The sequence below is a fragment of the Rissa tridactyla genome, chromosome 8, assembly GCF_028500815.1.
Source record: "Rissa tridactyla isolate bRisTri1 chromosome 8, bRisTri1.patW.cur.20221130, whole genome shotgun sequence".
Lineage (NCBI taxonomy): Eukaryota > Metazoa > Chordata > Aves > Charadriiformes > Laridae > Rissa > Rissa tridactyla.
This window is the reverse complement of record NC_071473.1, coordinates 26,713,831-26,835,726: the sequence shown is the minus strand read 5'-3', so window position 1 is coordinate 26,835,726 and position 121,896 is coordinate 26,713,831. Positions and strand designations below refer to the sequence as shown.

General features: G+C 39.7%; 4 protein-coding genes across 8 annotated transcripts; 2 read left to right on the top strand and 2 right to left on the bottom strand.

The window, feature by feature from the left end:
* The first annotated feature begins 260 nt into the window (after window positions 1-260).
* Window positions 261-17,329, top strand: PRG4 (proteoglycan 4). The gene is made up of 10 exons (XM_054211860.1): window positions 261-357; window positions 3,722-3,841; window positions 5,658-5,777; window positions 7,345-11,571; window positions 12,754-12,831; window positions 12,973-13,112; window positions 13,918-14,074; window positions 14,880-15,059; window positions 15,275-15,400; window positions 16,432-17,329. Exons 1-10 carry the CDS (start codon window positions 261-263, stop codon window positions 16,533-16,535), a joined length of 5,349 nt encoding a protein of 1,782 aa, XP_054067835.1. The 3' UTR covers window positions 16,536-17,329.
* On the bottom strand, window positions 16,569-59,828 carry TPR (translocated promoter region, nuclear basket protein). Of its 2 annotated transcripts, none has more exons than XM_054210573.1 (51): window positions 59,617-59,828; window positions 57,580-57,684; window positions 57,029-57,102; window positions 55,586-55,682; window positions 55,113-55,216; window positions 54,253-54,417; window positions 53,440-53,532; window positions 53,234-53,314; window positions 51,686-51,773; window positions 51,032-51,172; window positions 47,621-47,712; window positions 46,587-46,784; window positions 46,024-46,131; window positions 45,255-45,481; window positions 44,236-44,399; window positions 43,758-43,897; window positions 43,524-43,672; window positions 43,056-43,218; window positions 42,451-42,585; window positions 41,558-41,698; window positions 41,220-41,388; window positions 40,561-40,727; window positions 40,091-40,243; window positions 39,276-39,392; window positions 38,001-38,204; window positions 37,729-37,913; window positions 37,122-37,269; window positions 36,591-36,728; window positions 35,751-35,882; window positions 35,362-35,492; window positions 34,792-35,002; window positions 34,274-34,420; window positions 33,688-33,886; window positions 32,815-33,020; window positions 31,635-31,696; window positions 30,506-30,714; window positions 29,930-30,202; window positions 28,971-29,119; window positions 28,317-28,400; window positions 26,853-27,053; window positions 25,429-25,560; window positions 24,800-24,890; window positions 24,147-24,331; window positions 23,244-23,312; window positions 22,035-22,126; window positions 21,307-21,413; window positions 20,432-20,527; window positions 20,070-20,226; window positions 18,384-18,502; window positions 17,760-17,858; window positions 16,569-16,789 (listed from the first exon to the last, which is right to left on the bottom strand). In XM_054210573.1, exons 1-51 carry the CDS (start codon window positions 59,765-59,767, stop codon window positions 16,734-16,736), a joined length of 7,104 nt encoding a protein of 2,367 aa, XP_054066548.1. In that variant the 5' UTR covers window positions 59,768-59,828; the 3' UTR covers window positions 16,569-16,733. The 2 variants fall into 2 exon arrangements, with proteins under 2 accessions (XP_054066548.1, XP_054066547.1); XM_054210572.1 differs by having other exon boundaries at window positions 22,035-22,129; window positions 59,617-59,827.
* Window positions 59,829-59,939: 111 nt separating this feature from the next.
* On the top strand, window positions 59,940-77,399 carry ODR4 (odr-4 GPCR localization factor homolog). 4 transcript variants are annotated; one of them, XM_054210576.1, is made up of 14 exons: window positions 59,940-60,002; window positions 61,247-61,367; window positions 61,803-61,931; window positions 62,198-62,293; window positions 63,422-63,528; window positions 64,228-64,264; window positions 64,387-64,527; window positions 65,154-65,249; window positions 65,755-65,820; window positions 67,142-67,270; window positions 67,887-67,977; window positions 69,591-69,776; window positions 74,898-74,990; window positions 76,189-77,399. In XM_054210576.1, exons 2-14 carry the CDS (start codon window positions 61,269-61,271, stop codon window positions 76,254-76,256), a joined length of 1,338 nt encoding a protein of 445 aa, XP_054066551.1. In that variant the 5' UTR covers window positions 59,940-60,002; window positions 61,247-61,268; the 3' UTR covers window positions 76,257-77,399. The 4 variants fall into 4 exon arrangements, with proteins under 4 accessions (XP_054066551.1, XP_054066552.1, XP_054066550.1 ...); XM_054210577.1 differs by lacking the exon at window positions 59,940-60,002 and adding an exon at window positions 60,009-60,358; XM_054210575.1 differs by lacking the exon at window positions 59,940-60,002 and adding an exon at window positions 60,009-60,504.
* A 4,423-nt stretch (window positions 77,400-81,822) lies between these two features.
* On the bottom strand, window positions 81,823-85,053 carry PDC (phosducin). Its single transcript, XM_054210580.1, has 3 exons — window positions 84,978-85,053; window positions 83,048-83,208; window positions 81,823-82,350 (listed from the first exon to the last, which is right to left on the bottom strand). Exons 1-3 carry the CDS (start codon window positions 85,036-85,038, stop codon window positions 81,823-81,825), a joined length of 750 nt encoding a protein of 249 aa, XP_054066555.1. The 5' UTR covers window positions 85,039-85,053.
* Between the last annotated feature and the right edge of the window lie 36,843 nt (window positions 85,054-121,896).

Sequence of the window (121,896 nt, the reverse complement as noted above, 5' to 3'; positions counted from 1 at the left end):
AATTCTGAAAAAAATTACTTCCATTATTTGCTAATAATGAATTTTCCTAGTCCTATTTCAAAATTTAATAGCTAATCGACTAATAACCAAGAGAGAATTTATGTCGTAATTCTAAATTAGCAATTTGTCCTTGAATAATTTTAGTATTAATTTTATGTTGTTATTAAACTAGTATTAAAGATATGCACTGCAATGTTGTTAAAATTATGAACTGATAAATTGAATCACACGTAGTGATGTGAGATTATTTCTCTTTAGGGATGATGTCGTACCTGAAAGTAATGATCATATGGAACATACTTTGCATATCCCTGGTGATCCTTTCACTGTCCTTGATTCAAGAAGTGGCTTCTGAAGGTACTGTAACAAAGCTGAAGGGATACTTCATACTAAGAATATCTCAAATGCATCTCCAGAAAAATTCTATGTTCTAGAACTTTATATTTATTCAGACAGGCGTTATGATTAATTTTTATCATCATTGAATATTTTTATAAATATATTTTGTTACAGTGTGGTCCTCTTTTTTGGAGGAATAACATAAATATCATGCAAAATGCATACAAACCTGCTTCTTTTTCTGTAGACATATCTACAGATCCTTTTGCCCTTGGACTGACATATTTAGCCCAAGTGATTTGCAGTATGATTCAAGGAAGAATCTAAAATTACAATATCCACGTAATTTGGTTAGAAATATTTAAATACAATAGGCTCAGGGAAAGGAATGTCTATACCGTGCTAAGTGCTTTGCCATTAAATGCACTGTTATGACCACCACCTAGGCCAATTTTGGCAATTATTTGTCTAATACTACAGATTTTTATTTACTCTCAAACCTCTGTAATTGATTTCTAACTAAAGTTATGAAGAAACAGAACTTGCAGCCTGCCAAGTCCTGTGCTGTCATAGTTCTCAAGTAGCTATCAAGTTGCTATAGTGATAACATTGTGTGTTACTTGCTGGTATAAATAATTTATTACTACTTGATAGTAGAAGATATAACATTTGTATATCTGAGCAGTTCACCAGGGCACAGCAGAAGTCAGATTTTACCTGCAGGGCAGAGCAGTCTGACACTGCACCCTCTGTAGTTGATGGGAGTCTTCTCGCAATTTTCAGCTAAAATCAAGACTCCTGCCAACAGCAACTAGAATCATTTAGGCATTTTTCTTAGAAGTTACCTCATAACTTACAAGTCATAAACTTAAAACAAATAAATTAATGCAAAGGTGTTACTTTTTGGACTTACCTGTATTTTCTTCCCAGAAGGGAAGAAGGGTGCAATATATTGGCCACATATTCATAACAGAGATGCCTACCTTCTCTTTTCAATTCCCCTATTCCATTTATTCCCTAGTCCCACTTCGTTATTTGTAAAGAAGTGGTAACAAACATTATACCTAACTGCTGAAAAATCACTATACATGTAATTATTTGTTATCCCATAGTCTTCCTTCATATATACAAACGTGGAGCGTGTGCTGTTAGAAATTGTCTTTGTTGTCTTGTGTTATACGTTATTTCTTGTTATTTTCTTCTTGTTCCTCAGTGTTTCAGCTGATTATCTTAACTCTGTTTTAGCTTGCTGATTGTTCAGCTTCTTTGTTTGTATTTAGGGGCGCTTCACTTGTGGTCCTGCATGTTTCATTTCCAGAAGAAGCTGTTAGTGTTTTACGTTATTAAAGATTTCACGTAGGAAGGGGAGTTCAGGGTGAATATCTGATCTGGCAGTAGAAGGAACCAAATGGCTGCCAAGCTTGAATGCGTGCAGTTTGAAAGCAGACCTCCCGATGTCTTGCTTATCACCTGTGACCTGCACCATTTATTATTATTAGCATTTTCCAACACTACAGCAGCCTAGCAGTAAAGCCATTGTGGGATGAGCTTTTATGTTACTTGGCTAATAAGTAATCTCCTAATTAACAATCAGAAAGTACATTACAGAAGACTGCAGCACTAGATCCCAACTGTTCCTAACCTCAGAGTTGATACTGAATTCCTCTCTGACCTCAGCGAAAAAGATAATGTAGAGGGCAGACAGATTTTGAAAACTGCAAATAAAAATGCCTCCAGGACCCTGCGTTTATTATGACAGTGCTCACCAGTTTGCAAGCTAAACTGGTTTTATTTGGTCATTATGTAGAACATTACAAAAAATTGAATGAGTCTTTCAGGTGTGGCAGTGCAGGCACACATCTATAACCACACAAAGGGTGAATTAAGATGGAGAATAAGTCTGCAAAACAATAGAGTGCCTGGCTGATATTCTCATTAAGATAATCTGCATGGGCTAGTTTTATGCCAGAACTGGTGTGGCCATTATTACTAAACCAGTCCCTCAGGGATTCATTAATCTTCAGGAGAAACAGGATAAGTTAGCCTCTAACCTGAGCGCACTGCTGCCGGTCCTCAGGCTGGCTAAGAGCAATCCTCTGACCCACATGCCTTCAGGAGGGCTCACACTGGGCCCACGGTTTCTGCAATACCGAGTAAAGAAAAGAAATGGCATTCTGTAGAAAAAAAAAAAATCTTACCACTTTGCCGTTCAGCGTTTCCTTATGTATCATGTTGGCTTGGCAATGTTTACACCAGTGTTGTGTGATTTTAGATTTATCAAGCTGTACAGGGAGATGTGGGGAAGGGTATTCTAGAGAGCATGACTGCCACTGTGATTTTAGCTGTCAACACTACATGGAGTGCTGCCCTGACTTCAGCAAAGTCTGCACAGTGGGTAAGTTCCCAAACACAGCCAGTTCCTATTGGCAAGACTTCCCCTCCCGTTTGTTCCAACTACCTACCACACCAGTGTCTCTCCTCTGAATGCTTAAATGTCTCCTGTAGTTCACTGCGTCCTTGTTCTCTTCTCATACGTGTATTGTTCTCCCCCTCAAAAACTCAGTGATAACCTCTTGCAACCCACTCAGAGAAAATTGTGTATCCACAGGTTATCACTGAGAACAGGATTTTGCTTTTCAGAAGAGCAGAGCAACCTACTGCTTGCTTTCTTCTCCTTAGTGCATTTGTACTACATCTGTTTGTCTGTCACATAAAAAATTGTTAAAAGCAAATTCAGGATTTTCCAGGAAGAAATTCTGGGACATTCCAACTCAAATTTAAGAAGTGTGGAGGCTGTAGGGTCTAATCCAAAGTCAGAAGGTGTCCTTCCATGGATAGAAATTGGCTCTGGATCACAGCCACATCCAGAGTTTGATGGGGAAGATGGTTGGTTGAGTATTATTTTATATGCTTTACTTATACACAAAACTGTATAGTGTAAATGAATACAGGTGTTTCAAACTGTTTTACTGTGAGTTAAAAAAAAAATTCTTACGAATCACCAATGTCTAAAATGCCAGTGATTTAGATAACTGCAGTTTGTTACACTGCACTGTAGTGCTATTAAAATTACAGGTGTAAGATAAGACTTCTTAGATCCAGCAACACAGCCGACTCAGCAACACTCTGAGGTCACATTTTATCTTACTACAAATTCTAAATGGCCTCAGTATACTGCAATGGCAAAGTGCAGTCCTGGCTGTACAGCCTGATCCAAACCCCACAACTACACAAACAAGTTCTGGATCAGACAAGAATAACCACCTGTTTTTATGAAGCTGTTCTTTGCATCAGCTTAAGCAAACGACTTTACCATAGAAAGGTCTCAGAGTTAAATGTGAGCTGGTCAAAAATACTAACTCTCTTGTTCTGCCTTATGCAGCACTCTCCTGCAAAGGACGTTGCTTCGAATCCTTTGAAAGAGGAAGAGAGTGTGACTGTGATGCAGACTGTGAAAGATATGGCAAATGTTGCCCAGACTACGCGACACACTGTAAAGAGGGTAAGAAATTTCCTTATTGCTATCAGATCTGGAGGAGCAGTTTCACCTTCATGTAGCTTTAATGACATCAGCTATTAATTTCAAGTGTAGAAAACACCAACAGAATATGTTTAATTTCATCATGTCCTTAAACTTTCTGCCACTCGCGGACCTAAATTTATTTCTGTGAACACACTTGGCACATATGGCTTGGCAGCGGGTTGCTGCATTCACAGACCAGACAACCTCCAAGGCAGCCGATTTTCAAAGCATGCAGTTTAACAAACAGGTTGAGTTATGGATTATCATTTGGTTCACATCACTAACCACTCCCAGTCCCCAAGTGCTGGTATAGTGGCTTGGTTTTGCTACTCTGTTGCATAGTAATTTATACTGAAATAGACTCTGTATTCAGCATTTTTGACTGGATGTCTAGAAGAGGATAAATGTCTTCGAAGTGTCTTGAGATTAATTTGCTGCCTTGGAGGTTATTTAACTCCTCCCTCTTTCTGCTGGAGCTTAACATGCATGAACGCTCACAAAAGATAGTTAGCTTTCACTTGTATTCAGTTCAAATATAATGAAAAGTTAACCACTCCTATCTTAGAGAGCTTCTGCTAGTATTTTAGTTACTTAGCTTTGCTATTAATTTTTGTGGAAAAAAAACCAACAAAACCTCACCAAAAAAATCCCCAAAACACAGCCTACAACCATACTCAGTATTTTGGTGTTTTCGCTATGTGTGAATAACTGAGAAATGTGTTAAACCTTTTGAAAGAATGCAGTAACTTAACGCCATGCAGTGAATTTTGATTTTGCTGTTTCTGCATCTTCTGAACACTTTGTTCTGTACAGTAAAGCTAAGTTTACAATGTATATCTAGAGATCATTTTTATCTTTCCTATCCTCCAGTAGCCCTATATCCCCAGAACACACACACACACAGAGTTAAGGGCTGGTTAAACATTTCCCTCCCACCACTACTGACTCCTCTGAAAGCTGATTCTGCTCCAAAAGTGGTTTTATTCAACAATTACAATTTCTCTCTCTTTCTCAATAAATGCTTCATTATATGGTCTACCACCCAACCTTATTTGCTTTGAGTACTAGCTTGCTATGAAAGTAAATCCTTTGATACCATGGTCATCACCTTATTAGACAAAAATACCACTCCTTTTGTCAAAGGCTCGTTACATATACCTATGGCAGGTACCAACTCCTTTCGTTGGATCAAAAACATCCTGCAGGTACTCTCAGAAACAACCTTGCATTGTATCTTTGGTCCATATCTATTTTGTAGCTTCTGTCTCTCTCAAGGAAACAATCGCTGTTAAGATATCTCTCTGAAACAATCACTTATGTGCAGAATTACCCCATCTGAAGAACTACAATACAGCTAAGTCATCAGGGGATTATCAAAGGAAATGCTTGGCTAATATGGTAGCTCTCAGAGGCAGACTATACTGAGTTAGCCCCAAGACATCTTGTAGCCAAAAAATAAGCTGGGAAAAAAAAAATAGACAAATTTTCAAAACATAGAGCTCCACTCAGCATTCATCTTTTTCCCACCTCAAAATTCATGTTAGCAAACAATGCCGCACCTCAAACTCCCAGGAAAACCATTTATCCCATCTGTGATGAAACACTTTGGGATCCAAAGTGTATTTTTCCTCTTTCCCCTGAATAACACTGGAAAGAATCCTATATAGAGAAAGAAACTTAGATTCGTATGGAAGATTGTCACTGAAATTTTGTAATCGCTTTCTTTTTATACAGTTAACACCAAGCACCTATAAAGAAAAACACTCCCATTAACGGATTCTTTTATTTCTTTCAGCACACACAGAAAAGACAACACCTAAGACTCCTCCACCAAACAAATCAACATCTAAAAGGTCATCCACAAATGAGGAGAAGCAGACAGAGGAAGTAACACAGCCCCATGAAGTTATGGAAGGTAGGAAAGCATATGAATGAAACAGGATGGGTGTTACCTGAAGGAACATTAAAGACCATGTTCCTGCTCTGGAAATAGAAAGCCGATGCGAGACATTACCAGACAGTTACCAAGCTTGGAACCGCTCAGTTTATAAACTAATTACCTCACCTAGACCTCAGGATACTGACTTTGGAGAGTTCATTTAACAGATTTTGGAGTGCAGTGATGTCTCCTGCGTCTCTATTGGATTTTCACACATATCTTCCAAAAATATGTTACATGCCATTGTCAGTTTTGGACCAAGTCCACGGCTGGAACAGGAACGGTGTTATATTTTGGGACAGTGATGAATTGGCAGGACCAGGATGGGAAAGTCTCCTAGCAGGCTTCTGTAGCTTTAATCAAGCCAGGCCTCATGCAGCTTCAGACAACACATATAGTTTATTTTTTCTGAATGGAAAATATGTTGCTTTCCTGTGTTCTTTTGATATTCTGTTCCAGCATTTTAAGTGATAACTTGGGAGATCAGTTTCAACTTGAAACCTCAAGTGACAAGGCATGAAATGAGACTAGAAATCAATTTTGGCCAATATTTTAATCCTTACATATTTTATTTTAAATTTGGAGTATTTACCTTGCTGCTGTGGCAATTTCCTATTTCAAAAATCAATATAGCAGGTTGAATGAAACAAAATTAAGGAAATTCAGATAACCATTAACAGGATCCCACTTGGCTTACGGTATTTCAGACACATTGGGTGGGAGGAAAACCTATTCTGTAACGCTCTGCTAATACTGCACTTTTTCTAGAATACATTTACACAGGAATTATTTCTCGCACTGCAGTATTGTAAGTTCTTCCAGCCTGCTGGGAGAGACACTGCATTGGTGCTGATAACAGTCATCAGGCTGTGACCATCAACAATAGCTCAGATCTTTTTATATTTTCAGATTTGTTCAAAAGCTGACCAACATGGTCCCAAACCACACGATACTGCACTTGGTTTTTCAGGTCTTCAACAAACAAATGCCGATTCAGCTGTAATGGTAGACAGCAACACAGCAGAAATCATAGGGAAAAAAAAACATAAAACCAAAACACAAAACCTATGTGAAAACAGAACTAAATGGCAAAACTTCAGAGAGAGAACACTTAGAGAGAGATTAAAATGCAGAAGCATTTACTGTTACTTTCTGCTGACTATAGCTATATTAACAATCTGACTCAAGTCAATGTAACTATACATACAAGTACAGAGAGTCTTAAAGCTGTAAACCACAAAGAGAAAAAACATCCAAGATATAAAAAGATACAGTAGGAGATGCAGTCAGGTGTCTGTATTCAGAAAATTTATTTTCCTCCTGTTTCCCTACCTCTCTCATTCAAGTCCAGGTCATAAGGGCAGGCAATGTTATAATTAAGTCCAGGTTACTTTGGCTCTTCTAAATTATTTATGTTTTGACAGTTACATGAGTACATAAACTGGCAACTTATCAATTTTTAGGTTTCCACATCTTCTTTTTTTGGCCAGTTTACATAAATGTTTCAACCACTATAATGCTAATTAAGTGCAATTTTACACAGATTCTCCCACCACCTCCAAACCTGAAGGCACAACCCCTGCTGCCACAGAGGCACCAACGACCAGGACAGATTCTCCCACTATCGCTAAGGTTGAAGAAACAACCCCTGAGGTCACAGAGGAACCAGTGACAGAAACAGACTATCCCACAACCGCCGAAGCAGAAGAGCCAACCCCTGAAGCCACAGCGGCACCAATGACCATGGCTGACTCTCCCACCACCCCCAAACCTGAAGACACAACCCCTGAGGCCACAGAGGCACCAACAACCAAGCCAGATTCTCCCACAACCCCAAAAGCTGAAGACACAACCCCTGAGGCCACAGAGGAACCGATGACTGAGGCAGATTCTCCCACCAACCCCCCAGAAGAAGAAGAGAAAACTGCAGTGCCCACAGAGGCACCAATGACCATGGCTGACTCTCCCACCACCCCCAAACCTGAAGAGACAACCCCAGAGGCCACAGAGGCACCAACAACCAAAGCAGACTCTCCCACCACCCCCAAACCTGAAGACACAACCCCTGAGGCCGCAGAGGCACCAACAACCAAGCCAGAATCTCCTACGACCCCAAAAGCTGAAGATACAACCCCTGAGGCCACAGAGGAAACGATGACTGAGGCAGATTCTCCCACCAACCCCCCAGAAGAAGAAGAGAAAACTGCAGTGCCCACAGAGGCACCAACGACCATGGCTGACTCTCCCACCACCCCCAAACCTGAAGAGACAACCCCAGAGGCCACAGAGGCACCAACAACCAAAGTAGACTCTCCCACCACCCCCAAACCTGAAGACACAACCCCTGAGGCCACAGAGGCACCAATGACTGAAGCAGATTCTCCCACCACTCCCAAAGCTGAAGACACAACCCCAGAGGTACCAATGACTGAAGCAGAATCTCCCACCACCACAAAACCTGAAGACACACCCCCCGAGGCCACAGAGGCACCAACAACCGAGGCAGACTCTCCCACGACACCAAAAGCTGAAGATACAACCCCTGAGGCCACAGAGGAACCAACAACCAAGGCAGACTCCCCTACCACCCCCAAACCTGAAGACACAACCCCAGAGGCCACAGAGGCACCAAGGACTGAAGCAGACTCTCCCACCACCACAAAAGCTGAAGATACAACCCCAGAGGCCACAGAGGCACCAATGACTGAAGCAGACTCTCCCACCACCCCCAAAGCTGAAGAGACAACCCCAGAGGCACCAACGACCAAGGCTGACTCCCCCATCACCCCCAAAGCTGAAGAGACAACCTCAGAGGCACCAACAACTGAAGCAGACTCTCCCACCACCACAAAAGCTGAAGATACAACCCCAGAGGCCACAGAGGCACCAACGACTGAAGCAGATTCTCCCACCACCCCCAAAGCTGAAGAGACAACCCCAGAGGTGCCAACAACTGAAGCAGACTCTCCCACCACCACAAAAGCTGAAGAGACAACCCCTGAGGCCACAGAGGCACCAATGACCAAGGCCGACTCTCCCACGACACCAAAAGCTGAAGACAGAACCTCTGAGGCCACAGAGGAACCAACGACCAAAGCAGACTCTCCCACCACCCCCAAACCTGAAGACACAACCCCAGAGGCCACAGAGGCACCAATGACTGAAGCAGACTCTCCCACCACCCCCAAACCTGAAGAGACAACCCCAGAGGCACCAACGACCAAGGCTGACTCCCCCATCACCCCCAAAGCTGAAGAGACAACCCCAGAGGCACCAACGACTGCAGCAGATTCTCCTACCACACCAAAACCTGAAGACACAACCCCAGAGGCACCAACGACTGAAGCAGAATCTCCCACCACCCCCAAACCTGAAGAGACAACTCCAGAGGCACTAACGACCAAGGCCGACTCTCCCACCACCCCCAAACCTGAAGACACAACCCCTGAGGCCACAGAGGCACCAACGACCAAAGCAGACTCTCCCGCCACCCCCAAACCTGAGGACACAACCCCAGAGGCACCAACGACCAAGGCTGACTCCCCCACCACCCCCAAACCTGATGACGCAACCCCAGAGGCACCAACGACCAAGGCTGACTCCCCCACCACCCCCAAACCTGAAGAGACAACCCCAGAGGCACCAATGACTGCAGCAGATTCTCCTACCACACCAAAACCTGAAGAGACAACCCCAGAGGCACCAACGACTGAAGCAGAATCTCCCACCACCCCCAAACCTGAAGAGACAACTCCAGAGGCACTAACGACCAAGGCCGACTCTCCCACCACCCCCAAACCTGAAGACACAACCCCTGAGGCCACAGAGGCACCAACGACCAAAGCAGACTCTCCCACCACCCCCAAACCTGAAGACACAACCCCTGAGGCCACAGAGGCACCAACGACCAAAGCAGACTCTCCCGCCACCCCCAAACCTGAGGACACAACCCCAGAGGCACCAACGACCAAGGCTGACTCCCCCACCACCCCCAAACCTGATGACGCAACCCCAGAGGCACCAACGACCAAGGCTGACTCCCCCACCAGCCCCAAAGCTGAAGACACAACCCCAGAGGCACCAATGACTGCAGCAGATTCTCCTACTACCCCCAAAGCTGAAGAGACAACCCCAGAGGCACCAACGACTGAAGCAGAATCTCTCACCACCCCCAAACCTGAAGACACAACCCCTGAGGCCACAGAGGCACCAACGACCAAGGCTGATTCTCCCACCACCCCCAAAGCTGAAGAGACAACCCCAGAGGCACCAACAACCAAAGCTGATTCTCCCACCACCCCCAAAGCCGAAGAGACAACCCCAGAGGCACCAACAACCAAAGCTGATTCTCCCACCACCCCCAAAGCTGAAGAGACAACCCCAGAGGCACCAACAACCAAAGCTGATTCTCCCGCCACCCCCAAAGCTGAAGAGACAACCCCAGAGGCACCAACAACCAAGGCCGACTCTCCCACCACCCTTAAAGCAGAGGAGGCAGACGCAGACTCTCCCGCCACCCCTGAAGTCAAGGAGACTACCGCTGTAGCCACTGAGGCTGACACCATTGCCACAGAGAAAACAACACCTATTGTACTCACTACCATCGCTGGATTAGTAACAACTGCTAAAGAAGACACAACCACTCAAAGCAGTGGGACAGTCACAACTGAAGCAGACACAGCTGTTTCACAAACAACAGCAGAAAAGAAAATTACAACTCCTACAGCCAAAGTAGCAACCAGCACAACTGCAAAAGACACAACTACAGCAGCACAAAGGACAGTAGTCACTGCAGCTAGTGCTACTGAGATTGTAACAGTAACTGACAAAAACGACAAAACAACAGCTAAAACTGTTACTACTCCTATAACCGAACAGCCGACCACTAAAATAGAGACAACCACGCTGAACAAAGAGATAACAAAACCCAAGAAAGACAAAACTACTGTGCTTAAAGACATTTTAACAAGTTGGAAAGACACAATTACTGTAACTACAGTGATAACAGCCAAACCAGATGACTCTCCTAAAGGTAAGGATGATACTCCAAATACAACTCCTACAGCCAAGCCAGCTGTCGCTACAGCAGCTGAATCAGAAACAATGACTGCGGACAAAACTACTGCAACCACAGCTGCAGAAAACCAAGCAACCTCAGCTAAACAAGGCAAGACTCCCATACCAAAAGAGACTTTAACAGCTAAAAAAGAAGAAAGCCCTGTGGGAACAGCAACTGTAACAACAGCAGCTACAACTCCCATGCCCAAGCCCACTGTGTTGACAGCAACTGCCAAAACAGATTCAACTCCTAAACCCAAGGAGATTGTGACAACAACTAAAAAAGACACAACTATGGAAACTAAGCAGCCTGTAACAACTGCAGCTAAAGAGACCTCAGTTCCTACTTGTGGTGTTGTAGAGACAGTAACAGGTGGTAAAACAGAGGTAACGACCATCAAAGAAACTAGCCTCACACCTGAAAAAGAAATGGAAGATGCTACTGAGAAGGCCCCTAATATTGACAAGGGAGAGGAAACTACAGTTACCAAAGAAACCGCTACAAGAGAGAAAAAAGACACAATAGAAGAGATGTTTATTGTTACTAAAGGGACAGACAAGCCAACTGTACATTTCCAGGAAGTTACTGACACGAGAGATGAGCCTCATCCATCCGAGCCTGAAACTCTGCCAGCAAAAGAAGAGCCTGAGATAATCAACAAGCCTTTAATACACACTGCGGACCTGCCAATTTTAACTGGAGAAACACAAGGTAATTGCATTCCAGTAGGTACAAAAGCACCAGTAACTCCGCCAGAGAGCACAACAAAACACGTGAGTAAAGGACATGCAAGACCTTTCTACCTGGTGCCAGAAAAACGTGGCACTCCTGTCCTGATGGTCAGCTATGACCTGAATACTGGTACCTCAGTTTTCAGTTATGCTGTTATGGAAATTCTCTATGTAGTTTAGAGTGTGATCCCATTTCAGTAATTGTTTCAGATGAAAAACGTTTGCTGTAAGTACAGTGAAAGATGCAAACACAAAAAATCAAGGACAAAGAAAGATACATTCCTAAGTCCCATGAAACCATTGCTAGGGGGTCAGGCTGAATATTCACCATTACTCATAGTACCTAACCTGTCATTTTGTAGTCACATACAAAAAAGACGCCTTGCCTGTCACATAAGACAGGCAAGAAGTCTTTTCCTCGTATTCTTTTTCCTCTGTGCTTTTTGCCACATCATTTTTCACGTCCTCACAGTTTATTTTAATCAGGTATATAGCCCCTAGGTTCTTGGGCAATTTTTCAATCATATATTGACACATATTTTGAAAAAAAAAAAATTTTTTTTTTTTGATAAAAAATAAGTCAGTTTTGGTCCAAAACAGATTTATCCTTCCTTTATATTTAACTGAAAGTAAACACAGGAGGGGAACCCACTAGAGCAACTTGGAGAAACATCAAGTAAACATCCTGGAGCATGAAGGAATTAAATGAGGAACATAGCATACGATACATTTATAGGCCTTTTTCTGAATAACAGGTACTCAGGTAAGCAATAAGTGGTGATATGAAGAAATTAAATGAGGAACGTAGCATACGATGCATTTATAGGCCTTTTTCTGAATAACAGGTACTCAAGTAAGCAGTCAGTTGTAATATCCATACCTAGTCTGGTAGACTGCTAGTCTGACAGTCCCGGGACCAGAACATGAGAGACAAACTTTCCAAAAACCTCTCTCAAATGAGTAATTAAACCCTTTGCACGACAAGTGTCAGGCAGAGAGGCCTGAGGGAGAGGCGAGGCCTGAGGGAGAGGCGAGGCCTGAGGGAGAGCGAGCCCCGAGCACGGCCCAACACAAGCGATGCCGTTGAACGGCCGCGGCGGTGGGCAGGGGAGATAACGCACTTTCTGGGGAATGTTAAACCCGAATCACTGCTGTTTTGCAGCCGACAAGGACCTGTGCAGCGGCAAGCCGGCGGACGGCATGGTGGCCCTGCAGAACGGCACCCTGGCCGTCTTCCGAGGTAGGCCGGCCCCAGCCCCCCCGCTTCCCCCACCGCCCTCACCTGCCCGGCCGTTTCTAGGGCCGTTCTCCCTGCCCCTGTGTGTCTGTCGGTCTGTCTGTGGGTCCGCGCGTGTCCCACCGCCTCTCCTCCGCCCCACAGGTCACTACTACTGGCTGCTGAACGGCAGGAGCCCGCCGACCACCAACCCCCGCCGGATCAGCGACGGCTGGGGCATCCCATCCCCCATCGACTCCGTCTTCTCCAGGTGCAACTGCGACGGCAAGACCTTCTTCATCAAGGTGGGGGAGCCCGCCCTGTGGGGCGGGTCAGCTTAAAGAAAGGGACAGGTTTCGAAACGCAGCCCTTCAGCGTCGCTTACAGAAGGGGGGCCTTGTGTTGCTCTGGGGCTGCATTGCTCATTTTATAGAAGAAATGGTATTTTTAAACAGCGCAGTGGGTTTGAAGCTTTGTCTCTTCCCCAGCACCGCCTCCCCCCCCCCCCCCCCCGGCCTTGAGATGAGATTTCTCAGGAAAAACCTCAATTCAGTGTTTCCCCCCCAACTCCCGTGATTAGCTGGGAGACAAAACATTGATGGAGTTATTTACAGATCAGCCACACTGCAAAAAACCCCAGCTCTTTAAAATACAGCTATTTTAGCACGTCTCTCCCTTGCCCAAGCATGGCCTACGTTCGTTCCTAATACATGTCCATTCCTGAAAGACAATGATAGTGAAGCATGAACACCTCATTAAAGACATTATACAGTTATTTACCAATTGGTCATTCAGTCCTGGAATTCAAGCAGTTTTTCCTACCCATGAAAACATCAAGATTTCGCAAGGCCTTGTTCAGTAACCACTCTCACAGTTCATTTCTAAGATAATCGATCTGTATTCAAAAGCAGTGTTAAAAGACTGCAGAAGGTATTTTATGAAGTTGTAGGGTTTTTTTCTTGGTTTTACTGGACGTAGGAGGAGTGCTTCCAGTCAGTTTTGCCATTTATTTATCAAAATGCTAGTGTTACGAGTATTTTTCGGGTCTGCGTTGAAGCTGAATTACCAAGAATGAATTTTCTCTAAAGCTTATCTTCCGTAAATCATTAGGGTCCCCTCTACTGGCGCTTCACTAACGGTGTTATGGATAAAGGCTATCCCAAACCTCTTGCGAATGGATTTGCAGGCCTAAGTGGGAAAATAGTCGCAACCCTCCCTGTGGCAAGATACAACAGCAGACCAGAATCTGTTTATTTTATCAAAAAAGGTATGTCTCATATTTCAAAAGTTGACAGGTGATCAAAAGGTGCTTGAATTGCCTCACTCGGGAATAAAACAAAGTTTCTCTTGACTGGAAGACACACTTCTTTCAAAAACAGAAACATATATGATGTCAGTGTGCTAGGTGCTCAAAAAATAGCCTGAAGCTTAAAAAAATTTGTATTAGTACTTACAGGTCTTTAAGTGCATTTTTAAAATAGGGCTGTAAGGGACAGAATCCAGCATTGTAGCGTATTAAAGTAAGTTTTATCTGGTGGTAAAACTATTTTAGTCTCAAGTTAATTAGAGAAATGAAGGCTTTAATCTTATTAGTTCATAACTATGTATGGAAACCTCTCTCCATATTTCTTATTTTGTATTTTAAATTAATTTCCTTATCTTATATGAATGATGTGCTGCCAACATAAGAATTGCTATCTGAATTTAAAAAGCAGAGGTTAACAAAATGCAAATCCTTTTCTGGACTCTGGCTCTCTTTCTCATGCAGCCTAAAATGGTGGTCTCACCCTCTGCTTGATAAATAGGAATAGTGGGAGCAAAAGCAGTTCCCCTGGAATTGCACTTACTACAATAACTGTGATGAGACTGCAGGAGGTCTGCTCACTACATCTAGAAGCACACGTTGGATTTAGAGAGCAAGGCTTTTTTTTTTTTTAATCTCAAAACATAGGATCGGATATGAAAAGCTGAAGGCTGCCAGAGTTGTAGATGTATTAAAATGATGCTATTGATTTCCTGCGTGTAATATGGATATATTTTTTTTAACCAAATGAAACAAATGCCTGTTTTAGATGGCAACATGCAACAGTATGTGTACAGACAAGAACCAGCCAAGAAATGTCAGAGAAGAACCCATGTTACCATAAAATACCCAGCTTTTGTCCCAAGACTTGTAATAAGGAGACGCTTCCAACGAGCAGCAAGAATGCCAACCGTTATTCAGAGTGTCAGAATCAACCCATATCCATCTGGTAACTTATGTTTATTAAGTTTCTTTTATACAACCATTTTAACCTTAGTAGTTTCTGAAACACAACATTCTGTTGTTCCATTTTCTTTTTAAATATAGTACTTTTAAAAAATTTTAATCCAATAGATCTGGCTTGCTGTAGATTACACAAGCAAACGATAGCTTACAGCAAACACACCATGACACCTCCTAACTTCAGCTTTCTTTCGCTTGCAGGAGTTTTGCGTAAGGAAATCAAAATGACTACCTACTGGAGAGGGCTCCCCAAAGTAATTCATTCAACTATATCACTACCCAACCACAATAAGCCCGACGGCTACGATTATTATGCCTTCTCTTACAGTAAGTTCAAGCTAATGCAAGTTACTGTATAGCTCAAAAGACTAAGGGATGGGGAAAGAAAGAAGCCCGTGTATCTCAGAGTTTTCCAAAGCGTGAGGTTACCACTTCTGATTCTGCAAGACTAATTTTAAGCACTACCAAAAAGTCCTGAGAATTAAAATGTTGCCTGCAATCGAGAGATGTTTCTATTAAAAAGAAATCAAGTTACAGGACAACTAGCAGCAATTAGGTACAATGATTCAAGCTAGCCAGCTGTGGAATACATTGCCGTTAAGAGTTCAGGCTTGTAAAGTGACAAAAAACCTGACACTTAAACGCAGAATTACATTAATGACAGACTGAAGTCTTTGGACCACTGCCCATTGATCCTTTTTTCACTAGCTTCCATAGAACTATGTTTCTGACAAAACAATACAAAAAAGGGAGGAACAAGAATCATTTTGGTTCACAGGAAAAAATTACTTATGATGGCAGATTAGGTAGATCCTTTCCCTCTAGCCAGGATCATGCAAAAAAGCACTCCTCAGAATTTTCTGGATTATTCAGAAGAAAAAGCTCTAAGAACTAGTATCCTGTATTGGGTTACAGCTAAAGTCAGTCTCTGCCAGTATGATCTAATTCCTAACCTTAACATAGGCCAATTCACACTCGGGGACTGGAGAGTTCCCACTTTTGTAGTCAATGCAGGATTGGTTTGTTTCTAGTTTGTTTCATTTCCATATTCTTAAAACTATTTCTGTGTTCTAGCAGTAGAAGAGTATTCTTCCCTACTCCCTGTTCTTGGGGCAGTTTTAATTATTAGCAGTACTATAAAACTTAGCTAAACACAAAGAAGGACATCTAAAAGATAAAGCTGGGGACAAAACTTCATTGTTATAGCCCCTCAACTGCATATGTATGCATTCGGTGTAGAATGAAAAAATCTGTTATTTATGCTTAAATGAAATTAAAAGGAAGTCTTTAACTTCAAGATTCTTTCCACATACTAAATGTAGTTTCTGGAATTTAATTCTGACATATCTTCATTTCAGATCGGTACTACAGTTTGGATGTTGGCAAAAGAATAGCAAGACCTGTTACTGCTCTCACAGGAAAGACTGTATCCAAAGACTGGTACAACTGTCCTAGCAAGTGATGCACAGCAGAGGATTTTAAAAAAAAGATGCCATTTGAATGTTGACATTTTGTCTAATTTTATTAATAAGGACATTGAAATGTGTGCACACAAATCTAAGTATAAAATGCTGCTTTAAGCTCTGGCTTCATTACACTAAAGCAACCACAGGCAAACTGGCACTTTTGTATACACAGCTGTAATTACTTTACAGATCATTTAACTAATGTTTCCTCTGTTCAGGCCTCCTCTGCCTCCCATTGCATGAGTTACACCTGTGTTGGGAGAGAAAACAAATGCATTAATAGAAATCCTTTTCACCCTTTTAGTCAACCATTGGTACATGTGATACTTCATCCTTCTGTAAGGAATCGCTACTGCAGTGATAAAGTGCATTCTGATAAAATCCAAGCTTCCCCTCCCTCCCCTACAGCCTGGTGATACGGATACACTACGCTTTTGTCATTTAAAAGAATGTTGTTGACTTGTGCCAAAAGCATTCTTACCATATTTGAAATCAGCTAGTCCCTCCCTTTGGTTATTAAAGAAATGGTGATAGACTCGAAAGAAAATCTATCCCACGTCTACCTCCTCGCTTCTTTTTTTTCCTTTAAAATGCCAGATACCTGTATTTCAACGCTAGTATCAAATCTTCTACAATGTTAAAATAATGCCAAACTGAATACAATTCATCTAAGGATTCTTCTTAATATAGAAGTTGCAAACAATAATTTATTGTCATGGTTTAACTCTATATTGCATTACAAATATCTGTAATACTTCCATAAACCTTTTTTGTTGGTTTTTTTTTTTTTTTTTTTTTAAAATCAGTGTAAGACATAGTGAGATAACAACTGGAATCCCTATGTGCCATACAGGAAACTGATATGAAATGTTAAAACCAAAGATTTCTGAACTTATGTGCTAACATTATTTTTTTAGATCTTCTTAAAACTTTGCTTAGTTTAGGATCTACTGTACTTTACACTCTCTCCACTGCTAAGAACCAAGTGCCACATAAGAAAGTTTGCCTAACTAAAAAGCGGCTCAAACTAACATACTAAAACAAAACTACAGAGCTCTTAGGGTAATATACTGAAAGATAGGTCAGGGATGCTGTATTATTTAATGTCTCCCAAGCAAAGACAGGCTTATAAAGTAGTAATTCATACATGGTCCCCACAGGAAGAAAGTACTAAAAACATGTTTTAAAGAGTCTGACTTTGGGCACCCATGAACACTTACCCCTTTGTCTGTTGAACTGACGACCACGAACACCAGTTCTTAATGTCGGCGGCTGAAGCCTGACACGTCGAAATGGCTTAGGCTGATTACTGCTTGTGTCTGTGAATAAGTCGAAATGCAGGAAAGAACATCTGTGTCTAGTACAGTTTCTCAGTGTTAACATTTACACGATTTGATACATGTTATGCTCTTGAATTTACTTTAAAATTATGAAGGTGCACCCTTATTTCACTGACATCTCTGATATAAATAAAAGCCTCAAAACAAGTAAGTTTGGGACTTTTTTCATTACCTATGCTAAGTGGTAAACTGGTAACTCAACGGTGATTTACTTACTGTTCTCTGATGATTTAATTGAATGAAAAAGTATTTTTAAATCTGACATCACACATAACAGTGGACAAAATCACCTGAGTATCAGTAACTTCTGCTCCTTGAAGCATTATTCTTGTGGTCCAAGAAAAAATTGATGCCTATAGTCTTAAAAACAAAATGTGACCTTGCTCTAAGAGTTCTGTCCTATTTTGCGTATCTTGGCTATCAGCAGTGCATGATGCTGGTCCAAAATGTTCCCACATGTAATGAAACAGTACAAAACAACCGTTTCCAGCAATTAACCCGTACCTGCAGATGAACTAGAAGGAGGATCTTGACTAGTCGAAGGAAGATCTGACTCATCAGATGCTTGAACAGATTCTTCTTCTTGTTGGCTATCAATTTCTAGGCCTGCTTCTGAAGTAATTCTAGAAAAGAAGGAGGGGGAGGAAAGACATATATGTATTTTCACATAGTGTCAAAAAGCTCAGGAAAAAAAGCATCATCTTGGAGCAGAAAGATTCCTATGCAAAATTTCCCTGGAAATTTTCACAGGTTTTATTCTGTTTTGTTGTTTCCCACCTGCCCCAATCATAAGAGATTTATCTGGCTTTTAGAAAAATAACAATGTAATTTCCTTGATATGCAGCCCAACTGTAGATGCATAGCTGACATATTAATTGTCTTTCAGAAGTGGTCATAGAAGCTATTTGATAATGATAACTAAAAAAACCTAATGTGACAGTGGTGTGTCTGTTTAGGCAGGAGAAGAATGAAGGGGAGAGATCACCACTGACCAGTTATGCCTAAAGATTGCTTGGTGCAATACCTAAGTTATTTGGACTCTATCTTCAGAAGAAAAAATACAAAAAGCATTACAGGGCTGGAAAAAAAATTTAAACATTGGATGTAGTTTAAATGCAGCTCACTTTTTGATATACATTTTATTTACTTTGATTAGTACATAAAAACTGTTAGAAGATGATAACTAAAACTCATAAATTAGGCAAACCATCTGTTTTCTACTAGCAACAGATCGACTCACTCTCCTATCAAGCTAAAAGTCTATTCTGAACTACAGATTGTTCTGTGAACCATTTAGTTCCTCTACGGAGATACTTCTAATCACTAGAGATCAGATGATTTTGTAAGAAACAAATTTGAGACCTTAACATTAGAAAACCCATCCTCTGCTCTATCTACTCGTAGGCAGGCTACTGCAATCCAAGTTGGTGCTGCATCAAGAAAACTGTGTGGCTTATTTAACTCGCAGCAATAACATTTAAATTTTTTATGAGCAAACCTCCTACCTCCTGCAATCAGTAGATAAAAGTTTAGGTAAATTGTGTACTAAACATCTTTTATTATTATGCAACCAATAAAAATCAAAAGTAAAAGACAGCATAAGATGATAACATATCCCCTTTTAGATTTCTAATGTATTTAGTCATAATAAAAGCAATTATTATAAATATTAAAAGTTGCACTTGCAAAGTGTAAGACAAAATCATTTGTCCATCAAATTCTTAAGAAGTGGTTATCCCCCTCTCTTGTGCTACATCTTTTCATACTTTGGCATTGCCTTTACTGGATGACTTCATTGTGTATGCTTGTTTTGTAACAAGGAGTGATTTTCTCTATGAACAAAATGCTTTAGCCTTTATTCCACAGACCGCACTGGGGCCTTTACCATCAGCGTTTGACTAGTCCAGAGCCCTTTGCGTTCTCAAAAAATACAGAAATATTTTTTTTTGTTGTGTGACTTTAATATTAGCTATAGTAAATCAGAAGGGAGAAAATCAGAAGAAAATCTTTGGTTTTAGACAAAAAGGTCAGATTTAGCTACTTCACAAATCTACCAAAATCCTGTTTGAGCTGTCCCTCCTACCAGCACAGGGTAAACTGAAAATTAATCACAGGCACACTCGGATGAAAATAAATCATTAAAAATAACATGACATCAAGTCTTAGTGAACCAAACAAGTCACAGTTTACCCTTCAGATTCTGCCTCTGCAAAAACTTCATCCCCATCATCGCCGGCTCCAGGCTCCGTAGTGGTGGAGAGATTGCCAGTGGATGTCGTCACCATGGGGACAGACTGGGAAGCATGCTCCGAGGCGTCAGCTGATGCACTTTCCGTAAAAACTGTCACTGTACAAGAAAGGTAGTTTAATAAACATAGAGTTAATTTGAATTTCCTACAGAAAATTTACGGAAATCTTCGGCACGTTGGGGAAAGGGTTACTGGAATACTCCTGATGCAGCAATAAGCACTATAACAACAATAATCGAATTCTTTTCCAGAAAGTGAAGGTTTCCAGCTTTTACTTCAGCTTGCAAATTTCTTGCCACTTACCTGGTGCTGCTACTTGTAATGGTGTTGTTGGAACGCTGCGACCACCTGATTCTTCCTCATGAGCAAGGAATAGTGGGGTTTCATACATTCCTAAACCTGCAACACAAAGTTTTAGTCACAATTAAAATAGCCAGCTAAAAAACAGATTAACTGCTGTCTTCTCTCTGTGCACTTGATGAAATCCAGTGATTTGTACATCAATATGGAGATTTTTGTGTTTTAAGTTGTTTTGACTTACTGCCAGAGCTAATTACAATTTATCGGAAGGTAAAAACCTTGATGAAAATATTACTACTTGTTTTACTTTCATCCTTTTCTTATGCCATTATGTTGCTGTGAGCTTTCTTCAAAGAACAGCATACTGTTCTATGCTGGCAGGGATGCAGGGGAAAGGGACAACAGCAAAGACGACACCAGACAAATTGCCCAGCCATCTCTTAGCAGGTAAGGAGATATCCCAAAGGTTTCTTTGCGTTTGCTGCTTCCCCCTATTATTTTACTACAGGAAAGCTACAATCAACAGTGAAAATAAAGCTAAAAGCCATTCCTTCAATATTTCATTTCTCCTTAAATGAAGTTTCTTGTGCCCAGCAGGCAATTTGTCCCACATTCAATTTCAGCTTCTCTGGTTCACAAGTCTGTTGTTCCCACCCACAGAAGCATTCTACTTTTTAAACCGTATTACAAACAGAAGTGCAGCAGCTTGAAGGAAACACCTTTTTCCTTTCCATTAGTCTGTCTCTGCTGGCAATTATTTAAGAGTCGCAGGTTTCCACACTTCAACAAGTACACGAAGTAGAACTGCATTTTATTGGCTGCATTATTTGTTTTTCACTCCCACCACCATGGAAAAGAAAGAACAGAAGTGGTTTTACCTCCTTGGGATGCAAGCTGACCAAGGTCAGAGTGACTTGAGCTAGTTTGTGGCATATCTTCAGGGGGTCCAAATCTGAATCTAGGAACTCCAGCTACCTGGGGGGAACTATCAAAATAAAGATTTAAGGAATTCTGCAATTTTTCCAATGCTCAGGAAAGAAAAAAAGACGACGGACCAAAACAAGAGAAGACATTATGCACGAGACAAAATGAACTGACCGTAAGTTAAAATACTGCTAATTAAATAGCAAATACTTTCACAAACTTCTTTGGACTGCATCTGAAATTAGTAAAACAGTGAAGAGAATAGTCTTGACTTATTCATCTTATGAATTCTCACAATTTTAAGTGGATTGCTGAACATGTCCAGAACCGTCACACATCCAAAAATGGAGAGAAGTTTCCCTACTTTTATTGGTAATATTTGTGGGGAAGCAGGGAGGAGGGATGGGGAAGGAATTGAAACAGAAGAAACCTTTTTTTTTTCCCCCTTAAGTCAGTATGTTACAAAACACTGGAGATCATCAGCCTCCTAATTTGCTGGCAAGTTTCATGATACACCGTTGAAACAATTACTTATTTGTAGATGCAGTCATGTTATCATACTACTGAGCACCTTTGAGCACGTTACTCCAATCACAAGTTCATTTCATTTGAATTTATCTTCATTACAATGAAAAATAGAAAGAAATAGATGCCTTTTTTTTCTTTTTTTCTATCTACTTACTGTATGGCTTCTGCAAATCCATCTGTACGATGTGGAACGACAAGAGTTGGTGTGCTTGGAACTGTTCTGTCCTCATCATCAAAGAAGTGTTGCTGCTGGAAAAAAGAGACTGATATGAGAGCCCACAATGTCTTTCCAGTTTCTACCAAGCTGAGTTAAAGGTTGGTTTGCTTTTTCCACATTGTCCAGCAAAACAAAGACACATTTAGCTCTAATAAAATTCTTGTCTAATTTCAGACATCTAAATCTCAGCTCATTAGATAGATCACCCTTAAAGGCAATAAAAAAAACGCCAAACCAAACTAAAAACTATACATTTGCAGGGCCCTCATCTTTCAAAGGATTTTTAGACATCAACTCTATGAAATCATTCTACCAGCAAAGTGCCACGCCTCCCTGTTGACTACAAAGGAATCTTAGGGTGACACATTCATAAATAAGATAGGAATCTTAATCTGGATTGCTGTAACGTACCCAGCATATGGGATTTTTCAAAATGTGAATCAAATAATCTGTTCCCTATAGACTTGCGTCCTTTGCTCCTGCATTGCCTCCAAAGCCAGAAACCTCAGCTCCCTCTTCCCTTGCCCTACACAAGGCATGCTCTTCATCTCCCTGTCTTCCTCTCTTATCTTTCAAACCTTTCCCTCCAAAGTACCTGTAAGGTCCCTCCCATGTGCTCAGTTACCGTGCAGGCAAAATGCAGTAGGTACCGAGGCTGGTCCCAATGAGAAATGGAATGGCAGGTACACGCAAGCCAAGCAAAATAAAAAAATCTGAGCTGATGCCTTTGATCTCAGAAAAGTCAGTTAGTCCGTCTCTCTCCCCTTCCTCACTGAACTTGGCATTTGTTCTGTCATATACAGCTGAAGTTGAATTAAAGGCTCAAAATTAGCTGAAGAATTAGCTGAAATTCCTTCAGGATGAGGCTGAAAACATCTGTATTATTTTTTTCAGTAACATATCCACTTTAAAAGACTGACTCTAAAAAACAAGTAATTTAAACTGCCTTGGACAAAACCAACTCAATTTCTTCCTGCCTTCCATTAATACAGAAATTAACAGGACCAAGATATTACCTGCAAGGCTACAGAGACCATCTCATCCCTGAAGTCAGTAGCTAGACTTCTTTAAAAAACAAAATAAAGCCCAAGAGTTGTGAAGGTTCCCTCAATGCAGGTTTTTAGTAGCAGACTCTCATATACTTACCATCCCACCTATACCAGGGGTCAGCTGAAGTCCACGCCCCACCGACTGTCTTCGAGTCATCTGGATTCTCTTTAGAGTAAAGAAAAAATAGCATGAATGCTTTCCTGTAATTCTAACAACATACAATTATTCAATCAGAGCCAAGGATAGTGGCTAAATGACTAAGTGTACAATACTACTAGGTACAGCATCACGCCTTCTTAAAGAACAGACCATAGCAGCAGCTATGCCACACCTCGTATCTGCTGCCTGCTCTAACCGTGAAGGAGAATCACGTAGGTTTAAATTCTGGGGAAGTGACATCACTATCTTATTCAACTTTCTACTGAGGACAGAAAACTTGAACACAGAAATATTGCAGCTCCAAGCCTCAGAACAAGTTAATGGTAAAGGATAATTTCAGTCAGGATATTTTTGCAAAATTCAGTTTGTGCTGTTTTAATTTACAACATCTATAGGTCTACATCAAAGCATAATCATGGGTTGTGAATCAGTGGATTGTAATCACTGACTACGAAAGGTTTAGCTTAGAAAATGAATGGCAACATCCCTTTTCATTGGGGCAGAGACTAATAAAAACCCCTGACAATCTGTCTGAGTTACAGCCTGTCCAAGAACAGCTTTTGTAGTGGAAATATCAGCAGTCACTGACTGAAAGAATGCCGGTATTAAAAATTTCAAGATACAAATCCATCACAAGTGCCTTACTGCTTTTAATGACCCCTGTCCAGCCATAATCTGCAGGATGAGACATGTTAAGTCAGTTTGCTCAGCTACCATTTTTAGGATGCTAAATAAACGTCATCTGTTTTTACAACAGGCAGAGTACTTAGGTTTTATTTAGAAGAAATCATACAATAATTTTTTTTTAAAGTCTTCTGAAGCGCTAGAGATAGTTCATACCTGTACTGGGGGACCCAGCTCTTGAGGAGGAGCGTGAATAGTTAGTCGTGGGGGCAATGGATGTGGTGGTCTGCGTGGTGACTGTGGGGGCCGAGGGGTCTGTCTCTCCGAGGCCGACGATGGCTGCTGTTCTCTTGAACTTTCATGAGGAAAAGTGGACTCGGCAGCACTTGTACTCCCTTCTCCTAAAACACACAGAAGTATACAGGAGTAAACCCATGCCCTCCAAACTGAGTTGAAAACATGAAGGCAAGTCTTCAAATTCTGCTACCTCATTAACAGAGATATTTTTACCCTTGCAAGAGTGGGGATAGGTCAGTACTGTTATTTAAAATTACTTAAAATAAGACTTGTGCAAGCTACATCAAGACCAGCACCAAGACAAACTATTGATTACTCAAGTGCTGAATTAGAGAAAGGAGATTAATCTACTGAGCCATCAACAGCAGTTTCCATATCAACCAGAGCTTGTCGGGTTTTCAAAGGAATGTAGAATATATCCAGAAAAGAACACTTGAAAAGAATCTACACTTCAAGTTTACATTTCAGGTCTTCAGTGCGTATTTTAAGTGCATATTTTAACACATGCAGAACAGCTTCTTCATGTCCCCCCCTTAGAGACATACACTTTGGAGCAACATGGAATAACATACCACTGTTTTGAGAATCTGCTGCCCTCTGGTTGCTTTCGCCTCCTCCCATGCTTTCCTCAGTTTCTGTACCAGGATCTGTACCGTCAGCACCCTAAAAAACCACATAAACGTAATATGCCTTAGCACTAAGCAACTTACAGGCTGCAAAAAGAATATAAAAGCAGTACAAAAGCATTCGGAAAGTAAACAAAGTAATATGCATATCTTAAAATATTTCTGTAAATATCTACAAAGTCAGGTAAACGTATACAACTGTGTGAAATTTCAGAAGTTCTGCCTATCTATACATAAACAATTGTGAACAATGTAGCCATCATCGTTTAATAATAATAGACAACGAAATATACAGCTTTTGACGAAGCTGCCTTACTAGTTCTGCAACTACAGTATTTGTTGCTGGCTCTTGTACTTTGCATTTTCATTCAGCCCTCATAAACATTCAACGTTGCCTTTTCTTGTGAAAACACCGGTTACAACAGAAATTACTATCACCTACTAGCAGCCTCCATTTTCTGGGATGAATTCATCCCAAGATTTTCTCTCTCAAGTATTCAAATCTGTGCAGATGCCTTACACCACCAATTTATTTCAAGAAATTTAACAGGCTATAAGAAAGGTACAAATCTCACCTCAGCATCATCTGCTTCATACCCATCGTTACCATCAGCACTACCAGTTCCTTCATTACTGTCATCACCTTCATCTCCCATCCCTGTGTCTTCATCATCATCCTCATCTTCCTCTTCCTCATCCTCATAGTCCTATAACAAGACCATAAAAAAGCCTTGAAGGAAGCGCAGAAAGCACAGTGGAATAATTTCAAATCCCAAAGTGGTACATTTCACTTTGTGGTACACAGACCACCTCTGTCTGTGGATCTCTTCCAGAAGATGTTCAGCATTTGTTATCCACAGAGGAAACGTACGTATTTTTTGCCTGCTGTGGTAGCTTACCTTTACTGGCTGCTCAACACCCAGCCAGCCACTCCCTCTTCAACAGGACAAAGGGAGAAAATAAGATGGAAAAGCTTGAGGGTCAAGACAAAGCCAGGCAGATCACTCACCAACTACCATGACATGCAAAACAGACTTAACTGGGGCAAAATTAATTTAGTTCGTTGACAATTAAAAACAGAGTTGGATGGTGAGAAAGACAAAAACTAGAACACCTTCCAGCCACCCCCCCTTCTTCCCAGGCTCAACTTCACTCCCTCATTCCCAACTCCTCTTCCTCCTCCCCCATCCCAAGCAGGGCAGAGGGGACGAGGAATGGGAGATTGCGGTCAGTCCATAGCAGTTTCTTTCTGCTGCTCCTTCCTCCTCACGCTTTTTCCCCCATATGGGTCCCCTCCACACACTGCAGTCCTTCAGGAACTGCTCCGCTGGGTCCTTCCCATTGAAGGGCTGCCATCCATCAGGATAAACCTGCTCCTGCGTTGGCTCCTCTTCATGGGCCAAGGTTCTTGGCCTATTCCCCTGTTTCTGCAGTTTCCTCCAGGGAATATCCTCCTCTCCACAGGCTGCAGGGAAATACCCGGTCCATTGTGGTCTCTTCCATGGGCTACAAAGAATATCTGCTCTGATGCCTGGAGCACCTCTTCTTCCTTATTCTTCTTTGACTTTGGAGTTCACAGGATTGTTTCTCACATTTTTTTTTCTCCTCCTCACACTAACACCACCATGCTGCGTTTTGCCCTTTTTTATATATGATGGGCTGAGCTGTGTCCTGCAGTGGGGTGACTGCAGAGCCAGCTTGGAGCAGGCTGTTCCCAGCACAGGGAAGCCCCCAGCCTCTCCTCACAGAGGCTGCCCTTCTATGTTGAATAGTCTTAGATAATCTAGAGGCACTGTAGAATTTTATGGCTTTAAAAAAAAAAAAAAAATCAAGCTGAATTATTGAGTACCTTTAAAACACTAGACGTTCCGGCTACATAAATACAGTAAAAAAAAATATTTTTGATTAATTAGTCCTGTCAGGTGAGCTTTGTATCTGATCAAAAACAAAATCATAAATAAAGTAGTTCATAAATAAAGTAATGCCATGATATACATACTTCCTGCTCGCCTTCGTTTTCTTCATCATCATCATCTTCATCATCACTATCAATTACAATGACATCATCTCTCTTGGACTGACCATCCTGAGATGAAGAAGTGTTTTGCTGATCTGACTGAAGAGGTCCAAGATCTATTGGGATAGACTGTGAAGTTTCTTCACTATCCTCCATGGGAGTGTACTCTCCCTGTGTAACACCCTGTAAACGATAGAAGTAAATTACCAGAAGAAACAAAATGAAACGCAGCATATACAATTCTCAAAAATGCTCTTCAGAAAGGGTCCGTTGTATTTATAAGGGTTTCCTGTTTCCACTCAGCTCTCAACCTTGCTCTACAAGGGGCCTGCTCTGCAACACAAGTATTTTGTCTTTCACTTCCAAATGTGATCTGGGATGGGTGCCATCATTAGGGATACTTTATTTGTATATGATGCATTTGAATGTATATCAATAAAAAGCTGCTGTCTAAATGTTTACCTATTTCAGACAAGCAAGGACCTGTCACCGAGACCTGCACAATAAGCAAACAGAGATACACAGAGCATTGCTGACACCTTACTTCACATCCAGCCAGAACAATTGCCTGGTTACTCAGAGAGGTGCTCTCTGAGCACTCCACAACACCGCAGTTACTGTCAGTGCACAGGGCTGGTGATGGGGCAATGAGAAAAAGAAACAGACTCTGATGCTTACAAGAGAAACGCTGGTTATTGTTGTTTGATAATAACTAATCAAGATAGGAGAGGACAAAAGAGAATGCTACAGATATTGTCACCAAGCAACTGCAGACAACTAAGTGTCTCTCCAGGATGAAGGAACAACTATCTCTGTCTTCTAAGTGCGAACTCTGAGCTGCTGGTTTAGAGTTCTTTTGGTCTGGAGGAACAGTAATGCAATTCACGTGATAGCCAGACACAGAGCTAGCAAATAGTTCTCCTTCCATTCAGCACTAAATGAATGACTAAAGACTCAGCGCCTACCAATGGTTGGAGAAAATATATATCACAACACAACATGAGGTTTTGCCAAGTTAGAGAACTACCACAACTTTTGCTTGTTTCTCAGGTAAAAAGGAGATTAAATTCATGGTTTTCACTTATATTTGGCTTTCCTAATACAGCTACAATGGGAAATTTACAGAACTAGAACAAAACCAACATTTTTTTTTTACCCTGTTTATCACATCATGACTTCATTAACATAATAACATAAGCTTCATTAACATTCTGAAATGTTACTTTTAGAGGTCTGTGTAGAGTGCAATAAAAATTGAGTATCTGTCCTTGAACACTGCAAGTCTAAACTTTAAAAGGTTATAAATGGTTTCCACTGGAAACCTGCAGTGGAAACCTGATTTGAGGTTTCACTTCTAAAAATATTGAGTGTTCGGGGAAAAAAAAACAAAGAAGATAGCGATTTTGAAGCTGAAAGTAAGATTTTTTTCTTTTCAAATATGCTTACTTCTCCAATTGAGTCTTGTGAGTCTTGATTGTATGTTTGAGTTTCTACCTCACCATCAGTGCTCTCTTCTGCTGTCACTTCCTCCTGAAAAAACATATATTTTTCTTGTTTAAAACACACAGTTCGCTCTAAAGTTGGGTTCTTCAAAGACATTATCTTTTCCCACAAAGATAACGGGCAACATTTTGTTCCCCTTTATTCCTTAGATCTGCTTTTATCTGCACCCCATTTCTCTGCTCTGGAGAAATACAATTCTCTCACACCAATACTTCACATGCAGCTCCTGTAAGCTTTTCCATGGAACTCATCTCTTGCTTCCCTGGCACCTCCTCAAGTACACTGTATTTTATTCCAGAATAACTGCAGATAATGACCTTCCAGACCACACTGAAAAATATTTTAACTTGTTCCTCTTCAATGCTAGGATATAGCTCTTTCTTTTCCATCCTACAGTTCACTAAGATTTACATCATTCGTTGCAACTGGTATAACCTCTGCTTTTTATGATACCCAAACATAATTGCTTCCTCCCTGACAGACTAAAAAGTCACGTTAAGAATTAACTGACTGGCTTTGAAGTAATATACTTGCTCTTCCCATTAAAATCTTCCAAAGAGACAGATTAAATAGTAGCATTTTATGTTCTTGCCAAACCTCAGGTCCAACTCTCTGTATGCTCCTCAGTTTCTTCGGAAGCGGTACATCCACTGTTTCCTCTGAGATCTGGTCTGAGTTTTCCACAGTGTTATCCTCCTCTTCCTCTCGTGGACGTTTGGACAGTGAAGAACTTGGGGTAGCTGAAACTTAAAAGAGCCTCTCACTTACTTCCAGAACACCAAAAGTACAAATGAGAAAATCAAAAGGTTTTCTGTTTTTCTCTGGAAGATTGCCTCTTTTTCTGCACTGAATGATAACAAATAGAATCAGATAGAATCACCTTGTGCCATTTCCTAGGACATGAAAACACCAGCCCCTTTTGTTACAAGTCTTATGTTCTTGGTCCTATATTCACAACCTAATTGACACCTAATGTAAGCTTCAGGGTATAACTGAAATATTTCTTCTAACGTCTTTAACAAGCATACCTAAAAGTTTAACAGCTGAGAAACAAAAAAAAAAAAAAGCAGTTTACAAAAGCGTATTTTGGGAAAATGCTCATCACCAAAATCAACACTATGCAGGGCGAACAGATGTGCAACAGCATATCACACTGAGTAGCTTTAGAGTTCTCTGTATTTTATATTCCAGCTTAAGCAGCTTACTCATGACTCCTAAAATTAACGTCGCTCCAACAGTACCATGGAAACAGAGGCAGCAAAGTTTGATGTATTAAATCCCTACGCTGCTCTGAATAGATAAACAAACATGAGTTTTTATTTTTTATTTTAAGGAACGAGTGACAACAGCATTTCAGAGATACCATTTCTGAAGGCTCAAGAAAGCAGCCTAACCTCAGAAGTCTGCAAAACGTGCCATAAACTAAGGCAGGGTGAAAAAACCCAAATAAAACCCAGCCAATTCTTTTGCTGAAGTTAGACCTGGTTTGACAAGGGTCCAAATGGAGCTACTTAAAAGGAACTATTGAAAAAGGTAGGCTTATAAATAAAACCAACCTGTGCCAAACACTGCTGTAGAAGTGGAGGGCCTCTCTATCTGAGAGCTCTGTACAACTTCTACAATGGTAGGGGATGGCTCCTGATTAGCGGGCTCAATCTGAGGATGACTTTGCTGAGTGGGCTGCACAAAAGCAGTCGCTTGCGTCTGCTGCTGAACAGTCAAGATGGGCTGAGAGAGAGATGTCTGAACATTAGGACTGGTGGAACGCACAGACCCACTAGTGCTTCCAAAGACTGGAACGTGCTCCACAGGTCCTTCTGATTGCATAGCTGAAAGGCAAAGAGTAGCACATTCAACTGTCTTCATATTATCTAATAAAGTTCTCCATTTCAGAATGCTCTAATAAGCAGATTCAATGTTTTGCAGATTGAGTTAACATTGCCGATACCTGTCTTCAGTTGAGGAATCATGAACTTTGTTGCAACAGAAGTGGTCATAAACGTGCAATATTGAAAAAGATGCAGTGACAATAAAACTATTTGAGGTACTTTCAAATTAATAATTACCGGGATTTCAAGGCACAGGTAGCACTTATGATTACACTAGATCCTATACCGTACTAAAATGCCTACCTTCCTGAGTCTCCACCTGTGTTGTAGGCATGACTGTGGCTGTTGGAGTAGTGGTAGGATTAGTGACTGTAGCAGGCGTAACCATTGGACGGATACTAGCTCTTGGTGTAGACTTATTCCCAGCTATTGCAGCAGCAGTCACTTTACTTGGAGTTGACACAACAGGAGTTGGTTTAATGTTTGCTGTTGGTGGATCTGAAGTGCTAGCACTGAAAAAGAGGATATTGGTATCATCACAGTAGCGCAGAAAGCAGATTTTAAAAATACCAAATGTAAATATATTATCATATCCAGAAATACTAATTTTTAAAGGTTTAAAATTTAAAAGCCTGACAAAGGAATAATGAATTGTATTCCAAAATTCATTAAAAAAACCCAACAAACCAAAACAGACCCACTATGCCATCAGCAGTATTTTGTCCAGCTTAGAGGTTTGACAGGTTTTTTCAAAGGTAAATCAACTAGAGATGTGTAAGCAGATCTAAAGGAGCAGTCCATAGCTTGTACTATTAGCTGTGCTGGGTCTTTATTACATTAAAACTAACTGATTCACTCACTAAAGAGCTGTATCATCTCGTTGTTGAGACAAGGATCAGACAAATTTTAAGAGGCATTTATGAAAGCCTTGCTTTCAAAAGGATGCTGTCATAAAAACCGAAAGGGAGTTTGTTACCTAAACTCAGTAATACAGTAATCTTTCCCATTTTAGAGCTTAGTCATTTGATTATTTTATCTGTTGTTAGAGTTACCATCTATTTTGTCCGTTTCTCACGTTTGAGATTCTTGCACAAAGAAGATCCCTCCACAAAACCAAAAAGGTTAAAGGTAACAATCAATCAAAACTGTACAACTTCAAGAACTCTGACAACATTTAAGAAATCTTTCATGTTTCCCAGATATCTTGTTTCTGGTAGTTAATATGACAATTTAACAGCCTAAAAGCTTTACTGATTAAATGTAGCTGAGAAAACAGGAGGAACACTTCATATCAATCAGTATCTTCAAAGTCGCTTAAGAAAAATTGTGAAAAGCCAGTGGTTTACTAAAAAGAAGAGCAACTAGATAAAAGACAAAACCAGGGAACACAAACCACAGAAACTCTGCAAAACCCCTAAACCCTTCAACTCACATTCCTCTTTCACCTGAAGCTGGGGTAGACTTGAGTGAGATTTGCCTCTGCTGTTCTGGGACCTATTAAGTAAAAAACAGAGCGAGTAATTTGGTAAAACACTTCAGCAGACAGATCTCTTTAATAATAATCGTTTCTCTAACAGACTTGCTAGCATATCTAGTTAAGACTCTGTGATTATTGCAAATTCTCCAAAACAAATCATACCAGTCATGCAAAGTATGTAAACCAGTTTAATAATTTCTCAGGTATCTTCTGAAGCTATTGAAACAATACAAGCTAGAACCCATTATACTGAACAGATGGATAAAAAGACAAAAATAGAGAGCAGAGTGCAAACAATTCATTGCCCGATTCACAGTGAATGATGTAACTGTATGCTTATTAGCACTGGGAACCCTGACTATGGCAAGAAATAAGTTTTAATTTAAGTTTTGAATCCTTACTAAAGCCAACTTGTATATTTCTAAAACCAGGGAACAGTGGGACAATAGCACAGTTTCATAGAATCATAGACTCACAGAATGGTTAGAGTTGGAAGGGACCCTTCCAAATCTCCCTGTCTGGGGACACCTCCCACCAGACCAGGCTGCTCAAAGCCCCATCCAGCCTGGCCTTGAACACCTCCAGGGATGGGGCACCCACAGCTTCTCTGCGCAACCTGGGCCAGGGGCTCACCACCCTCACAGCAAAGAATTTCCTCCTAATAGCTCATCTAAATCTACCCTATTACAGTTTAAAACCTTTACCCTTTATCCTACCACTACACTCCCTGATAAAGAGTCCCTTCCCCATCTTTCCTGTAGGCCCCCTTTAGGTATTGGAGGGGTCTCTAAGGTCTCCCTGGAGCCTTCTCTTCTCCAGGTTGAAGAACCCCAACTCTCTGGGCCTGTCTTCATAGGAAAGCTCAGTTTGTTGGGCTCATTCGGGTTTTTTTATTTTATTTTATTTTTTAAAGTGTAGGGATCCTATGACAAGAATTTCCATGTGCTATTTAGGATGCTTAGAAAAACCATCTTCACATAAAGTAGTCCTGAGTATAACTACCGTATACACAAAACCAAACCAAGTTGGACAATAGTGCTCACACTGAGAGCTGTCGTTCTCGTTCAGTCATGAAGTCACGAGATGTGCAAGCTGTTTGTTTCCTCTCCCACAGCTAGCTAAAAGGGTTTTGTACCTTATTTGTAGATTCTGGTGGCTCATCTCGCTGTTCATGGTGTCGCTCTTGCTGCTCTCTAAGCTCTCTTTCCAGACGGCAGATTCGACCTTCATACTGTGATTTGAGTGCACTCATCCGCACCTCCAGTTCAGTCTTCTGCTCTTCTAATGAACTGCTCTTTTGCTTCCACTCTTCATTTTCTTTTGTTAGCTGTTCTTTTGTACCTAATTGAATAGGAAAGAATCCAGCCTCACCACTGTAAAGCTGCCTACTAAGTCTGTATGCTGAACACCTCTCTGTCTTAACAGGTTACTGAAAGATTTTGAAATCTTAAAAACGTTGTGCTATTGATGGAGCTCTCAGAGGTAATTTTAACTTTCACATGCCATTTTTCTGATTAAAAATGTCTAATAAATATATATAAATAAAAATTTAAATTAAAAAGTAGTCACAAAAGAACAAGACGTTTTCAGCAAGCCCTTGCACCATCATTCCTCTCAACATCAATTAAAAACAGAGGAAGTAATATGTTTTGCACCTGTACATTTAGGGAAGAAGGAAGGGGAGAATTACCCAAGCTGTTGGCAGGGTCAATCTGCTCTAATGAACAAAAGGATCACCTTTTGTGATCAACTTGTCCAAAACTAAGCAAAACTTCCCCCCCGCGCCCGCCCTGCAGCGTACAGATAATTATATACTTCTATCATCTCCTGAAGGACTATAATTTAAGTTTTAGAACAATTCCTGTAACATCTAATCATCTAATCCAGAAAAAAATCTTTTAAGTAAAATATGAAGTAGGCCATATTTTCCCAAGCATTCTCTCTAAATGCTTTCCCAAAAAGCAAACAGAAGATGACACCTTAAGGACAGAAAAAAATGTAATAATACCAGCTAACTGTGCAATTTTCTGCTTGGCCGCAAGCAAGGTCTTCCTGGTTTTCTCTTCCTTCTCAGTGATCTGTTGCCTGAGCTGTTCTTCCTGTGTAGTCTTCTCTTGTAGATCTTGATGCAAACGAGCAAGTTCTGACTGTAGCTGCGTTATCTGCTCCTGAAGATTTCTAACTTCAGTTTCCTTTTCTGCTACAGTCTAGAGAGAGAGAGAAAGAGAGATTGCAGCTATTTGTCCATAACCAGCTACTTTGGCATAATATATAGCCTAAAAAATTCCAAGGACCTAATATTATTCTGGCCACTGTATCAATGTTAAAGAGCTTCTAATCAACAGTAGAGGAGTACAGTCCTCTCTGAATGCAATAGTTGACAGAACAGCATTCTCTTTCCCACTTATTTATTCCAAGAAACAGCGTGAGACAGGTTTAAGTTCCCTCTTTCTCAACAAGGTAAAAGCACAAATGGGTCACTTCACATATTTCTGTGCATACCTGCACACACAAAAACACCCTCACATTTTTCACAGTTAGGCATTTAAGACTGCAGTAGAGTACGGTACTCTGAAATAGTTCACTCTTCTTACCTTTTGTAAACTTTCAACCTGAGCCTCCAAAGCCTTTGTCTTTACTTCAGCTTGACTGAGGGTGTCCTTCAGCTCTTGTACTTCCTGGACAGAAACTTGTTCTTCTTGTTGTTCTACTAAAGACTGAGTTGATGCCTCAGCAACCATCTGAAACATGTAAAACGGTATGAGGCTAAAGGGTACTATCTGATTAGTACGTCACTACTTTCAGAAGTTGCTTCTGCATGCAAACTGATCATTTAAAAAGTTCCAGGCAAAACCCAGGAACTCTAATGAACTCTGAAGTTCTGTTAAGAGTGCTGCAAAGTATTAAGTGACATGCAGCTCATGCTTTGTGGCAGTTTGAGCTAACGGCAGAATAAACAATGTAATTTTCTGCTTTTCTCTTCATGGGTAAATATTCACACAATATTATACAAAGGGAACGTGAAGATCATTGGCTAGATTATACGCGACTCTAGATGAAAACATACTTTTTAAACAGAATTTCTTTGCAAACAAAGAAAAAGTGTATCTACCTTATCATGCTGTGCTTTCAGCTCCTCATACTGAGTCTTGTACCTGCGCCCAATTTTCTTGACCTGTGTTATAGTTTTCACTTTTTCTTGTATGTCAGCCACTTTAGCATCTAGTTCTTTCTGCAAAGTATCCTTTTCTGTTCTTATTTTAGTTACTTCATCCTTCAGGCTCTGAACAACATTCTGGCTTGTAGTCAAGGATGCATTAGTTCTAAATAACAAGAGATTGGAGGAAGATGCAAATGAGATGTTTGAAATAATTAATACATTTCAATGTTGATCATTTACGTAATAACACAGGTACTACCTGTAGTGAATTATGTTTTCTAGAATTGTGCAATACATATGGGTATTTGTAGAATACAAATTATTCTACAAAATTAATTCAGAATAAGTTCAGCTAAAAGACAACTTCCAAACCAATTCTCACTTCATTTTACCTTATCAAGCTGCAGTAGGAATACCAAAGGTTCATAGTTATGTAGAGACAGCTAAGAAATTACACTTCCAGATACAGCTTTATTTAAAATACTTTGCACAAAACTTTTTACTAATTGACTTATACCACACCTGGCTATTTCTGCTTTAAGCCTGCCTGTTTCTTCACTCATTTGTTGTATACGCTTGGTGTTTGCCTCCTTCTCTGAAAGCAGCTTGCGATACTCTTCCAGATCGGTGTCCTTCTGTTGACTCAATAAATGCTGAAAGGTTGAGAAAATAATTTGCATTTTCATAAGATGATTATACAGTTATATCCAGAAAAATCTCTTTGAATTAGAGCTACTGCTGTTGCATTTTGATTTAGAATGCCTATGAATTAGAATAGCCTATTTTGAAGCTGCATAAGCAATGCTTTATAATTAAAATATACATTTCTTAGTTTGTTGTCGTTAAGAACATTTAGAACTTTTTTTTCAGTTCTTCCCCCACCAACATATTTGAAAACATGCATTCCCCACCTGAGTCCGGGCTTTCCAGCGTTTAACATCTTCTTCCAAAAGCTTTTTCTCCGCCTGCAACATTCCACTTTTCTCACTCAGTTCAGCATTAGACTCTTGTAGAGGCAGAATGTCTGCCTCAAGCTTGCGTACCTGAAAAAACACAACTGGGGATTAATCTCTGGATCTCACAAGACTGAAGGAAACGGAATATGGTAGGGCTTGAACAATGATGGTAAGACGGACAGAGAGAGCAAAACCAACACCCTAAAAAAGTCATGACAGAGCTTCTTTTCAACTCTCTGCCTCCCAGTGGCCAGCTGGGGGCAGGGAAAGGGATGGGGACCAAGAGCAGGGGATGATCCTACAGAGAGGAAAAAAAAAAATCCAGGCATGACTTCACAATCTTAGATTGGTACTTTTTGTACTTTGGAACAGGAAACATATTATTAATTACATGTTAGAAGCCAAGCAACACTGCACTGGATGCCATTAAAATAACTGGCATGTAGAAATGGAGAGAGGTATGTATCTCCCTCTTAAGCTCTTAATAAAGCCATGGTCTGTTTTATATGTATTCCTGTGCCATTTTTCATTTATCTGCTGATAAAGTCTTTGCTGCTGGATAAATGCTGATTGCCAGTTTCATAAAAATGAAACTGAATTTTAAACTTTCCAACATTGTAGGTGGACCAACATCTTCTAAAATTCTAAGTGGAAAGTTTCCTTATCCATCTGTGTATGATGTAACGGAATAATCACAATCTAAATAACGTATTTATTGTAATGAGCAACGGTATATCCAGACACTAACTCATCAGCTTGAATATCTGAAAGATTTACATGAACCTCAGTACTAACCTTGGCTTGAATTTGTTGAAGCTCTTGTTCTAGCCTCTCCTTCTCTTCTCTTAGCATCTTGTTGGTTTCTATCAGTACGTTCATGGTCTCAGTTTTTTTCATTAATTCTTCATGCTGTGCAATGGTTTTTGCTGTTACCTTTGGAAAAGATTTAAGTCAGTCATTTGCTCTGCTTGCACATGCATATATATGTACCTGAATCTGGCATAACATTATCTTAGCAAGCTATCATGGCATTCGTTATCTCACATGTACATTCAAAACAAGTGATTAACACTTAAAAAATGAGGGGCAGGGGGGCTGGAGAAGAGAGAAGTTAGCTTTATTTTCCCTATTTATTTTATTTTTGGAATTGCCACACTGCTTAACAGGACTCAAAACAAGATCCTCCATTTGGCTATGTCGCAACCTCAGTTTAAAAGCTCCTGATTGTTCCAAAACTTCATTTTTGGGCACAGGCAGCAAAGAGTAGAACACAGAAAACAGCCCTCTCTACCCATTGAAATCATAAGTAGCAATATCCCACCATACCTGCACCTTCTCTCTCTCAGCATTGAGACTGTCCTGCAGCTCCTGGAGTTCCCTTTCCAGGTGCTCCACTCTCTGACGGTAACGCAAACTCTCCACCTGGGCCACCTCAAATTTAGTTTCTGCAATCTCCTTTTCCCGACGTATAAATCTGCAGTAAGAAAATGAACAACACAACACGTCATGTCAATGAAAATGCAAAATAAAGCACTTTTAAGTTGAAGCATCTTATATCTGAAGGCCTACTGGGTATAGAAATTGGTTCAGAAAGATAAAAAAGAAAGTCCTAGATAAAAGTCCTTGAAAATCTACATAAACCCCCTAAGAACCACAATGGGAAAAAATCACCTCTAAAACTTTCTTGCTAATCACATTTGCTAAAATCTGATTCAGCTTCCTGTCACAACTGACTCTCAGTTTTTTCCTAGGAGTAGAAAGAAATCCCCTCAATTAGTTACTGATGCAGAACAACCACCTCCTACCTAGCAAAAGAGCACTTAAGTATCTTAAATTCTATACATTATCCTTCAAATATAAAGTAATACATAACTATTTAATTTGGCAACTGAATTTATAACCACCAAGAGAAGGAGCCCTGAGCTAAATTTACCTAAGAATTTCTAAGATTTGTTCCTGGGATTTGCCTTCTTCATTCAGAGAAACATTCACTGCACTTGGCATGGCTTCTTTCATAGAGGTCACCATCTTATCACTCAGGCTTTCCAGCTGTTCGTGTAACAATCGATTTTGTTTTTCCAGGTCTTCACAGCGGGATGCAAGTTTTGAAGCTTCATCCTACAACAAAATTGTTCAATGACTGAATTCCATAAAGGCTGTTAACTGAAAAAAAACCCAACACTGAAACCATAAAAATAATCATACCTTGATCATTCTCTCTCTCTCTTCCCAGGACGCTTTGCACTCTAACAATTCAGACTCAGCTTTCTGAGCAGCTTCCTCCAGCTGCTGCCGTACCGCTGTATTCTTGGCAACTTGCTCTTTAATAGCCTGTAATGCTTCAACGTCAGCAGCATGGAGCATTAATTCCCTTTCGTATTTATTTTGAGCTTCAGAAGCCATCTTTGCCTGCAGAAAAGAACATAAAAAATACATTCTATTACCTTTAATGTTATATGTTTGACAGGTACAAAGAGATTCTCAAGTTCTAGACAAAATCAGTGACCACTAATCAAAAAGAAAACCACTGGCCAAAACCCTGGTGATTCAAATACGAAGAAAAAAAAAAAAGGAGGATATAGAGAAATTACTATTTTCAAGACAGAATCTGAAATAACTTTTTTTGAGTGGCTAGGAGGAGGACACACTCTCTATAGTTATTCTACAATCAAACCTCTTCTTGTAGATTCTGCATGGATAAGAGGCATCCATTCATCTAAAAACATCCATGTGAATGACAGAAAGATAAATAGCAAAGATATTTACTGCATGAGGTTAAAAAGGTAAGGACAGGCTACGGTCACAGTATTAGCTAAAAAAAAAAAAAGAAGGAAATGGTTCTCTTTATTAAATTTTGTATTTGATTAAGCGACAGCAAAAAATTTTTTCTGCATTTTTTACACTAACCAGCTTTGCTGGAATTCTCACCTGCAGAAAAGTAGATTCTCTTTAAAAAACAGTAACAAGACAATCCTATCAGGTACGGCTAAATAACACATGGCCCCATTTTTAAAAGATGACAATTATGTTTCGGGTTAGAAAGATATTTGCCTCATTGTCTTGTTGTGAGAGCTCAGTTTTCTTTTTCACTCCCCACTCAGGACAGTGAGGTAGCAATTCATTAAAAACAGTTACTTACATTCCCCAATCAATTTTTTTTAAAGACCTTAGAAACGGTATTCCCTTTCATCTTCTGTTGTTTTTTAAACGTGACACAAACTGTGCTTGCAGCACAACTTAATATTCAAAGTCAGTTCAGTTGATATTACCACAATGTTTGATCAGGTGGAGGAGTGAAGCACTAAATTAGCAGCTGTTCACAAAACAGAGAAATTGCTCGTCTAGTGCTTCTCTTGACTCCACAAGTCTGATTAGCAGCATGACCTTTAAGAAAATGCTTTACGTTCAACTCAAAAACAATGAAAAACTAACATTGAGTTTACTACCTCTGGCTAAAATAGACAAATACTATAAACATACTTGTTCCTGGCAGTCACGTCTGGCTTGTTGTTCGTTATTGAGAGCTGTGCTGGCTCTCTGAAGAGCTTCCTGAACTTCTGATTGCACGGCTGACAGACTCTTCTTTAGTTCCGACAGCTACAGTGGTAGGGTAGGAGGGGTGGGGGGGACAACAACAACAAAAATAAAACAAAACCAAGACTAAACGGCAAAGTATTTTAGAGAGTATTGAACACAGCAAGGCTTTGAATGGAGACAGTTGTAAATAACGTAGAACTAAAGGGTGATTTGTCTGTTTATTTGTTTTTCCATACTAATTTTAATCTAAAGAGAAATACTTTCAAGATTTTGACTTATTAATATACAGAGCTCTTTCCTGGTAAAAATGTATTACTGTTCTTCAGAGTCAGGCCTGCAGTAATTCTACTTACAGCAATCTTGTTTCTTTCAACCCCAGTAACAGCCCAAATATAAATCAGACAAACAAGGGCATAGACCACTCTGGTTCTAAAACACATGCATGCTACAAATTTGGGTTTGGCTCGCGTTCCAAAAAAAAGTTTACTGAAACCCTTCTCAAAGGCTTTTACTGATGTTTTTCTGCAAACAGTGCTCAAAGTTCAGGAAGATATGGCTTTAAAACACACAATCCCCCTAATAAAGTGATAAGGTTAATGTACTACTCATGTTTGGAAACCTCTCAAATCTAGTTAGCCTTTAGTACATCCTAAAAGATTTTGTTTTGGACACAAACTGAAGTTTAGGGAATTATGTAAAAGCGTATTCTCATGGACTTTCTACAGGGGAGCTTAAGGGAGGGGGCATTCAGCGCATACTTGTTGTTCCATATTCTCCACAGCTTTACGCTTCTCCTCTTGCAGTTCTTGCTTTTCTTTCTCTGACTCCATCAGCTTCTTTTCCAGCTGTGCTTGATACTCTGAGGATTCCTTCAAACGAGCTTCAACTGTTGCACGAACCTCCTCTGTCACCTTCATTAAAATCCATCATAAGAGATCAACTTTTTTTTTGCATTTAAATATGGTATTCTGATGTGAAACCAGTATTTTATTAACATTTTAAAGCCAGAATAGATATTCTCAGCATCTCATTTAGAACAACACTGAAAATGTTGAAAATTACAAATTGTCTTACTACATTATATTCTAATGCCTTCTAAACTAACTTTAGTTGATTTTTTTTTAAATTCCTCCCATAATCCTACAGACTACAGTACAAAAAAACCCACAACCAAACCATCTTCATTTTGTTTCTGTTTTTGCTCTAATAAACAATGGTAACTCCTTACCTGTTTTTCCTTATTAAGGGATTCCTCTAGACTAAGAACCATGGCCCTGTACTGTTCCACATTACTAGAACTAGTCTTGAGTCTTTCTCTCAGGTCATTAACTTGTTCGTCAGCTTGTCTTAATCGACTTACAAGATCATCCATATCTTCACTTGTACTAGGCTGACCTATAATATTAAAACACAGTAATTAACCAATCACATTTAATTCAATTTTTTAAACCATTATTCTGTTGAAAATCTGAAGTCTTTTTAGCATAATAACATGGAAAAAACAATCACCCTCACAAAGCTTCCCTAAAAAAAATTGTCAGCCTTAATCAATAGGGGCTTACGATAAACATTGTTTATCCAAACAAAAAAAAAAGGCTATTTAAAAATAAGTAAAATACTTAGGTTCTTTCAAATAAAAATGAAAGGGATCCTTTAATAAATTTGGCTTTATTTCTCCCCTTTGTCACAGACTGCTTGGGCATTAATTTTATTTTATCAAATCATCCTGGTTATCATTCATTGGAATATGTGACTGTAATAATGAAGAGGTTTATTATTTAGTGCACTATCATCCTAATTCTAAATTATTATGAATTATGAATTTTACCATTCTTCAGACAGCAATGCTTAACATAAAGAGAAATTCAACGTAGAAAAATCTCTTGCCTTTCCCTGGAGCCCTCTGTGATGACTGAGATGCTAGCTGAGCCTCCGTATTGTTAAGCTGCTGTTTCAACATCGCAGTTTCTTTTTGGGCATTCTTCAAAAGTTCCTTTGTGTTAATGTGACGGTTTGTCTCAGTCTCGAGTTGCCTCTTAAGATCCAGGATATGAACCTGAAAGAACAAGGTTCTTAAGCTTGTAATTATTCACAAATGGCATAAAGACCAAATATGTTTATAAATTTCACATATAAAAACCAATGCACTGCAAGCTGGCAGAAGACATGCAACTGTGGCTTTATTTTCACTACAACAAGTTTAGCATATTTATAATTATATTTACCTCTTGATTTTTGGTAAGGGAATGTCTTTGTTCCACCTCACTTTCTAGTTTCTTCTTCAGCTGAGATATCTCACGTTCTAGCTTTTCTATCTGATTATTGAGCCTTTGTTTCGTTTCTGTCTCAGACCTCTCCAGTATTCCCTAATAAAAGAGCACGATGCATTATGCTTACAATATACTTTAATAATTATGGCAGCTTTAATAATTATGCACAAAGTTATCACAACACTTCCCCCATCCACAAGATTACTGCAGGGAGTAAGCAATAATAGGTAGATAGAGAAAATTATGAAGAGTAGCGCTTAGGATGTATGACTTAAGTTTTGAAAGATTTTTTTTAAAATACTGATACAATAAGTATTATAGGGAAAAATCTATTACCTATGCAGTCTAATTCCAGGGACTGAAAAAACCCAAAAGATCTACTGCAGAAATAGAATTCAGTCACATGAAAAAATGCGCAAACTTAAATATTTATACTCTCAAGAGTCAATATACCTCATAACAGAACATTTAAAGTATAAAAGTAAATATACTTTAAAAGAACAGGAAAATAAACTGCCAAGGCAGGCAGGCATTGGCAAATTTTGCTATCATTTTTTTTTCCCTTTCACTTTGTTTCATGTGGTTTGTTTCCATTTTATTGTGAAAACCCTTCTCATCAACTCAAAATTCTCAGGACTTTGCCCAGGCAAATATTATTATCATAATTTAGGACAGGAATAACAAACTTGCTTAAACAAGGTGCTCAAGTACTTTACGTTCAGTGTCAATTGGTAACAAAAAATCCACTTTAAGACCCAGCCCCAGGACTGTTGAAGTTGATTTCGATGGGTATGCATTGAAAACTCTGAAAGACAGACCAGACTTGGACATAGAGTAATACCACATACCTGAATAGTTCGCAAGTTAGTAAGCAGCAGGTTCTGTCCTCTTTGTTCAACTAGTAAAGACTCACGTTGCTGAGTCAAACGCACATCTGACATCTTCAATATATCCTTCTCTTTTTTTAAGTTTTCTGCTCTCACCTTTAAGACAGCAAATAATAAGAACTTTGTTATTGATCCCAAATCTGTCGAGTAATTTTAATTTGGACAATACTATTTTTATGATCAGTTAATATTTTTTTAATAAGAGCCTTTAAGATTAGAGATTGAAATTGAATTCATTGAAATTAAATTGAAATTGAATGAAATTGAAATCATTGAAATTAAACCAAGAACAGCAAGTACATAACTGTTTAACTAATAACATTCTGTTTTCTCTGTAAATTGAAACACCTTCAGAATGGTGTTCCACCTTCACTCAGTACTTGAGATATTTTGTGGAATGTTACAAATGTGCGCACCAAATATACATGCACACAGGCTTTTACAAATTTAATGGCTGATGCACTCAAAGAGCCACATATTCAAGCTGTGACAGCCTTCCAGACAATCACAGAAAAACTCTTGGGTTAACCTGGAGTATCTTGAGTATAATACACTGTATTACTAACCTCTGCCACTGCCAGTTTTTCATTAGCTCCCCTGAGGTCTTGAGTCATAGTGTTAATTATCTGCTCTTGCTTCTGAGTTGTTGCTGTGAGTTTCTGGGTTCTTTCATGCAAAGATGTTATTTCTCGACGATAGCCTTCAACGTTATCCTGCAGCATTTCGTAACTTCATGTGGAACAACAAAGCAAAGTATACGTTTGCCACATTAAATTGTTAGAGTTTAATTCCAAGAGGTATATGTACACAACTGTATGTTTCATGTTCTTGTGCACAAATTTTCTTATATGTGGCTTGCTGAACTAGAAGGTATATTCTTGATCCCACCTTCCCTATTTCCTTTGTGCTCTTTAACAGAATAGACAGTATTAACGTTTAACCGGCAAATCTTCCTGAGCAAACAATATCAAGCAGTCAACATGATTTTATTGACAGAGAATACATAAGGCCATGAAATTAAACAGCTGATTTACCGTTTGGAAGCAAACTCCAGCTGTGTGGATATCTTTGCATTTTGTGACCTCAAGTCTGTGACCTGCTCCTGAAGCTTTTCATTTTGTTCGTTCAGCAACTTGTCATTCTCTGCCTTTTCTTTTTTATAGTTCTCAAAAACTTCCTGCAACTACATCAAAGAACAGACATTAAAGTGCTTAGAAAAGTAAAAAGAAATAGTGATAGCTTTCTACAGTGTTTATTGAAAAATATACCTGCTTAAGCGCAGCCTTAGCCTCTACAGTCTCCACCGACTCAGTCATTGACACCGGAGCGGGAGTGGACATGGCTTGAGGCAAACTTGGGCGCTTTGGAGTAGATGTAAGAGAAATTTCCTCTGGTAATATACCTGAAGCTAAAAAAAAAAAAAAAAGAAGATAAAGGTGATTTAAAAGGCAACAACTGAACGAATGCTTGCCAAAGCAGAAGATCATATAACCGCATTGAAATATGGCTAAAAGAACAATACAGTCACCACTACACGGCAGTCTTTATGCAGCAAGTTATTACACTGTAAAAGCAGAATCGTGTGTCTAAAATCCAAATTAATGGGTTTTTCAGTGAGTAAAGGTAAAAGTTGAATATCAGATTAACAGAAGTTACTGGTACCATCACAGCACCATTACTGAAAACTTATAACAAATTACAATGTTGTTATTTTTCTTTTCAATGGCACAGAAACTTGATGCTTACCATGCAAAGGAATGATAGCTCCTGTGGTCTGTGCCAACAATATGCGGAACATATCACGCTGACGAACTATAGACTCAACAAGCTGCAACTGATGATGACGTGATTCGCGCAGTTTTTCCAGCTCATTGAGAGCTTCCTCAAGCTGACTCTGAAGCTCAGAAATTCTGAAACCAACAAAAGTTTTTTTTCAGTAACACGCCGAGCAAGGCACACCATGATGACACAACCCTTACATTTTGTCACAAGTCTTTTAGTGTGCATTTATTGCATCTTTGAAAGTTAAGCATCGCTGAGACTTTTTGAGCAAACTTATAGGAAAATTGGTCTTTGAGCTTGCCATTTTGTAGATGACAAAGAAAGCAGGCCTCTTCCATGAAAAGCAGAGCAGAGGTAATTCTATTCACGTGAATAACTTCAAACAGGCAGTAGCATGAACAGAGAACCAAGCTAAGAACTTTTAATACAGAATTACATTTTCTGTGGGCTTTACAGGTAGTGAATTAGATATGCATGTATTCAATTTTATGTTCAGCTAAGGGGAATGAAAACTTCATCTTTTTCAAAAAACAGCTCTGTTCTGTGAAATCACATTCACTAACAGACCGACAATTATTTTTACTGAATGTCATAAGTTTGAAAGATTTTCCCAAAAATCTATTCTGATTACAAAAGGCTAGGGTTTCAGTGTGGGCTCTCATACCTCTCTGCACCTCTGGATTAAGAAAGTTTGTTTAGGAAGAATTTTTAAAGACATTATTTACATGGGCTGAATAAAAAACGATGAAAAGAAATTAAAGATATATAGCTATAGAGCCATTTTAATCTAAAAGCTAAAGACAATGTTCCTTAATAACATTTTGCCTTTATGAATTACACAGCTGCTCATGAGCATATCCGTGCTTACGTGTACATATGCACACAATTGCTAACAATCAGAAGCCAAAACACTGAAGAGAGTCTGAATAAATCCCTGTTACTAGTTAGTATAAACAGTTTGCTAGAAGGAACAGATAATTTACTTAGATGACGTTGTTTCTTGCTCCTCTTTTTCTCTAGCCTCTCCCAGCTCACGAAGAGCCACCAAGAGACGTTGATTCTGCTGCTGAAGTTCTTCAATATTTCTGTAAGAGACTAGATGTTGAGAGATCACTTCAGAAGAGCTACTGATGTCAGCGGAGCTCACTTCTTCATCGCGAATCACATGATTGCCTCTAGCTTCTTCAAGTTCCATTAAAAGCACACGAATCTGAAAGACAACACTCTACCGTAAGTCTTGCAAACAGATTCAAAAGCTGGTTCCGAAAAACAATATACTAGAAATAAAGTACTTGGAAATTAAGTAAAATTTTTCCTACAACATACAAACCATTGCAATCAATAAATCCTCCTTGCAAGATAATTACATTATAGAAAAAACAGTTTGAAAAAAGGAAACCACATAAAAATCGGAAACAGATATTCTGTGTTCACTTCTGCAAATAGATCACAGGATATTCCAATCAAATAAATACAGAAGTTACATATATACAAGTTTTCCATGTTAGATGTTTAACAATACTACACTACAGCGCACCACTCCTATCCAGTTAAACTTATTTTAATTTTGTAAGCAGAAATGTAAATATCACATTGTCCTAAGAAGCTTTTAACATCACTAAGGCTTTTATGACAATCAAAGTCTACACGACTGTGGCTGAACACAATGTTCAAGTAAACTTGAGCAATACAGCACCATATTAATAAATAAATTGCAAATAGCACATTTAACCATAGCAACATTTGTTCTACCTGCTGTGAAAGGTCTTTTACTTGTATTTCCAGTCTCTGGTTTTCTCTTTCAAGCAGAGAGGCATGCTTATTGGCTTTATCAGCATCCTCCTGCAATCGCTGGATTTCCTGCAAGCATACAAGCATTAAGCACGTAGCAATTAAACTCAAGACACGTTTCTTTCCAGACAGATAATATAATTTAGAGAGATATGCCTTGTGAATCAACTATGCTTTACTTCTTTGAAGTTACACTGCAAAGGTTAAATTCCACATACTTATGAATCAAAAGACACACTCTTTCATGCTATATTAGTGTATGTATTAAAATAATACATAATAAAATAAAATGGGAAGTAGGCACTGAAGTCCAATTTGTATAAAAAACTCTGAAAAATGTTGTTTCTGTAAAATACTGTGCACCGTCCGATAAAGCACAAGCTAGAAAGTTCGACAGATATTTTCCCACAATAGAAGTCGACTAAAAGATCCATTTTATACATTTACTAACAGTCATTAGGCTTAAGGAATTAAAAATCTGGTTTTTTCCCATAATTTTACATGCTCTTTTATTTTATACTGACCTTCATAGCTTGTTCAAGCTTTGCAGACAGACTAGCAACAGCTTTTTGGGAACGTTCAAATTCTTCACGCTGACGTTTTAGGATTGGTGCTTTGGCTTCTACTTCCTGCACTATTTCATCCAAATATTTATTGATCCTCTTATTCTCCAGCTTTTCCAAAAGCAACTGATCCTGAGTTTCTACATATGCATTGTACAGCTGCAAGAAAAGGTTTTTTGTTGTTTTTTTTCATACGTCTGTCAAGATGTATCAAAGAACCACATAATTCATACCTTAAGGCGGTACAATTTCATAAAACTCTAAACCAATTAATTCAGAGAAACAGGTTGAGCTTTTATAAAAAAAAATGGTTTTAGTACTCAGACCATGGCAAAGCAGTTATCCCTATTAGTTTAAAAATGTCAAACGTTTATAGTGCCACTGTATGTAATAAAAGAAGTCTACGTAAAATGGACAAATCTTCTGCAGGTTTAAGACAACAGAAATATAAAACTAGTATTGCAAAAGAAAGTGGCAAGCATGGAAGTAATTTAATGGGTGAACAGAATGACCAACAACAAACAACATGAAAATTACAATTGCATAAATAGAAGTGCAAAAAAACCCCAAAACCTAGAAGATGATCTAACATTATGTTAATTTTTTTCTGCAAGTACAAGACAAATGCGCAGCAGTACAGATTAAAAATTTATGTAAATAAGCCAAAAAAAAAAAAAAAAGAAACACCCCCGCCAAAAATGCATACAGAAAGTAAGTTCATGTGCGCAAAAAAAAAAATGTATTTCAGAAAAAGAACAAAAAGACCCTACAAATGTTTTCACTGAATAAAGAAAAACGGTAAGGTATGTTGAAAAAAAAAAAAATCCTAGTAACTTCACTGGTAAAGTCTATCTCAAATGCACGAAGATTTCATCAACTTCAATCAAGCATTACACCCCATCCAAACAGTGAATCAAGTCTTCACCCTTATATTATCAACGTATTTCTGTTGGCATTTCAAGGGCCTTGAAATTTCAGAGTTTCTTCTCACTTACCTCGGTTAATTTCATCCCAGGCTTGACTACTTTAGCTACTGCTGCAGCAGTGGGAGACATAGCTGCCAGCTCCTCCTCAGACAGTATGGCTCCTGGAGACATAACCCCACCAATTACCATTAAAAAGCTGCAATAATTCCCATCATAAATATTCTCTATTAATATAGTGTCTTCACACACTTTAGTGCTTTATAACGACTGCATTTTAAATTAGTATTTTAAGTCCTTAAAGTTACCGGTTTAAGAGTTTTCTGTAATTTACGTTATCCATATACACATGCAAGTGACCGGTATTATATACAATATTGCACGTCATACATTACCAAGTCTCTGATTAGTGTAATTTGAAATGCTGAAAAGCTTTTGCTATTAGACTCTTAAAATTTAGATCATTTCTGAATTGAAATAGTAGATTTCTTGGCAAACTGCAGGAGGTTTACAGTGGCAAAGCACTTGTTTACTTTCATTAAATTAAGACATAGAGACAGCAGATACACTTCATGTCTCTGTTCCTTCCCGATGTGCTCTCTCTTCCCTTTAGAAATTAGCTGTATGTAGGAAACAGACTCTTCTTCTCAACAAAAAAAATGACAGAACTAGAACACTGAATATTGAGCAAGATTTAATGTTAAATAGAAATTTAAGGACAGAGGTTTGTTTTCCATTGCTTTTTTTTTTTTAAGAGGAAAATAAGAATAGTTTATCAACCCCACTCGCCTCTCCAGAAAAGCATTAAAAGCATGATGATTCAGCCTTAAGGAAATGTTTTGTCTCTCTTGCCTTTCATGAGGTAAGTCACATTAACAAAAGAACTTCACGGAATCACGGAATCACGGAATCTTCAGAGTTGGAAGGGACCTCTAGAGATCATCTAGTCCAACTCCCCTGCTAGAGCAGGATTGCCTAAAGCACATCCCTCAGGGCTGCATCCAGGCGGGTCTTGAAAATCTCCAGAGAAGGGGACTCCACCACCTGCCTGGGCAGCCTGTTCCAGTGCTCTGTCACCCTCACTGTAAAGAAGTTTTTCCGTGTATTTGAACGGAACTTCCTATGTTCTAGCTTGTGCCCATTGCCCCTTGTCCTGTCGCTGGGAACCATTGAAAAGAGCCTGGCTCCGTCCTCCTTAAACCCACCCTTTAGGTACTTGTAAACATTAATCAGGTCCCCCCTCAACCTTCTCTTCTCCAGGCTAAAGAGTCCCAGCTCTTTCAGCCTTTCCTCATAAGGGAGGTGCTCCAGTCCCATAATCATCTTGGTTGCCCTTCGCTGGACTCGCTCCAGTAGTTCCCTGTCCCTCTTGAACTGGGGAGCCCAGAACTGGACACAGTACTCCAGTTGTGGCCTCACCAGTGCAGAGTAGAGGGGGAGAATGACCTCCCTCGACCTACTGGCCACAGTCTTCCCTATGCAGCCCAGGATGCCATTGGCCTTCTTGGCGATAAGGGCACACTGCTGGCTCATGGATAATTTGCTGTCTACCAGGACCCCCAGGTCCTTCTCCTCAGAGCTGCTTCCCAGCATGTCCGCCCCTAACCTATACTGGTGTTTGGCATTCTTCCTTCCCAGGTGCAGGACCCTACACTTGCTTTTGTTGAACCTCATTAGGTTCTTCTCTGCCCAGCTCTCCAGCCTGTCCAGGTCACGCTGGATGGCAGCACGGCCCTCCGGAGTGTCGGCCACCCCTCCCAGCTTGGTATCATCAGCAAACTTGCTGAGGATACACTCTGTCCCCTCATCTAGGTCATTAATGAATATATTGAACAAAATTGGTCCAAGTATTGACCCCTGAGGGACACCACTCGTTACAGGCCTCCAACTGGACTCTGTGCCGCTGATCACAACCCTCTGGGTTCTGTCACTCAGCCAGCTCTCGATCCACCTCACTGTCACCTCGTCTAGCCCATACTTCCTCAGCTTCCTAATGAGGATGTTATGGGAGACAGTGTCAAAAGCCTTGCTAAGGTCAAGGTAGATGACATCTACGGCTCTCCCCTCATCCAGCCAACCCGTTATAACATCATAGAAAGCTATCAGATTGGTCAGGCATGATTTGCCCTTGGTAAATCCATGCTGACCACTTCCAATAACTTCCTGTTCCTCTATGTGTTTGGAGACGACATCCAGAATGAGTCACTCCATTACCTTCCCAGGGACAGAGGTGAGACTAACCGGCCTGTAGTTCCCTGGGTCCTCCTTCTTGCCTTTTTTGAAGATTGGAGTGACGTTAGCCTTCCTCCAGTCCTCAGGCACCTCTCCTGTTCCCCATGACCTTGCAAAGACAATGGAGAGTGGTCTAGCGATAACATCTGCCAGCTCTCTCAGCACTCGCGGGTGCATCCCGTCAGGGCCCATGGACTTATGAATGTCCAGCTTGGCCAAGTGGTCTCTGACCCTGTCCTCCTCAACTAAGGGAAAATCTTCCTCTCTCCGGACCTTCCCCCTTGCCTCCAGGGTATGGGATGTGTGAGGGACGGCTTTATCAGTGAAGACCGAAGAAAAGAAGGCATTCAGTAACTCTGCCTTCTCTGTGTCTTCCACCACTAGGGCACCCGTCTCATTCATCAGTGGACCTATATTTTCCCTAGTTTTCCTTTTTCTGTTGATATACTGGAAAAATCTCTTCTTGTTGTCTTTAACTGCAGTGGCCAAGCTGAGTTCTGATTGAGCTTTGGCCCTTCTAATCTTCCCCCTGCATAGCTTTGTTATATCTTGATAATCCTCATAAGTTGCTAAGCCCCTTTTCCAGAGAATGTAAGCCTTCCTTTTTTTCCTGAGGTCCAGCCAAAGCTCTCTATTTAGCCAGGCTGGCCTTCTTCCCCGTCGGCTCGTCTTTCGGGACATGGGGATGGCCTTCACCTGTGCTTCTAAGAGCACCTGCTTGAAGTATGACCAGCTTTCCTGGGCACCTTTGCTCTTCAAAACTGCCTCCCAAGGGACACTCTCAACCATGCTCCTAAACAGGCTAAAGTCTGCCCTTCGGAAATCCAAGGTGGCAGTTTTGCTGGCTCCCCGCCTCCCTTCACCAAGAATTGAAAACTCTATCATTTCATGGTCACTCTGCCCAAGATGACCTCCAACCTTTACATCCCCCACAAGACCTTCTCTGTTAACAAACAGTAGGTCCAGTAGGGCACTTCCCCTAGTAGGTTCAAAAACCATTTTGATAGAAATGCATTTTCTAGTGGGGAAAAAATATACTTTATATATACATAGATATATAAAGTATATTTGCATACATATGTACACAAAAAAGCTTCTAAAATTCATGACTAGAACTGACCAAAGATGAATTAAGAATTACAATTAATGTACTTACTTCCTACAGAAATTCAGCATAGTATTTTCATGCAAGACTACTTAGGATAGAAAGCCTGAGGCTTTATGTATTTTAGTTCCCAACGTTACCCCTACCTTTACGCTTTGTAGCCGACAGTAAATCATTAGCATTCTCCAGCTCCTTTTCCAGCTTACTGATCTTCTCTCTCAGTTCTTTTTCCATTACAGCTTTTGACTTTTCCACCTCAGCCAAATGCTCCTGGGTTGCTTTATTAGCTAAAATTAAATCAGACAAGTAGTTTGTTGTGGTTGGTTTGATTTTTTTTCTTTTTAAAAAGACCAAAATTTGCATATGTACCTTAAATTTTATTTTATCTGATCTGCAGAAGTTCATACTGATAAGAAAACTCAGTAGCATGAAGGAAGCATGAACTGCTGCCTATCACCTTTGCTTAGAAGAGGGCTAAAATATGAAGTGTCCTTTTACCAGTGAAAAGGAATCTAAAATGAGAAACTAAAATGAAGACATAACTTGCAAAATTAGATCCTCTTATCAAGATGCAAAGTAAAATTTCCAGGTATATTTGAAGAAAGTTCTCCCACACACTCCCCACAAGTAAATTCAACTAGTCACGTAAAACTTTTGTTACAAAGTGACTGATGTCTCCACCATCCCAAAAGCCTAATGAAGTTCCTTTCATAAACGCTCAATACCTATTTTTCAATGTGTCAACATACAATGGAGCGTAACTGTGCTGTTGCATTTGCTGTTTCTTGCTCACCGCTTACCTTCACCTGCCTCCTTCAGGAGCTTGTGCAGCTCTTCTACCGCTCCTGTCAGCTCATTGCTCTTCGCCTCCGAGTCATCAGCAGCACTCTAAATAAAAGCATTTTATATAACCTTTCATTATGTAATAATAGCAATTATTTTTTTGTAGGAAACTGACCAAAAATCATGAACATGCTGGTTTTTAATAAAACGCTAAAAGATACACCTAAACTGGACAATTCTCCTTCCACTTGGATTACGTCTCACTTTGACGCAAACTGCCCATCTGAGAGTAAGAAGCGTCAGACACTGATCTCATATGACAAATCCAAATAAAACGTATGCCCTTTAGCTGCTTTATAGCTGGTGCTGGCTTTGTTCCTTCTCTTCACTAAAGAAAATTTGGAGAAATTTTGAGTACTCAATTCTAGTAATTCTAAAAAAATTGATATTTTTAGGGAATCTGCTATAAACGGTTTATGTTTCTTCGCTTCCAGTTAGAGATCTCACAAGCGCAAGACTGTACGATACTTCAGCAATTCTGCAAGGCAATTAGAGATAACTGAAATAAAGTTGATTCAACTTTTGCTAAACAGGGAAGCCTCAAAATAGGCTCCCGTGGGAGGGCACTCAATTTCCATGCTTTTAGTCTTGAGTAAGACAAATACGTCAACAGTTAGAAGTATATAGCAAACCCTGCATTAAGCAGAAGACAAACCTTTAAACCTCTTCAAACCACTGATTCTATAATAAAAGCATGAATGAAATAAAAAAAAAAAAATAAACAAAAGCAAATTAAAAGGTTAATGGTAATGCATTACACTCCTGAAAAGCTACCTATTGACTTGCGGTTCAATGAAGGCACATCAGTTTACATCTAATCAGACAAAATATTAATGTAGAAATCAAGCATTCTACCCGACGTAATTCTATGTCGGTATCTATGCAAGAAAACTCAGGAAGCAGAACTCATTAACCTGTGAATCTAATACGCATAAACTAAAGAGTAATCAGTTGTCCCCTTCAGCTGACTTTGTCTTAGTCAATACGCTACAGGGTATTTTTCAGTCTTTGAGCTTACCAAACAAAAATATTTGTTTAGATGGTACTTATTTGACACAAGAGATGACATTTAGCTGTGTCTTAATCAGATCACAAATGCTTGCAGTGTTATTTGAAATGAATTCTACTAACTAAGTGCAGAAAAATCTCTTGCATAGTCCCATTTTACATATGAACTTTTACCTCCCAATATGTTGTAAGACATAACCACATTCATACAATATGAAGCCTCAAAACAGCAAGCATAAAATTACTATTTTAAATCCTGTTTTGCTTAATCTACAAAACGATCCAAGCAATGTAAGATTTCAAATGCTGCCCAAGACAGCAACAAAGAAAACAACGTTTTGGATGTTTCACCATGTTTTGCAATGAAGTTAGTCTTTCCCACATCCCATACTTTGTGGGGAAAAAAACCCAAAAAACCTGATGTGCATTACATTTAAGGCTAAGATTCAGCCCCAAGTAATACTAATATATGCTTATAACAGAATCACTAAACTCACCTTATACAAGTTGGATAATTTTATGTGGGCATTCAGTTCGTTGTGGAATCTCTCCTCCATGCCAGCTTGCTGTTCTTTTGCCTAGTAAATTAAAGAAGAGACAGAGTGGGGAAGCATTCCACTATTTCTAGTTCATACATTTTGGTTTTTTAACTGTAATGCAACTGTAATGCTGTTACATGTACACTTGTACAAAGTTCTCTTACCTCCTTCAGTTTATTCAAAAGGTCTTCCACATGCTTCTGGAGATTTTCATTTGACTGTTTTAAGCTGTTTACCTGTTCCTCCATTCTGGAAACCTGTTCAAAGAATAAATGAGAACATCATGTATAAATTTGTCTTTCCAACCCACTTGATTTTGGAAAATGCCCATCTCAATGTTTTTCACTTTAAAAAAAAGTTCCAGAAAGAGCATAAATGGTTACATTTTCTAACAGTCTTTGCTCCCACCCATTCAGCTAAATGAAAAAGTGAGGGGCCCCAGATTGCTCCAATTACGTATAACCACATAAACCCCTGAGCCTCAGTGCTGCTAAGTGCCACAGAAAACCCGACCAATTGCCGCAGTTAAAGAAACTGCTCAGGTACCCAAACAGAAGCTGACCGAAGCTGAATATTTTCAAAATACTGCCGCTGATTCTGCCATGTATTTTGCTAGAAAACAAAAATACCATCACACCACTCTGCAAACAATATTAAGCCAGATTCTTCTGCCCCCTCCCCTTATTAAGAATTGTATTCCCATACATTTTAATACCATTATACACTTTTGTTACCAGCGACTCCAAAATTTCTAGCTTAGAACTAAAATCTTTGACTTTTCTATTTTCGATAATGGTAACTATACATATTCCTTAAATATCAGAAGTTAAAAGAACATCTCCCTATTAACTGCAAAATCTACTTTTAAAAAAATTTTTACTCCAAAACAGTTAATAAAGTACTTGGCTTTGTTCAATACAGTAAATCAGGAAATATGATTTATAAGAAATGGCAGAAGCACTCAGCTATTACACTACCTCCTCCTTCTTGTTCTCTAGATTACACTTAAGCTCCAAGATTTCATTGCCCTTCTCCCTGGCAGTATGTAGAAGTTCATCTGTTTTGGCTTTCAACTCAGTGTTCAGCCACGTGTTTTGATTCTGTAGCAGTTCTTTTTCTTGCTCCAACCTTTTCTCACGGTACTAAAAAGAAAATTGCATAGTGTAATTGTACTGGTTACACAGAAATTAAAGCAGCCAGATAATCAAAGTTCTACGATCAGAGCAGGAGTAACAAAAACTTACCATGATTTGGTAAGTAGCACCAAATGAGTGGCAGTGTTCTTTATTACATTGGTAAAAATAACTTACTACTCTCAAACTACAAAGAACTTCTTGAAACTTGAGTTAGCTTCTCAAAGTTTATGTTAGCCAGGAACATTAACTAGATTAATATCTATTTAAAAGAAATAAGTTATCAAATTTTTCCCCCCTCTTTTTTCCTTTCCTCCTGTCTTTCAGTTCTTTATGGACTTTCTTCAGCCCACAGAGAAATGGTGCAGGCTCACAAGTAATTATTTTTCTCCTTTCTACCTGACTTTATGGATCTGGAGTCCTTCTTCCTAGTAAGCAGAAGCAGCCACCCCTGCCACCACCACCACCACCACCAAGGAGGCTTCAACATGCTTGCCCAACTGGATGCCCCCTTGCCTTCTAAAAAAGTCTGTCTCCCTTCCGGTCACTGCCATCAATTTTATAATAATATAATTTGATATAAATAACAGGAGTACACTTGACCTACTTTCAAAGTAAAAAATGACAAAATAATGATTACATCACACATTAACAACTACTTATTAGAACATTAACACATACGATGCACATAAAGCACTACTCACCTTCACGGAAACATCTGATGTTTGAAGTTCATCCAACTTTAACTGAAGCTTCACCTTTTCTGTGTTTGCTTCTGTAAGCTTTTCATTTAAGCGTTTAACATCCTCTGGAAGAGGGAAACCAGTGTTAAGAAAAGCTAATTGTAGAACCAACGGTTTTAATTACTAAGCTTAATTAAATTGTAAAGAATGAGAACAAAAAGATATAAAGTATATAATTGTATATTGTGCAATAAGATCTTGTATAATGTATGATTTTACATCTACAAAACCAAGCATCAAACTGCTGTGTTTTTTCTGCAATTAGCATGTAATTTCCTGCCTTGTTCCCTCTTCTCTAAATACTGTTTCCTGCTAATCCATTATTTGGTGCTGCCTATACAAACTGGATCCTCCATGCCAGTCCGATTGTTCAAGCAGGTCTTTTATTTAGCAAGATCATGTGAAGTATTTTGTTATTATGTTCTTGGCTATACCATTTAAATGCTCAACTTCTTGAGATCGTCTTTCACTTGTTCGAACCAAATCTCTCTTTTCAGCTTCCAGTTCTTCTTTTTCTCTACTTAAATGGCTCTGAAAAAAATTGCAAAAAAGCAATAAAGAAATGTGATCAGCTTTCTATAGTCACTATTTACACCTACTATCACAGAGAAGCATGCTAAACAACAGTAAGTCACCCCAGTCAACTATACTGACTGAAAACTGGGATAAGATGCTTTTAGAGTGGGCAGCCGAATCAGTCTAAACTACATAGTATGAAAGCATGGCTGCTTTCATTTTTTCTATCACGTTAGGATATATAATTCAAATAAATGCAGGTTATTCTACCTCTTTCTTCCAATGCCTAACAGCCAACACGCTTCAACTAATGGTTTTTTTCCCCATAAATCATTCTGGTAACTAATGTCTAGCTGGCCCTTTGTGCTTAAATGTGAAACGCCATTATCACATAAGATTAGAGAGCAAAGATGAGAGAATTATCATGCAGCTTTCAAGACTGGCATACTGAATGGGCAGTTTTCATGCCTTTGTTTTTCAATTGGCAGAGAGAGGTACAGACTGACAGAAGACTCCCTCTGGTTCTACCTGTATTTGAATGAAGATCAGAATGAAAACTGTTGAACTTAGACATGACGAAATGAACTAACAACCTAAAAGAAATCCAAAACAAAGAATGGGAACCGTTCAAGAATGCATCTGATTTTAGTACCCTTTGGAAGACAGCTTTGATAGTTAAGACTTCATTGAAACAGTTTTATTTGGTTAAATAAAGGACGTAAGAGAGTAACCAAAGAACGAACACATGCAAAAAATCAAAATCAAATAAAAGTCAACAGGCTACAGTACTGCCTCTGTCTTTTAAGATGTCAAATCAAACCATTTAGGCCCAGGTAAGTCCCTCTGGGAAATAATCACATCCATTTTCTCACTGTGGATAAAACAGTCTAATAATAATATTTTTGCTTCCCACTCCAAAATTAGTGTTCTGCTCGACTGGTCAGCTGAAGTGGCTCATCCCACAACCCCAAAATTTTTGAGTACAATGCAAGGAAAACTGTGCCTCTGTATGTGAAAAGATGGGGGAAAACTAGAATTCCTCTTTACACCTTTGTTCAATTTTTGAGGTTCGCCTTAAAGTCACTTCAGAAAAGGTTTCAGCTAAAATGAAACAACCTATCCAAACTGAAATAAAAGCATCTGCTCTGACATACGTTCACCTGTAATTCAGTTTTCTAGAAGACCAGCATTTCCTTAAAAAACCCACACAATTTTCCTGTACGCACACCCATACAGACATGCAAATATGTACATCAGCACATATTTGTACTGATATCGATACAGTCCAGTTTGGAACTTGATTGCTGCAATGACACAACTGAATCAAAGTTTTTCAACTCATAGTCAAGTTCTTCCAGTACCTGAATGGCTGCATTACGATCCTGAGCAGCTTCGAGTTCTTTATTTTTCTCATTCAGTGACTTCAACTGTTCATCTGTTGGATAAAAAGAAAGCCTAGTGAGGTATCTCCATCGTAACATAATGACAGAATTCACTCTCCAAATGCAATTAAGCCTAAGTTTCCCTTAACAACATGAAGAAAAAAGAAAAAAAAAAAAAGAGAAAGAGAAGAATTCAAGACTTCACTATGGATGAACTAGGTAGTACTGTGGCAAACTAATGCAATCCTTAGAGCAGAGGCATTTATTGTGAAGATCAATAGGTAACCCACTACATTACTATTATTTAAAAAGTCAGAAAGCAACTTCTTCTTTTCCATTAGAACAAAAATTCCATTTAAAAAAAAGCAGACTTGGATGCAAAAGCAAAACATCTCTCTACTTCTGGAAATAACAGATGTAGTTGATGGATGGATTTTCAAACTCTATTTAAAACTTAAAGTATTTGAGCATAACATTGTGCTGAAGAATGAATATCCTGTCCAATCTTAAGAACGTGCAGTTATACTTACGAAGTCTTTTAAGCTCCTCACGGAGAGTTTGACATTCTTGTGTCTCATTTACAAGTCTCTCCTGACTTTGAGCCAGACGCTTTTCTACTTCAAAGTACTGTTGTTCTGCAAAATAACAATGTTATCTCAATTTCACTTAATAAACATTTCTTTTTCTTTCTCACCTGTACCAAGGACTTCTATTAATGGACATCTGCATTAAATAATGGTACTTATAAAGAAAATATCTAAAAATATTAAGACTACACTAGAACTTGAAGAAAAAAAGTCTTTCTGAAGATGCATTTCCACATTGAATTAACACTGTTTAAAATATTTTATTGCATGGAAAGGGATACGTTTCCAGAAATGATCCATAAAATAACAGCCTAATCTTTAACGTTTTTGATGTAGGTAGAGAATGTTCTATCAGCAGAATTATAGAGTGTGGTCTCAGCTACATCAACTTAAAGCTTCTTTTACTTGTAGCACATTTCTATACACATGCAATAAAATCCATATAACCCTAGGTATAGAGAGATTTGATTTAGAAAATTTGTAGTGAACTCTTCTTAAAATGAAAACTCTTGTGCTCTATCCTGCATACCCCACAGCACTGACAAAAATAATTACATCTACATTTTGGTTATCTGAAACAGTAACTGTGTCACAGAGCTTAACTGTAAAATACTTAGTAAAAGCAGAACTAATCTCACTCGCAGGCACAGCAAGCTCCTAAGGAAGTACTAAGGAATTTTTATTTATCTTACAGTTCCTACCATATCTTAGAATTTCAAATAACGCTGCCCCTTCCACCCACATGAGAAGAAGGGACCTGAAAGAGACTAACCTGCTAAAATTTGGGGGTTACCCTAATTCACACTACACTTTATGAATTCACCTTGGCAAGATTCTTATCACGAAAGAGAAAGAAAGGTTGAAGGAAAGGTGGAAATAAAGTATGTTACCTACCCAATAAACCAACTCATATTCAAAACTATGACAAATGCTTACACTTATCTACGCTCTTTTATCATTTTTACTCCAGTTCGCTACTGGTATTATTTTTCTATGATCAAGTAACCTCCAAACCAATATGAAAAAAAAGGTAGACTTAGATGAGATATTAGGAAGAAATTCTTTCCTGTGAGGGTGGTGAGGCACTGGAAGAGGTTGCCCAGAGAAGCTGTGTCTGCCCCATCCCTGGAGGTGTTCAAGGCCAGGTTGGACTGGGCTTTGAGCAGCCTGGTCTGGTGGGAGGTGTCCCTGCCCCCAGGGCAGAGGGTGGCACTGTGTGGGCTTTAAGGTCCCTTCCAACCCAAACCATTCTATGATTTTATCAGGGGCACTTTACGGAAACATTATTGTCTTCAACGTGGAATTTAACAGAAAACATATAAACCTAAGACTATTTGAAAGCTGGGTAAACAAAACACTATTTCTCTTCCATGCAAGGATCAAAGCAGACTGAAAGGCTTGTTAAAAATCTGATTAAAAACCGGTTTTTAAGCCCATTTTGAATGCAGTTTTAACCCTGAACAGTCCTTCGCAAAAGAACAAAAAAAGTAAAAAAAAAAAAAACAACAAAAAAAACAAAAAACCAGACTCCTCTTGCCAAGGGAAAGTGAGAGAAAATACCCTATCACATCTCACCCGAAGGGCCCCTTCCCAGCCAACGGACACAGCCCCGCCTCAGGGCCCCTTCCCAGGCGGGGGGCGCACATATCCCCCGCACAGGCCCCAGCTCACCCCCTGAAAGCGTTTCGAAGACAACACGGACGCGTCAGGCCCAGCCCCACCTCCCTGGCTCCTGAAGGGGACCGCGGCACTGCTCCTCGCTAAAAGCGCATCGGAGGCGGGTGGGGGGACCCAACCCGACCCCAGCCTACACGAACCCTGCCAGCCCGCCGCCCCTGCCCGGGCACCGGGACGAGCAGATACCGCTCAACCCTTGGGCAGCGCAGCCCCCTCCGCACGGAGCACCCCGGGGCCTGCCCCGTCCCCGCTGCCCCTCGCCTCCGTTCCCGTCCTCCCGGCTTCCCCCCTCCCCAGACTCACCACTGTCCACCTTGAAGCGCTCATGCCTGGCTCGGAGCCCGTCGATCTCACTCTGCTGGTCGGCCAGGAAGCGCTCCAGCTTCCCCTGCACCGGCTTGGGCAGCTTGGAGAGCTCGGCCCGCTCCAGGAGCTGCTGCAGCACGGCCGCCATCTTGGAGGCAGGCCAGGGCACCGCTGCGCCTTCCGGCCGGGCCGCCACCGACGGCCACGCGCCCCACGGCGCAGCCGCCACCACGCCGCACGCGCGAGCGGGGGGAGGGGTGCGCCCCGCGAGGTCACGGGAAATGTAGTTTCCCAGAGAGTACGCAGAGGGCCTGCGGGCACTTCCGTTTCCGGTAGGAAAACGCTTTGCGCCATGTTAAGTGAGGCTGTAGTTGCTGTTTGAGGTGTGAAAGCGGTTGAAATCTACACAGGAGCCCCTAGAGCTTCGTCCCGAAGCTCGCCGCGACGCCTTTTGGCTTTCTAAGGCGTCCTGCGCCGCCGGGAGATGCCGGAGGAGGCGGTGCCGCTTCTGCCACTCGGAGCATGGCGGCGCCCTCCCTCGGCGCGGCCTTTTCCCGCGCTCGGCTGTGGAGGCCGCGAGGCGGGGGCGCGTCGGTGCGCGTCATCCCCCTGTGCCGGGGCGCGTGCGGCGCCGGCCGGTGACGCGCGCATTGGCCACCTCAGCTCGCGGCTCAGGCGGCAGCGGCTCTGAGGCGGCGGTGGCCGAGCCTGGGGACCCGGCGGTGGCCGCGCCCGTCAGGCTAGTGCGGGGAGCGCTGGGGTGGCCCGCGCCCCGAGGCGCTGGGAGAGCTGTGCGGGAGCCACTGCCGAGCCGCGGCCCGGGCTCCAGTGCCGGTGCAGACGGGTGCAAGGTGCTCTTGGCCCGGCCGTGTGGGCCGAGGGGAGGTGGGTGACAGCCATCCTCGCCCCGGGCCAGCGCTTCATCTACGCCATCCCTGTGCAGCTTTCTCTGGCAGACAGCGTTGAGGGGACTCAGAATGCCCTTTGCTTCCTCACCGTGTGCTCTTTGGCTTCAGCGTTTTCATAGTTAATTTTTGAGAAAGCCCTCAATATATTAAGTCGTTTTCATAATAGGCCTGTGTGGAAGGGAGGAGTGTCTGTGGCAGTCCCCATGTCCTGGGTTCTGTATTCGTGTAGCTACTGATAGGAGCTGTACAGATGGCCTTTGGGATGGTCTACAGATTCTGTGCTTTTAATGACTTGGGAATTGGTAAAAGAAAATTGTGCACAGCATGTTAAAGTACATGTGTAGAATTTAGCAAATCCCTCAAAGAAAGAGGAGTGTGAACGCAAAAAATTAACACTTTATGTTCTGGCCTCTGATGAAACATGATGCAGCAAGAAATTGTTGCTTGGAGACATGTTTTTCCTAGTATTTGCTTGCATGACTTTGCCATGTTATTTCAGTGGCAGGTATTTAAAATAGTTTTCTTGCAAAAAACAATCACATCCTTTTTCATCTAGTATAGAGTTACATTTTTCATAAAAAAAAAAAAAAAACACTTGCTGATTGTAAAGCTACTTAACTAACCTTTATTGACGGAGTATTAACATATTCAGGATCTTTTATGTGAGACTCGTGTAACTGGTGTAGTAACTTCGACTTTATGTGTTATTTGTTTTATAGGTTGAAACTATAACCTGCAGCAATGGGTAGAACGTACTTTGTTGAGGAAGCAATTGGGCAGTATCTTTCAGACCTCAGCACAAAATTAAAGCCTTATGTCACTGGCCTGTTAATAGGGCAGGTGAGTGTGTAATATCTGAAGTGTGTTCCATTCATTTATATTAATAGGGAAAACTCCCTTGACCTTAATCATCTGGGATAAGTCTGTTATCATCACATTGAGCTTGTATAATGCAGGAGGGTGGTAATATGGCCAGAAGGGACTTCTGTAAAGGGTTTGCAGTGTCAACCAACTACTCAAGTCTTTTAAAATTGTTTTGTGAAAGATATGACACACAGAAAAGAAATTGAAATTGTAAAGGTAAAACTTATCACTAAACAAGGCTTTAAGGCAAAGGCAAATTCATGAAGGAATTATTTTTGTAACAGATTACTATGGAGTTTAACAATACCAACTGTAAAGCTACTATACTATACAGTTACTATACTACACGGTATATTCTTAGACTTGATATCTACCTCATGGTATATTTGCTTATATTGATGTTTTTGAAAGTGTTCCCCTCAAAGAGACTATGTAATTCGGGCTGTTCGAACGCCTCCAAAGGAAGAACAGAAGGAAGAAAGCATTCCTTCAAAACTGGCATCCATTGATGAAGAATGGATAACTACACACGCCAGTCAGGTAGCACAGTATGAGTTAATGAAGGGGGTGGGAGGAACAGAAAGGAAATGTCTTACAAAAACGATCTCGTCGCTTCTGTAATCTCAAGCCTTTTTCTCAAAGTAAAAGAATCTTTCTAACCATGCTAGGCACAGATATTTTAAAATATATATTTATTATTTTTTTTAAAAAACAAAATAATCTGTATTGGTTTCAAAGTTTATATCAAGTTACATGGATGCTAGATCTCTGATTCCTATTAATACGTATTCATTTTTATTTTTAAGGTTTCTAGAATGCTTCCTGGAGGCTTAGTAGTTCTTGGTGTATTTATTATTGCAACTCCAGAACTGTCAAAAGATAGTCCAAATGCTTTGCGCAAGGTAAGGAGATTTCCTGGAGGAAAGACAGGAATATTTTTGGTTGTGTAGCAGAATAATTTTCTATCGTTGTCTTGAGTATAATGGTTGTTTTGTTGCTTCATTTCTAAAAGCCCAACTGTTCTGATTTGCTGTATGGTTTTGAGACTGAAACCTCAGAAATCACTGTCCTTTGGAACTGTACCACAGCTTGTATTTGCTAACTTTCTGTTTCTTGTGATGTTTGTTACTGCAATAGCAAATCTTACTGTATTTATTGGAAGTGGACGTTGAAGAAAGCATTTTCAAGGTTTATAGTAAGCTAAATCCTTGTGGCACAATTATTAGCTTTTTTTGTCTGAATGAATTGTTGAGATTAGAGATACTTACAATAGTGAAACATCTATAGTTCTGATTCCTTTGAAAGGAATACCTTGTATAGAACTAGTGGTATTTGACTTAGGTGTGTGGGTTTATATTTAGGAACTACGGAGAACCTACTACTGTCTGATAGACTTAAAATGCATTTTTGTTACAGTATTGGGGTATCTAGTGCCACATTTAGTTCTGTTCTGTAGATGTGGGTTCATTTTATTGTTTTCAAAAGTAAGCATAATAAGTGATTTAAACATGAGTAGGTTTCGAAGCCTAAGGTCCAAGATTCAGTTTTGGCAGTGCAGTGCCATCATATCTCAGTTGTGATTACTGAAACTAGTAGCCAACACAAAAAAAAAAAAGTGAGCTGTGTCAAAGTCATCAGTGATTCCTGAATTCTTTTTTTTTTTTTTTTTTTTTAATTGATAGCTATTTTGCACAACTGTCTTTCCGGATCCTCAACCAATAGGCATAAAGCTCTAATATTTTTGTAGGGAGAAAAGCATGTGAGTTGAATATGTGAATATGTGTTGCTTGGTTCAGTTTATAAGGAAGCTGAATTAAGATTTCAGAAGCAACTTTCGCTTTGGAGTAGTTGCCTATGATTCTTTGCTGAATGTTCTTTTAACATGACATTTTGGTGGCATGTAAGCTGTATTTCGCATTTATGCATAATTATGATATCACTTGGACTTGGAACTTCAGTGCAAGACTATTTTCCAGAAATATAATGCATTATTTTTGCGGAAAAATCTGTAATACTTTTTTTATCTTTAGCTGATCTTCTCAGTGGAAAAGTCCTTGACTAAAAGAAGGCTCTGGAAACCTGCTGAAGAGGAGGTCTCAGACAGAGCAGCTCTTCAAATTTGTTCTGCTACAAAAAAGTATCCTTTATGAGCAAGGTTTATTGATTGAGACTGCTACCCCCAACCCTGTTCAGTAGTTATTTCTAAATAAATGATAAATTGGGAGGCGGAAGTTGTTTTGAGTTAAGATAGGCATAGATCAGTAAGTTGAAATCATGAAGTTTTCTCATTAGCCATGAGTAAGACTATTGACTCTCTTACCCTTGCAAAATCTCCATCATTTCTTACTGTTAGGTTTGTGTGTGTAGTGGCATCAAATTATGCCTTCCTCAGACAGTTTTGATTTGCATAAATTGAAAAGAAGTAGGAAGAAAAAATGTGGAAGTAGGCAGGTAGTGGGCATGTGGGATCTGTACTAGTGCAGAAGAACAACGCTGGGTCTGTTGGCAATGAGATAATATAAGGAGAGAAAGCAAGGCTTTTCCTTAGAAAGGTGAGAGAAACAGGGACAAATTGCAAATTGGCGCGTTGGTGATTCTCCCTGAGAATACGTGTTGATCTTAATATATTTGTGAGAGATGGGACAGCATCACTATGGTAGTTGGAGTTTACAGTCAAATGTTTTTCCACTTTTTTACATTAATAAAAGGTGAGAACTTTCATCAGAGCGTAAATTAGCTCAACAAAGAAATTAAGTAAAGGACAAAGTTAATTGTGAATTGTTCTTGTTTGGATTTTTTTTGCTTTTTACTGGATCTTTTTCTTTAAGTAGCAAAGAGTAGTTTGCCGAACCTATGATGTGCAAGATCCAAGGGTAAGCGCGTCATCCTCTGTGTCATATACAGCTTTTAATGCATGACAATAATGTTTAAAAAAAAAATCTCTTGAGTTATACAGTGTTTTGTAGAATGCTTTCTTGCTTATTTCTGCTCTCAGAGTTCAGCTAAACCAGCAGATTGGAAATATCAGAGTGCTCTGTCTGCTTCCTGGTTAGCTTTGGACTGCACAGTAAATGTTAATATTCACATTCCACTTCTTGCTACTTCACCGAACCATGACTTGGAGAAGAATACCAAGGTAACTAACCAGTTGTGTAGTTGGTCTCTACGCTACTTTTTCTATTGAAAATTAAACGAGAGAGAAAGATTTGAGTAGCGTGAGTAGAGGAGTAGGACTAATCGTCGGAGAATGTTTGGCAGTTATTCCTCTCTTAAACGTAGTTTGAAGTTACTATGAAGCATTCATGGTATAAAAAACATGGATAGCTTTTCTTCTGCTATGCTTAGTGTTGGCAGTTTCCTTTGTTCAAACTTATTTAGCAATTCCCATGAGTATTCCAACTAAAGTCTCCTCTGCTTCACCTAGTGAGAGGTTACATCCAATTAGAACAGGGGTATGGGGTGCTTTTAATAAGAATTTACTTTCAGTTGGTTGCTTCTGTCTCTACAAAAATCAAATCTCTGGGGTAGCACTTAAATATTTTGAAATGCTTGTTTGTTAGTGAATATATTCTGAACATGTTGGTTTTGAGATTTGTCTGTGGAAAAGCATATAGACAATTTTTTCAGAGACTTTAAAACTCTCTTGGAGTAACTGTTGAAATGTGTATTTCTATAATTCTCAGCATGATACTGTCCAACTCTTTTAGTGAAATTCTCTTTCCTCTTTCTTATGAGACTTTTGTGGTTTCACTTTTTTTAAAGAATGGATTAAATCGATGGTCAAAACAAATAGAAGACGGTGTATTTCTGATCAATGGACAAATCAAAGATGATGATACAGAACTACTGGAAGGGCATGTGAGTAGTGAACAACAAGGAATTGAACTCTTAATAGATGCATGGTTAGAACCTCCAACGTGATAAGCATTGATTTAGATGTCTTCTTGTACAATATTTGTTGATCTAATTGGCCTATTTTAGGTAACTAATGCACAGGACTGCTTGCGTTCCCATCTTCATTGCTGCAAATTGCCTTTTCTTCCTCTGGCAACGCAAACACAATAATTATATGTGAGGTCTGACTAAAAATTTTTCTATATGCTGTCTCCTCATTAAAGAACATGACTAAGTAAGGTGATGAGATTTCTAAGACCTATGTATGTCTAAATGTTTAGACATTTGGCTGATGCATTCATCTCTCCTTTCATTTTTGTAATTATATTCTCATGGCTGTTTACTATGTGCCATTTTTCTCTCTTAAAAGCTATAAACTAGGGCACATTTGATACCATAGTGAGGAGATTTTGATTCAGGGAGATTTTTTTTTCCTGTTTCATGACACACAGAATTTTTTTCCCCTCAGAAAAAGTTAAGAGGAAGTACTCAATCCAGCACTCAGTTTTCTGATGTCAAAGTTCTGACACAGCTGGTAAGTATTTAGTAGTTTGTAAAGTATAACCCCTTTGTTATCTGTAAAATAGAATAAAAAAATAAAAGAACATTCTGAATTATTGTCTAGAAATCCAGCTTATTTTGTCATAAGGCTTTTTATTCCACCGCAGATATTGGCTGTGAAACTGTGGACAGATCTGCATATTTTGTGTCTTTGGAAATTCTCATGCTGTGATAACTGCATTGCCTAAGAATTGCACAGTACAGCTGCAAGGAAAATTTGAAAAACTGGTTATAGAAATGAAATCCCGCAAACTAATTCATTTGATAGTAGGTTACCTGTTAGTACCTGCATATGTTGATTGCAAGGTGACTTTGCATCCTTCTGAAGTTCACAATCACCCCCATGCTTCAACTTGCCATGGCTAGCTATGGCTATTTCTTGAATGCTTTTGTCAGAAGCTGAGTCACTAGTTTTGAATTAAGGTATGGATCGTGGGAGCTGAATCATAATCTCAAGCTGTTGGGTCTGTGTCAGGAGTTTCCTCTCTACCAGAGGTTCTGCTGACTTGAACCCTGAATTAGGTGCCCCAGTCTAGGTCCTAAAGTCCAAATGCGTCCAGGCTTCTTGCACAGCTCAGGCTATCGTGTTTTGTCAAGTAGTTCCTGGTTTCTCTAAGGTTACATTGAGCAAAACTTTTAGAAATGTTAAATTTTGTTGATGTATTGTTCCAATGGTTAACCACCTCAGAGAAAGGGAAATGTTTTGTTTTGGCAGAAATAGTTTATGCAGTTCTTGTGGGAGTTATGCATCCCCGTATTTCCAGGTGTTGTCCTAGAGTGCTTCGTACAACACACTCATGGTTTTGGTAATTAGGGTGAATATTTCTAGGCAACAGTTTGATACACTTCTAAATGTGACCACATTTATAATTTAGTGCTAAGTGATTGGATGACTCTCAGGATACTGTAGGTTATGCTGACTACATAGTAAACATACAAACTTCACTGTTTAAAAAAAAAAAAAAATCTTAAAAAGATTTCTAGGTTGCAATACTAATATTAGCCACAAGTCACTTGCTTGGAAAGTTTTACAGGTCTTATAGATGCAAATATTTAAATCGCAAGAAATTGAACATCTGGAAAAGTAAACACATTTCCCATAATGGAAAAGGAGAGAGATTTTCAATCTTAACTAACAAAACTAACTAAATTAATAAGAGTTATAAATTATGAGGGAAAACAGGTTATAAGTAAACATCTTAAGGTATGCTACTAATTTCCTAGTGCTGTTTTTTGTTACTCATGCTGCAAGTGCCTTGGTAACAAGATAAAACTGAAACATGTTTATTTTTCAGTCTCAGGGTTCAAGTCACAGATCGACGGCTACAGTCCAGGTCTGCAGTGGTTCCATAAATCTCAAAGGTGCTGTGAAATGCAGAGCCTACATACATAACAACAAGCCAAAAGTTAAAGAAGCTATTCAGGTAGTGAAAAGGTTGTTAGTTCATCAGAAACATTTTTCTGAAATACATGAAATTTGTCATATCGGTATTTCTTTGCCAAAATGCCATGGACTGAACTGGGCTGTGTGCGTATTCAGTTCCTTTTTTCAGTTCTAGCAGTATGTCTCCTGTTGCTAAGGCTGTTCTCTGGTGAATCTTTGCGCAAATTGTCGAAGTGATTAGGCTTTGAAGAATTCTATTAAAATTGAGAAAAGATTTCAGACCATATTTTTGTATGTGTAGAGGTAAATACATATTTGTTTGTTCAGTAAATTTTTCCCCCCTTTTTGAGTCAATGCCTTGTGATTATTATTGCTTGTTCTTAGCGGTAATGGCTAGAATTTGTCAGGTCTAATTCTAACAATACTAAAATTTTCCTCAGCTCTTCATTTTTGTTTTGTTGGTTTTTAATTTTAATTCTTTTCGTATTAGCTTCTCTTTATTGGACTTTCAAAATTCTTTTTAGAGTTTTTATTTTCTGTGAAAAACTATTCTTTCAACATGGGTTAAACCTATGAGGGACTTTTGTTATTTCCTGGTAGTCAAAAGCTTTGCAAATGGCTTTTATATTACTAATATTTTTGCTTTGTCCTTGCAGGCTTTGAAAAGAGACATAATAAACACATTGAGTGATCGGTGTGAAATACTATTTGAAGATATGATTATAAATGAAGGACCTCACAAAAAAAGTAGGCATTAAAAAAAAACCCTGTCAGCTTACATTTGCAGTGAATTCTGATTCTTAGAAAGTTTTGCTGTTGTACTGGTGTTCCAGTATGGTTAGAGCAGAATTAAAAATAAATGGCACAAATTCTGTTTGGCAGCCTTGACTTTTCTTAAATCCTGAGGATTTTTGTCAAGTTCAGATATGTTCTTTGGCATCGCAGCTTTCGCACCAAGTTTGTATTTAGTTCTCATGACCACAAAATGCAATTTCAGCTTCTTTCTCACTGATCAGAAATTTTGTAATTGCAAAAAATTCTGTAGTTAAAACTTCTGTCACTGAAGTTCTAACTGTAACTTGCACACTTTAAATTTTTATTATTGTTTTTTAAATAACTGCATGGTATTCCTGTTAGTATTGAAGGATGCTAAAACTTGGTAGAATTAAAAGAACCGGCTGGACATAGACTTCCATGTTCTATCACCTATGTGGTGAATGCTAGTGGATGTGAGCTCTGAAATTGAATAGTTCATCTCCATTAAATTAAATATGGCATTGTGTGTGGTGATTTTGATGTGAAGAAGTATCCTGATTTTTTTTGTTTTTAACTACTGTAGAAATGTATCATTTGTGTTGTCTCTGCCCCCTGGACTTCTTGTCATCAAATACTGTGACAAGCTTTGTGTTTTTTAAAGAAGTAGATCTTATTTCAGCACCATGAATAATTGCTGGATTGCATTAGCTTGAATTTAACAGAGCACCATGCAGTGGCCAGAACACAATGCAAATTGATCTAATGAAACTAAAACTGCCTGTTGTGATGATATTAAAAACTACAGGGGTATTTGGTGAGACCAGATCTCCTCGCTCATGCTAGGTGATTCTTTAAACTTTGAGTCAGTGCAATGGTGTCAAGTTATCTTCTTACTGTTGTGTTGGTTTGGTTTTATAAAACCAAATATTATTAGTAGATTGAAATATCAATTTGAAGATCTTATATGAAGGAAAGCCTTTTAAGATATACTATCTTTGGTAGTGATTTTAGAAAAAATAGAAAAGAAATGGAAACATTTTGATTGTGTAGGGAAAACCAATTCATGTTCAGAATTACTATTTACTTTTAGGATAATGTGGTTTGTTTTGGTGTTGGCCAACTTTATCTGACCTGCATGATTTAAACTTGACGTTTCCAATTGCATGCAGTTTTCAGTTTCCTCTTTAGGTGGCAGCCGAACTTTGTGGCTTTATGGTATAAAGCTGCCAAATGTTTGCAATCCTTTGTGGTGTTGAAATCACGTGCTGTTCTGTGTACACTCTTATCTGCAGTCTTTCCTAGAGTACTTTTGCTAGTCATTCTAAACATGAAAAAAGTCTGTTTAACATTTTATGGTCTGTTTTGCAGGTGTCTCAGGTATTTCTGGAGAGACTGATTAAGAACATAGATCAGTGTAACAGCAGACAAAACTTTCATAAAGCAGTAACAACTAAACAAGCCATGCCCAAAACTAGGCGTTTTACATGGAAACCTTTCACAGTTCTCTTGCAATAGCTTTATCTTATGGTCAGAGATTAATGAGGAATCTTATCATAACTGGCAAGGCTTTTATTTGGATGGTATTTTTCCCCCTTTTCTTTTAGATTTTGAGAGGGAATATCATGTCTTGCCTCAAAGACTGTTTGTCCCTGTTGCTGGATCCAGTGTGATGCTCAGTGATTATAAGTTTGGTGATGAGGCTGATGCTGAAATTCAGGAACGTTTTGTTGAGATGTTGGATCAGTCTGTGCAAGCTGAAGATATCTATATAGCAGAGGAAATTAACACAGGTAAATACGATATCTGAGAACAGGAGCGGCTGCATCACAGATTACGAAAATGTTGACTAATAGCATAGGCCAGTTTTATCCAGATACAGATACGCTCTAAGGGCTTATATCAATCTAATTACAGTTTAAATATATTTGAGAGAAGTGGTAAAGGTTCTTGCAGTTTTTCTATTTGACTTGCAACAGACCTCTGTCTCTCTTTCCTCTCAAATGTTTTGCTCTTTCACCGCATGATCTGTGCAAACATGGCTGTAGCTCACAAACTATAGTTCAGTTGAACAAGGCTTGCATACATTACTCTGCACATGAATTAGGGATGATCCTACGTTGGCAAATACACTGTAAGAAAAACCCGTAAAGCTTTATATTCTGGTTACTTTTTGGTAGTTCAACTTTGCTGGTTTAAGAGCTGAGTACTGCTACTATTTAGAATAAATTAGAATAAGAAGTTGAGAGCTTCATTCAAATCTACTGTTTTTTCACTAAATATTAAAAAAAAAATATGTAGTCTAATGTGTCTTTCAGGAAGTTCCCATGCTAGAACCTGACTCTCTCCGAAATACAAAGTAACTTTGTTTGTCTGAGTGTTTTAATTTATGTATCAAATGCAGTGCCCAGTGCCCAAATGTGAAGTTTTGTGATTCACCCAAAATGGAAAGAAAATTGAAAGTTTTTCATTTTCTACTGAATGTCTTAAAAGTTTATGATCTGATTATGAGAATGTTATATTCCTTTTAATGCAGGTATACAGATATTTTGTTATAATTTATTTAATGACTTTCTTTTTCTGAATATTTCTGGTTTATATCATTTCCTGTGGTTGTTGTCAATGTAGGGGCAAATCTGTAGTCGAAATGCATCTAATAATGCTTCCTGTGACCTTATCGAAAAGATTTTTCTTCCCTTTTCCCCCCCATGAATGTGAATATGAGCTGCAGGTTACAGTTTTACAATTTAATTTTTTTGAAAAATAACACTAAATCTTAGATAAGAACTTTGGACACTTTTTGATGTTAGTATTTGGGGGCAAAAAGTGGAAAACGTAGCCATGAGCTTGCTGTGTAGAGTGAACTGTGACTACTGATATTCTACTTGACCTACTTGTTTACTTGTAGGGGTTTTTGTTTCTTAATTTCAGAGATAACCATAAATTCTCACGTCTTTCAGAATTAATCAGTTTTCCCAGGTTTTATCTGAACCTGTTAGCAGTGAAACGGAGTGGTTATCTTTAAAAGATATCTTTAAAAGCTCAAGAACCTCAAGAAAAACAGGAAAGACAATAAAAATCTCCCTTGCATTATACGAATAACTTTAATAATCTTAAAGCTAATTATTACTGAGTTTTAAGGAGTTAGTATAACTTAGGGAGGCAAATTAATATTGTTGTGGCAGTGGAGATAGGCATGGGAGGGAGAGAGATGATGATTCAGTTTAACTTTATTGCATTATGGAAGGATGTATGATCTGGAGGTAGGGAGAAAGCACAATTAGACTAACAGCAATGCATCACAAAGATTTGATGCCATTAATATGTGTAAAATGACGTCCAGGTAGCTGACAAAATGAATTTTTGTGTTCTTGTAGCTTTCTGGTTATAGTTTGGTGTGTGGGATTTCTTTTCTTCTTTTTTTAAAAAAAAAAATCTAAAGTAAGTGCATAGCAGTAGAAAGGGGAAAACATACAAAGAAGATTTCACTAAAAAACTGAGACTGGCCTTGTCCCAGTGAACACCATAAGGTTTGTCCATAGAATGGGGTCTGTTAATAGTGATGATAGTAATAATGCTATCAGCACAATGCTGTTTGATGCTGATAATTATTGCTATGGCATTATTAACTTGTGGTTTATTAAAATCACAAGTTATTTATACACTTTTATTAAAGCCAGGAAGGCTGTTTTAGAAATTATACCTGTTAACTGTGCAAAAAAAAAAAGTGTTCTACCTTGTAAAACAAAAGCCTTAATCTTGCAATTTGATTTTTATTGGTACTTGGGCATGAAGTGTCTTAAGTATTGCTATAAACATGTTTTTGTGACATAATGGAGAGTTTGGGGTTTCCCCTGTGTAAAGTCAATGCATCATTAGAATTTGGGTAGCATTTGTTGTTTCTCAAAGCTTAGTGCTATTTTTATTAATAATAATTAATATTCAGCAGTGGTATAAAAATAGGTTTGTAATCAGTTTTGACATTAGCTTTTTTCTTTGTATCAAAATTCCTGTGGTCTTAGGTGCTAGCCTTGAATTAACTGGAAATATTGTCCATAGTGAAGTTCTGGGGAAAGTTTGCTGATAAAAAGAATTGTTTAAAGTTCAAGAACATGAACAGGCTTTTAAAAATAATTTCTCTTTTTGTTGCTCTTTAAAATATGCACTTGAGAAGAATAGGATCTAATCAGTATAGCCAAAAGATTTATTTTTTGAGCAGTTTATAGTCAAAACATATGAAATAAAGTTATTTTGAGAAGGTCAGTTTTATGTGCTTACTTAGTACGGCCCCTGCTACTGTCTCCTACAGTTTTATTCTCTTGATTCCTTGTACAACTCTGCAGTGAGGTCACTACTGGGTCATGCTTTAAGATTGTTACATGGAAAATAGAAAGTAAAACCTAACCTATTTATAATTGAAAGATATAAATAGCTTTGACACTGTAGTTTCAAGGTATTTAGTCCTTTAATACAAGCAATTGGAAGCTTTGCATTTATGATTGGCTTTACTAAATCCCTGCTCTTCCTTGGAGCAGGAGGTGGGGGTGGTGTGTTAAATACCCTGAGTGGATAAACATAAGACTTCAGTAGTGGTAATTGCTTCCCCGTCTTAGCAAATTGAAGAATTAATGAAGAATTAAGGATTCATATAATTGTTACTATGAAAACTCTGTGTGATTTATACTACAGCTGCTTCAAATGCAAGTTTTCCATAACTTAATGGCGTAAATGACTTTGGTAACTAAATAGCTCAAGGGTGTTTCTTTTTTCATTTTTCCTCTTTCTTTTTTTTTTTTCCCCCTTTGAGCAAGCAATCAAGCATTGCTGCCTTGATGTGCAGCTTCAAAAGTTACCTTCACAAAAGTGCAATAGTTCATATGAAGGTGCAAAGAAATGTAAGAGTTAGAGTGCACTAACTATTCTACTTGCTCATAAAAACTAAAGAAGAAACTAAAAAAGAAAAACCTAAAGAAAGAAACCTGCTGGATCGAGACTTCAAAGATGACCCAAGAAATGTGGTCAGCTTCTCTAAAAGTGATATGTTATTTTAGAGAATTGAAAACTAAGTAGTTTGGAGAGAATGTCGTGCTCTTACTGTGCTAGCTAAGGTACTTACTCAAAAAGCTGTCTTGCAACAATTAGTAATATGTTTACTCTAGTTAAAGATTTTTTGCTCATATTTTAAGCAGATGAGGGTGTGTTTTCCTTTGCAAAAAAAAAAAAATAATGATGAAACTAAAGCCTCATTGGGTACCAGTGGGCTTCAGAGATATGTAATAATTTCTCTTCGAAAACGCACCCTTTGCGTTGAAATGTTTTGTCCTTACTTTTATTTTACATGTATGTTCAGCTTGCAAGAGATCTCAAAGCCATGTTTATGCTTAGTGTATGCATATGTATGTATACCTATATATCTTGCTATCCTTGTTAGGTTTTATATTGGACAGTTATTAATTGCTCTGCTGCATTTCATCCTCTACAAAGTTAGTGGGTTCAGGGATAAAAATGGCTAAAGACAGGTCCTAAATGTCTAGTTTGATTGCTTTTGTGTAACAACAGATCTTGTGCAAGTTTGACTTGATATTTTGAAGACAGTCATGCCCATGACTCATCTTAGACAGAAGCAACCGTTCTGATCACACATCTAGATTATACATTTCCCCCATAGCTAATGATATGATAGAGAAAGTACTTTTCCATGAATCATTTTCATATGAATCATGCAAGGGATGTGCCTTATTACTCAACTATATAATTTGTAATTTATAGGTGATTGACAACCCCAGTCTGGAAATGGGAGATCTGTTTTTATTTAGATCAGTATTCCATGGACTGCTAAAACTTTATATCTGGTACTGCTGTGGGTTTTTCTTCATCTTCTGAACAAGAACAATCTGTTAGTCTTTTTTTTTTTTTTTTTGTTAGCATGCCCCATTCTGTTCTTTCTGAAGACATCCAGATCTCACTGCAATAGCACAAACACTTTCTCTTACTGTTTACTTGTCCAGAAGATAACTGCAATAGTAGCTACTGAATTGCAATCGGAACTTTTGACAAGTGATGCCTTAGCAAACTATCCTGGGAACAGGAAGCAAGTTAGACCTTTGGTGCATCACCATCAAGTAGCCTTATCACTGAACCATGTAGTCCAAAGCATGCTTGCTCTGTGTGGGACAAACGAACAAGTTCAGCTAGAGGACTCAAGATTAATCCCCTTCTTTCTCTCTTCCCCTTCTCCAACAAGCTGGATATAGCCAAGTGATTAGGGAAATCTTCGGAAAGGAAATAGATACGGGTTTGAATCCCATCATTCTGGGAATAGAGTCAAGCTCTTCAACATCCTGGCTGAGCAGTCTAAGGATTTAGTAATTGTTCCAAAGGGGAATCTGTCCTCTATGCCTACTCTGAAAGTGTATTTTTAAGGAATCTTCGAAAAGGAATTTCACTACTTTGAGGAAAAAAAAAAAAAAAGCCAAAACCAAACCCATTTATGCCTGTTGAGTAGGGAATGATGCTGGGCTCGCTCTTTAGTGGCAATGGGGTTTGCATGTAACCCGAACTCTGGACAAATGCCTTTAAAGTGAAGCCTTTGATCTTAGACGGTGGTTAATCATTCATTTTGGTGGTTCCCTCTCAGAGCAGGCAAATTCTTCCCAGGAGAATTCTCTCCCCTTACGTAAAGGAGGTTGGATATGTTATTCTGGAAGCAGGGTGTGGAAAACGAGTTTTGGAAGCGGAGCTCCTTCCCAAACGTGTTTCTTCTCTCTCTGTGAAATACTATGGGGTTTTCTTCTACCATAAATACTTCTTATAAAGTTGATATCAAGTTCTTGGCCTTTTGCATTTATTCAACTGTAAAACACAACTGTTAGCTTTTCACCGAGTATTTATTTCTTCACTTGATTTCCATGCAGTTGATATTTGTCCAGTTACTGACAATGTGGATGACACACAACAGAAGCAAGTGACAAAAGCAACATTGCTGTTGAAACTTCAACAAAATATGGGTATGTTACTTCCAACATTTTGCTATGGCAATCCAGAAACTGTAATGAGTCCTTTCAGTACTTTTAGATTCCACAGCATTATTAGTAAACTGGTGAGATCAGTGCAATAGTGTTGTAGGTGCAGGGTGTTTCTGGGGAAGAAAGAACCACAGCCCGCTGCTGGAACAAAACCACTGTTTGCATTCATTCAGTCTACAAGTCAATACAAAAGGCTTATGTAGCTTTATTTGTTTTTTGGAGAGCCACCACTTCTATAATTCTGTACTTTAAAAAAAAAAAAAAACACAACATGGTTGAAGGGTGTTGTCAAGTAGGCATCCATAAATCGGCTAGTGACTCACTAATTCTCTTCCCAAGTTGACAAAAACATATGGGCTTGGGTGCTAATTGTCAGCCTCAATAATTCACGGAACACGAGCCACAGAAGTCTTCTTCCAAATACAACTTCTCCATGATACTAATTTGTCCAGCTTTAATACATCTGTCTGCACTTGGTACAGTTCTCTTTGCTGTGAGCTTTGACTGTCTTTTCATATTAAAATACAGTTACATTTTAGTCAACAAAACAGTAACTTCTGTTTTCTATTAATTCTTAGAAGTAGAACAAGGTAACTGGAAGATTAAAGAGTAGCAGTAAATATGTATTTGCTCTGGATGCAAAAATGTTTTGCCTTGAATCATCATTCAGGTGTTTTGGGGTTTGTTTTTTTTTTGTGTCATCTTCTTAAGTGCATCAGTAACAAGCATGTTAATCAATAGGAAGGTGACTGTTGTGCTACAAAGAGACTTACAGAGTAGCTGTAGTGCCACACAGAATCAAAGAAACTTACTAGCTTTTGTTTCTTACAGCTTAAAATTTTGTTTTTCCTAATCTGATTCTTAGAATTAAGCAGTAGTGCAAAGTTGGTGCATTATTTCATAGGCTGGGACACAGCTAAGGTACTACAGAAGTATGCAGTCAACTGGATTTCTGGAAGGATCCTACTCTGATTAGAAATGTCATGTGGAGCTTTTATAATTCAATTATTTGACATTGTAGCTTCAGATTTAGGCTTAGCAGTGGTAGGTAGTGTTTGGGGTGGCTCTTATTGTTTCTCCTCCTGCTTGTCATTCACCTTGGCCCTGCCCTCCCCACCCTAGCTGCTGCTGACTCTGCTGCCATTGCCACTCACTGAACGCATTTCCTTTGTTATTTTAGGTGTGGTAATAGCAGCTGCTGTTGCAGTCTTTGCATCGATCTTCTCTTTCAACTACTTCAGTGATTAAACTCAAGCAAGCAGAGCTTCATGGAAGTATTGGCCAGTTACAAGATGGAAACATCTGGGTTTAATATACTAGTAATTAAGAATGGTTGCCTAAATATCACCAGTTAGATGTGCAATATAAATTGTAATGATAGGTTCAGTTACCTTGTTCCAGCATGCACTTACTATATCAAGTAGAATCATGCAGTTACAATATCAAATAGAAGATGAATCAAGCTTACAAGAAGCTAACCCTGTCTCTCTGTGTAAATGAATGACAGTATTATTTTCCGGAAGGATCCCTTAAACAAATGTACAAATGTAGAACCTTCATTTTCTTCCTACTTGCAGTTTTAACGCAAAATGCTACTGCTGATGTTTTTCAGGCTGTTAGTAAGACTAGCATAGTTACCTGGTATGACGATTCTTGCCTTAAGGGTTCCTTTGCTAAGAGAAATCTCATCTCATTAAAGTTTATTCGGGAAAAATTAGATTTAAGGAAGCCAACATTCCACCATATGCATTGTTTTGGGTAATACTGGTTAACTAGCGTAACAGATATACAAATAGCTTCTAGCAGTTTAAAGACTAATCCAATTCAGCCTGTAAATACCTTAGTTCAAGACCTGGAGAACTCAGAAATCAATAAAATGCATAGAACTTTTGAGATGTGTTTATGCCGCCTTTTACTCAGTGACTCCTGATGAGGATTTCTCTGTCCAGCTATGATTCAATCATCATTCTCTTGGAATATTAACTATTTCAGCAACAGCTGCATCTAGGCAGCCCTGGGGGATTATCATGTAGATACATGAAATTTGTCAAAATTGTTTGCCACTCAGGATTTTTAGACTATAAACAGATAGCTTTCCGTTATGAGATATTTTCCTGGGTATGCTAGGCAATAACATTATTGTTTAGTTACTGAGAGGAGAAGGAGGGAAGAATTTAGTACCGTTAATAAAGATAGTTCTTATATGAAATATGATGTTTACTTGGATCTGAACTACAACAGAAAAGAATTCCAGATTTTAGGGCATTTTAATACCACTGCAAATTTCTTTTTTGTATAAATGCACTGGAACACTAAGAAAAAATATAAACAGTTCTAAAGCATAATTAAGGATGTACTGGGATACTTTTAATAAAAGGTGACTATGAGAAAGATGTCTTAAATACCATTGCCTCATCTGTGTATTCTGTTTTTACATGCTTGGAAAAAGATCTGCTTTTAGTATTGTAAGTATATTTTGGAATGCAATGTTGATCTTTTGTGCTCAGTATTGCTCAAGTAGGTCCTCTCAAAGGAAAGTGAGTGTTGTAATGGAAGCCCTGTTTTCAGGGTAAGTCCTTCAGCTGCTGCATGTTTTTTAGGTGCATCTTATTCTGTGCAAATGAGTGAAATCAATAGGCAAAATGGCATTATGCAGAAGCAGATGATTCTGGATGACGTTGAGTGCTATCTAGAAAATGAGATTATTTTTGTCACGTGCTTCAAAATATGGTTTGTTTAAAAATTGCTCTGCGAAAGTCGCTGTTAGATGAAAAAGCAGGGGAGTAATGAGGAGAAATACGTTTGTCTTTTGTCTCTTTTTGTGTCTCTCTCTTTTGGGGGTGGGGGAAAGAGGGCATGCTTTTGGAGGTGAAATAAAAAATGATTATTCTGTAGCTGCCTGTTACTCAAAACTCAACCATCAAAATGAAGTACAAAATTTGAGATGCTAAATATCTTACACCAGAGAAGAAAATTGTCATGAAACACACTTCCAATAGTTCTTGTTTAGCACCTGTGGTGTAAAAAGTAGAGGTTGTTTGGAGGTATTATTCCATAGATTCCCTAGCAAACAACTCTGTTTCTTTTCTCCCTGTGCAAGCTTATTCACTGTTTAGTAAAGATCCTCTTCTTTATGGTGTTACTACAGACCGTCAAATTAATCCTTCAGCTTATTACTAACTAGGTATCAAGGATCTGTGGAAGTCTAATTTTCCAATTTGAGGTTGGAAGAAAGCAAAGAAAGAAGTTGCTTGGGATGAGATTTCTGCTTTAATACAGGAGACTGCATTTAACCCCCATCCATGCAATAAGAAAATAATTTAACCCTGTCAAAGAAAAAATGAGTAATTTGACTTGTATCTACAGATTGAGAGTTCCAGCCATGACAAGTAGTGGATGTAGAAGAAAGCAGGTTCTCACTTGTCTAAGAATTACAGAACTAATCAAGAGGGGATTTTGTTGTCCTCTTGCTTCCCATCCTTTTTCTACTGTTAGCCGTTGATAATGTAAGAAAATTATTTTTTTAAGGAAAAAAAAAAAGGGAAAGCAACCTTTTATAAGTATTTCTAGAACGCTGCTTAACTTTTGCTCAGGTTTCATATAGATATATCCTTTTCCTACTACTCATGTAGTCTTCTGAGTCTTTCAGTTTGTGAAAACTCCATCGTGGCTGAAATTGAGGTTTGTTAACTCATATACATGACTGCAAATAGATCTTTATTCTAATATGTAAGAAACTATAGGAATGGTTGGGACTTCCGCATCTGAAAATCTGTCTCTTCTTGGTGTATTTCTAAAATTGATGTTACGGAATAATTTTACAGACACCTTATTTTCTGTGCTATGTAGTTTTAAAAAGCCTCAGTGGTCTTGTACAATGGCGTTTATAATTCCTTGCTTATCGAGGGTAGCATTCAGCATAACATACTAGAGCTTCTGTTAGCAGTTTGTTCAGCAGGGACACCATTGCTAAGTACTTCCTCTCCTCCATTTTCGTCTGCATCAGAGTATTTGAGGACACTTGGGGTCTCTTGACTTTTGAGTCAAAAGGGAGAGTAACCATAGCCAAGGGTGGCAGGAAGGCTGCTCCCATGTGTTTATTAAAGCATTTACTTTTTGTTATTCAAGAATCTCCAAATAGTAGCACAATGTTTGAGTCAGGTCTTGCTTTTTGTTTTTAATTATTTTTTTTCTGTAGAAATATGGATGACTGCAGTGATCAGAGCTTTATTTGCAACTTCATTAGTCATGAGCTTCGGTTGAGGCTTGGCGTCACATGTATGTTTTCTTTTTCTTTGTTTTTTTTTAAATTACAGGTTGAAGGAAATCCTGCTTAAGCATGCTTAATCTGTCTCTTAAATTGGAGTGTCAGCTTATTTCTTACAACTACCTATAAATGTAGTTTCTGTGGTGGTTGTTGTTTATTAGGTTTTTTTGCTTACAGCTTGGCTTCTCAAAGAAGTGAAGCTTACGTGAGCGGGCTGCTGATGTGCAGTCTAATAACTTTTGAACCAAGTTTGACAAAGAAGGAAAGTTCTCAAGAATGTTAAGTTCCCACCAGTGACTTGGAGTTTTTCTGGTGTGTAGAGGACAGACGTTTTTCATGCCTCTTCTTTAAAACATGTCATGAAAAAATACAAGGCGAATATTGTCCTGCTGCTTAAGGAACTGGTTATTCTTGTGATAGAAGATAATTCATTATTTACTACGTAACCTGTTTTAAGGCCATGAGATTTTCATAGCATTAAGTGTATCTGCAAATGGTGGCTTTCTGAAGAGTCAAGCGACTGATGCAAATGAAATGTTAAGATGAAGGTGATTTTAGCTGAGGAGTAAACATCATGCCTCCGTAAGGGGAAAAAGGACTGCTCTAAGGGAAAAGCTTTATTCCACCTGGAGTTCTGTCAGAAAAACTTATGACAGTCCTGCATGCAGAAATCTACAACACAGAAATAAAATTTTGGGAAGATGCTATTTGAATTCTTCGTCAAATAAAAAAATGATTTGTTTTACAGGTTGAAGAAGATTGTACATTGTTAAGAGATGATCAGGAACTTGATTCGTGTTGCCTAGTGTACAATGAGGTGAGGTTTCTAGTGCTCTGTTAAAATATTAATCCATGGCAAAACAATGTTAAAAGTAGAAATTCAGGAGCATTTTGAGAATCCCTAAAATTGGACAAATAAAAAAGATATATATTCTTTCTTTCTTTTTTTTTTAACCATTATTTAAAACAAGGCATAAGTTGAGTTTAAATCATTTTGTTTGAAAGGGTATCTCATGACTCCTTCAGTAATGTTTTGCAGGGTTATATTTCCCAAATCTTTTTGAGTGGAATTGTTTCTTTGTGCAGATCTGTTGGAAAGTAGGGTAACTTTCAGCTGCCCCTGTGAATTTTGCAAGTGAACGAAAAGTGGAGGGAAAAAATGTGTTTAAAAGAGTGATAAGAATCTGCTTTTAATGTGTGGGTTATATCACTGGAGCAATGGTTCCTTGGTGCTGGCCACTTAATACTCAATTCTTACTGATCCATCTGCAGAATTTCACAGGGTGACATTTCCATGGTGGGATCTTGACCCAAAGCACTCCGAAGTGAGCAAAACATGAAACTATCAGATCAAATAAAAACTGGTGAGTCATATGAGTACTGAAAATAATCTTTAACATTTTGATTCTCTCAAATGTTATCAGCAAAATTGTATGCGGTTAAGATACAGATATTTCTATCGTCAGAGTAAGATACAGATATTTCTGTCCTCAGGGTAAAATTCAGTCTTCGGCTTTGCCAGTGTGCAAAAGAAATCGTTGAAATGTGGACATGTTTTGTTGTTTTGTATCAGAATTGGAGGATGTGGATTTTTTTTACATCTACAGAGAGAGAGAGGAAGGTTTATAGTGAGTTCACCTTGTGTTGTCTTCTCAGATAAATTGTTACGTTGTGGTTCTCAGCAGCATCCCTTTGGCAAACCTTAAAACTTTAAGTTTAGTAAATGTCTAGTGAGTGCTTGCTAATATTTCACATGTTTTTAAGGTTAGAGTTGCATACTACCAATGTATTTCACACTTCCAATGGCAGGTTTTGAGAGCTGTTAAGCTTTATTCAGAGTTATTACATAAGCACAATATACTTTTTCAGTAACTCACAGACATTTTAAATATTACTGTTCAAAATAGGGAGCAACAATGAACTGAAATTAGCTGGTAATGTGGCTGCGTTAGCTGCTTGGATGACAAACTTACAGAAGCGCTGAGCTAACGTCTTTATTTTCATGAATATTGCAAGTTAAATGCAGAAGCGTAAAATAATATCCTAGATACCTAAGCTGTTTAGGAGTGCAAGAACATCAGGCTATTTCTCCTTAAAACTGCAGGATGAAATCTTGGTCCTACTGAAGTCAGTAGGAGTGAACCAGAGGAGCCAGGACTCGCCATAATTCCAGAGCATGGATATGGGTTTTTTGTGTACACAAAGGGATGGATCAGTCCCATTCCTGTTGACATTAAGCTCTTGTGCTTATTGGAGACACGCATGGGCTCTCAATGTTTAATTATTTTTTTTCCTGAATTTCTTAGAGATCACCAATATCATCTCCTGTTCTTCCTATTACTTGCAGTTGATGTGGAAGTAATTATTTACATGACTGTATGTGTTTTAAGTAAAATTCACATACTAACAGTTAGGCAATGTTTATATATATGTATCTTACAAATAAATTAGTGAAGACAGCCTTCTCTAAATGAGATGGGTGTTACTGAGATTGATTTACAACATAATGAAGAGGAAAGGGAGACAGTAAGGACCATGGCTCTCTAATTATTCAACATCTTGCTCATCCGTGTTGCCATTTCCCAGTGCTGGAAGCTCCCGTTCAGGTAGCAGCCCATACTCGTTTAGGAAAGACTCCACATCCACAGCAAAAAACTCCTCATTGAATTGTTCAGAGATGCTAATGAAATTGCTCAGAAGCTCCCCGCCCTTATAGACAAGTAGAGTGGGAAGCACTTCGTTTGAGAAGCGGTCTCCAGCCCCCGTGTCGGAGGCCTTGATCTTGCAGAACTTCACAGTGGCGTACTCGGCCGCCAGGCAGGTCAAGCTGTTGTTAAGAGCATCGCAGCCCTTGATGCCGTCTTCGTAAATGTGGACGATGACGGTGGTAGTTTTGCGTTCTTTCTCAATGGCTTCCAGGAATTGTTCCCCATTCTGCAGCTCGCACAGATAACCGTATTTTGGCCCAAAACTCAGCCTCTGATGCATATCCTGCATGCAGCGCTTGCGGTACTTTTGTAGGCAACTTTCATCTTCTTGCTCATCATGAATTAATTCATACTCCTGCATGCTCATCTGTGAATATTGAGAGAATGTTATATTAGTAAGTGGTCATCTGTTGGCACTGAAACAGGAAGAGACTAAGTTGTTGTCTAAAGAGCATCACATCGAAAGCTTAGCCAGAAGTACAGTCATGTCCTACAGTGACTCTGTAAGGTCTCTTCAAGAGATGGGTGAAGATCCTGTCTCAACACTTGCATGTCAACTTGATGGTATTGAAGATAGTTGCCATGTTTGGAAAAAAAACTTCTGGATCTTCCAGAGTTGGTGGGAATTTTGCCAGTGACTGTAGTGGTGTCAAAGTTTAATTCCTGTGGATTTGGGTGTTTTGGGTCCCCCCCTTTCAGAACTGGTAAATGGCAATGAGTGACATTCAGGCTCAGAGCTCTATCCTGACTAGTAGGGTTTTAAACGTGTTAAAAATTTTCCATTGCCTTAACCGAGGATAGAGCATTGAGGCAGGGAGGGGAGGAAGAAAGGTCAAATTCTGTGTTGTGTGATATGGTGTTGTGAAATATGCTGCTTATCTTACTCAAGTTTGACTTTGCTTGAGAGAGTAGTAGATAGATGGTTGGACGTGCATTATTTCTGTCTTTATGGTGTGAGCTCTGCTAAATTGCAAAGGAATCAAGTCTGGCAAATTCAGGATTTTCTAGCTTATAACTGATATGTTTTACATAGAATCAAAATTAATTTATTTTGCTTTACTTACCTTACGGCAGAATCTGTCTCTGGTGTCTTTATCATCTTTACTGAAAGATCTGTGTGGTGAAGACATTTGTCTAAGAATTTCTTTCTTGCTCGAGGATAAGGAGTCTCTATCTTCACTTTCTAATTTAAACTTCCGCCAGTCATTGATCACACCTTTGGGCCCTAAGAGAGATGAAGTTAGATGAGAAACTGGTTGCCACAAGAAGCCGTCTTAAGAAGTTTCTGCTCTTTGATGCTTTGTCCTGTGCTGCAGTTTATCCGTCTGCCCCTCTTCCTTCCAGAGCACTCTCCAGGACTGCTGAAAAGCAGAGCTTTGTGACCAAAGCATTACATTAGCTTGCAAAAGAAAGACAGACAGACCACTTTGGTGGTCTGGTTCCTATCAGAATCCTGTAAAAGGATTGTGGTGAACTACACGAGTAGTTAAAAAGGATGAGAATGTCGAAACCTGTTAAAACTGACATGTTGGCCAAAACTAGTATTTCGTAGAAGCATATTTGCATTTCTTTATAGACGGTGTATTTGAATATGTAACATGCTTAGGGACTTAGAGTAAAACTAAGAATACAGGACACTTGAGGTTTTGGGGTTGTTTTTAAGTTCATACATGTTCCACTGGAAGAGTAACCTGTAAGAAAATGCTATGATAATTCTGATTGTAATGCTAAAATCTTGTAATGCCAAAGACCAAATCTTGGTCTTCGGAGATGGTTAATTAAAGCAGTTAAATTTTGAAATGGGGAAAAAAAATAAATTTCAAAATTCCAGTGGTGTTTTTCAAAACAAAAATGTTAATCTACATTTTTAGATTCTAAAGCAAAAACAAGGAATATTTTAGTGTTTTCAGAGTGAAGTTTATTTCTATGGAAAATTTAGAAAAGGCTAGGTAAGCAGCTCTCCCTCTTAGAAGAGAGATGTGGTGTTGCCAGTTGCCAAGACTCGGTTTTGGATTAAATTTCAACGTCTTGAAGTGGTGGCGAAAGGCACTACACACCTCAGTGGAAAGGGAGGGTGACCTCATCTTTTGCAAACAAGATTCCAAAGCAGGAATTAGCCTGAACCTCTTGGCATAGTGATAACAGTCCAGTAGCCTGATTTACAAAACTATTTTGAAGCCTAGGTGTGGATATAGTGCCCCACGTTTGGGTCCCTAAAAAAAATATACGTATATAATAATCTTAACCAGCAGCAGCAAGAATGGCTTGGAAAGAACCCCAGAAAGAGTTATTACAAGAGCTACATTTACTATAGCACAAAGAAAAAGAAGCCCTCGGAGCAGAGGAGGGAATGATTGCCATATAGTTACCTGTTGTTGGGGTGGGATGAAGTGATACCCGTCTTTAGAGCTGAATACAATGTCAGTACTCATAAAAATCATGGTGATTGAGTGCTGGATTAAAAAGAATTGTGATTCTGAGCAAGGATGCTTTCAAAGCTTTTAAATGCTATGCTGTGTTTGCCAAAAGGATTTATAGGTTTGCTTTTAGCACTGCATGTTCCTTCTATACGAAAGAAAAAATAATTCAGCCTTTATAGTGAAACCTTACAACCTAGTTCTAGTGTGTGAGAGTTTTTGTTGCTCTTCTGTTTTCTTCTCTTTTCCCCCGAAGAAGAAAGGCCATTATTCATGACTGAAGCAATAAACCAACAGGAGCTGCATTGGGCCATTGCTGTTGGTGGCTTCTTCAGTTGTCTCCTGCGTTTGCCATTTGCTTCAGTTATGAGGAAGACTGGCATAAAGATCAGTTCAGTGTCACCTGCCCTTCTGTGAGGGGCATCACTTACTCCAAAATACATTCTCTTTGGCTTTGGAGCCCATGTTTCCGTCCAAGGGGTTTGGCAAACCAATTGGATCTACTTGAATTCTGGGCTTCCCCAGTGAACAGGGACAGTTTAGCTTATTTAAAAAAAAATGCAGTTAGTTTCCTTGCCTGTGTGTGTTGCCTGCCCTTCAAAATCTTCTTCAAAGCTGGTGTTGGCATTTTCTTCCATTTTGGTGGCTGGAGTGGGAGACGCTGCAAGTTCAAAAAAGGAGAACGGTTAATAACAAGCTAGAAAAGGGATAAGTTGGCAGCAGGTACAGTGCAGTGTGTAATTTCCTGCAGCTGTTATGTATCAGTGCAGATCAAAATACACATAATAATTGTAGAGTTTCTCATCATCTCATAAAAAGCAATTAGGATATATGTCAGTCTCTTTAAAAGGATGCCTGTCCAGATTTTTACTGAAAGTGCCTTGGCGAGGGTTTCTTCATTTTACTGTTCCTTCTCAGCCATCAGAGAATATTGGGAACATGGTGTGAAGGAAGTAGTGGTTGTAAAACTTTCTGCAATGGGAATGTGTAGTGAGTTTTCTGTTGGGTTTTTTTTTGTTGTTGTTTTTTTTTTTTTTAATCCCCCTTGGAATTGGGAACCTATTAGTTTTCCAAGTGCTCTAAGTATTTATTTTTAAGGGTTACCTGGACTGCTCACTTCTCATACAGAAGACGGAGCCAAGTATTTGAACCTGTTGGGCAAGAGACCTCTGAACATCCCGGAGCTAGACTGCTTGTACTGGTTGGGCCGTGTTTGTTACAAAACAGAAAGAATTATGGGGGTTATAAATCAAAATCACTTTCCTGTTCCACCCTTTCTATAAATAAGGCAACCTAAGGAGCCAGACAGCAATCACAGGGCGCTGCGATATGGCAGTACTCAAGCAACACCCTTTTTATCTTTTCTGGTGGAGTTTTTGAGAGGTGAAGTAGAACTGCAGTTTTTTGAGGGAAGAGGTTTCCCTTCGTGTGTTCCCATCGACGGGACGAGCCCAATTGTGGGTGGTCCTAGAGCATGACAGGGTGGCAGGGTTTGGCCAGAGCATCAAGCTCTCAAGGTCAGGCCGGTGTTCTGCTGGTTCCCAAAAATCACAGTAAATGTTCTTGGAGTCCTGCAGCTTTCATGAGAAGGTTAGTTATCTGTTTCAGGAGGATATACGGGGGGAGAAAAGTACCCATTCTTCACATGCGTTTTTACTACACTGCTGATAGACATTTACATAGCCCTCTGCATGAACTCTGCCACCACATAGCACTGAGTCTTTTCTCATGTTGCACATCAGTCACAAGTTTCCTTTTTAGTAAAAAACCTGTAATTCTAATGTGATAAAGTGTCACTGTCCACGGGAGTCGTAAGACAGATGAAGGTTCCCATTTAGTCTGGACTAATTTTAGCGGTTCAGATGTTAAGGTAAGCGTGATTTGATTTCACAGTTAATCCCATCTTGAAGCAAACGCTAAAATGTCATGCCACGAATGCCATATTTAAAAGCCGCTGGCGTGTTAGACTAGAGTGACATTAGTGTTGTAGCATGGATGCACAGGGGGAAATGCACCTTCATTTTTACATACCAGCATCAAGGGATAAAGTGGAATAATGTCTGAGCAAGACACAAGGAATCCAATTCTTGTGTGTATTGGGACTAAAGCTGATTAGTAAACGTGCAAAAAATTGTTCCATACATGTACTTGTGGCAATTAATCAAAACATGTGGGAAGCATTGCAAATAAGTTTGGAAGAAAAGCAGGTAGTGTATTATACTTTATTAGTATAAATTCTTTCTGTAGATATATTGTCAGCGTATAGATCCAGATGATGGGATCAATTGCTATTCAGTCAATTCTGAAATAGAAATATGAAACTAATCCCTTCTCAAATAGACAAAAATAAAAATGTTTGCCATGTCAGGGATGCACAGCTATGTGGATATGCTGGGTCAAAGTCTGTGAAGTCATACCTGTGACTTATGTGGACATCTACAAAAAGCTCTTTCTGTCTGCTGGTGCTGAGGATTTTCTTTGTTCCATGAGAAAAGAGGGGGTTTGATTCTCTGTATGCTTTGCTGTTTTGTGGCTTTTAGCCCTGAAAGGCACTAAAAATAGAGGATATGAAACATAAGCAGTCTGCTGCAGGCTCAAACCAGAAAACTGACCACGCTTCTGGTGTAACATAAGAGATGGGAACCGATTGCTTAACAAATGAAAACTCTCCGGAACATTTATGTTACTGATCTGCTGTACCTAATAAATCTGAAAAGATTAGGTGAATCATAACAGCGTGGAAAGCTGTGTTTCACCATTCTTCTGCAGTGTGGCATGAGGCAACAACCCTGACAGTGCAGAGGCTGGTAAGCTGACCATGGACCAGAGAGTGGGGAACTCCTTAAGCTTAATCCTGGCCCTGCCACTGAGTCAGGCTGTGAGCCTGCAGCAAGTCACGCAAACCGCTCTCCTTTCTGCTTAGTCAAATTATAAATATTTATTATTCTTATCTTTGCACTGTGAGAATCAGGCTGTCCAAGCCAGGTGTTTCCCAATTAGGTACCTGAGGACACAGGCATATGAACATGTACCTGCAAGGAGATCTGTGGGAAGCTGGGTTATAGCTGGATGAGCTGCCTCTCCTCTAGCACATACTCTTCCTTTGAAGAGAGCTCAGTGGAAAAAGGTGTAAGCTGTTGTGTTTTCTGCGTGGGCAAAAATGGGCAATCACCAGGGTAGGAAGTTCTCCCACATCCTTGGGAAGGATTTAGATAAGGGTTTTTTTGTGGCTGGTAGTTCAGTGTTTTGTTTGTTTTTTGAGGGGGAGGGTGGTGGTGTTCTTTTATGTGCTGGGCATGCAGCATTTTCCAACGTGAAGTTCCTGATATTTGGAGAAATGTAGGTGCTACCAGCTCTGGAGCATGTTGTGCAAGTGCCTCTGTGTGAAAATGTCAGTGCGTAATGCTGAGACAGCAAAGCTGAGAAAGTAAAGACAGTGTAACAGAGCCCTTGGTAACGACCCATCATAAGATGTCTCAGATCTAAAGTTGGCACCTCCCCAGCTTTCCAGGTGCACTGGAAGCTGGTGTGCCCACTGCTGGGACAGCTAGAGCCATCCTCTGTGTCAGACAGCAGCTCTTATAAGAGCTGCTGCACTCTGCAACCCCTCGGACAGGCCATGTTTGTGCTCCCAGCTGCCAGTGGGTGCTAATTAGTTGACAGATGGTGGTGTTTTTTCGAAATTTGTTAAGGTCATCTGTTAATACAACCTGCGTCACCTGGGAGCATCGTGGAGTATGGAAGTCAGGGGCTGCACTTGGCTGCGTGGGGATGGCTGCATTAGATAGGGATGGACTTGTGTGCTGGAGAACGTACATCCCTGGTCATTGCAACCATCTCTTAGAGAATCCTTACTGCTTTAAATCTGATTTATTTATTTTACATAAATGTGCAGTCTCACAATCCTGCTAAATGCTTGCTCGGAGTAAGAGGACACAGAGCAGAATATCCTGAGAGGGTGGTAAAGTCAAACAGGATGATGCGCAGTGATGGTAAGGCGATAATAAACATCATAGCTAAAGATATTTGTGTCTGTTAGTTCTAAGGAATTACCGACAGACCTTTCAGGACACCAGCTTCATTGCCACTCATCTCAAGTTCTCCCTTTGCACCATTTTAACAGCACGCAATGTGCCAGTTGAACAGCAATCTTTGTGGGGGAAGAAATTGCTGATTTAAAAGATATATTGCATTTTCATTAGCTTTTGTTATTGATTCTGACAAATGAAAGTGGCTCCTGACATCTTTATTTGAAAAGTACTAAGGGGGAGAAAAAATTTTCCGTACCAAGTCTTCAGATCATCAATGTCTTAGGCTGTATTTTGTAACGCATATAGTGACTTCACATACATATTTTAAGAGACTGATCATTCTATAACTTGTTTACTTTCCTGTCTTCATGTCAGACTTTCTGAGTGAAGAAAGCAAAAATGACAATTTCTTCATAGGGGAGATTTGAGACCTTTCTGTGTCCCAAAAGTCACTTCTTCAGCAAGGAAAAAGGCCAAACTCCAAGTACATGCCTGAAGTTACCATTTAATTTCTATGAGCTTTGGGTCTGTTGTAGCCCAAGAACAGCAATTCCTGTCACTGATGCTTGTCCTTCTGTTGTCATTAGACCAGATGGGCCAGCCTTACTACAGGCTAGAAATGACCATTTAATAAAGTGTTGCTTTTTATCCAATGTGAAAGAATGCTTTCTACTTAGTAACAAACATTTTGTGCCTTTGACCTTCACAGAGAATTTTCTGTTTACCCCAAATTAGAATTTTTTAAAGTTTTTTTTTTTAAACTATTTTGTCTTATGCATATTGAATTTCTGAGGTAGCTCAGGAAGAAAGCACTGTACCTGTGCATTTGTAACAAAGGCTTATTTATTCCCTGTAATATATTGCAGCTGTAAATACAAAAATAGTGTCTTCTAGTGGTAAATTATAGTTACAGAGAGAGGGAAAATAAAAAAAATAAACCTTTGAACAAACAGTAAAAGGCAAGATGCATTCTGTAAAGGACAAAGCCAATAAATAAAACTTGATTTCTAAAGTAAGAGCTTTTGCTACTAGTCCAATAAGTAAACATGAGAAACATTTTCCTGAAAATATAAACATGCCCTAGGCAAAAATTTGCTGCTCTTCATGTGTGCAAATCCCGCTGAAAATGCTGTTCTGTGTCTGGGTTTAGGTAAGGCTATAAATCAGCAGCATGCCGCTAATCCCCAGTAATTGGTGGGACATTGCCTATGAACTGGGAAGTATGAAATTTGAGGGACTCATGGAAATGGAAGGATGAAAAGTAAAGGATCTTTGTCAGTGAGATGTGATTGCACATTCATGTTTCGAGCTGTGCGTGGGTGGCTGGTCAGTCGGTATGGGTGCCCGGAGCGTCCCCTTGGCTCTTGCCTCTTGGGAAAAGTGTCTGGACTTTAACACCATTTCCCTCTACCCAGGCGTTAATTTGAATCTCACTTCTCTGCCCATTTTTCCTGGTTTCCATTTGCAGAATTCCTTCCCTGTTTGTTCTTGTTAAATGGCCATCAAACTTACCCAGCGGATGGGCAGCTTCTTTAGCAAGTGAGCCAAGAGAAGGAGCAGCTATGGATTTAAATGTGCAGATTGCTGGAATTTGGGAGAATCGGGCAAAATAACATGGAACTGGAATAAGGCATCGTTCACCCCTGCCTAGGCAGTGGAGATGTCCCAGCATAGCAGAATGGAGTGAGTCCTCTGTGTGTGAGACTCTGCGCCTACTCGTGGGAGGGTGGGCATCCTCCCGTGCTAGCAACAGTGGCATTTCCCTAATCCAGAGCTCATCAGTGTCACCAGAACCTTTTCAGTGACTTGTGTGCTCTGCAGCGCTGAGTGGAGGCGGTTGATGGTGTATTTGCAGGATTTGCATGGTTAGGGCATGCGTGCTTCAGGCCCGGCCGCAATCTTTTTTCGTAGGTACTATACAAAGGGCTACGTTTCCAAGACTGGTCATTTTTCATGCCGTGTTCTGTATATTGTGTAGCTCTTACTGTTAGTCAATATGCATGTTTTCTGAATAAGAGACTGGGCGGGGGGTTGGAGCACACCAGTATTGTGTGAACCAAGCAGTGTGCCCAGGTGGCCAAGAAGGCCAACAGCAGCCTGGCCTGTATCAGGACCAGTGGGGTGACTAGGACTAGGGAAGTGACAGTTCCCCTGTACTGGGCACTGGTGAGGCCCCACCTCAGGTGTTGTGTCCAGTTTTGGGACCCTCACCATAAAACAAAAACATTGAGGTGCTCAAGTGGGCCCAGAGAAGGGCAGCAGAGCTGGTGAGGGGTCTGGAGCACGAGTCTTGTGAGGAGCGGCTGAGGGAGCTGGGGCTGTTCAGCCTGGAGAAAAGGAGGCTGAGGGGAGACCTTCTCGCTCTCTACAGCTCCCTGAAAGGAGGGGGTCAGGGGAGGTCGGGCTCTTCTCCCAAGGAACAGGTGATGGGACAAGAGGAAATGGCCTCAAGTTGCGCCAGGGGAGGTTAGGATGGATATTAGGAAAAATTTTACACTGAAAGGGTTATCAAGCATTGGAACAGGCTGCCCAGGGAAGTGGTGGAGTCACCATCCCCGGAGGTATTTAAAAGCCGGGCAGACGTGGTGCTGAGGGACATGGTTTAGTGGTGGTTTTTGTCAGATTGAAGTTGATGGTTGGACTAGATGATTGAAAGGTCCCTTCCAACCTAGGTGATTTTATGATTCTATGATTCTAAGTGCTTTTCAGCTGGTTCCTTTAAAAAAAAAAAGGGGGGGGGAGCCAGGGCAGGGTGGGGCGGAAAGCTAGAGCACTGTCCAACCTTGGTCATGCATACATTTAGATTTGCAAGAGGCTTTAGCATCATTACGTAAGCCAAATCCATGTCAAGGTTGGAGGTCAGAATTCCAGACCCATTGCCAGAGCATTGCGGAGGGAGCCGAAAGCTGTAAGCACTTCTGGTGATCTGCTCCCCATGACGTCTTCCAGGCACCAAGCTGCGTAGCTGCTGGTCGGATACACATAGTTCCTGCAGCTCCCTTTGCTTTCAGAGGCAATCGGGTCCCTCACAGTGAGGTGGGTGGGTAAATACAGATTTAAGAGCCATCCTTCAGAGCCGCGGTCTCCTGCTTTGACCCCTCACGCCAGCATTGTGTTACTCAGATGTGCACAGACAAGCTTATTATATGGATAAATGGAAATTTCCTAGGCTTACCTAAAGTAAGAGGATGGTGTATCATGTAGTGATTAGATCACTGTGTTTGGGGAAAAAACATAATTTCCAAACAGCAGAACGGGGCTTTATTTGCTTAAAGAAGAGACCATACGACAGGAAGAAAATATAAACCAGAATGGGTTGACGTAGAAAGCTGTCAGCTTTGCTGCAAGTCAGTGTGACAGATGAGAGGGTTATGGGATTGGATTATTGCTTCTATCCGCTTTAGGAGAGTTACGCTGTTCTTTATTTGTGAGATTGAAACATTTTAAATAGATGCAGTCCAATGTTTCATTTACCTTTAAGGCTTTGCCAATTAGGAAATTCCCTGTGTGACCACCCCGGCTTCAGCATTGTGTTAGGTTAAAAAAAATCATAGAATTAAAAAAACTATCCCTTTCTCTTCCTCTTTTTTTTTTTTTTTTAAGTCTTTCAAAATTTGGCCTGTAGTTATGCACCCAAAATTATTCATCTTTTATGGATTGCACATTTATTTCTGGATTTCACTCTGAAATGGGAAATCAGCTTAACATCTTTCATATCAATCCACTTCACTTCTACCACAGAACCTACTATGTTTTGGATGGAAAGAGAGAATGCAGGTATTTTAAAGCAGGACTTGTTTTATTATTTCAGAAAAAGCATTAGTTGGCATTAATAATGTCAAATCTCAATTATCATTATCAAAGTATTTTACTTGAAAAAGATTATTTTTGTATATTAAATGGTGAATGTCTCTTGAAACTGAGGATTTGAATTTTTGGAGCGTGTTATATATTTGTTGGAGCGGTTACAGTGTTTGTTACTATTTTGAGGAATTCATCCTTTCTTTTTTTTTTTTAATTCTGTCAGGAAACCTATTATTCCTTTCTGTCCTTTTTAAATAAACTTGGATGTATCAAGTGGTGTGGAAGAGGAGGATGGCTGGATCCTAAGAAAATGTTTATTTGAAGCGAAAGCAGAACAGCCAGCGTTTTCAAATGCAGATATTTAAGGGCGTGAACCTCAGTCCATGTTTAACCTCAGTGTCTGGCCCAATTTATCAGATGGATTGAGCATTTCACCCTGGTACTCTGAAAGTCAGGACAGAGTTTCCAGTTGATGTTTAGGTACATATTTAATTTCTGAACTCTAAGTAAGCATCTGTATACCTGCTAGAATTAACATGTCCTTTAGAGCTTTGGTTGGAGTTTATTACTGTAATAAGTAGCAGCATGATTAATTACAGAAGCCCAGGGGAGAGATTTTATATAATTTTTTTCCAAGCTCAACAGATGTTTGGCAGTGCATATAATCCCTATAATTTGTCAAAAATCACTTATGTCAGAGCTGTAACTCTAGAAGTGACTGGAGGCAGGCATTTAGAGAGGTTGATGGCCGGCATTTTATGGAAAAGGGACGAAACTAAAATTTGTTGTGAGGTTAATTAAAGACCTAGAAGAGGTCATACCCTGTAGGGACTTTAGAAAGACTCTTACTGCTCCTTTCCATCAAAAATCAAAATAAATAAAATGGTCCCTGCAGGCAAGGGCTGGGAGGAATCAAAACTTCCGAAGTTAGGAGAACATCCACTGTCTTGGGGTAGGGCTTGACCAAGAAAGCCTCCTAAGGCTCTGGATATGCAGAAAAATGCCCCCAGAAAACAGTTAGTAAAATAGGTTTGTCTCAGAAATGATAATATTTAATTCTGGTGTGGATTGGTTGTTTTTTTCTTAGCTTGGTTGAAGTTTTTTCAAATGTGTATTTGTAACTGTAAATCAGTAGGAATTCTTGCTTTTGCTTTCTTTATACCCAGACTTTGTTATCATTACCTGTAAAAGGCACACTTGACCTAGGCAACAGGCTCCCTGTAGATGCAGGGTCTACTTAAACAGTCTTGCTTTCAAATTTGAGAGAATTAATCAATTTGAAAAAAATAGTTGTTCAGGAAAGCTTTCAAATTCACGTATTCTTCATTCCTGGCTTTCTCTGAGCATTCACATGCATCCTCTGAGATGTGTGAAGATTTTGTTTGCCACTTTGCCATCATTTGAAAAGTTATATTATCTTCCAATTCTGACACTCTAATACTGAATTAGTACCTTTCTCTGCAGCTGGACTCACCCTGGTTGGACAGAGTGCAGCACCTAATTCTTTGGGCAAGCCAGGGCAGTAGTTCTTGACAAGGAAGCATTTATTAACTTCTTGGCAGTTTAATTAGATTTACGTATGTCTCATGGTGATGATTCGAGAGTAAAGCCAGCGCAGACCAAGTAAGACTGTGCTATGGTAAGGAAAGGGACATTGATGAAGGAGAGACCTTCAACCTTTGCTCTCAAGAATTTCTTGTGTCTTCCAGCCTACTGCCTTGAAGCTGTTGCTGTTTGACGGGCAGAGCCGAGCAGAACGGGCTGACGGGTGCTTGCTGTTATAGAATCATAGAGTGGTTCAGGTTGGAAGGGACCTCAAAGATCATCTAGTTCCAAGCCCCCTGCCCTGGGCAGGGACACCTCCCACTAGACCCACTAGGTTGTTGTTCTTCCATTCCCTTTCTTACCCTCTGGCAAAGTGTCCTGAGACTCCACCAAGGACATCTCCATGTTTTAGAAGAGTTGACAGTGTTAGTTGTTCACATCATCTTGTTGTGGGCAGGTAAGCTTAAGGCACCAACAATGGGAAGCTGTTTTTTCTCAACTTTATCTAGTCAATGGGTGGGAGTGGCTTTGCAGAAAATGGGTCTGTATTGCCTTTTTCAGGTGGAGAGACTCTCTGTGTAATGCATGTGAGTGGGTTAGGCTGGTGTGAATCTCCCATCCTGCTGGCTGTTACACTGTTAAGTGGATATTCATTCTGTATTAACAGCTTTCAGCCACTCTTATCATTATGGAAAGAGGCACTACCTAAAGCTGGGATGGTTCTGCAGTTCTGTGATCTCTCCTCCCAGCCATACACTAATGTTTCTTAAGCGTGCAGAAATATGAATAAAAAAAGGTTTTTCTTCTCTCCTGACACTCACACAATAGCTGCATGTGCAGCTCTTGGATGCAAAATTGGTTGCAAAAAGTGAAATTTGCTAGCTTGGGGGTTAATTCCCATGTTTATCTGAAATGGGAAGATGCACATGTAAAAATGGATTATATCTGTATTTGTCAAAAGGCAGCAAAGCCACTGTGAAGAGGCACAGGCAATCTTGAGTCAGGTCAGTAGATCCAAAAGAGAAGGAAAAAAAATTTCCTCTGCTGAACTGTAAAGCTGTTGCCAGCTGGGTGTGTTAGAGCAGAATGTTGTTTTTTTTTTAACTTGACCATTTACCAGAAAATGCAGTAAACGTTTATGAAGTAATTGATTAAATGATGGAAGTCCAAGTCCTGTTCCAACCAGCTGCAGCTCCTCAGTGCGTACTGCAGGCTCACCCGGCCCCCTCGCTTGCAATATCTGAAATAACATTGTCTCCACGGATCCTGACATCCCTGTGGGAACTACAATCGCATGAAGTAAAAGCAATAGTAGGAATGTATTCCTCATGCTACCTTTATTAGTCAGAAGATGAAAGGCAAAGCAGACAATACCGTGTGGCCACAGAGAGCCCTGGAGAGCCGTAGCTCCTGCAGAGGGTACGTCAGCTCCATGCTTCCCGGTTTATCCCTTTCCTGCCCAGATCTTTTAAACCTTTGGCATTGTTCCAGAGGCTTCATGTTTTTCTTTGTATCCTGCGATTGACTCCGTATTATAATGGTGAAGTTTCGCCAGCTAAATTGTAAACAGCTTTACATGTGGCTTGTAAAACTGCATAAAATTAGAATTTGTGGTTTTGCGTCCTTTGCAGACCAAACCCAAGTAAACTGGGGGTGCAGTTATGCAGCAACTAAGGCATTTACAGAAGTTTTTCTGGATGTGTAAATAAATGTCACAATTTGGAGAAAAGGCCAATGGCTTAAAACACATGCTTTTCCCTATCCTGCTCCAAAACACATCTCAGATAAACAGCATAGTAAATCCTTTTACTTTGCTTTTATTTATGTAGTGACTGGAGCACAAATTCTGGGCCAGTTTTTCTGAGTACAGTTAGCTGTTTCTAAGCCTCCTTCACAGGGGCTACCATGGCTCTATCCTCAAATCAATTCCATATATTTTACCCTTCCCTATGGCCAGGCTACAGTTGTACCACCTCCTAAGAAGCCAGCCTGGCTGCAGCCATCTAACAGTGATCTTTTCCAGAAGGCTTGTGACATTCATCTGAGCACAAGAAGAGAGCCTCAGGAGAGAAGGTCTTGTCGTTACAAGCAGCAGGAGGTACCAGGAACCTGGTTTCCTTGTGGGAGAGTGGTGGGAAAAGCAGGGAAAGGGAAAAAGGAAAATGAAGGGAACAAAATGATTTTATCGGAGAACATCTTACTGTAAATGCCTCTGATTCATTTCATCCGCTTCATATGTGCACACGAACAGGACCTGCACACCAATCCAGCCCTTGAATGCCAGTTTACCTCCTAGGGACAGAATTTGGAGCAAAGCCCAGGTGAAGCATTACTATCACCTGCGTGATGTGAACATGCTTATGCAAAACCCAAGAAATAACAGTGTGACAGATACTGTGGTCCTAGGTATGGGCAAGGATACCTCAATTCCTTTGGTTCCTCAGTGCTAGTCTTAAGGGTAAATGGAAAATATACTCAACAGCACAGGTTTCTAGTGAATAAAATAGGAAATGACTGGTAAGTGGCTGAACACAGTGTTCCTTATATTGTAGAAAGTTACTGCAGGATTTAGGTACTTTCTGCAAAGTGCCAGAGTCGCCCCGTCTCATTGCTATCATTACAGAATCACAGAATTAGTACTGCTGACGCAATAAGAGAAGCCAGGTCCTGACCTCTTCTGTTTGCAGCAGCTGGCCATAGGATTAAGAGAAGTCAGAACAAGAGATACTGAAGGTGTTGTGATTGTGTTTTTTTCAAATGATTTTTTTTTTTTCTGAAATGATTTTGGTGTCTAAAAGATTTTTGCTGTGGCTTCATCGCTTGAAGGGGCTGTATTTGTGGATTGTCCGGTGTTAAAGACTAAGATGTTAATGCATGCGAGGGCGCTCGCTCTCCCCTTGGGAGAATTAGACTCAGATACAAAACCAGAGAGCATCATAAATCAGAGGAAAAAACCATGCTATTTCAGATTAGCATGATGTCAGTTATTTGATTTACATGATAAATGACTGTTACAGCATTAACTGTCCCAATAGAACGGTTCAAATGTGAATCAGTTTGTAAGAGCCTCATTTATTGATGTGTTCTAACAAGCTCCCTAAAGAAAATCAAATTATAACTCATTTAACTATTTAACGGTCGATAAACACTAGTTTGGTCTATATGAGAGCAAATCTATATCAATTCCTGTATTTTAAATATTTTAGGAGAGTCTTGGATGATGCATCGATATTCATACTAAACAGAAGAGAATCATAAAATTATAAAGTTCTAAAATGACTGGTACTGTATTTTAAAGAAATAGCCACTTTCTAAAATGATTTATTAAGTCATCTAAGAAAGATCTGGATACGTGCATTCTACTTGTTTTGTTTACCGTAGGCTGTGGTTTACTGACAACTTGGTTCGGTGGCCGGAAACCCTTTTTGGATGGACTACAGGATTTAACTAATCTTGAGAGGAGGGAGGCATGGGTAATGGGAAGAAAAATTTGCATTCATTGCGAGAGGCAGTCTACTGAAAAGCAAGGAGTGCCTGGAGGTGGCTGTAGCATGGGCACTGAGGAAGTCCCCAGGGTCTACAGGCACTGCATTTAGACCTCAGATGGTCAGTGGCTGGCATGTTTCCTCATCTGGTATAGCCTGACTCCTGCTAACTCTTTCTGAGGGCTTACTTCATCCTGTTTGGCTTGAGTCTTAGCAAGCTTATTTTTAGCGGGGCTGTATTTTCAAATGTGCCTCTTTCCTGCAACCAAATGTGATATGGAACAAAATAAACCTGGAGAGCATCCCAAGTACAGAAGAACGAAGGTGAGCAGCTCCCAAATGCTACCTTCTGGGATCTCTTCTCAGGAAAGAAACGAGGTCTCCCCATGACCAGTTTTGCATGTCACAGGTTCAAAGGACACCACCACTGAACTTGATGGTCAACAGCATTGATTTGCTTGGATTTAACTTAAAATTTTCAGTGAAGGCATTTCATCATTGTGAGCTTTCAAAGAGGAGAGATCCAAGGCTTTATCTCATAATTTCTTTCAAAACAGTCTCAGTTTGATTTATTTAAAAACTTGAAGACCTTCCTGAAGGGATTTCTGAGAAAAGGAATAGCTAGTGTCTTTACTGATTTAATCATAGACAGCATCCCTGCTATAAGGAGGAATGGGAATGTGCGCTTATCTTTGGGAACTGCTGGAGGCAGCTATTTTAACAGGGTTCCAGCAATTATGAAGGAACACAGAACCACAATTGTTTTATTTGATACTTTGTATGAAAATGACAAGACTTTATTATAACATGCTTTCATCTCAATTAAGATGAAATATTTAATTCTATGCAAAGCAACTTTCCTTAAGATATTGCATAAATGGAATAATTTAAGAATATTTTAATTATGATGTCATATTATGAATGACTTATACTACTGAAATGGCAAGGATATGCAAATAGAAACAAATTTAATTTCAAGCTGACATTTGGATTTATTACTTTAATGTTTGAAAAGCAAAGATGCTGCTTTTGTGGAAGTTCTTATCAACACTGAAACAATTAAAAAAAATAAATCAGTGAAATAGATTTTTGTTAAGAAGAGCTTTGATAACACACTTTCACCTGGCACTCTGCAAGACCTGTCAGCCATCAGTTTTCTATGAGGCTGAGAAAGACCAAGAACTGAACCTGCTGGCGGGCGTGGAGGAGCTTAGGCTGAAGCTACTGCTGCTGTTCCAGTTCACAGAGCCTTACTCAGATGGCTGGTTTAGGTAACAAGAGTGGTAATTCGGAAATTTCTCGAGGGGTTTTTGATCATGTGGATTTTTGCGAGGCAGCAGGGACTTTGCTCGAAGCAGCTGAGGTGGCTCATTAAAGCTTAGCTTAGCTCTCTCCACGGGAATCACCATTCCCGCAACATCGCCATCCCTTCCTCTGATTGAATGCGATGAGAAAAACTATACAGCATTTTCTCACTATGATTTAATGCATGTTCCTTCTTTCTCTTCTATTTTCTGTGGCTGTTAAGAGTTGAAAGGGTCCTGGGTCATCAAAACCACTTTCTTGTTTGGGCAGGCAAATATACGGGGCTATTTTTCAGGTTTATCATACTTCCTCTACTTGTTGTTGCCCTTATCTTGCATGTTTGTCTGAAATTAAAATGCTAATAAAAATGGAAATGTTTAATTTCAACTTTAAAAAAAGAATTAATACAAGAGGCGTCATTAATTCAAAAAGTCTTTCACTTGAAATAGTTCAAAGGGACTTTTTTGTTTCGTTTTGATTTTTGTTCTTTTACACAGAAAGGGCTATTCCCCTAATTTTGGCCAACTCTGCTCATACCTGGTATTGGGTAGACCCCATTTCTCTCATTTGTTTTATGTTCTTCTACTCAGAGTTCTTTGATATCTTCCTTCCAGTAAGCAGCAGAATAAGAATTGCTCTCTACTTGGATGCTGATTGCGAAAATTGCTCTACAGGTTTCATTTGAACTCTGTAGCACTGAACATCAGAGGCAAAAATTGGTGTGTGCTTGTCGCAATATAACAGTTCTCTGTGTTGATTTATAGCATGTTACAGCTTACATTTAAATCAGTGAGTAACATTTCACTGTATTGGGACTCAGGCTAAATCTTTGTGCTCATTCAATGAATTCAGAATTAAGGTTATAATTCAGTTTAACTGTGCTTAGCCACATGACTTAAAATGAAGCCTGTTATGTAGTTTAAGATGGGATAGCACTGAAAGCTAGTTACCAGACTCTCCATCTGAGTTCGCTGCATCCTTTTGCCATGTTAAATGTACCAAATCATGGAGGCAATCCGATTTTTCTTTCCTCTCATTGCTTACTGGTGTCTAAGCAGGGTGCTGCATGGTCTGTGGAGGGGTTTCTGTCCAGAGCTGGCTTGTGGAATACGGGTTTGTTATTCTGGTTTTGTGCCACTAGCTATCTGAAAGTGGTCTAAAAATACAATAGGTCTAAGAGAAAGGGTGGAAATTTAAGGGTGATGTAGTTTTTTTGTAAGTCTTGTGTCTTCTGCATTTAAGACTATTCTGAAATTGCACAGTCTCTGCATATAGTGAGAATCTCAGCTGCCTCTAACGGCAGTTAGTTGCACAACTGATCTGTCTAATCCCTGCAATCCAGTCTATTCAATATTCATATTGAATTAATATTGAATATTCAATATTTATTGAAAGTTATTTCCTAACTGAGGCACAGCTACTGATTGTATCAGGCCCTTTTTTCTGAATTGGTGCTCTCTTTGCTCTTTTGTTTTGGAGGCCTGGAAGGGGGCAGGGATGTCCTTTAATAATGTAATTGACTCAGGAAAAAACTTTGCAGTTGAGATGAGGATATGGACAGATGGTATCATGAGCATTCTGAAGTTGTAGAATACCTGTAGGGTTTTTGCATTTTGTAAATTAGAAATAAGGGAGCCCTGTGATGGTCTCAAGATCCACTGCTGCTCGTGATAAGTTCCCTTTATCACCGGATACGAGTAGTTGCATATACTGGCATATAGCATTTATCTTCAGCTATGCAATTTGCTCCCAAGTTGTATTATTTTGATTACTATCTTTCATTCCCTAATGCATTTCTCCGTTATTTTAGCTGTGCTGTAATTAGAATTGCTAGGATTAGACATTAATATTTATAACAGAGATCAGCTTAAAATCCTATTCTGAAATAGGATAAAGTATTCACGTATAATTCTAGCAATCTGGTATTTATCAGCTGCAGAAGAGTGACTTCATGTTCAAGCTGTCCCCTCCTGTCAAAGAAGTTTCAAAAAACTTGTGAAGCTGTTGATTGCGAAGATCACATTGTTCGTGTAAGCAGGGTGGAAGCAAGAATCCAAAATGCAATTTTTCCCCAAGGTTTCTAGACTACTTAGACCTGTACAGTTCACAACATGCTCATCATCTGGGGGATCTCAGCTGTAGAAAGCAATCTCTCAGTATCAAAAATGGGGGGTTAGTGGGCTGTTATATATACTAAGTTTTTTTGTTTGCTCATGTTATGGTTATTTTCTAAGGATTGACACATATATATATATATATAAAATTATAAATAAATATTGCTGTTCTTATATCCACTGACAAATCCAAATCTGAGTACAAGCGACAAAGAAGTGCCACTGAGAACAGCAAAATACTAGGAGGTAAGTCAAGCAGTCCGTGCATCTCCACTGAACTGTGGACCCGATGATTTTTTCCATTGCTGTCGATGGCAGATTGCCCTCAAATTAGGTAGGCTCACCAGCTAGACAGGCACATTTTCTTCATCTTTTCATGTAACACATCATTTATACCTTTAGTTACGTACTCGCAACCTGCCTAAAATTAATGCTGTCACACCAGCTGCATAGTGAAATTTCTTGTCCAATACATTTGGCTTATTATTCTTTCACACCAATATTTATACTTAGCAAAACATTCTTTTGCAAAAAAACAATTCTGAGCCTGAAATTAGATACCCAGGTAAGAAGGATTTATTCTAAAGTTAGGATTTAGAGTTTCTTGGAGGCTCTGAAAACGATGGACCTACGCATGAAAATTTTCTGGGGATTATCCCAGACATTTGAACCCTTCACTCACCCTTCCCCAGAGCACACAACTTCATCGCAGTACAGGCAGAAGAAATGCCGTGTTTATATTCTCTTGCAGATTCTTATATACAGGTTACTACTCAAAGACAGGTTACAAAAAAGCAGAAATCCCATTTTGAATTAAATCAGTGACAAAATCAAATAAAGAGAGATGGGATTCCATGCAAGGAATATAAAAGTCCTGTTAAATTAGACATAGGTGTCGCTTCCAATATTCAGCACCGTCAGTGCTCAGGGGTCAGATTTCTAATATATTTCCTCTTCCCCAAAATTATTCCATCTGGCGTGAAGCACCACTTACTGTCCATGTTAGAGCAAGTATTTATTTAAAGCATGCATAACGACAACTCTTGTAGCTTGTTATTCTCAGTTTAATCAAAACAGCCTGCCAAATTAATAACTGGAAATCTGGCATTAGTTTTTATCTCAACACCTACATTTCAGCCTGAGGCCAAAGGTAAAGCTCTTCTGAGAGACCGCATCAGTTAAGTTTACCTATTAGAATCCTTAATATGGCACTAATAATTTTTAGCAGCTGTGGCCATCTTTGAAACACCGTATTTTATTCCTGTACTAAAATAAAAGTTGAAAGGCAATCAACATACAAATCACTACCTGCGAGGCGCAGTTGCTCAGCTCTGCTTTTTCCGAGTGCTGACAAATGTCCTTGGTGGTTTCCAGGAGAGGAGCTGGATTACAACTGACCACGGGTAGACCTGGTCTCAGATTTACATCTCTGTGTAGTGATGACCCTTGCAGAAATAGCTTGGGACAGGTAATAGGATTACCAAAAGGGAATTAGAAAATTCTGTTTATTAGTTTGAGCCAATGAAGTTGCAGACTGGATAGAGGTTTAAAGGATTTAGTGCATAGATATAATTGGGAAGGGAGAAAAACAACCGAGCCTGAAGAAGAGATACAGATGGCACCTTAGTATTGCAGAGCAAGGTGTATTAAAAATGCTAAAGATACACAGATGGATTATAAGCATGGTATAAGAACCCATTACTGTACGCAGCAAAGCTACCCTTACAGCCCTGGTGGCCTTTTAAATATTTCTGAATTGTGAATGTGTGTTTATAAAAAGGATAAAACTATTCATGGAAATGATGCTAATACTTAGATAAGTCACGCAGTCATACCTAGCTAGTCATTAATTTAAAAAATTAAGTACTTACAGAGTGCAAATGAAAAAAGAGGGAGAGAGAATTTTATTCTATGGAAAATGATAAGTATCGTATGTGGCATTAAGAAACATCACTGTCTACAACTCCCTGAAAGGAGGGTGTAGCCAGGGTGGGTCGGTCTCTTCTCAAGTAACAGGCAATAGGACAAGAGGAAACGGACTCAAGTTGCGCCAGGGGAGGTTTAGGACGGATATTAGGAAAAATTTTTACACTGAAAGGGTTATCAAGCATTGGAACAGGCTGCCCAGGGAAGTGGTTGAGGCCACATCCCTGGACGTATTTAAAAGGCGGGTAGACGTGGTGCTGAGGGACATGGTTTAGTGATGGTTTTTGTCAGACTTAGGTTGATGATCTGCAGTTAGGACTAGGTGATCTGAAAGGTCCCTTCCAGTCTAGGCGATTCTGATTCTATTAAATTCAGAGCAGCTTCAAATGGAAGACTTGAATTTAAACACCTGCAGCTGTGGCTGTCACACATACTTGGATGCTTTGCAACCACGAAGGTCCCATCTCTCGCCCACACTGTTGCTCAGATGAGCTTATGGAGAGTGGCCCTGTGGAAACACTAACAAGTAATGAACAGAGGTGGGGAAGGGAGGGGACCCTGGCTTCGGTGTCCGTGCCCATACGTGTCCTGGTGGGGCAGTGTGGAAATGACCAGGGTGCAGCGAGGTACCTGAACCGAGAGTCCTCCTCCCCTTGAACTTGTTTCTCATTTTGGTTGTGCGGTCGAGGAAAAGTGGGAAATGCTGCCACTGATGCCCCGTGGGGTGCCGGGAACTGCTGTGCTCAAAGAGGTTTGCTCTGTCTCATGGCACGTTTCTTTTAGAGTTCTTCCTCTCTACTGAATTAGCTGGTGGGTTTATCCCACTGCAAGTTTCATAACATCTGCTGGGATAAAGCTAATCCAAAAAATTAGCGTCAACTGCTTTCCTGGTATGGGCTCACAGCTTTAGTCCATTGTTAGCTGTCAGCTCATTCAAAGTGCTTATGCAGCAGTAATGGAGATAGTTTATTGTTGCACCAAAATCAGGAAATTTTATCCAGTTAAAAAAAACATATATAGAGGGGAGAACATGCTACGTAGGTGCAATGTGAGGTTTATTGCCCTGTGCATATGGTGAGCGAGACTTGCAGGGTACCAAAAGCTTTTGGAAACCTGGCTCTGAAGGAGTTGCTGGAGTGGCCGTCTGGTAGCTTAGGTTAACTGAGCTTGTGTGTCATTTGTGACTAGTGTTAGCGATAAAGTAATGACCAGCTTTCAGTCAACTGCCAGTCCTGTTTTCATCCACCCAGCACTGACCCTTGATAAAACTGACAGCTCACCAGAGGTCTGAGTCCTCATTAAGACCAGCCTTCATTAATCCTCATCCTCCTGAGTGCAGAAAGTCTGGCACAAGGAAGACTCCTCCTTCTTGCGGTGGAGGAGGATCAGGTTAAGGAACATTTAAACAAATTGGATGTAATAAAGTCGATGGGACATGGGCTGTACCCACGATTTTGAGGCCACTGCTGCTTAGCACTGGAGAGGCACATCTGGAATGCTGTGTCCAGTCATGGGTTCCCCAGTACAGGAGAGATGTGGGCTTACTGGAGCGAGCCCAGTGAAGGGCCACAAAGATGATTAAGGCATTGGAACATCTGTCATATGAAGAGAGGCCAAAAGAGCTGGGAGTGCTCAGCTTGGAGAGGAGGAGGCTCAGGGGGATCTCATCAATGTTTATGAATATCTGATGGGTGGTTATAAAGAAGGGTGACTGACTCTGGGCAGTGGTGCCCAGTGACAGGAGAAGAGGCAACGGACACAAACTGAAACACAGGAAATTCCTATGAACATAAAAGAATGCTTTTTTACCGTGAAGGTGGTTGAACACTGGCAAGGGACAGATTATGAGTATCTCCTTGGAGATACTCAGAACTCATCTGACCAGTCCTGGGTACCCTGCTCTAGCTGACCCTGCTTGGACGATCTCCAGAGGTGCCTCCGACCTTGGCTAGTCTTTAAATTTTTAAGTTGTTAACACTGTAAGAGTTATTTAAGGATCAGTTGCAAATTATTGAAAAATGGGGTGGCTGTTTCCTTAGAAATAAGATTGTAGAGAACGATAAGAGAAATCAGTTTTCCCCTGTATCGATAAACTCAATTTCATATTAAAGGTTGGATTATCCTCAGAAAGAACATTGTAAATGTGTTGGGGACCTGCCAAAATTCTTCACTGAGATTATTGCAATGAAAGAAAAAAGCTCTGCATTATTGTATTTTTTTCTGTAACTCTAAGTTGCAGACAGCTGAAACAGTGGCTGTGTATTTGGTGTAGCTGCCAAGTGGAGAATGCAGGAATGCTGCCCAGGAGGAAATGCCCTCATGCTGGGACTCCTAGCCTAGGCTTGATGGAGTATTATCGAGGTAACAGCAGCACCAGGAGTAAGGGTCACAGCTCTCCAAGCATTGTGTCCGAATTTAAAGAAAATAATCACAATTTTGAGAAGCTGAAATGATAAAATTTCCTTTTAAAATTAGACATTCCACTTCAGTGATGTTTCCCCCCAACTTCTAGCATTTATATAGGAGTTTCTTTACATTTGTTCTTTCTTTGGTTGCCTGTTTTTATTACCTGCTTGACTACGTCTCTATTTGCTAAGCCGGTCCTCAGCTATTTCATACCTGACACACACTAGCTGTCAGAGATTTCAGGTACTTCATTTCACTTCCTTATGCAATATTTACCTGTCTTTTATGAGATAATTGCTAATTTTAATGGAAGATCCCATTAAATTGGGAAGCTCACTTAGCTGTGTTCCAAAGGGCAAAAGCAAGAAATTTCATACCCTATGGAAACAGGTAATATCACTGTTTTCAGTCAGCGGCACACAGGCAGAATTCCATTTAGCAGTTGATGGGGCTTTTCCAAGGCGCAACAAGAGGAGGACATATGGATAGGAAAGAGGGCAAGCAGGGGATTTTAAATATAAACTTGTCAATGTCCATCTCTTTGAAGAGAGAGGGTCGCATTAGATTTGAGACTGCTTTGTATTTGAGTATGATAGTTAATGTCATTGCTTGTAAATGTTTAACCTTCTATGTTTATCTGTTTCATTTATTTTTATAACTTCAGACTGTGGGCATTAATTTCCTTCTCTGTGACAGCATTAGGCCTCCGTATGTCTTAACTGCATCATCACCCTCTAGCTTTTCCCTACTGCAAGTGACAGGAAAAAAAAAATTTTAAAATTCGCAGTATGCCTTGTGCAGGTAACATCTTAAATTAGTGTGTCCAAAAAGCTTCATGAGGCCTAAAAATGCCATTTGAAACAATTTACAGTGTTGTACAGCATGTAAGTTTTCATACATTTTTAGGTTTCTTATTTTTATTTTTTCCTTCTCCCCTCCTCCCCCCCCCCCCCGCTTTTGATGAGATATCGCTTCTACAGTTTTAGGTTAAAACATGCCCTTAATATCTTTAATTTAAAATTACTTTTTTTTTTTCTGCTACCATGCTGTAGTGTATATGCCATGATTCCAGAAAAATATCTATTTAAAAAATTGATTGCTAGTGTTATTTTGTGATAGTTTTATATCTAATGGTGAAGAATTTGTACTTGCGAGAATATTTATGAAATTGCAGTTGTTCATCATTGGCTTAAAAAGCCCTTTGTTGCAAAAACGTGGATTAAATCTTGACGTGGAAACTGATCCTAAACCAATTAGGAAAACTCCGTTTGTTTGCATCTCTGTCATTAACTTAAGGAAGATTAAAATAAAGAGCAGGAAGAGGGGCAATGTGTTTCCCGTGTCCTGTTCATCACGGAGCTGCAGTGTCTTGCCCTGTTGTAGCTCTGAGGCATAGCAAACCTTAAAATTTTGGCCTATTTAGTTATTTTTTTCATTGAAGGGTTTAGAACAATTGCCTCCTGCAATCAGTACGAAGGTGCTGGGGGACAGCCCAGACCTCTCTGTCCTCACACTGGTGGGATAAGACTCGTCCCATCTTCCTGCTGCGATGCACTGCCGTTTCATATTTTTGCATTTTGTGTCATAGTTTGTGTCTTGGTTTTTCTCCTGGTGCGGACCAAGTCTCCGTCACACAGAGAGAGATGGTTCTGTACCTGCTGGCAGTGCCCTGTCTTTGAAGAGGGACAAGGAGAAGCCATATTCCCAGTGGTCCATCTTCTGGCACCATGACATCTTCTCCTTCATCCTGTTTGCCCATCCTTACATCTTTTGTGTGACCCTGGGGCTGGGGCTGGACCACCCTCACAGCCTTAGCAAGGAAGATCTCGAATCTTGGTATGCAGGTGAGATGCCTGCAATCTGGAGCGGTTCAAGCATTGGGGGAGGTGTCTTTGTGAGTCATTCCCTTGGTATTAATAGTGCTTTGTATGTTGAATTAAGTATGTTTACAGGCAAAAATCTGTTCCACTGAAGGACGATACAAAACTGATGAAAGCTATTTTGATGAGGGATGTAACTGCTTCTGAAGTTCATCATTGCATCCAGAGAAAGGATACTTAGCCTTATCCTTCTTCAGTGTAATACTTTGTCTTACAGAAAGGTGCACAAAGCTTTTTGAAATATTTTTGCAAACAGTTTGGCCTTTCTTTAGTAAATCTATTTTGCACCATTAGGTGTTGCCCATAGAGGTCGGTGTTTGCCTTCAGAAAGGAGAGACGTATTCCTGAAGCACTGTAATACCTGTCACTTAACACGCAGCTGGCTTTCATATCTGCTTCTACACATTTCCCTGGGTTAATAATGTTACACTGATCCCTTTTGAGGTTCTAAAGATGTGACTGAAAAGGAAAATGTTAGTATGTTTTTTGGTACATCATTAGGTTTTGCTATCTTTAACGTATTTTAAAAGATCAAACATTGTATTTCAAAAAAACCCGACAACTTGACATTTCATAAAATATTTGCATATCGAAAAGAGGAATACAGAGGGCCATTCAGAGTGAGAACCATATCTGTAGTTAGCATCTTACATATATTTTATGCAGTCATTTACTGGCTTGTAGAACGAAACTCTCCCTCTTTATCATGGGACCTGTCTACTATTATTTGTCAATGGTAGCAACATTTGCGGCTGTATGAGAGTAGTTACACGAACTAGTTGCCTGAGATTATGGAAGACACTTTGGGAACTAAAGTCTGTAGAGTAGTTTTGAGTGAGTGCTGGGTGAGGAAAGTATAAAAGCAGTCACCCAAAATACCATGCCTGTATTTTGTAAGGACTGTCTTCTCAAATGTTCTTTAAATGAGCCGTTGCTAGTGTTACCTAAACAACTTTAAAAAATGTTACTTTGAATTAGTTTCCATATGCTTTCACATGGAAATTGAGGTAAGAATCATGTGGATTGCACCACCCTTAGTTATCTCAACTGTATTTGTAAACAACCCCTAGGTTGTGTGCATTGCAGTTTACTGAACCATCTAAATGCGTTTTAAGCAGAAATGTTAAATGAATTTACAGGCTGGATAAAGATCCTAGATTATCATATCAAGACACAGAAACTTTGTTTAATACCATAAGCATTCTTTAGCTTCATCGTGTGTGATGGTTGGAAATGGTTTTGAGCAGTATGCCTTGCTGCAAAATAGTCCGAATTCTTGTATTTCACACCTGTTTGATAAAAGAAAAAACTACCATTAATAGTTCTGTGTGTTCCATTAATTAGGTTGGCCTAATCCGTCTTTGAAGAGTGACCATTTTTCTACAAAAATCAAAGCAATTCAATTTGATAGTATTCCATTCATTGTGAAGTTTATATGCATGATAGATTATTAATGAAATGTTTGCAGAAAGCGTGGTGCAACTAGTGCTTTTGGAAATATATTAGTGGAAAAGTGGGAATTATACATTTGTTCTGATATTCTTTTTCCCACCTTAAAAAGTGTTTTCCCTCCTTAAGTGTCTTGGCAATGGGGTGAGGGGTTCTCATAGTGTTGAAATACTCTGTTCGCACCCAAGTGTGTGAGTTCTAACATTTTATTTTTTTTTAAATGAAGCGCACAGGACAATATGATACATGACTTTCTCAATTTATGTCTGGACAAACGAAGATCACTTCTGATTTTCTTCTTTCAGACCTGTAGCCAGAAGGGAGCACTCTTACCTAAGGCATGGTAATGTTCCCCTCACCCCTTAGTTTCCACTGGCTGGGTGCGTGCAGGCAGCAAATTCTTTCACCAGAACAATGGGTAAAGGGTGAGGCTGGGAACTGTTCAACGACGCACTTGCAGTCTCTATACTAATTTGTTGCCACGTAATAAGACTTTTGTCTCTCTTCCATTACCGGCGGTAGCCTTTGCTTGCTAAAATTGAGTGACAATCCAGAATCAGACAAAGCAATTCTCCTATTGTCTTCTTGTAGGGATTTGCCACATACGCTTTTCCAAAACAGTGATATATGTCGCTCACATTGCCACTCCTCAATATGATCATAGAGTGGTTTGGGTTGGAAGGGACTTTAAAGATCATCTAGTTCCAGCCTTCCTGACATGGGCAGAGACATCTTTCACTAGATCAGGCTGCTCAAAGCCCTGTCCAACCTGACCTTGAATGCTTCCAGGGAGCGGACATCCACAGCTTCTCTGGACGACCTGTTCCAGTGTCTCACTACCCTCACAGTTAAGAATTTCTTTTTAATATCTAATCTAAATCTGTCCTCTTTCAGCTTAAAATCATCACCCCTTGTCCTGTAAGGACAAGGCCTTGGTAAAAATCTCTCTCCATCTTTCTTTGAAGCCCCCTTTAATTGTTGAAGTGTTGCAATAAGGTCTCTCCAGATCCTTCTCTTCTGCAGGCTAAACAACCTCAACTCTCCCAGCCTTTCGTTATGGGGGAGGTGTTCCAGTCCTCTGATTGTTTTCGTGGTCACCTCTGGACTGGCTGTAACAGGTCCAAGTCCTTCTTGTGCTGGGGACCCCAGAGCTGGACGCAGACTCCAGGTGGGATCTCATGAAAGCAGAGCAGAGGGGCAGAATCCCCTCCCTCGACCTGCTGGCCATGCTTCTTTTGATGCAGCCCAGGATATGGTTGGCTTTCTAGGCTGCAAGGACACATTGCCAGCTGATGTCCAATTTGCCACCCCACCAGTATCCCCAAGTCCTTCTCTGCAGGGCTGCTCTCAATTCATTCATCCCCCAGTCTGTACTGATGTTGGGGATTGCCCTAGCTGCCCTGACATTGGGGACCTTGCACTTGGCCTGTTGAACTTCATGAGAGTGTGACGCGTCTCTTTTTCTAGTCACTGGGGACTTCGTCTGACTGCCATCACTTTTTAAATACGATGGAGAGCGACTTAGGGACTACATCTGCCAGTTTCCTCAGGACCCTGGGACGCATCTCATCAGGTCCCATAAACTGATGTATGTTCAGGTTCCTCAAATGGTCTTGAACCTGATCAATATGGTATCATCAAGGACATTAGCAACTTGGTAGTCCCAATTAATTCACCATGGACTAGGTGTAACAGATGCATTCCAGAAATCTGTTGCAAACATGTGTAGCACGATTAAAATATTTGGACAGAGAAATGGGTCAGGTTCAAAACTGAATCGAGTAAACTGACCCGTCAGTCACCCCATTATTCAAAAGCTTTCAGCAGTCAAATGCAGACAGCTTGCATGTGTTCGTTTTCCTTCCCAGGGATTAACCAGAGCTCCATGCATGGTTCAGTGAAAGCTTTAAAAGCAAATAGGAAGTTTTCCCCTAACAGAGTCCAGGCAACACAGGTAATCTCATGTAGCTATTGATTTACCGTGTAGACAATAGTTAAGATGACAGCTAGCTGCAGGCAGTAAGTAAGTAGATGTTTGAATACAGGATGTCACAGTTCCTGGTCCAAAGAGTTTGCAACTGAAACAGCTGTTTCCTGGTGAAAGGCTATGTGCCGCCCCTTGCTTTGGATGGTGTCGCCAAGAACCAGAGTACGCATAGGTCTTGTGGTAGAGAGCCATGCTGCCTGTACAGTAAGTCCCCCACTGAGCAATGTCACTGAGACCCCAGAAAAGGTCTTTCGGACCTCTCTCCTATTTACCTGTTTTGAAGAAAACCCAAACAAACTATTTCTAACAGCAAGAGAAGTGCAGTGCTTGCTGGTCTCCTTAAGCTCCTTCTCAGATTTCTCTCCAGTGGCCAGCTGCTCCTCCAAAGTTTATTTAAAGTTGAATGCCATAGGCAGCAGTGAAACTTTAATTGCCTGTGATAATGTTGTGGGTTTTTTGCAGTTTATCAAGGGCATCTTTTTGTCAGATCTTCGGAGAATGCACCACGGGAATGTCACACTGCTTGTGCTGGCTCTCTGCATGCAGGGGCTGGGTGGGTGGTCTGTGTGCAAGGGCTATGGTTACAACATGGAAAAAATAAATTATTATAAAACCAGCGGGAAGGAAAAAAAAAAACCACAAACCAGAAGTGACTGGGGCAGACACAGAAAGGAGGCAGGCAGTTATTCATAGGTCCTGATACAATACTGGACGTCATAAAGTGATGCAGATCCAAGCCTGCCCGATGAATTTTGAGCAAAATGGGGAAATAAGCTGGTGATACACACAGGTATTTAATCAGCATATAATCACAGAAAAACATTTGGAAGGAACCCTTTGTTGGTCACCAGGTCCAGTTCCCTGCGTCATGGAAGAGTTTAATTACACTGAGCCGCTCCTCCTCACATGGAGGCCAACTAGTCATTATATCCAGCAAAGATGTTTCTTGGCAGCTTACTGCACTGTCCATGTCTTAGAAAAAAAAGCACTGCAGTGTAATGTTGTTAAACTCTGAAAAAAAAAATGACAGTAAAAAATGGCATAATTTGGGCTCCGTGGTTACTGCTTCTCAGTAACTTCCATCTAAGTATTTTCAGTGGCTAAGTAAACTTGTAATTTTGTTTCCTGAACAGGAGTCCTGGAAAATGTCCTCTGGGAGTTGGAATTCTGGCTGGGGTGTGCTTTTTCTATCTTAGCTTTTTACTAAAGAATATGTGGCTCAGATGCATATGCTGGTTTATGTTGTCATATATCTACACATGTATATATATATATATCACCTGTGTATGTTCATGTTTCACACATGTATTAGACATAGCAGAGTGTGAGTTCTTGAGTTGTTTCTGATTCCTTAGAGGAACTGAAAAATTACAATAAATGTGTAATTCATTGAAAATTACTTTTCCAGTAAATATTTGCCCTTTTGGTGCAGTGAATTATCTGAACAGACTGTGCCTTACTCATGTGCGATCCTAAAATTTTGCAAAGCTTTTTCGTGCTTTTACGTCCTTTGTGCACAGTTTGCTTTGGGTATTTGAGATTCAAATTTCTTTTTTGTGACTGAGTAAGCAAATCTGGTTTCTTCTTTGATTGGGTGAATGTAACTTCCCTGTTGGGGAGACACAGCACAAGGCACATCGTTCACTGGCTGATGCCAACAAACTTCTGGCAACCGGCAGCGTAGTGCGGCATCACCTGTGCCCAGCAGCGTGATGCTGGTACAGCTCTGTTTCTATGCAAAGAAACAGAAAAAAGACACACAAGGCTTTCCAACTGCATATGCTCCATGAGGCTCTGCTGTGAAGGACAGGCAGAATAGGTTTTCTTGGTTCAAATAACCATATCCCTCTTCTGTTCTGGATTTTTATATCTGTTAACAGCAAATACCAGGCAATTTTCTGTGCGCTTAGGTTCTCTGCTTCTGGATTATGAAATTAGTGCAGATTGAGTAAATGTTAAAGATAAATACTGGCCCTGAATCATACTTTCCAAATGATGTTTCAAGATAATACTGATCAATTGATCTATTACATTCAACAGAAGCAAGAGTTTGAAGTGGTTTTTCCCTACATTATGGTCCAAACAGAGCCTTAGAGCATAAAGACCTTGAAAATGCAAGCTAAGTGCATTGGTTTATAAATTAATTTTTCATTGTGTCATCAGAGGAGAACTTAAAAGCAAAACAACTTAAGAAAGGTAATAAAAAAAGGTCTTTTTCTTTTAACACACTTTTGTTTTTTAACACTCATGAATAGACAGGGATTTCCTCAAAATGCTTTTGAATTTGATTGTGTCACTTAAACTTTCTTAGCAACGATAGTAACATTTCATGGTGCTTTTGGGCTAGTGATGGCTGTCTGGTGGATTTACAGCATTTCTTGGATGTTTTGTGAAATGGCATTAGATTATAATCAACACTTTAATCCGCAAAATCTATTATTGCCTCTTGGCCTCTAGGGCTCATTTTTCTATTTAGAGGGTTTTAAAAAGCAGCAGTTGGATGCTGTCCTTACCAACTGGAGAGAAGAAAATGAAGGTGTACCTACACAGACAGTAACGTCTCTGAATTTGCTCAGAACAGGTAAGTTTGGACCTGCTCAGATTAACGAGGGCACAAGGTTGTGCTCAAATCCTGTATATCATATAGTGAAAGAAAGGAATTTGCATCTGCCTGTACCTTTCAGCCATACTGTGAGTGGGACTCACAAATCACTTTTCAAGGATCTTGAATGTTTCTTTTACTGACCCCTTTCCATGGACATGCAACATTTCTTTTTGTGTAATAGCAAAAACTATAGGGCAAAATTTGTGTTAAAGACAATTTTGGGAATTTATTCATGAAGTGTTGGAGCACAATAAGGTATTTCAGTTAGAATGAGAAGTTGGCACAACAATCAGATGTGCTGGATGTTATCTTGGGTAAATGTATTGGTTTTAACCTAAGAGCAAAGGAAGCAAGATATAATTAAGTTTTGCTTTGGGAATTCAAAGTGTGTGGTTCTTGTAGAGAGCACAATAATTCATCAAGAGGTAGCACAAAGATTTTGATCAGTCCAAGAAATCTCAGCATAGTCTTTGGCTTTGCTCAGGTACTGCTAAAGTGATGGTCTAATTGTCTTCTTTTGATTCACTGGTATGTCGGATTCATAAGCTCAAACAGGTATGAACGGACTATAAATAGTCCCCTGGCCTTCTCTGATTTCTTTGGGTGTTTATGTTACCTCATTTGACTTTTGAAAGAGTTCCTTTGTTGAACCTGCCAATCATTGCCCGAGGAGGAGGATTCTTGCCCAGTCTGGCATGGTGTAAATGGCACTGAGCCCAACAGTGCTATAATCTGGCAGAATCAAAATTTTAAGGGAAAGACATTGCTTTCTCTGTGTCCTGGGGCTTTCACTTTCTCTGTTATTTGAACTAATGCATTTCTTAAATCATACTTGTGTTGGCTCTGATTCTTGCCTGATTTATGTGATGTTAACATGTCTGTGCTGAAGGCTCTTTCCTTTTTCCATAAACCCGTAAGGGTTTGGTTTGGATCTTTGCTCTACCAGCCCTGTAGCCTAATCAAAATTATGTCTTACGATATTGCAGTTCTAAAAACATTGATGTAAAATAATGCAAAACCAGCTACTTTATTTTCACTGTCTGTGGAGGATGCTTGCAGCCGGTGGCTTTTCTATGTGAGAATTAGTGTTTGTGAACGTCTCTCACAAAGTTTTATTTCCTGAATAGTGGGAACGGTGGGAGTGGCATGTTTTTCTGCTCAGAAATCCTCCCCTGTGCCATTGCGGCAGGCTGTGTTCAGCTGCAGAATATGTCAAGACATTTTATTTACATTAACAGTTAAATACTGGATCCAAAGAAAGAGAACTATTTGGAGTAAGTTTCCAAACATCTCCTCGGTTACTTAACTTCCTTAAAAAAAATCTAAAGTCATGCACATCAAGAATGTTTTATAGAGTTTTATAAGTGGACCTGTCAATATCTGACAGGGGTCCTTCTAACATGACTTCCTGAAGAGGTTTTAGAAATGCATATTGGAATCAGTCTTGGCACTACTTCTTCTGTTATCAATTGCGTTATAATGCGTCCATGGAAACGTGGAGAAATACTGTTGCGGTCATTATCTTTTTGTCAATAATGATTGCTTGGCTAATCACCCTGAGTATTTCAATCTCAGTTTCTCTTCCACAAAAAAAAAAGATACTTACCATCCATTAGGAGGGAAAGGGTCTGGAGGGCTTTACTCTTCATATGTACCTAGCACGATAGTTTCCTGATTCACCAGTAAGGTCCTCCAGCAAAATAAAATGCTTTTAAAACTGAGAGAAAAATCCAGGGTGTAAACTGCAAGAATTCTTCTTTCTTATATTTTTGTGTCTTTGAACTTGCCAGGTTGGATCAGATCTCCGTATCTTTTGCCCAAAGAACTTAAAATACAAAATGACAGGATAGAAGGACATACGTGATCAAGACTCTCGTTTAGTTTGGAGTAGGATCCCCAAGTGTGATGGCAATGTCTATTTTGGCAACCTTTCACCTGACACTGGCTTGCTCAGGAAAAGTTGGACCCCTGCCCATCTCAAGATGTAGATATTAAGAGGAGTTGCCCTTTTAAGTTTCTGTGCTGTGTATGATCTGTGTTGCTGCATGTGTTATTTTTAAGACAAGAACCTGAAGCCTATGACATAAGCCACAGGAATTCGCTTGTAAGATGGCAGTCTGGTTAGGAGATACCACAGAATATAAGATGCGTGTGTAATATCAGTGCTGAGTGCCCGTGGAAATCCACTGATCTTGCCACCTAACTCCCTTAGCCTCCTTTGAGAAATCCCAGTCTGTGTAATTGATTGGATCAATTAAGAGTTCACCATCATCAACTGCTAGATGAGAGAGGAACATGCATTAAGCCTCACGCCATCGATCTCTTATAATAAATAGTGGTTCCTGAGGTACAGCTGACCTCCAGAGTATCCCAAGTAAACTAAATGCATTCAGAGAAATCTCACCAGGATATGCACTGTATTTTTGTTTGTGAAGAAGAAGCTGACTATGTAAAACATCATACAGCCATGCTGGGATGCTCTGAATGGAGAAAACCAGGGGGGTGGGGTTTTATTGTCGCGCTGTCCCCTTATCGCACATCTACCAGGAGCAAGAGGAAAGTGTCAAGTCAGATTTCAGCTCCATTCACAGTTATGATCAACAGGCTTCTGGAGAGCATGTCAGCTGAACAGGAGGCATCGTCATCACCTTGGATTGGGTGCGCTGGTAGCCTGCAAATGATTTACGGAAAGAACTACATGGAGACAGAAAACTGTGTAAACTTTTGGTTTATGTGAAACAGTGATCATTTTTATCTCAAGACAAGTGTCGATGAAATGATGTTGCAGAAATGTAGTCCTTTCAAGTGATGGGACTTCTAAGCAACAAGTGAAAGGAGCTAAGGAGGAAATACTGTGCAGATGATGCAAGTCCTTCAAAGGAGGATGAAAGGGAAACGAAGGCTTAAAGTGAAATGAACGTATCTTACTCTACAGATGTAATAAAGAATCACAGTTTTACAAGCAATTCAAAATAGATTAAATGCTTTAAAAAGACATCATCTTCTTCCTCCATTCTCTTTCCATCTTGGCAATCGGTAGAGAGAGAGAGAGACGCTGCAAGGGAACACCTGCTGCTTGCAATGATCTCCAGCCCCTGGGGTCATCTGTAACGGGCTTAAATTATAGCGGGATGCTGTGAGTTATGTTACACGACTGAACAGGCTTATCTGGCCTGGGCCTAGGGGACCGTGGAAATGGCTTAAACCTTCTCCTACCTTACCTCTCTCCAAGTTAAATACCTCGCGCAGCTGTTACTGAAGATTGCGGTCATTATCTTTTCCTGTATTTTTTTCTGTCTTTGGAGTTCGTTGTGGGGTTTCATACAATGAAATAGTCGAAGCAGGGGCTTGCTGGAAGTAGGCTTTCTCTCATTTTTACTGACCTTCTCCTAACCTCACTGGTGGAGTTTGAGGATCTTTTCCAAACTGATAGATAAAACTCTATCTAGTAATGGAAAAAACTCATTACCATGTTCCAGTGGTTTAGGTCTGAACTCCTTCCAGCCCTGTATTTTGGCTTCTCTCTACTGCAGCAAGAAAACAAGTAGATGAAGGAAGTAGAACTGGCTGTCTTCTCCAGTTTCAAGGCATTTTCTGTATACGCTTACATATTTCAACAGGTTGTTCCAATATAAATATTTAAAGAAAAAGGATGGAAACCCCAAACTGGAGAGGATAGCAGTTTTCAGAGCTGCTTCAGAGAACATCTGTGTCAGGAAAGCTCTTGACTGCGAAGGAGGACGGTACAGCGTGTTATCGAAAGATAGAAGATAATTGCTAGGCAAAATCATAAACCAGTCTGGCACTTGCGTCTGCTGTCCTGATATCCAGACGGTAGGAAAACAGGCTTGGTGTCAGACCCTGGGGGGAGGGGGGGCGGTGTTGGAGAAGGGGTGGGAGGAAACCCACAAAACCGCAGTCTTCCCTCCCCGCTCCTCAAAATGTCAAACGCCAGGATGGTTTTTTCCTCGCCTTTCTGTGCCACACGCATGCGTCTGTGTGAAAGTGTGAGTACCTTAGAGCGCATCACGGCACAGTCATGCCTGCGTGGCTTGTCTGCCCGGCCATCATGCATCAGGCTGCAGAGGGTGGGGACGACGAAGGGGACATCTGCAGCATCCCCCCACGGCGTCTCTCCCGGTTGAGACTGCTGAGGGATTGAAAATCACCCAAACTATTAAAAACTCAGTGGGGAAGAGAGACTTTCCAGATAGAAAATTAGAAACAGCTACTCCCGTAATTCTTGCGCAGTGATGTTGGTGCAGATATTGCCAATGATCAATGAAGGGCGTTGATGTAATTTCATACTTACAGCCGAGGAGTACACCAGGAAAGAAACTTTGCCTTTTGCTTGCTTGTGAAGCCTCGGCACATGGTTTAGGAATCCAGTGCAAAGGAAAATAGCGATTTCTATTTTTGTTTCCCTGCCTACTGACCCGCTATGGCTTCAGTCTCTGAAATAAAAAAAAAAACCACTTGTGCTCGGAAAACATCTTTTGTTTTGGTTTTGGGTTTTTTTGGAAGAAATAGTACTTTAATCTCCTAAATTAGCTGTGTGAATGTAAAATGGAGTATCTTCAGAAAATTCAATGCAACCATCTTAGCTATGAATCCAGTCTTGCATGCCAGAGGGATTCCTGAAGAAACATTATGAACGTACGATTTTTTAAAACAAGGACATATAATTCTCTTTTTTTCTCCTGTTCTATTTGTGAACTTCCGAAGCTGAAGCAATGCTGCTTTTTTTTTTCTTGCTGGAAAACCCCTGATCCAATCTACACTTGCTATGTTAGTTGCTCCAATCTATATTCTGTGTGGACTTTACAGGTCCTGTTTGCATAGAGTTGGGCAGAAGAGAGACATAGCTCAGGAGGGCAACTGAACCTTGAAAAAAGAGCGCTTTTTTGAGTCAAAATAACATCTTCAATGCTTTTTGTTGAAATGAAAACATTAAAAAGTGATTTTGGCTTAACTCGGTGCCACACGAAGATGTCTTATTTAATTTTGAAATCACAGATGCCTTTGGATAATCTTTTAATTTTAACCAATTTTTTAAAAATTCTTAAAGATTTTGCTGTGTTTGAAGTGAAACTTTTCAATTAAAAATGCCCAAATGGCTCTGAACTTTCTAACTCCTTTACCCCACCAAGTGAAAATAATCAACAGACCCAAAATTCTGGGCATTTTTAAATCCTCGCCTCAACCCAAAGTTATCTTCTATTTTGTTTCTCCAGGGGAAGCTGAGGAGGGTGGCATTCACGTTGCAGTGCGTGCACTCTACGGATGTTTTTTTGGCCCAACCCTGTTCTGTATTGACTTTCTTTTCATTCTGCCTGACATTTGAGGTCTGACCATCTCTGAGGAGAGCTGCTGGCCGCTGTCCCCAGGAGGCACTGGGAGGCAGGAGGGAGGCGCAGACGTGCATGTTGGGTGCCCAGAACTTCTGGATGGCTGGTGGTTGAACTGAGAGAGTCACATCCCCCTGTGCTGCAGGAGCCTGACTTGCAGGTCCCATTCAGCCCAAAATAGATGGAATTTCGATGAGGATGAATGAATTAATGAAATTATGTGGATTTGCAGGAGATATGACTGTAGTTTGTAGACTAAGAGACACCGTCTCACAAGTAAATTAATTCACGGTGGTCATCAGACCATGCTACCACCAATTATGAACTTTTTTATATGGAGCCAGTGATTGATGCGATTACCTTGCATGTTTTGGCAAGATGGATGTTTGCAAGAGCTGGCTGCCAACTGTTCTTTTATTACATCATGCGGTAAAGGTGTGATCTGTATTTTCGTGTCATGATACAAAACAACCAGCCTCTGTTGTACAAGTTGGCACTTTAAAATACATGAGTTCAAGATGGTATAAGCAAAGCACGTTTGGAGTGATTGCGTGTTTCTGAGAAAAGCAATTCTCTAAATTCTCTTTCCCTACTACAAAACCATTGGTATTAATACGGAAAATGGTAAATCCTTCCTCTTCAGATGTAGGGGCCATTAGTTAGCTATGCCGTCCCTACCAATACGATGCCTCTTCACTTCCCTCCATCTTGCTGGCCAGCACAGAGTTTTTGCATGGTGATTAGTCAATGTGTACCTGTACTCTGTTCCAGGCTTGAAATGAAAGGATTTACCATTTTAAATGCCAAATGGGGCTTGAAAAAACTCTTGACCCTGTTATTCACTATGTTTACTATTTAACATCATCCTGAGTAAACCATGTTGCCTAATGTCTAGGAGGAGATTCCTGCCTTGAAAAGATGACTTCTTCAGCTGTGATTTCTTCCTTTGTCCCCTTATTTTCCTACCAGACTCATCATTATGGTGTCAAAGCATTTCTTCAGTGCTGGAGCTCTGAAACCTGGTGGATGTGTCACACTCATTTGCTGATCTAGATGCTCGTTTGGGTTTCTTCTCCTTGCTAGCTGCGGTGCTCTTCACAATGTGTCCTTTAGTATGGTATGAATGCGCGTAGCCACTTAACGGTGAAAAAATGAATCACAACTTATTGTAGTATTGTTTTTACTCATTTTGGGTTTTTTCCAGGTTACTGATTCATTCAAGCAGAACAAATTTCCATGGTAAAATTTAAGGTGGCAAAATATCCACCCCAAAGAACTCAATGCTTGATTATCTTGGTTGCTGTAATTTCCTTTCTCAAATGTTTTGACTGGAAACAATGATGGTGCACCAAAAACTGATGACTCATTTTCAGAGAACGGGGACTTACTTGAATTCTTGGAATTAACAGGGTGATATGTAAAGTATCTCTCCAAATTTTCAAAAGGGTCTAGTGTGAACAAGCCAGGTGGTGACCATTAACAGGTTTTAAAGACGATAGCTTTGAACTCATTAATTTCAGAGGAAAATATATCCAGAGGCAGAAAAGGACACAACAAGCTTGTGGACTTTACTGTAGTAATGATTAATAAAATTGAGTTAATTGTGATGATTAGTGTTTATGTACGGACCACTCACTCCAACTTGTTTGTCTTACCCTGGCACCGCAGATAATTTGTTCCCTGTTCAGCAAGAGTTCTAGTAAATGGTTTACTGTTGCTCATTTTGCTTTATAAATTACCTGCCAAGTGATGTTATTACCAAATAAAATAATTTCTAAATATGTGATAGCAGAAGGGTAACTGATGGAGAGGAAGGGGAAAATCTCTTATGAAATGTTTGATGCAACTAGTATTAATCCACGTGTGCCTTAACATTTTCATGATGAGATTTCTGACTGCAGGAGAGATGTTTCACAGTTCCAAGTCCTAGTCTTGTTAGTCCCACAGGGATGTGACTGGACAACCTCCGATGCTTCCTAGTTGTGTCTCCTGTGGCCCAATCACTTCCCAGCTTTTGCAATGTAAGCTTTAATGGCTAATAGAGGTCCCGTGGGATTTCCAGGTCTAACTTTTGCCTTACCTTTAAGGATAGCTAGGTGAGATACACCTTAATAAAACTTAAGATATTAATAAAATTTAAGTTATTTATTCCTTTTGATTTCAGACCTCTCTCTTGTTTTGGGGAGTGGGTGTTTGTTTGTAGTCAAGGCAGGCTCAACAAGGTCCATCCCCCATCGTCAGGAGGATTACAGACATAATGCAGGTGCTTCTGTTCTTTTTTACCGACCCCATGTTCCTAATCTGAAACCTGGCCTCAGTCACAGTAACACCTTCAGCAAACAAAATCTTCAGCTCAAGGTGCCGGGTTCCCTTTTATTACTCACTGCCTGTTCTGTATTAATGTATTTTAGGCATTATGAGTGTAACCTATTTGAAACAATTCACACTGATTTAATAGAATACTTCTAAACAAATAATTAATTGCCAAGACTAACCTTTGATTACCCTTTATCAAAGGCCATGATAATATGTCTGAAACCAAACAAAATGGTAATCCTTCCTTGCTGCTGGGCTGTCTGTACCTGATTTAGAAAACATTACGCAGATGTAGCTGTAACCCTCTTCTAGCTTCCAGCTCTCAGTTCTGAGGCTGAAAGATCCCCAGATTACACCGTCGATTTGTCTTGGTGTTGGTACATCGGTGAACGTCATGTGGGTGTTCTGCTGCCTCTTCCTGCCTGCAGGGCAAGGGAAACAGATAACATGGTGGCATTTTTAGGGGTCTTCTTTAGGTATAAAGCACTGCATCAGCTTTCCAGATCATATTGGCCCCTTGATATTTTACCCAAGGTGAGTAAGCCGGTGGACAGCATTTCTGAACTCAGTGGCCCATGCCTGGAAATCCCTGCACTGCAGTCCTGAGTGAATGGATCCTACTCACCCAGGGAACCTGCACTTAATCACTCTTTGTTTCCCAAAGTATGTCTCAAGTTCTAAGGAATTTGAAACTACAGGTTCTGAAATGTCAGCCAGATTGCTGTTTGCTGTTATGAAAATAAGATGAAGATAAATCTGTTTCTTCCTAATAATTTCAGTCTGCATCAGATTTCATTGCTTGAAATTCTTCTAATCTCCACTTGACTTTGCACAAGAGAACTAGTAAGATAGCCTTTTTGCTGGTTTTAAGATTGGTTCTCAGTCTAAACTTCAGCTAGTTTAACAAATCTAGTCTTATTGTTCTTAAAATCGTAATGCAGCTTTGGTAACTGTGATGAGTGAGTTTTCTAGGTGTCTGTACGGATGCCTTGAACAACACCCATAAAAAGGAAACTTCCTGCTCTGACTAGCCAGTTGCAGTTGAACAGTAACAAAGAGAAATAATCTAAAATTATAGGAGCTTGCACTAATTGCTTGCATAAGTTCACTTGATTTTTAACAATCCTTCTCATTTTAATCCTTGTTTAAAGACAGATCATGTCCTGCCAAACCGCAGTCTAGTGGGGTTTCTTTTCCTTTTCCTCATCCTGTGAATGAATTGTTCCATAATCATGGCTATGTGAACCTGAAACTCAAATTAGAAGAACTAGGAAGAGCGTGAATGTGGGAGAAGA

Coding starts and splice junctions, on each gene's coding strand:
- PRG4 (XM_054211860.1), top strand. CDS start 261: ATGATGTCGTACCTGAAAGTAATGATCATATGGAACATACTTTGCATA. Junction 5,778..7,344: donor GCCCCATGAAGTTATGGAAG/GTAGGAAAGCAT, acceptor AATTTTACACAG/ATTCTCCCACCACCTCCAAA. Junction 15,401..16,431: donor TTATTATGCCTTCTCTTACA/GTAAGTTCAAGC, acceptor TCTTCATTTCAG/ATCGGTACTACAGTTTGGAT.
- TPR (XM_054210572.1), bottom strand. CDS start 59,767: ATGGCGGCCGTGCTGCAGCAGCTCCTGGAGCGGGCCGAGCTCTCCAAG. Junction 37,914..38,000: donor AGAGAGAGAGAATGATCAAG/GTATGATTATTT, acceptor ATTTTGTTGTAG/GATGAAGCTTCAAAACTTGC. Junction 21,414..22,034: donor GGATTTGCAGAAGCCATACA/GTAAGTAGATAG, acceptor TTATTTTGATAG/TTCCCCCCAGGTAGCTGGAG.
- ODR4 (XM_054210576.1), top strand. CDS start 61,269: ATGGGTAGAACGTACTTTGTTGAGGAAGCAATTGGGCAGTATCTTTCA. Junction 61,932..62,197: donor TAACTACACACGCCAGTCAG/GTAGCACAGTAT, acceptor TTTATTTTTAAG/GTTTCTAGAATGCTTCCTGG. Junction 64,528..65,153: donor ACTTGGAGAAGAATACCAAG/GTAACTAACCAG, acceptor CTTTTTTTAAAG/AATGGATTAAATCGATGGTC.
- PDC (XM_054210580.1), bottom strand. CDS start 85,038: ATGGAAGAAAATGCCAACACCAGCTTTGAAGAAGATTTTGAAGGGCAG. Junction 83,209..84,977: donor AGGGCAGGCAACACACACAG/GCAAGGAAACTA, acceptor CATCTCTCTTAG/GGCCCAAAGGTGTGATCAAT. Junction 82,351..83,047: donor GAGACAGATTCTGCCGTAAG/GTAAGTAAAGCA, acceptor CAATATTCACAG/ATGAGCATGCAGGAGTATGA.